The 105,556-nt window shown below is 40.8% G+C and overlaps 5 protein-coding genes across 13 annotated transcripts; 1 reads left to right on the forward strand and 4 right to left on the reverse strand.

Moving 5' to 3' along the window:
* Positions 1 to 2,168: 2,168 nt before the first annotated feature.
* Positions 2,169 to 15,372, reverse strand: ldlra (low density lipoprotein receptor a). Its single transcript, XM_063018383.1, has 18 exons — positions 15,120 to 15,372; positions 10,159 to 10,281; positions 9,767 to 9,889; positions 9,310 to 9,687; positions 7,862 to 7,984; positions 7,634 to 7,756; positions 7,394 to 7,513; positions 7,163 to 7,288; positions 6,668 to 6,839; positions 5,498 to 5,725; positions 5,263 to 5,381; positions 5,022 to 5,161; positions 4,776 to 4,917; positions 4,539 to 4,682; positions 3,624 to 3,839; positions 3,380 to 3,457; positions 2,876 to 3,039; positions 2,169 to 2,674 (listed from the first exon to the last, which is right to left on the reverse strand). The coding sequence occupies exons 1-18, from the start codon at positions 15,229 to 15,231 to the stop codon at positions 2,642 to 2,644; spliced, it is 2,664 nt and encodes an 887-aa protein (XP_062874453.1). The 5' UTR covers positions 15,232 to 15,372; the 3' UTR covers positions 2,169 to 2,641.
* Positions 15,373 to 19,982: 4,610 nt separating this feature from the next.
* On the reverse strand, positions 19,983 to 41,826 carry smarca4a (SWI/SNF related, matrix associated, actin dependent regulator of chromatin, subfamily a, member 4a). Of its 2 annotated transcripts, none has more exons than XM_062984919.1 (34): positions 41,720 to 41,826; positions 37,197 to 37,464; positions 36,342 to 36,474; positions 35,451 to 35,918; positions 34,589 to 34,687; positions 34,129 to 34,384; positions 33,914 to 34,040; positions 33,655 to 33,828; positions 32,728 to 32,901; positions 32,469 to 32,636; positions 32,302 to 32,352; positions 32,078 to 32,208; positions 31,312 to 31,366; positions 31,096 to 31,208; positions 29,996 to 30,143; positions 29,747 to 29,910; positions 29,224 to 29,290; positions 29,029 to 29,139; positions 28,599 to 28,841; positions 27,935 to 28,048; positions 27,663 to 27,770; positions 27,493 to 27,579; positions 27,361 to 27,407; positions 26,409 to 26,575; positions 26,156 to 26,319; positions 25,813 to 26,040; positions 25,408 to 25,485; positions 25,074 to 25,292; positions 24,705 to 24,982; positions 23,701 to 23,806; positions 23,197 to 23,298; positions 22,953 to 23,085; positions 22,715 to 22,854; positions 19,983 to 20,755 (listed from the first exon to the last, which is right to left on the reverse strand). In XM_062984919.1, exons 2-34 carry the CDS (start codon positions 37,416 to 37,418, stop codon positions 20,723 to 20,725), a joined length of 4,908 nt encoding a protein of 1,635 aa, XP_062840989.1. In that variant the 5' UTR covers positions 37,419 to 37,464; positions 41,720 to 41,826; the 3' UTR covers positions 19,983 to 20,722. The 2 variants fall into 2 exon arrangements, with proteins under 2 accessions (XP_062840989.1, XP_062840991.1); XM_062984921.1 differs by lacking the exon at positions 19,983 to 20,755 and adding an exon at positions 22,408 to 22,600.
* A 6,803-nt stretch (positions 41,827 to 48,629) lies between these two features.
* On the reverse strand, positions 48,630 to 61,589 carry il12rb2l (interleukin 12 receptor, beta 2a, like). Its single transcript, XM_063018852.1, has 15 exons — positions 61,338 to 61,589; positions 59,364 to 59,648; positions 58,615 to 58,738; positions 58,279 to 58,436; positions 58,024 to 58,148; positions 56,690 to 56,843; positions 56,484 to 56,560; positions 56,015 to 56,348; positions 54,994 to 55,188; positions 54,209 to 54,310; positions 53,023 to 53,160; positions 52,317 to 52,457; positions 50,806 to 50,887; positions 50,571 to 50,652; positions 48,630 to 49,981 (listed from the first exon to the last, which is right to left on the reverse strand). The coding sequence occupies exons 1-15, from the start codon at positions 61,411 to 61,413 to the stop codon at positions 49,592 to 49,594; spliced, it is 2,463 nt and encodes an 820-aa protein (XP_062874922.1). The 5' UTR covers positions 61,414 to 61,589; the 3' UTR covers positions 48,630 to 49,591.
* A 2,416-nt stretch (positions 61,590 to 64,005) lies between these two features.
* rln3a (relaxin 3a) lies at positions 64,006 to 68,173 on the reverse strand. Of its 2 annotated transcripts, none has more exons than XM_063018864.1 (3): positions 68,056 to 68,173; positions 64,516 to 64,797; positions 64,006 to 64,362 (listed from the first exon to the last, which is right to left on the reverse strand). In XM_063018864.1, the coding sequence occupies exons 2-3, from the start codon at positions 64,673 to 64,675 to the stop codon at positions 64,067 to 64,069; spliced, it is 456 nt and encodes a 151-aa protein (XP_062874934.1). In that variant the 5' UTR covers positions 64,676 to 64,797; positions 68,056 to 68,173; the 3' UTR covers positions 64,006 to 64,066. The 2 variants fall into 2 exon arrangements, with proteins under 2 accessions (XP_062874934.1, XP_062874933.1); XM_063018863.1 differs by lacking the exon at positions 68,056 to 68,173 and adding an exon at positions 66,354 to 66,443 and having other exon boundaries at positions 64,516 to 64,838.
* Positions 67,857 to 91,979, forward strand: rfx1a (regulatory factor X, 1a (influences HLA class II expression)). 7 transcript variants are annotated; one of them, XM_063018859.1, is made up of 19 exons: positions 67,857 to 67,942; positions 72,614 to 72,947; positions 73,447 to 73,556; positions 74,337 to 74,432; positions 76,006 to 76,314; positions 77,190 to 77,278; positions 78,452 to 78,878; positions 81,416 to 81,615; positions 82,361 to 82,480; positions 83,275 to 83,411; positions 83,533 to 83,651; positions 83,763 to 83,872; positions 84,087 to 84,238; positions 85,282 to 85,379; positions 85,673 to 85,822; positions 87,048 to 87,256; positions 89,012 to 89,165; positions 89,304 to 89,349; positions 90,847 to 91,979. In XM_063018859.1, exons 2-19 carry the CDS (start codon positions 72,635 to 72,637, stop codon positions 90,999 to 91,001), a joined length of 2,994 nt encoding a protein of 997 aa, XP_062874929.1. In that variant the 5' UTR covers positions 67,857 to 67,942; positions 72,614 to 72,634; the 3' UTR covers positions 91,002 to 91,979. The 7 variants fall into 7 exon arrangements, with proteins under 7 accessions (XP_062874929.1, XP_062874926.1, XP_062874928.1 ...); XM_063018856.1 differs by lacking the exon at positions 67,857 to 67,942 and adding an exon at positions 67,974 to 68,186; XM_063018858.1 differs by lacking the exon at positions 67,857 to 67,942 and adding an exon at positions 67,974 to 68,186 and having other exon boundaries at positions 78,452 to 78,827.
* The last annotated feature ends 13,577 nt before the right edge of the window (positions 91,980 to 105,556 follow it).

The raw sequence follows: 105,556 nt of genomic DNA on the forward strand, positions 1-105,556 counted from the left end.
AGTGTATCACAAAAGTGAGTACACCCCTCACATTTCTGCTAATATTTCATTATAACTTTTCATTGGACAACACTATAGACATGAAACTTGGATATAACTTAGAGTAGTCAGTGTACAGCTTGTATAGCAGTGTAGATTTACTGTCTTCTGAAAATAACTCAACACACAGCCATTAATGTCTAAATAGCTGGCAACATAAGTGAGTACACCCCACAGTGAACATGTCCAAATTGTGCCCAAATGTGTCGTTGTCCCTCCCTGGTGTCATGTGTCAAGGTCCCAGGTGTAAATGGGGAGCAGGGCTGTTAAATTTGGTGTTTTGGGTACAATTCTCTCATACTGGCCACTGGATATTCAACATGGCACCTCATGGCAAAGAACTCTCTGAGGATGTGAGAAATAGAATTGTTGCTCTCCACAAAGATGGCCTGGGCTATAAGAAGATTGCTAACACCCTGAAACTGAGCTACAGCATGGTGGCCAAGGTCATACAGCGGTTTTCCAGGACAGGTTCCACTCGGAACAGGCTTCGCCAGGGTCGACCAAAGAAGTTGAGTCCACGTGTTTGGCGTCATATCCAGAGTTTGGCTTTAAAAAATAGACACATGAGTGCTGCCAGCATTGCTGCAGAGGTTAAAGACGTGGGAGGTCAGCCTGTCAGTGCTCAGACCATACGCCGCACACTGCATCAACTCGGTCTGCATGGTCGTCATCCCAGAAGGAAGCTGACGCACAAGAAAGCCCGCAAACAGTTTGCTGAAGACAAGCAGTCCAAGAACATGGATTACTGGAATGCCCTGTGGTCTGACGAGACCAAGATAAACTTGTTTGGCTCAGATGGTGTCCAGCATGTGTGGCGGCGCCCTGGTGAGAAGTACCAAGACAACTGTATCTTGCCTACAGTCAAGCATGGTGGTGGTAGCATCATGGTCTTGGGCTGCATGAGTGTTGCTGGCACTGGGGAGCTGCAGTTCATTGAGGGAAACATGAATTCCAACATGTACTGTGACATTCTGAAACAGAGCATGATCCCCTCCCTTCGAAAACTGGGCCTCATGGCAGTTTTCCAACAGGATAACGACCCCAAACACAACCTCCAAGATGACAACTGCCTTGCTGAGGAAGCTGAAGGTAAAGGTGATGGACTAAACCCAATTGAGCACCTGTGGCGCATCCTCAAGTGGAAGGTGGAGGAGTTCAAGGTGTCTAACATCCACCAGCTCCGTGATGTCATCATGGAGGAGTGGAAGAGGATTCCAGTAGCAACCTGTGCAGCTCTGGTGAATTCCATGCCCAGGAGGGTTAAGGCAGTGCTGGATAATAATGGTGGTCACACAAAATATTGACACTTTGGGCACAATTTGGACATGTTCACTGTGGGGTGTACTCACTTATGTTGCCAGCCATTTAGACATTAATGGCTGTGTGTTGAGTTATTTTCAGAAGACAGTAAATCTACACTGCTATACAAGTTGTACACTGACTACTCTAAGTTATATCCAAGTTTTATTTCTATAGTGTTGTCCCATGAAAAGATATAATAAAATATTTGCAGAAATGTGAGGGGTGTACTCACTTTTGTGATACACTGTATATGGACAAAAATATTGGGACGCATAACCATGAGCTTGTTGGACATCCCATTCCAAAACCATGGGCGTATATATACGACTAGAAATATCCGACATTGGTTGAAAGAGCATGACCAAGACTTCCAAGTACTACCCTGACCCCTAATTCCCCAGACTTGAACTCAATTGAGCATCTGTGGGACCACCTTGATCGTCGTGTTCGCTCTATGGATCCTCCCCCACACACCCTCCAGCAGCTGAGGGATGCACTGCAGTCAGCATGGCTCCAGATAGCTGTGACAACCTACCAAGACCTTATTGAGTCACTCCCAGCCCGTCTAGCTGCTGTCTGTGCTGCACAGTTCTTCGATTGCGTATATATATAGTGTTGGCCGCAACTTTGTGGATATCACAGCCTACTTTATTCTGGGAAGGCTTTCCATGCCATTTTGAAGTGTGCCTATGACGTAAAAGCATCTCTGAGGTCCCACCAAACTCATTAAACCATGATGTCTTCATTATGCACAGGGGCACAATCAAACTGGAGCAGGTACAGGCCTTAATCAAACTGTTGCCACAACTAAGTGCATAAGTACATTCAGTCAACAATGTTTATACACCACTTAGCAAGGAGTGTGGCAGAAACACCTGAACTCAATACTTAGAAGAGGCGTCCACATACTTCTGGCCATATAGTGTACATGTCCCTTACAAGTGTAGGCAAATGTCTAACTTCAACTGATCCATGCCCTGAGGCTTCATTCACATATTCTAATGCAAAATAGTATTTACAATCTATAAAAAGTGTGCCAATAACTCTACTGTATAAGTGCTGGTGTCTAAGTAGCAGTCATTGGTTCTTTCCTTCATATATACACACACACACACACACACACTGTCTCAAGACTTCTCTATAAAAGTAGAGGTACATGATGTTTGAGGTCACTGGGATCACTGTCTTTTATACACCCTTATCATTAAGACGCGGTGAGCAGTTTTGGTCTCTAACAGTCTGTAAACGTCCAGTGAGCTGCAGCGCCACCTTCTTTGTAGTCGTTTTTTAGCGAGGTTCATAATTCATCATCAAGACTGACGGCTTGTCTCTGGAAAGATAAAAAGGAAAACAATATTAGGCTGTACTGTCACACTGGATTACACTACCCCATAACACAGTGATCATTTTGGTGCAGGCTCTATGCTATTTAAGTTCTTTGTGCAACAGTTAAAGCTAAAACAGTGCATCAGACATAATAATGCCAATGTTCTGCTGATATTTGACACTAAAATAGACTTATTGGACTCACAGGTGGGTAGGAGAAACCTTCGAAGCTGTAGTTCCTGCAGATGTGAACTTTGTCTTCAGTGGTTTTCTGGTAGACAGGATTTTCAAAGTGAATTGTGTTGGTGTTTTTCAGTCTCCAGGTCCTCCACAGCAACACACCAGCGAATCCCAGCAATCCAAGCACCACTTCAAAGACAAAGTAAAATATTACGGATATGAAACACCCAAAGCATACAACTTAATATGCCTCTAAGCCTCTGATTTACTAGTGTGTCATTCTAGTAGTCTTGTAAACTGGGAAATACTACTTGTCTGACTGGGAAAATACATGTGAATAGCCAACAAAGTCATGCACAGTGGGAAACTCAGGATTCTGGATCATACACAAGTTCATCACTACTAATGACCGCTATTGAAGATCTTATGTACACAATGCTCAGACTTTCACATATTAAGACTACATTTGCTAAAGGTTGGGGATCACTGGTGTATTATATCTAACCTCTTATTATGTAGTTATACATACCCAGGGGCAATGTGATGTAAAGAGCTAATGATGATGACGATGTCTCGGACATGACTGCAGCAACACCACTGTTACCATCTAGAAAAACAAAACAAACAAGAGTAAGACTTGATAAACATTTATATGTACATTTTCGGGAATTTAGCAGACGCCTTTATCCAAAGCGTCTTACAGTACAGTGACAGTATACAGTCTGAGCAATTGAGGGTTAAGGGCTTTGCTCAAGGGCCCAACAGCACCTTACCTGTTTGTGTAGACACTGAGGGTTGAGTGTTGGGTTTGGTGGTTTTGGTGGTGGCCGCCTGCGTGCGTCGGTTATAAAAGACAGTGGTGGTGAATGGAGCTGGTGCTTTGGTGGTTGTAGGGGCAGGTTGTTGTTTTGGTGTAGTATATGGCTGTATAGTTGAGTGACTTGTGGTAAAAACTTTGGGCTGGAGTGGTGCTGCAGTTGTTGGAACGGCTGTCCAAAAGAAAAATCATGTGTCACGTTGTGTAAACCAGAAATTGTACAATAATATTTATGATAGAAATTACCAGAGGAACCTTGATTTAACGGACCTCCATTTAACGGATTTCGGATTTAACAGACAAAATTTGGAAAACCGAATGTCCGGTTCAAGACCAGTAGTTCAATAATCGTCCACTAGCCGGTGCACTCTCTGTTTAAATGAGTGAAATGCTTTATTTTGCCAGGAGGCTTGCTTTGTTCTCGCCTTTTTCTCTGTGTTTTGATTCATTTTGGCAAGTTCTAGTGCCTGGTAATGCACCAGCAGTGCTTTAGACATAGAATAATAGATATTCTATATGATAAAGTCCCCACTATACGATCACAGCAAAACAAGGTAAATGAAATTTCTTCCAGGTAGTACAGTACACCAAATTAAATACTGTATTTGATTACAGGTTTTACATTACATATATACCTATCTATTTACGTTTATTTTACTGTTGATCATATGTGCATGTTTAGCACTTTTGTGGACCTTACTGCTGTGTTTTCATATATTTCCACACCCCCTGACCAAAAACCTGGCTGTTTCAGACAATCACATTTTACAGACCAGTGCTCCCCCCTTTTAATCTGTTAAATCAAGGTTCCACTGTATTTTTAAACATCTAAATGTTACTATTATACCAAACAACAGCATGTTACTCTTACCGGGAACACATTTCCTCATGTCTTTATCCAGCATCAAGTTGTCAGGACAAGCACAGGTATATTTGGGTGAAAATGTGCTGACCTGTGGGGCGGGCAAACACAGGAACTCACATCCACCGTTGTTGACCTTGCACCAGTTCACAGCTGGAGGAAAACAAGACCCGGAACGACCAGTGAGCAAAACATACCAGACAGACTAATTCAGGTACGGTGATGAAGTAGAGCGAGATGACGCACCATTGGGCTGCTTGAGGTTGTGGAACAACACAATGTCCTCAGGTGATGAGAGGTGTTCTGCTACTCTTGTGATTTCTGCTCCGGTCACACGGTTTGCACTCAGGATAGCACTGTTGCTAACATCAGTCCAGTAAACTCTTTCCTGTATTAAGAGAAGAGAAACGTGACATGCCTTTTCGCTAGAACCGTATAAAACAGTCCAGCTAGGACAATGAATAGAAAGACTTTATTTGTCACCATGCTCACCTCAAACACTGTGATGCTCAATGGATGTGCCAATCTTCTCTGGTCTATGATGAGTGTACGACGACTGCCTCCTTGCATGTCAATACTGGACAGGGTGTGCAGTTTGGAGTCCACCCAGTATAGACGATGGTTCAACAGATCTAAAAAGAGAGGACGGAAAAAGAACAGCTCAAACTACATCATCAAACAGATCCATAGAGTCATACAGCCAATCAAAACACTGCTGCCAACAAGTTCTTACCAAGAGTGATTCCATTGGGCCAAATAATGTTGTCCATTACTAAAGTCACACGGTCAACTCCATTGAGTCCACCTTTCTCAATTTTGGCTGGTGTACCCCAGTCGGTCCAGTACACAAAGCTAAGTACATACAACACACAACATTTGTCACTAGGTCTACAACATTACAGCTGCTCAACCAAAACTGGGACTAATTTAGCCCATGACCTGTAATTAAAATTCAGGTTCAGACTCACTTCTTAATTGGGTCGACGACGATAGCTCTAGGCTTGGTCAGGTTTTTGTTGAATAGTGTCTTACGCTTCTTTCCATCCGCAGTGGCTACAGAGATGGCACCACGTACGCTGTCTGTCCAGTAGATGTTTCCATGAATCCAGTCCACAGCAAGACCCTCGGGTGCACCCAAGCCAGAGTCGATCACAGCGTTGTGCTGAGAGGAGTTTAATGCTGAATCCATAGGAGCTCTAAGAAATTCACAATACTTCATAAATAAACAGACAAGGTTTGTGTTTTCTTGGCTCTAATGAACTAATAAAAAAAAATTGTAGGGCTGTTTTATTAGATTTTCCGCTGATAGATTCCTAATTTTCCTCTTAATCTAGTCATATCCAATTACCCAACTGCATTATGCTTAGTCTCTACTGATGCTGACCTCCACTCCTGACCGAGGAGAGTCGAGACCGACATCTTTTCACCTGCACGAGGCGAGTTTATATGCGGATCAGCTTTGTGTATGGGGAGCCACACCCTGATCAACGCATTATCCCTCGATCCTGTGCAGGTGCCATCAGTCAGCCAGCAGAGGTCTTAATTGCCTCATTTATGAGGTCCGGTCCAGCTCCCACCTCGTATGGACAACAAGCCAATCGTTGTTATTGTAGGCGCCCAGCCGACGAGTTTGAAATGTCAGCTCTGGTGTCAGCTCTGGTGTGCTAGTGTGTTTTACCGCTGCACCACCTGAGCCCCAAAGTTTTTTTTTTTCATTTTACCATATTACAAGAGTTCTTCAAAAAGTTTCCGCACTTTTAAAACTCTATTCATTAAGAATTTCAAAAACAGTTTACATCACATTTCTACACAGTCACCTTCTGATGCATTTCTCCCAGCATAATGCCATCAGCAAAATATGTATTTGGTTAAGTGCGTAACCACGGATGCACTACTGCTTTTACATCATCACCAAATGAAAATGTTCTTCCCCTTAAAGCTTCTTTGAGCATCCAAATAGGCGGAAATAGGCGCTAAATCCGGACTATAAGCGTCTCTCAGTCTCTCAGACACGACCAATTACTACTCCTCCCACCCTCACTGTTTCCAATGAAAATTAAAAAATGCGGAAACTTTTTGAAGATCCCTCATAAATATGCTTAATGGACAGTTTAATAAACCTGAATTATTTTTCTTACTTGTAAATCTTTTTGAGGGACAGATCAGACCAGAAGATCTCCTTGGTGGCAATGTTCATGTCCAGTGCGACTACATTCTTCTGGCGGGAGATGACTTGGGTATATTCACTCTTATCCAGAGTCATCTTTCTCACCTCATGTCGGTTGGTGAAAAACAGGTAGGCCACGGTTCCTAAATAAAATACAAAGAATTGTATTTAGCTGCATCTCAAATGACAGACTGTGTACTTAAGGGTTAATTTTAGCAGGGCTACAGTTAATAAAAACTAGATTTTGATAAACTGAAATTAAATTATATTTAATCGTCCATTCATTGTCTGTTTTACCACTGCTTTATCGTATTTAGGGAAGTGTAATCAGTGTTCCAAACGAGTTCATCAGTGTTTTAAAGGCTGCAGTATTTAACATAAACCCAACTTATTTGTATGCTAAGGATTTCACCCATGCCACTAAAAAAAAAAAAACCAAAATTTGCACAGACACACTCACACACACCTACAGCCTTGCAGGCTTTGGTTGCTGGGTCCACTTGGTAGCCTTCTGCACACTCACACTTGTAACTGCCCACCTGGTTGACACAGATCTGGCTGCATGTGTCGGCACTGGCGCACTCGTCAATGTCTGTGTGATCGGAAAAAGAAGGAAGAACGTCAGATCTTAATAGTCTTATAACCAATGCAGTGGGTCAACATGTCCGAATTGCATAAAGTGATTTTTTTTTTTTACCTTCACAGCGTTTCCTGTCCACTAAGCGAAATCCACTGGGGCACAAGCACTCATAACCAATCTTCAGATCCTTACAGATGTGAGAGCAGCCACCGTTGTTGTACAGACACTCATTAGATTCTGTCAGGTTAAAAGATGTGTTTATGAACTGATTAGTGTTGGTAACTAAATCAACACATAAAAGAATATAAATAAATAAAAGAATGTCATTACACACAGGGATCTGAAAATTGCGCTCACCACATTCACGCAGTGGCTCGTCAGACCAATCCCTACAGTCACGCTGCTTGTCGCAAACTTTGTCCATGCTGATGCATTCACCACTGCGGCACTTAAACCTGGATGGATCTTCACAATGGGAAACTGAAAAAATAAAGACATAATCAGAGCTAAAATACTACAATCGTACAGTCATTATACTGATTAGGATTTGTTATTCGTCTATTTATTTTATAAGTACAGTCTCACCATTAACACAACCTAGTTCATCACTCGCGTCTGCACAGTCGTACACCTGGTTGCACTGGCGACTACCGTGAATGCACGATCCATCACCACACCGAAACTCATCTGGCTGGCATGTAGCTAAGGCTGAAATACACAACAACAATTTATTAGAACAAATGGTTTGAAAAAACATCCAAACCCACCATCAACCTCTTAAATAAATAGCAGTAAATACAGCAAGAGAAAAGTATTTAATCACTTGTGTTTTTACGTGAGGGTTCTTCAAAAAGTTTTCCGCACTTTTTAAACTCTATTTATTAAGAATTTCAAAAACAAATGACATGACTTTTCTACACAGTCACCTTCTGATGCATATGTCCCAGCGTCGTACCGACTTTTTAATGGCATCACCATTGTGGTTGAGTGTGTAGCCACTGATGCACCGCTGCTTTCACATCATCATCACATGAAAATCTTCTTCCCCTTAAAGCTTCTTTGAGTGGTCCAAACGGGTGGAAATCAGATCCAGACTATAAGCTCTTTCAGTCTCTCAGACACGACCAATTACTACTCCTCCCGCCATCAATGTTTCCAACCAAAATATAAAAGTGCGGAAACTTTTTGAAGACCCCTCGTATATCCTTGTCCTGATCTATAATGGTGGAGCTCCACAGACAGTTTTGTGGACTTTATGGCTTGGGTTTTGTCAAAAAAAAAAGTGTAAATTGGAAAAAAGGTGGGAACCTTCTAGACTCAAGTATGTGCCTTTCCAAACTATGTCCAATCAATTCAAAGTGCAACAGGTTAACACCAACAGGGGGTCTGATTAATTTCTGAATCAACTGTATAATACAATTAAATTCTACATATTAAAGCAGCTAATAAAATGATGCAATTAGTTGGGAAGATTAAACACATGTATGTAGCAATCATGTTAAACATAAAGGAGCTTTAAAATCGTTTCACAACACTTCAATAAAAAGCTACAGAATCATTAGAAACAACTTAAACATCCCTATCAGTACAAATGGTTAGATAAGTGGAAAGTTCATGGAACCACGAGTAATTATCCCCAAAGAGGTGTGCCACACAAGATTTCACAAGATGCACTGTAATGATAAAGAGAGAAGACACGTGTCTATATAACAGTGTTATAACAGAGTTGCAAGATGACCCATAAGCAGCATAAACAACAGTTACAAAAAGAAAAATAATGAATGAACTGCACACCAAACATCAAAATATCTTAGTTCAAGTCCTAATCTTTAACTAAACAAATGCTCTAAAACAATATTTAAAAGGAAGTTCAACAAATCCATAGACAGGTGTCCATATTCTTCAGACCATATAATGAAGCTATTGGATTGTCAGGATTCAGTTTTCAGTCACTTTCAAGAGTGTTTTCTCTAAACAACACAAAGCTTTACATTAACACTTAAAGGCTCCAAAATGAAAGGTCTTTGTCTTACCGCAATCTTTCTCATCTGACTGATCGGTACAGTCATCCTCTCTATCACACCTCCAACTGTTGGGAATACATTCTCCATTGCTGCAATGGAACTCCAGATCGGAACAAGGCTTAGTGGTAGCCGCTGACGGCAGATGACCACAGTTCTGAGGCCACTCGTCTGACCCGTCCGAACAATCTGGATCTCCGTCACAGGCCCACAGCTGTGGGAGACACGCTGAGTTGTTGCAGCGGAATGAACCTGAACTGCACGTGGCGGGTAAACACTGAGCTTCATCGCTGCCATCGTCACAGTCGGCCTCTTCATCACACACAAACGCTCGTGATACACACTGGCCGTTGGTGCAGCGGAATTCACCGCTGAGACAATTTCTTGGACCTGTTGATACATTTTGTTCACTTCTTTAGTACGGATTTCTTATAATGTGATAAGAAAAGTGAAGTGAAGTTGTACTCACTGCAGCCAGCTTCATCTGCTTCGTTCTCACAGTCCGCTTTGCCGTCGCATTTCCAGCTGTTGGGCACACATTGGTTTAGATACCCACCGCAGCTAAACTCATTGGGTCTGCAAGTCTTGGCCACTGTAAGAGCGAGGAAATAATGTGGTTTGAAATAAGTATAGTTCTTAAAACTGTGTACTGTTACATGCACATTGGTACTCTAATTACTTTTTGGATCTGATTATTTGTTTGTCCTTACCTAAATAGCATAGTTTACTTTCCTAAATTGTAGGCATTTAACAGGTTTGACTAAATCTATAAGCCATTATGCAAATAATACACAAAAATTGTACTGTACGTCTGTATATGTATATATAAAGGACAAATAAAGGAATTCTATAGATACTCACTGCAGGCAGCAGGGAGCTCATCTGTGCCATCTCCACAGTCATCTGTCCCATCACATACCCATTTATTTGTAATACACTTCCCATTTCCACACTGGAAATTCCTGGAGTCACAGGGCCCAGCATCTGCAAACACAGAGATTCCAGATACAGATTTTAGCTGCATTAACAGTATGGCATCAGTAATAATACTAATTAACCTATAGCACACTTCCAAACAAGTAGAAACACGTACCCCTCTTTAGGTGCCAACAACCTGCAAATCTAGATCTAACTGACAGTTATTGTCAGAGCCATTGTTTATTCAAATGGATTGTACTGTAGTAAGACCAGTTTTGCTCAGTACACTTTTGATGATCAAGAACTGCTCAAACCGCTTTAATTACAAAGGTGTGCCAAGTGTATTTGGTATTTTCTTTGTTCTGGGATTAGTATAACTAGGATATGGATACAGAATGGATACAGCGTAACTGGAGAATTCTTATGCTGGGTAAAGGAAAGCAGACAAGTGAAAACGTTACTAATTTCACAATACATATACGCCTATACCTGACACTTTAGATTGGCAGGTTTTCTAACGGCCCCAGTGTCATGGTGGTCAATTTTATTTAAATGTGGACCAAAAACATGCAGTCAGGTTAATTGGAGACACTGAATTGTATGTTTGTCTGCCCTGCGATGGACTGGCACCCCGTCCAGGGTGTTACTGTGTGCCTTGCGCCCATTGAAAAGCTGGGATAGGCTCCAGCACCCACGTGAACCTAATTGGATAAATGGTTAAGAAAGTGAGTGAGTGAGTAATTTGTACAGCTAAGAAGTCGTTGTAATTGGAAGGATGGAAGGAAAAAAAATGGAAATTTAGTTTTGTCAGGACCACCAGGGGTTTTGGTCTACTCAGGAAACTACTCACGTTCCAGTCGCTACCTTCTACTCAAATAAACCTTTGTTTAAAAATGTATAAACTTACTGTAAGCTTTAACTACTCTATAATTTTTGGCAAATCTGATTTAAATAAGAAACCCTAGCTGCTTCTTCGGACAACAAAGACAGTGAGACATTTCCTTCCATCCCCCTGGTCTTTGCCTAAGCCAAGCAAATTACGCATCAAGCAGAATCTGGAAAACTTTAAGTGGATGAATGCTTTGATACATGTGGATCACACTGTAACTCATAACTGATCAACAGACACAAATTATACGAGCAGCGTTGTGTAAATGTAAGCACTGAATATCCTATAGTTGCCCAAAACATCTGCTTTGGCTCTTTTCTTGAAAGAAATTGATCGTGCCCTGATTATGAACATTAGAAAAAGTAAGGCAAAGCTAATCCAGTTCTGTTGGTGACCTGCAAAGATCCCAGTAAAAGACTTAGTGGGATGCTTAAAGTCCAAATCAAACACCTAGCAAAAATATCCCGTCATAAGTGTAGGTGTACCCTTTTGGGAAATAACACAGAACATGCATCAAGTTGCATCAACAATTTTCCGAAATGCGCCAACTTCTCTGAACTTACGCTTATCTGAGAGGGACCGATGCCAAGTGGAAACGTGTGCCGTGGTCTGATGAGTCCACCATTCAAATTGTTTTTGACAATAATAGATGTCATGTTTACTGAGCCAAAGAGAAAGGGGACAATCCAAATGATTACAAGTGCAAAGTCCAAAAGCCATCGACTGTCATGCTATGAGTTGTGTTGGTGCCAATGGCGTGGGTTACTTGTGCAGCTGTGAAAATAGCATTAATGCTGAGGGAGGGGTACATACGGTTTGTCAGAGACTTCTCTGCTTGTTTTAGCGAGAGCATAGCAAGGCTTCATAGTAAGATAGTGCAGGTGCTAGACTGGCCTGCCTGTAGTCCAGATTTGTCTCCAATTGAAAACTGTTTTCCATAAAAACAGGTGCATTAAAGGACTTCTTCTCAAAGGAATTCTTACCGAGCATTTACATCCTTTATTTTGAATGAAGATAGGGCTGGACTCCAGTCAGAACAACAATCAGATTATTTTTATGACAAATGAAACACCTTCACTCCAGCTATACTCTTTGAACGTTCACTTTATGGTAGACTGTTAACACGTGCTTGTTGATAACAACCTGATAAGAGGTTGTAGATGGTAGAACAGAATCACTTCATGGCTTAATTATTAATTTAGCAAAATTAGGAAAAGTTCATTTAGCCCTTCAGTAAAACAGAATGTGTTTAATCCAACCATCACTGGCCAATGATTCATAACAGTCAAGGGGTCTGAAAGCCTTGCTCACAGACCCAACAGTGGCAACTTGGTGGCGATGGGGCTTGAACCAGTAACCTTGTGATTACTAGTCCAGTACCTTAACCACTAAGCTACTACTGCCTTTTAACAGTACTTCCCTTTTGCAGTGGCCAATTTTCATGGCAACCCATTTTCAACTTTCCAAGGTTACCGGGGTCCTTCTGACAGACAACCAATTTTCAAATCCTGGACACTGACTTTGTAAAAAAAACATGATTTATTACACCTGTTGGTGTTTTAAAGCATATATCTTAAAAATCAGAAATTACTGTAGTGTAATTCACTATAGAAATCTGAATACATCCAATATCGTTTTGATCCTGCTAAAACATGCTCCTGTATACTGCTTTTTACATTGTCTGTACGCAACTTTACAATTTCAGGACTAAAAACTCTGATGAGCAAGTTCTGGGCAACAGTGGCAAGGAACAACTTCCTAAATATTACACAGAGTAAAAAAAACCTTGAGAGAAACCAGACTCAACTTGGGGCTGATTAGAACTTGATTAAATAGACTAGATATTTATACCTGATATAATTTAAAGTTATAACAAGTAAAAAGCACAAGAAATTTAGAGTTTCATCTGTAGTAGAGTCAAGTCTGACATTGCAGGTGCAGTCACTACAGATTCCCATCACATCCAGCAGTTACGTAGAAACGGCAAAACCATTTATTGCACATTTTATTTTACAAATATTAACCAAAACAGTAGATAATTTGGTAGATAATTTAATCTATTTAAATTAGGGTGACCATATAGTTCGGTTTTCAAAAAAGAGGACACTTGTGGTAAGATGGCAGCATGGGGCAAATGGACACCTGAACTGGGTGAAAGATTTGGTTCCGGGGGGAATAGTGTGTGCAGACTACAAAAGCCGAATCCAAGCCAAGAGCATGTCCGGGAAAAAAGAGGACGTATGATCACCCTATTTAAAGACATTTGAGACTATGTACAATTTAAGCAACTCTGATAGTCGAACAGTGAGAGTTTGGTAATGAGGTTTAAACCCTCAACACAGGGTGATCCAAAACGATCAATAATTTAATGCTGAGTCACCGCTGCTCTTCTACTTAAACCTAGTGACAAAAGTTTGTATCAGCATTGCAGTTACTCTTATATTAAAATGAGCACAGAATAGTCAACCTATAACAACCTAATAATGCACAACAGTATGTGGAGCAATCCAGTAGGAGCAATGCAGAGCTTACCAGTGGTCACCCCACACTAAAGTGGCCTCTCTGTTGTGGTTCATAAATTTGAAAAAAAGGGGGGCAGCACTGACAAGTTCCAGGCACTCTCCATGCATTTGTGGAAAGTTAATAAGAGGGAGTTTCTAGGAAAAGCTGGTAGGGGGGTGGACATACTATGGAATGCTACACTACACACTCCCTAAGAAGCCACAGTCCAAAAATCCAGATTAGTAATAGTCCAGTTCTTGGAAATGAACAACAGGCTGTGAACGTGGAATGAAGAGGAACAGGAAAGCTCTCTGTACAGGGGCTGAAGATTTATAAATGTGGACTTTTAAATCCTTTAAATGTGAAACTAACAACCCCATTGCATTTCAAATCTTTACAGCTTTGTTTTGGTAAAACAGTGGAAATTTAACAACATTATTTTGTTATAAGAGTGAAGAGTGAAGTCTGGAGAATGAAGAACAGTGGACATCACTTTAAATTACCAATATGTTGGCAAACGTAGTAAAAAACAAACACACACAGAAAAACAATGTCCAATGTACTTTGGGACTGTTGAAATCAAACTAGGCACAGAAGTCACCAACTACGTACAACCATAATCACTAATTGCTAATGCCACAAAGTTAAATGACATTATAGCACTTTGGACAAACCCATGTAAGTATGTTTTCATTCATTCACTGTCAGTTTTACCACAGCTTTATCCTGGTCAGGGTCGTGGTGGGTCTAATTCATTGGGCAAACAGCAGGAAACCCCCTGGACAGGTCACCAGTCCATCTCAGGGCAGACACAAATACACACATTCACACGCTCACACTTAGGACGATTTTAGAATTGGCCTGACTGCATGTCTTTGGACGTGTCTGTGGGAGGAAACCGGATCACCCAGAGGAAACACACACACACACACACACACACACACACACACAAACCAGGGCCAAAAGCATGAGACCACTAGTGATGTTTCTAATTTGCATTTTCTCAACTTGAATACAGTGTTTTTCATTACAAAACATGTGATCAGCATAACAATTTGAGTAAGTTGAATAACAATTTTGATTAATGAATGGTGTATAGACAGTTTTATATTTATATAATGTAAAATTCTGTCAGAGGAACATATTATTAAAAAAATATTGTCTGTATCTGAAGAGGAATGTTTACAGTATGAACATGTGCCATAACGGTCATGGTCCAGTAGAAACTGCGCATGCGCGTGTTGTGTGCATACAGTATATGTGTTAGTATGTTAGTGTGTGTGTGTGTGTCATGCAATACTAAAACCTGTAGTTCCACAACTGCTTAAACTTGTTTAAAGTAAATTTTACTTAATAAATAATTACATTTGCAGGCGTTTGTAGGAGACTCTCAAATCCTAACAAGATTACATGCATATTATATATATTTCACACAAAATACCACTTAGTAAAATGTAAAAACCTAATTTTTATACAGTGCAATAAATCATAAATGGATAAATATTATTCTTACCTGTTTGTACGGAACAAGTAACAAATATTACAAAAAATAAAAGAAAAATCTTGTCCATAATGTTTGAATGAAAGGTTAACTGTACTGGCACGCTGCTCCGTATTATAAACATTACGTTACGCTATGTAAACACACTGCACCACACTACAGTGCACTGTTTCCGTCGTTTTAATAAAAAAAATCCTTTATATTATAACGAAAAATATCTTTTCCGCTTAGACTTATTGTAATAAAGAACTCCTCAGTAGTTTAACTCTGCAGCGCCGGTTATAATTGCTATTAACGTTAAATCAGTTCGATTTGAATAGACAAGGATAGTGGGCGTGGTTTAAACAAAAGTAGGCGGGGTTGGGTGGTGTGATTTCTGAAGCGATCATTTTTCAATGAGAGGGGGCGCGGCCTAGGAGTCCGCCCACTCACACACACATTTACGCACACACACGCAGTTCATAAGTTCATCCGCCCGCATAGAGCGAACTGTCTGCTCACTTCAGGGTACAATTTCTATTTGTTTGAACTTCCAGTACAGTTCCAGTACTTCTTACAATAATAATCCATTAAATAGTAAATTTCTCACATTTAATGTTTCTCACCAATATGACAGTTGTAGCCTAGTGGTTTAGGTCAGTGGCGGCTCCTGCCAAATCTCTGCCAAAGGTGACCCGTTCAATGGGTAAATTAAAGCTTAAATAATTAACATCTTAAGTCATCTGTCAATTTGCCCTCACAAATAACTTTGAACATGGAGAGAGACCAGCTTTACACTAACAATTTAATTCAGTCTTCATCAGACAGCATTTTATTTTAGGTGCAGCAGATCCAGAATGAAGATCGGCATCGGGGCTGATGTGCAATGAATAAAGAAGTACAATTAAACAATTGGGGTGATACAATAAGTGCAATCACAATTCACAATTAAAAAAATACATTACTTACTTGTAATTAACGTGTAACTTATATGATTTCCCCCCCTTTGTAGATACTTGATGTTTAAATTTGGTCTGGGTGGCCCTAATTCTTAAGTTGCTAATTTATCCTGATTACACGATGGAGTTGCTCCGAACTGAGGTGATGGTAGTCATGGTGACGAGATCGCGACACCAGGTTACGTGTGACGCAAGCGCGTGAGTGCGAGCCCTCCCGGAAGCCATTCAGAATGTATTGCAGCGCTTGCAGTTTCGAAAAAAAGAACCTTAACATGAGAGTCTATGAGAGCAATCCGGGGCGATTTTTAGTTAGGCTGAAATCGTCCCGAAAGGGGCGGTACTGTACGGAACACAAGTCGACGCTGATTGGATTAAGATATTCCGAGGCAAGACAGACTGTCCAGAACAGTCACAGCTGTGATAGAAAAATTTCTTCCCTTTCGTCCTTTGGTGGTGTGTCGCCCGATCGCCCTAAGGAACGAGCCTCCCCTTGTTTAGGTGTTGGACTAGTAATCGAAAGGTCACTGGTTTAAGCCAGGTTGCCACTGTTGGGCCCTTAAGCAAGGCCCTTAACCCTCATATGCTTAGACAGTATACTGTCACAGTATTGTAAGTTGCTTTGGATAAAAGCGTCTGCTAAGTGCTGAAAATGTAAATGTTAAAATCAGCATACATGTGCATTAAAATATGTGTGCTCAATATAGAGGGTTTGTTATATAGTTTTGCCTAACATATTATGTTTCCAACAGTTTGGGGAAGGCCCTGTGCTTTTTCATCATAATGGTGTGGAGGAACATCAATGGCCTGCTCTGACCTATAGCAGTGACCTATTTACACTATATGGACAAAAGTATTGGGACACCCCTTCTAATTTTGGAAATCTGATGGATTGGCGTCCTGTTCGGGGTGTGTTTTTGGAGTGTACCTAGTGATTCTGGGAGGCACAACACAAAGCATACAATAAGTAGATCAGCTGCTTTAAAACTGCCACTAGGTGTAAGCGAATGAGTTAACAAGTGTGTACCACAATCATCACAACTCGTACCAGGATTAAGAGGTTACTGGTTGTTGACTAAAAACCAGTATGTAGGGGTATTGTTACACTTTTACTTTCAATGGTTATTGGGAGTTGGGAGTGTGTCTGTGGGGATTCGTGCCCATTTGGTTTGTGGTGTTGGCCAAGAAGAAGAAGGCCTGGCTAGCAAGTGACATTCTAATTCAAATCCCAAAGATGTTCAATAAAGTTAAGATTGGGTCTCTTAGGAGGCTGGTAAAGTTTCTCTACACCAAATCAGTCAAACCATGTACAGTATTTATAAAACTCACTCTTTGTACAGGGGCACAGTCATGCTAAAACATGAAAGGGCTTTTTAAACTGCTGCTACAAAGCTGAAGGGAATTTATTTATATTCTATAATTGATTTTATATACCTGTTAGCAATGGATGTGGCTGAAACACCTGATCTATACTATAATAACATCTGTATCAGTAACTCAATGTCAGATCTATAAATAAAATGATGCCTGCAATCACTTAAAATTTATCTCATCTTTCTACACTGAGATAAGTGATTTTGTGGTATTACAGCTTTGTAGCTTTTACCTGGAAGAGCATGTAAATCATTCCAGAAAAGTAAACAGAATAGTCAACAGACCTTATCTGGCTCATAGATTTGAGAAACAGAGGGATCAGCTCATATATTTGTTAAAATATTAACAGTCAGCACATGACCTGGCAAAACACCAAGACACTGTCAATAAGAACAACATACAATATGTTCATTTGTTTATTCATTGTCTGTTTAGCACCTTTTTATCCTGGTCAGGGTCGCGGTGGCTCTGGTTAATTGGGCGAAAGGCAAGAAACACCCCGAACAGGTCACCAGTTCATCACAGGGCACACACACATTTAGAGCAATTTAAGTAGCTTTAACTGGTCTGACTGCATGTCTTTGGAATTGTAAGATGAAACTGGTTCACCTAGAGGAAACCCACATAAATACAGGTTGAACATAAAAACTCCATACAGAAAACACCCTGGCTATCCAGCCGGGTAATTGAACCCAAGCCCTTCTTGCTCTGAGGTGACAGCGCTACCCACTTCACTCCCGTGCCACTCAAACACTATGTGTTGTATGTGAAGTGTACAAACGTATGAAAATGGCCGTCATGTTTTTTTTTAATCCATAATTATGACCCCATATTTTAGACATGAATATCCTCCTACTTCATTATCATCCAACGTGTGAGAAATCATCAGGCTGTTCTTTTCAGCCACTAATTCTTATTGAGCCATTGTACACATGGTGGGACATGTTAGAATGAAGTATTCTTCATACTCTTTGTGCAGGCAGCCTGGCTAGACAGCAGGTGTTGTGGTTGTAGCAGAAATAAGGTGAAACTCTAGCCAACATTCCTTTTTGACATGCCCAAATTTGTGGCCAAGCTAGTGTTACAGCTGAGACTTGAACCTGGGGGTCTAATAGACTGCTGCACCACATCAAAGCTTACAGAAGGTAAAGCCCAGATAACCAAACTGAAGATTTCTTAACACATTATGAGAAGAATCAAAATTTCAATTATGCTGAAATAAAGGACGTCAGCAACAAGATAAATGGACACACTTAGAGGAACAATGAACCAAATAAATAGTCTGAAGACCCAAACAGAAGACCCAATATTCTTAAGAAACACTATTCATATGGTCGCCAGGCTTAGGAATAAACTTGATGGCCCTTGATGACATATCTTGGGACCTATGATCTGCGATATGCGTTCTGAGATCTTTACAGAGATTTCAAGACATTACTCTAATGTGTGCAGTCAAACTGCATCTATTAATATGGGCACAAAGAAGTCATCAGTCGTAGTCAAATATATAAACTAGCTAAGAAATAGTAGGCCATGAGATTTCATAGGACCAAGTTAATAATCTTAGTTGAATTATTTAGAATGTAATTGTGTCATTATAGCAAGCAACAACAGATAAGGTTGGTTTAAGGGTAGAATGTTAGTTGCCCTTCTTTGGCCTAAAAATGTGAGGGTTGATTAGTTGATTAAAGTGAAATGAAGGAGGAAGGATGAGAGAAAACACAAAGCTTTTAGGTAGTTGCTTTATGCAAGTTCAGTTTACACACAGCAGCGTCCAGTAACAGTTAGTTATTCAATACCAAGAGGGCAGCCTGCATCAAGCTTGTATTTTGTAAGTGATAAGCATTGCTTGATGCTGGCAGTAGTTGTTGTAAATGCAACTTTTCCTTTCCTATTGTTCTTATTCCTATTCCTACAGTATGTTTTCAAATATACATATCGAAACCCATGATGGCACCACAATGTACAACTATGCAAACCTCAGAAAAGCCAAATACAAGCCAACCACTTCATTTTGGGCAAAACATAAGATATTTGAAAACTGGTACTAAGAACATGACAGTGAGTTCAGTGAACATCGAGCCTCCAGGGTGACTCTGAATTGATTGGAGCACTTAGGATGTGGTTGAAACAGCATGAATGTTTAAGAGACAAACCTGCAGCAGTTATGTGACACAATCATGTCAACATAGACTGAGAAATCTTTCAACACCTTGTAGAATCCATGGCACAAATATGCTGTTCTATCCAGTATTTGTGTGGGATTTTAATGAGTAGTTAGTGTTAGAAAAAGTAATAAGAACAAGTCTTCTTCCTCCTTCATCTACTTTCATTAGGGGTCGCTACAGCGGGTCATTCGTCGCACTCTTGCCCTGTCATGAACATCCTCATTTGAGACACCAACCACCTGCATGCACCACCCCATCACATCCATAACCCACCAAAACAAGGAACACTCCTTGTACCTTTTTACTTTTGTCACAAAGCGCCATCTAGCGTCAGAAAGAAGAAGGTTAAATATTAAATACAAAAATAACTTTTAAAAAATGCACATGCACAACCAGACTAATTGTGAGATGTCTTTATTCGAATTGTGAAAATCCAGTGACACTGACACAGTACTGAGTCCTAAGAGCTACCTCCAGTTTTTGCTGACTGGAGTTTAACAAGTGAGGAAGTACCTTGATCCTGGTAATATCCTTAAATTAACCTTAGAGAAAAGTAAGATACAGTACATGTAAAAGTGAACAGGAAAAAAAAAAAACGGCAAAACAACCCACCCAATCACCCATACATACATACAAAAAGCAGGAAACCTAGTGACTACTGTACACTGCTGAAAAAGGCAAGTTACAAAAGAGGGTAGAAAAAAAAAAATACACTAAACTGGTCAGGTATGTTCTCTTAATGGTCAACAGACTATCGGCAAGCCATGGTACTGTTCATGTCACTTTCAGAAAGAAATAATATAAACAAATATGAAGCAAATAAGACAAATACAGTCCTGCCATACATAAACCGGGAATACCTTAAATATTAAAATGCTTTTTTAATTAATCAGTTTCTCGTCTTTCGGAACTTAAAGCTTAACTGCTCTACTCTGGATACACGAACCTCCGTTAAAAACACTTCATCATGCGACTAGGTCGAATTGTCCACAAATACCCACACTACGTTCCACTTGTTCCATGCGTCACTAAAATGAACTGATCTAGGGTAAAACTAGGCCCTGATGTTGGGTTGGTCCTGAAGTAAAAATGTTATCCTGATCAGATCCTGAATTGATAGTTTGGTCCAGATGTTGACTTAATCTTCTTCACTGCCACTGGCAGAATGCTCCTGTGAATATAAAAAGGGGAGAGAGAAGAATAGAAAGAATAAGATTAGCAATTTTGACAAACAGTCTAGACTTTTCATGCGTTTTTGACAGCAATATTTGGCAAGAAAAGAAAGGTGGTGAATTTATGGCAACATAAGACAAAATACAGTTTTTATATTTATTTCCTTGAAATCCTGTCCATAAAAATGCTTCTTAATCAGCTTTATTGACCAACATAAATATGCATTGAAAAGACAAAATGACTTTTTTTTAGTTTTTGCTAGTGAATTTATTTATTCATTTGTATTTTAACGGCATGTTTAACACGTCTGTGTCATTTTATGGCAAGACAGGTATTATATTTTATCGTGTCTTTATATTTTGGGTTTTGCTAGTGAATAGTTAAAAAAATACTAGACAAAAAAAAACTGCACGGCAAAATGGCACCAAATTAAATAAAAAAACAAAAATGTATTAGTGCACTCCATTTGATCATGAAAACGATATGCTAATCTGTGCCGGTTTAAACTTTTGACGTCCAGAGTGCTGTGACAGGTCACCTAGAGCACGAGTTACGTCTATAAGCGGGACCTGAGATGTACATACAGATGTATGTATGTTAACCTGGTGCAAATTTAGTCTTTTAACCATATCTCCACACAATTAGAGACCACAAAAGCACAATTAGATAATAATTAATATTTTTTTTGGCACCGATTCCGATCTCCGATCTCCTTTCAGGGACATCGGCCGATAGCCGATTCCGATCGGGGGGGGGGGGATTAGCAGTAAATAAACTTAAAAAGAGCCTCACAGTAAAGATAAACCGGAGCAGCGCGCGCGTGTGTGTGTGTATGTGTTTGTGCCTTTAGAAGAGACGCTTTGTTCACAGTATCGCTTATAAGTGATTCATTGATTCATGAGTTGATTCGTTTTTATGTGAAGCGTAAGTTTCTCTTCTCAGTTATCTCTCCGTGTTTACTGTTATTAATTAAATGTCGTGGTTTTAAATAAACACCAACTACTACAGAACATTTTGTTTGACTCTCTTACATTAAAAAGCTTCATTAAACTGTTATTACCACAGATCTGTAACCGAGTCAGACTCGTTCCGTCTAAGGAGCTAAAAGTTTTCTAAAAGTCCAGCAGATGATCCTGAACTAACGAATTTGGTAATGAATAAACTTTTGCCTCGGATTGGCTCTGTAACGTCTTCTGTTCTCATCTACATCACAAGTAAGAACCGCTTACGATTTACCAAAGTGAACCAGGAGTTCATATAACGTGCTGATAGAATCGACTCAGATGTGACCGGGTTGAATTATCTTTTTAAAGTAAATATTACAATCAGCAAAATTACATCGTAAGAGCTTTCACGATGGTTTCTGTACGATTGTTGATGAATGGTGATGTGATGGTTGGTGCTTCGTAGCTCAAAGTCTGGATCAATCCACTGAGCTGTTAACTTAACATGGTCTTTATATATCACACCATCGGATCGGCTACTTTTAGGAAATATCGCCGATAGCATATTTTGATTAAAAATCGTCCGATACCGATTCGTAGCCGATCGATCGTCCCATCTCTAATATTTTGTATTCCACCTTAAGGAAAGGTCTAGGTAAGGATAATTGGATCCAGCCTAATAGACTTAGCAAAATCACAAACTCCCTTAACAGAATAGAATGCCTTTATTTGTCATATATACATATGCAGGGTCAGTCATTGTGTGGGGCACCTGGAGCTGAGAGGGTTAAGGGCCTTGCTCAAGAGCCCAACAGTGGCTGCATGCTAGAGATGGGATTCAAACTATCAACCTTTCATTTGATAGCCCAAAGCTCTATCCACTGGGCTACCACTGTTCACTGTAAAAAAAAAGCCAGTCATATATACCAGATGGTGCATTAAGCATACAAGGAAAAACACATTCCTCCCAGATGAGGGGCGAAAAGCGCCTCAGATGTATTTAGGCGCTTTACCTCTTCTTGTTCCTCTTCACTGTCATCATCGCTCACCACGGGTTTGGGGCGTGAGCCTCTCCCGGTGCGCCTCCTTCCTTTCCCTTTCTCCACAGCCTTCTCTTTACGACCCAGCTTGATCTTCACCTTCACAGAGCGAGCTGGAAAACAGACACACACACACACACACACACACTATATTTACCACTCCTGTTCCTGCGTGTTTAGTTTTACACTAAACGAGAAACAGATGACTTACATTCTGACTCTGAGCCTTCTTCTGCTTCCTCCTCTTCTTCCTCGCTCTCCTCGCCCTCGCTCTCTACTTCCTTTTCAACCTTCTGTCGCACGCTGGTGAACACGGACTGCAGCACGATGGAGTCTTCATAGATCTGAAGTACAAACACCGAAAGTAAATGGTCCGATTGTTGGTACACATTTGTTCATTTAAAATACAGCATTTCACACAGCATTTCTAGAGTAATAAAGACCAGTGATCTTACCAGTGATCCCTCCAAGTTGAAGGTTTGGGCGTTCTGGCAAAGCAGCATGACGTCTTTCTCCAGGTCATTCAGAGTTCGATACTTATGGATCCTAATGCGCTCCTGTAACCCAGTACCGGCATGTACAGTCAAACTGCCATCATAAAAAAAGTCTTCATTTCCGCCCCATATTTCAACAAATCTAAATTATTTTGCCACTTGTATCACCCATAGGCTGGGTGACGAGACCCGAGATTATCAGACAGCAGAGGTCAAATTTCTACATTTTCCCTCCCTCCCTCAGGCACAACCTACAGTGCCTGTTTATTATTATTGTGCTGACCATTGAAAATAGCACCACCTGGGATTTGAACCAGAGGGCTCGAGATCCCAGCAGTGCAGTCATTCTAAGCACTAAACTAATAATCAAGCCATTTACAACATTTATCGACTGTGTTTAATTTACTACAGAACGATTCCACTGTAACACAAAGTTCTGTGATGAAGACGGGACGCGTCCGGTACCTTGATTTTGCGAAAGTCCACAGGTTTGCGGATGAGCTCATAATATTCGGGAAGCTCCTTGCGAGAAGGCAGCTGGATGAAGACCTCGCTCAGCTGCCTGCCATTGCTAATACAATACAAGAAAGAAAAGAAATGAATTTGCATTACAAATACATTCGGAGTATTACTTAATTTATGGACAGTGGGAGGAAACCGGAGACACAGGGAGAACATGCAAACATCACACAGAAGGGATCCGGAATCGAACCCAGGACCTTCTTGCTGTGAGGCGACAGTGCTACCCACTGAGCCACCGTGCCGCCCTATTCACAGTATTAGGCCGATGCTTTCCATTACAATTACATTCACAGTATTACCTAATTTATGGACTGTGGGAGGAAAACAGAGACACAGGGAGAACATGCAAACTCCCCACAGAAAGGATCCGGAATCTAACCCAGGACCTTCTTGCTCTGAGGCGAAAGTGCTACCCGCCGAGCCACCGTGCCGCCCCATTCACAGTATTAAGCAGATGCTTTATTTAAAGGGCCTCAATACAGTGCAAGCAACTGAGGGTCAGGAGCCTTGCTCAGGGGTCCAACAGTACCAACTTGCAGTGGACCTCCTGATCACTAGTTAAGTTATTTAACCACTTAGATACTAAATCAAGTGCTATTTAAAATAACCCAGTTAACTGTTGCATATTTGATACACTCTGCATTTTTGATTATTGATTTGAAATCATTCAATGACCTCTTATCATGTTCAGGAATCACTGGGCACAAAAGCATTAACACAGCCCAGACAGGATGCCAATCCATCTTGCCCTGGCCATCCCCCTTAGACATATCCAATCGGGTCTTTATGTATACACCCGACCAGCCAATAGCAATGCTGGGAATTGGAACCCTTGATCCCAGAAATAGGTTAGTGTAATTTATCACTGCAATTTACCTGGAACTGACATTTATCTAGTAATTATCATCTATTTGTTTTGTTAAAAAAAATAAAAAAGTGTAGCTTACGCGTCCTTATACTTGATGACGGTATCAACTAGTTTCTTCATTTTCTTGGTGAGAGACAGCGGGTTGGGGGAGAGCTTTTCGGCAGGAGGACGGCCTCGCTTCTTCTGCTTTTTACCGTCGTCTTCCTTATCTCTGCCACGACTTCCACTCGAGACGGGTGTGGCCGGGCCTGGGAGGTCAAGGTCACGGTCCCGGTCCCGGTCCCGTTTCCTCTTTCGGGTGGTCTTTTTATGCCGCACCTCGTCTTCTATTTCATCCAGCGTGCCCTCCTCGATGGCCTGAGAAGTGTTTAAAGGATATAACACACAGTGATTAGCAGATGATAATAAAAGATAATGTTTTTTTTAGATGTTTGTATTTTAGCCTCACCTTAAGCCACTGTTTCTCAGTAAGCGAGTCGCTGTAGTCCACCTCTTTCCTCTGACGTGATCCGCGGCCAAACATCTTTTCCTCCTCTTCCTCACAGGTGAGTCTTTCTACTTCTGCATCATCCTTCATGATCCACATAGGCAGTTCGTCTTCCTCCATCAGCCGAGGCCTGCGCTTGGGATTGCGTGCATCTTCGCGGCGTCTGTCCAGATCCATTCTCTGAAGAAGTTAAATGAGTGAGCGTGGTTAGTGCTGTATGAAGTGTAACTAGATGTTTTATATGGTGCAGTGTTGTCAGTGTTTAATTTCAGCATGATGGAGTTGTAAATCTTACCATGAAGTGATCAAACTCCTCCTCGCTTCTGGCAATCATCTGATTGACCGTCTCATCGTCAGGTACCTCATCCTCCTCCTAATTTGTGATGAGGCAAAACAAATCAGCTAAGTGTCATTAACTGTACATTAAGCTGCGTTCACATGATACGTGGCATGATACTGTATATAGCTTTTGCTCTGGCCATGCCACTGTTTTCTTCCTTAAAACAGACACCCAGACCAGTGACACCCCCCCGCCCTTGCCTCACACAGGCACCCATACCAGTGACCCCTCCACTTCCCTCGCACAGACACCCAGTGACCCCGTCCCCTTGGCTCACACAGGCACCTAGATCAGTGACCCCCCGTCCTGCCTCACACAGTCACCAGACCAGTACGTTCAGAATAAGAACAACAAATCTACCTCATCCTGCTCCTCGTGCTCCAGAATAGCTTGCAGAAAAGCCTTTCGCTCGTGGCTGGAGGACTTCTGGTCGAACATGCCGGCCTGGATGACCTTCTGATCCACGTTAAGTTTGTACTTGGCAGCTGACAGGATTTTCTCCTCCACGCTGTTAACGGTGCAGAGACGCAGAACGCGCACCTCGTTTTGCTGCCCAATGCGATGAGCGCGATCCTGTGCCTGCAAGTCCTGCACAAGACAACCACAAAAACCAAAATGAAAACATCGGTACTTGCTCTTAAATACACCAATTTTGTCATCTTTGTCCAGCTTTATTTCTCATTCGGCTTGTCTCATTTGTTACCTGGTGAGGATTCCAGTCACTATCGAAGATGATGACGGTGTCAGCAGACTGCAGGTTGAGCCCCAGACCACCAGCCCGGGTACTCAGCAGGAACACAAAGTACGTAGAAGCAGGGTCATTGAAGTTCTTCAGGAGCATGCCACGGTCATCAGCCTTGGTGGTTCCTGCACACATTGTTTTTAAACGAGTTTACCCCCATTTTCACCACTCATGTCATGTGAAATGTCATATTCAAAAGCGAAAATGTACTAACCATCCAGTCGCAAGTATTTAAAATTGCGGTAGGCAAAGTAGTCCTCCATTATGGTCATTAGCGTAGTCATCTGACAGAAGAGCAGCACTTTGTGGTTGGTGGCACACAGCTTGGGCAGAATACGATCCAGCAGTTCGAACTTTCCAGAAGCACGGTACAGGTCAGCTCTGATAAATAAAACAAAAAGAGGAACACCAACAAATAATAAATAACAATTTTACGTACAGTAATGTGAATGAATTATGTCTGACTAAAGATTCCTCTAAACTGAATAGAGATTCCAAACTGCAAAATTAGTGATAGATTAATAATTTGACATATGATCCCATCCAATAAAATCATCAACTCAATTCGAGTACGTCAGTGCTACACAAACACTGTCCAACTGTGCACACAGACTGAGGAAGGCCGTGATTGTCATGTGATCTCTCTGGCAGGGTCTCACAGAATGCAGCATCACGTACGGTGAGCCATCCACTACCATCAGATCAGGTGCCCCCTATGCAGGCACCCGTTCAGGCCAGCCAGAGGAGATTGTAATTACAGCAGAGACAAGGAACCCTGCTTTGATCCCTCCCTGGTCAGTCAATAGCAAAGCTGGGTTTTGAACTTGAGAGCTTAAAATCCCAGCGATTAATGTGTTAAAGTTAATGTCTGAGACCACGGTGCCACCTGAGCGCCACATTTGGGGAAAATTTAAGAGTGGGTGACTTGAGACAGCAAACAATTTTAGCCAAATGTGAGCCAGGCTGGACTCACAAATCCAAAAGGCACATGGTTGTATGTAAACTAAACGGGGTGTGGGTGGTCACTGCTCCCTTAGTGTCGGACCCAAGCCTGGATAAGTGTGAGGGTTCATTTTCTATATTTTATTATATGTTTACATCATTAGACAGATAGAACACTTGATTATTGATCTGATCGGTGTATGCACTGAATAAACAGTACTTACCCTTGAACGATGCCTCCGGTGAAGCCCAAGTGCTCAGAGAAGGACTCCTAAAATCCACAAACATCAATGAGAATGTACTTTCTGTATAGGAAACTATATAGCACATATGGTGAACCAGACTGGTTTCATTACCTCAATATGCTGAAACATATAGGGGTGGTTACAGATCTTCCTCAGCTGCATGATGGTGTTCATCAGAGTCTTGGTGCCACCTTTACCCTGTAGTCAAAGAATTATATAGATAAACTACCAGATTCTTTAAAAATGTTTGTTGATTGCAGAGTTGGATCATTTTTCATCACCTTCTTGTCTTTCTCAGAGCCGTCAGTGAGCAGGACTCCTTTAGCCTGCATGTGCCTGTACAGTACCCTCTGCAAAGCTGACATGTCACACTTGATCACATACTCCACCTACACAGAGAAACCAGCACATCACGTTATTGTACATTAATCCACTAAAAAAAAACAAAAAAACATCATTTGGTCATAGGGAAATGTGTGATCTGAAAAGTGTAGCTAAAAGTGTAGAAGTGTGGTTAAAAATATGCATAAGGGGTGTGTGGTAGGAACCAGACCTTCTCAGGTAGCTGCGCCTCTACTTCTTTCTTAAGCCTCCTGAGCAGGAAGGGACGAAGCACTTTGTGGAGACGTCGAATGATCAGGATGGTCTCTTCTTCATTCAGGTCAACCTGCAAAATAAAAGAAAAGAAGATGGTCAGGAGGGATAAGGCTTTAGACATGTAGCAAAAACAACAACGCCATTTATAACGCCTGTTAGTTCATACAAGGCTCATCTGAAAAAGTATAACTCCAACTTGTAGTTAGTGAATGGATGTTAGATGCATTTTCCCGTAGCAAAATTGCTTCTGGGAACCCCGATGCCCCCGGTGTCTGCGCTGCTTACACAGTGCTCCTTACACAGCGTTGATAACCCCACCCCCGAGTCCGTTCTTTCCCACCCAGCAGATTGGAAGCCAATTTTGTCTGCTGCAGGTATTAGCCAAAAAGGACGCCCAGCCGACCAGTAGCAGAGCAAATATTCAAACCCGGGACTTCAGAATCTATCAATATCAATACTACATTTAGGCTAAAACAACGTACAATTGTTATTAAGCATAAGCTTTTCACTACTAAAAAACAAGTGGACTTTTACATCTTTTCATATTATCTGATCCTTGTAATGCCATAAATAAACACACACCCCAAGTCAAACCCGTATAAAGTGTGCAGTGAAGCTACCTTCTCTCCAGTCATGGCAAATGGAGCATTGAACCACTGCTCAAATGTACTGCAGCTTTTGAAGATAGTGGGCAGCAGGAAATTCAGCAGGGCCCAGAGTTCAGGCAGTTTGTTCTGTAGAGGCGTTCCTGTGAGCAGCAGACGTCTGGGAGCCAGGTAGTGTGTGTTGAGCACCTGAGTGAGCTTACAGTGGTGATTCTTCATGCGGTGACCCTCATCCACAATCATGTACTTCCAGCGGAGCTGGAACAAGACAGATCGGCAGATGCGGCATCACATACGCATTACAATTATCAATGATAAATGTTGATCATCATCCAATGAAAAACAGGAATATTGTTTATTATATTTGTGTGTACTGACATGTTTATAGAATTCTGACCATTAAGGACAAAGGGCTTTCAATACTGGTTTGTGCGTCAAATATTACCTTGGCCAGCACTTGCTTGTCTTTGATGACGTACTCATAAGTGGTGAGAAGAACGTTAAACTTGCCGCTGCGTAAAATAGGAAGAAAGGCACGACGAGCAGCAGGAGATCCCTGATAGGAAGACAACAAATGTTTTAGATGTAATCCTTAACGTTTCATCTCAAGTGTGATGACTAAGATATAATTATAATTTACCTTATAAGAGAGTTTCACCACAGATGGAGCCCATTTATCAAACTCATAGGTCCAGTTTGACAAAGTCCTGTGGAAAGACATCCATGTTAGTATCACATTCCAAACAAAGTACTTTAGGATGCCAAATTTGCTGAAGCATGGATGGACTTAGTCATCCTAAACCCAACATAATGTGTTCACAGTTAAATCTTTTCAATAGACAGGTCACTATAGTGGTCTGCTATAATAACACCATAGCCATCCTGGGCCAGTAGTCCAAGTAAGGCGGTCACCTCATTTAAAACAATGCTAATGATTTTTGGACATGTTAACAGAATAAAATAGTAATTGCTGCTTTCCCCATATTTACCCACAATTGCGCCACGTTATTTTGTAGAACAACAGGAATAAATGTATTAATCAAATAATAAATAAAGATGATGATTTTCATTTAAGCCTGTTGTATTTTAAACTGACATTAAATCTGCAGCCTAGTATTCTATCTGCTTTGCAAGAGGAATCAAATACAAAAATGTAGGCTTACGAGAGAGGTACGATGATGAGGAAGGGTCCATTGAGTCGTTTGATATCCATGAGGTAGGTAATGAGTGCAATGGTCTGGATGGTCTTTCCCAAACCCATCTCATCTGCTAGAATGCCGTTCAGATTGTTGTTATACAGAGATACCAGCCACTCCAGACCTTTAATCTGAAAAGAGATTTTGTTAGTATGTTTCCATGACAACATAGCAAGTGTGGGTACTTGGGCATCTCTTTACTGTGCATGTCAGTACCTGGTACCGTTTGAGTGTTCCGTTAACCAGGAGTACGGACTGCCTTTCGACCTTCTCGGTCACAGCGTGTGCCACAGCGTAGTAGGACTGCAGGCCAATGTTGAACTGAGCACTTCCATACTCGTCATCCACGTCCTGCTTAGCATGCCTGCAAAAGATTTTAACGTCATGTTTTACACACTTTGGTTACATTAATGACAGGACGGGTACAGTTACTGGTTACACAAGATTCGGTTTAAGTCTTTAAATGTCAAACACAGTCATGGACAATTTAGTATCTCCAATTCACCTCACTTGCACGTCTTTGGACTGTGGGAGGAAACCGAAGCCCCGAAGGAAACCCATGCAGACACGGGGAGAACATGCAAACTCTATACAGATACTACCCAGGCTGCTCTACCTGCGAAGGGAACCCAGGATATTCTTGCTGTGGGGCGGCAGTGCTACCCACCGAGCCACTCTGTCGCCCTGCAATTAATGATAAAAGGGCTCTACTCAAGGACCCAGGATTGGCCACCTGGCCATTGTCAGAATTCATCTACAACAGGCCGCTCAGGTGGCGCAGCGGTAAAAAGACACGCTGCAACCAGGGCTGGATTCTGAGTACGTTGTATCGAATTCAGCTCTGCTTCACCGGTTCGAAGCCGAGTGGCTGTATGAGCAACGGTTGGCCGGTTGCTCAGTTGGGGGGGTGGATGTGGGTCTCTCTCTGTCAGAATGCGATTACGACCTCTGCCGGCTGATTAGAGGCGCCTGCACAGGAGATGAGGAAGGGTGCCCTTAGGGTGTGTCTCTCCGCATGCAACGCTAGGTGGCGCCAAACTCAAATGTGTGGGTGGCAAAAATGCATCTGGCTGCTGCTCATGTTTCGGAGGGGATGTGGGTTAGCTTCGATCTCCTCGGTCAAGGCAGGGTTCGGCATAGACAGAGAGAAAGCACGATGCTAATTGAACAATTGGATGCGCTAAAGGGGGAGAATTCATCTACAACACGAATTATATTAAAACAGACTTGGTCCAGACCATAAACACCCTTATAGAAAACGACACACCCTATGTGTTAAAGCTTTCCCAAAATGGTAAAATCACATGGCTACTCACTCAATAATATCCTGGACATCCACCTCAGATACATCCTCATTGTTTGGGTCTGGAATTTTCTTCTTCTCTTCTGCTTGAGATTGTGATGTCTGTGGTTGCTCCTCATCCTCCTCCTTCAGTAGAAGAAAGGTATAAAAAAAAAATAACACAAATACAGCTGCTACTATCGCTACTAGCTACATCTCATGAGATCACAAGGACAGAACTTGATAGTACCTCTTCCTCTTCCTCGCCACTGTCTTCGCTATCGGATCGTGGTGCCACCTCGTACCTACAGACAAAGCACAAGTGTGTTTTTACACCTTCAAAATAGCAACGTTTTCCAAAAAGGCTCTTTTTGTTGTATTCATGGCAGACATAGAAAATGACTACAGTGTATTATCACTGTTTTTTTGGTGTGTGTGTGTAGAGGGAGCGTTCATAATTATACTGATCAGCCAAAACATTAAGACTAACCCCAAAACTGCAAATCGGTTACACTTTGAACCCTTCTGTGTATGTATACTTCTGTCCACCCTTAAAAACATCTCAAATGGCTGGGCACCAGACTTCAGAACTGGACACTGGTCCAGTTTTCTCCGAGATAATGCGGACGCTCAGTATTAACAGTTACCCACATAAAAGATGGTATCAGGATGCACAGTAGGATGATGAGTTAAAATGGCCCAAATTTCTACAAATGTCATGTGAAGTCCATGGCTCAGTGAGTCAGGGCATGTTAGCCAGGTGGGCCTAATGTTTTGGCTCATTGTGTACAAAGAATTGACAAGTCTGGCAGATCCAGCATCATCTGCTTTAACTGACTGGAAATTCTTGGAACAGTGGGTCTCAATAACCAGCCCCTGACCCACAGCACAGGTTCCCATGTTCTAGTAATGGGGATATTTAGTGCATAGTGCATACTTGAGACCAAGGTGCAAATGATTACATTTATTTCTGCATTTACGTTTGTTGAATTAAACTAACACCTCATAACACTTACCCAGGATTCATCTCTAGCCAGGTCTCAAGTTGGCCTGCTTTGGGAGCATCCACCCCGGTAATTATCTTGCCACTGTCCACATGAATGACTTTCACTGGCAGGTCACTCATCTGACTGGTTTCATCCAAAGGCTACAACATAGTGGAAAGCATAACACTGGTTTAATATCATCAAATGTCATTGTGTAATAACGTGCAACTCATTGCTAACGAACGCCACTTTACCTCTCCATCTGGGCCCAACGTAGACGCTCCACCTTCGGCGGTATCGGCCTTCTACAACAACAAACAAACGAAGCCATTCTCAATACTGTGTTATTGACAGGGGTAAAGGAAGTTCCAAGCCATAATAAGATTATTCTAAAGCAACTGAACTTCTCCAAATACCGTACCTTCTTTTTCTTCTTCTTCTTTTTGTCCTTAAGGGCCTGCGCAGCCTTGTGGGCCCGCACAAGCTCCGTGAGGTTGGCCACATACTCGTCCGTCTGCTGCAGCAGGTAAGCCAGACGTTTGTCTTTCTTTTGATCGATCAGCTTCCTGTAACCCTCCTCGTCTTCAGCCTGAGCGAGACGGAGCAAAGTCGCTTAAAGCCGATTCTTATTCCGTATCATGCTAGTGAGTGCGAGTATGTGTGTGTTTGTGTGTGCTCACCATCAGCCTCCTCATTCTCTCCTTCTCAATGCGCTCGTTCTCCTTCTTCTGTTCCCGCTCGGTGTTGGCATGGTAGGTGGCCACAGCTTTGGTGAGTTTCTGGTTCTTCCCTGAGATTGAGCGGTGGTATTCTTTGAAGTCTTTAGCATGCTGGAGGATACTGTTGAGATATTCCTGAAGGAGGGAAAGAGATGAAAAATAAAAACACTGGTTCAAAGCATCCAATAAAGACAAATGCACCATATATAACACCAGTGATGGGAGGAATTGTTTATTTTCAATTGAGCATCATTTAATTTGCCTTTACCTTCTAAAGATGTTATATGGTTACTTATTTTGCAGAAGCTTTTTTTGCACAACACTCGCCCAAGTGCCCTCTGCTATTCACCAGACACGTGCCGGTTACTGTGTGGTAAACCGTTACCACTGTTTTTTGCCTTGGCTGACACTAGAATCTGCCCCTTCATCTTTTAATCTAGTCATTTCAAATTCCTGAATGCAAATCTGACACCCCCGATCTGATCAAGAAGAGCCACATGACCACACACATTCCCTCCAATCTGACCAACATGTCCAATCTGTATCCACTTCTCATCCTACATAGGGCTGTATCGCATTCAGAGAGCCACACTCTGCTCTATGCCTTGGAGTCAGGTACAAGTTTGAATCTCAGCTGTGCTATCACACAATGCCTCTACGCGTTCACCAAGCTCCAAATTACAGCCTGTGCTGGCTGATCAACGTGGATGGCAGTGTGTGGCTCTCTCTATGCAATACTAGAGACCGTAAGACCCTGCCTTTATAAGGTGAAAAAACGTGGTTGTAGCGGCACACGTGTCGGAGGGGCAGGCAGCATCAGCGGGGAGCAAAGGGGATCACACTGCCTATAGAACAGGTTACAGGTTGTGGGTTGCTGTAGAAGAGTACCTGGTGCTTCTGGCGGCGTTTGCGCTCCTGCTCGATCTTCTGCTGCTTCTCCAGTTTCTCTGTGATGCGAGCTTCACGCAGGGACTGTCTTTTGCTGCGCTTGTAAGCCTTGGCATTGAGTGCAGTCTCCAGTGCCGTGTCACGCCGCATACACACCACGACCTCCTGACGCAACTTGCGAGATACAACCATGATGTGTTAACACAGCAGAGCTACATTACTGGAAAACATTCTCATACTTTCACAGGTTGAAACCTACCTGTCTCTGGAAGTTGAGAAGTCTCAGAGCCTTAAGCTCGATGGTAGCTTTGGTCCTCAGGTCTCCAGCCAAAGAGCCCGGAATATTCTCCAGCTCCTGGATCCGGTGGGCTATACGAGCTTGCAATCTGGAACACACAGAACAACAGGTAAATGATAACGAATTGTATTGATACACACAGAACACGCACAATCACTCTGTATCTTTTTACTCACCTGTACTCTCTCTCTTGGAGAATCTCTACCGGGTCAAGGCCATGAGGTTTCTGAATGGGTGTGATGCGATTCTGTTTTGAGTGAACCATCATGGGAGGTGGCTGTGCCGGTTGCCCTGGAGACTGAGTCTGTGGGGGCATGACAGGAGAGGCAGCAGGGGGTACAGCAGGTGGCGCAGGAGAGGGGCGACCAGTTGGCTGAGGTGGGATTAACTTCTGAGGAGCACTAGCTGGAGCAGCAGCGTTCACCATGGGCCCTTAAAAACACACCGGACATCAGTAAAAAATCTGGGTAGGAGTAACGGTAGACTGGGTTGCTGTTGTAAGCCAAAATATGCAGCATATTGACAATATTCTACTGTTTCATAGAAAGTTAGGAACCTTCTACAGTTATTGTAATTAATGAAGTCCCATTGCAAGATACAGTAAAGCCAGTAGCCAGTACAACATCTGGATTTTACCTTCAGGCCAGGATTTGGGTGGTCCATTAGGGGGCTGTCCCTGCATGCCCGGGGGAACTCCAGATGGTCCAGGAGGAGGCATGTTTGGTCCTACTATTCCTGACGATGGAAAAAATAACATGATAAAGCCCAGTTGGCACATAGATAATATGTTCTTATTGATGCACTACGTTAGCTGGTCTTTAAGGATCCATTTTCATCAACCACTTTAACCTAGACAGGTTTCTGGTTGGTCTAGTCCAGGCGCAAGGTAGAAATACCCTGGACAGGGTGCTAATCCATGACAGGGCTTTGGCTATCCCACCCAGCTCAGACATAGCCAATCAGGCCTGTGTAGATGACAGACTGGCTGAAGAAAAAACCCGGAGCTTAGTGGTGGTGGGCTAGACTAACAGATCACTGCTCCACCCGAGCACTAGTGCCTCATATAGATCCAAATTAATATTAATCTAATGGATTTCACTTTAATGTAATGCTGTAAACCAGTGGCCCCCCACCACCGGACCACGGACCAGTACCGGTGCGCCATTTATTACTGAACCGAACAGAAAGAATAAATAATTAGAGATTGCTACAAAAGCAATAATAACACTGCTACTTCAGGTGTTATTGCCCCCTATCACCCCTAGGTGGGAGCGTTTCGTTGCAGCAAAAACAGCTCAGGGTTCCCACTGATTTTCCATCATTTATAAGTAGTATTCTTATTCTATTTTAATTCCCCCCGCCTCCGCCCATCCGTGAAATTATATCTTATATTAAACCTGTGGTGCAAAAAAGGCTGGGGATCGCTGCTGTAACCAGTTTATACTGTATATCGTTTGCATGTATGTATAAAAGAACGGAAAAGTCCAGCAGCTTTTACCATGTGGTCTGTTGTAATTGGGCCCCGCTGGTCCAGGTCCTCCAGGTCCAGGAGGACCACCTCCCGGTCCGGCTGCAGGAGGCACGTTTGGCATCACCGGCTGCATGCCCGGCATGGGTCGCTTGCCCTGCACAGCCATCTGCAAGTGGTCGGGCAGAGGTTGTCCGCGAGCCAGCATCTTGTATGCCATGATCTGTGCGCGGAGTTGGTGGAGCTGGTTCTGGTTGAACGGTGTGGGTCCTCCAGGTCCTCCAGGTCCGCCGGCACCCGCGGGTACTCCGTTGGGTCCTGGGCCTGGGGGGCCTGGTGTGCCACCTCCACCGCGGTTCTGCTGGGCCATGGCCTGAGGGTCACCACCCTCCATGGGCACACCACTGGGACCGGAGGGCATTATCGGTCCAGAGGGGGGGCCGTTAGCAGGCACGGGGCTGGGAGCGTGTTCAGAGCCACCCAGAGGAGAGGGATAACCTGTATGTATAAGAAGAACATTAGTGTCCAAGTGCTGTTAAACAATTTTAAAGCATGTTTTATTACCATCAGTCTAAAGGCTCAGCTGCTCAGCTGCTAAGTATTTGGACACCTGACTATGAGCTTGTTGGACATCCCAGTTTAAAATAAAGTGACCTCTATGTTATCTTATCAGCTACACCAACAGCTTCTCACAAGACTTTTATATATGTCTGTGGAATTTGTGCCATTGAAATGTATCAGTAATCTGTTCAATACATCTTAGCCCTAGTGGGCATTTGTAATCTTTACTTTACATCTCATCTTTGTTGCTTTGTATGTAATTAGAATGACCACACATAAGAACAAACACATACAAACAAACACATACCACTCATAACAACAAACAGATCATAATTTTGATTAAACTTAAGTCAGTTGTACCTTGGGAATGTTGATCCATGGGACTAGGTGGTGGTCCCATTCCACTGTGGCCACCCGGTCTCATGCCCATGCCTTTCATCTGGCCATAGCGAGGATCATCTGGCATGCCCTTCTCATGCATGCCTTCCATAGGCTATGGATCAAGACAAAAAAGAACAGTTTTAATTCGTATTCAAGATACGAATTAGGAACAAAGAATAGGTTTAGCCATCCACAATCATGTGTAAATAAGAAAAAAAGCCAGACATGATTTATATAGTTAAATCAGACTTAAACCAGGTATTTAACCAGGTATACCAAGTATTAAAAAACCAGAATAATATAGTAAGTAAGTAAGTAAAGTTTATTTATATAGCGCTTTTCTAGGACCAAGCCTCAAAGTGCTTTACAATAAAGACACAAAAATTAATAATCATAAAAGCTACACAGTGACATAAAAACATTAATACAATAGCACAAATAAAAATTATAAATGCACTTTAACTACACATACATACATATATATACACACACATATACATACACAAACATACACATAACCAAAGAACATCAGCCCCATTGCTTAAGATCACTACTCTGAAATGCTAATGAATAAAAATGTGTCTTAAGACATTTCTTGAAGGTTAATGTAGACTCAGAGAGTCTGATATCGAGTGGGAGACTATTCCATAATTTAGGAGCCTGGACAGAAAAAGCACAATCCCCATATACTCCAGTCATCTGCCATTTCGTTCTTATGCACTCCTAAAACTAGCAAAACATTTCTCCAGTGGTGCCATTTTTAAAATCTCCACTCTATTTACACTTATCGTGTGGATGAACCTCATTGCTATATAACTGTTAATACAAACTGACCTTGTGCATCTGATGCATGTTGTCCTGAGAATATCCCGGAGGCCCCTGTGGAGGAATGGCATGTCCTGCAGACGGCGGTCCTGGGCTGGGGCCCATCATACCATGAGCAGAGCCAGGTGAAGGCCCAGGGCTTGGACCCATCAAGCCTCCTGGAGAGGGCCCAGGACCTGGAGAAGGGCCGGGCCGAGGGGTCCCTCCCATAGGGGGGTCCGGAGTGGACATCTCTCACAACGGCGCCGGGAGGAATGAGGAAAATAAAAGCACTGTTCTGCAATGGATACCAGAAGAGTAGATTATAAATTAATTTTAACAAAACTATCATGCCTGTTGTAGTGTGAGAACCACTGATAGTTCATACAACAAGGGAAAGGGGAAAACATAATTCATCAGAGAACTAAGATGTTTCCCATGTTGTGAGGACATGGAAATATGGTTCCCACAAGGACATTCATTGGTGGTTCATACAACATACAAGAGGATAACAAGAAGCTTAAGCAGCAACAGTAGTAGTTAGGCAGCAGATTAGATTTATACTGACCTCACTGTTAAATAACATGGAAGTTTCTATTTTCTGTTACGCAGTATGTACCTAAATAAGATTTAGTTTGATTAAATTTTAGCATTAAATTGTATATTTGGTGTTTGTAAGTCAAACAAAAAACGTATCCTAGCTATTATTAGTTCTGTAACATTCAAGACAATGACCCCAGCAATCACACAACCGCCACACAACAATGTATTTAAGCTGTAAATAGGTTGGCAAAAAATGTTATTTATTCGTCAATAATTTATTCGTTATTTATTTATTCTTCATTAGGCCCACCTGGCTAACATGCCCTGACTCACTGAGCCATGGACTTCACATGACATTTGTAGGAATTTGGACCATTTTAACTCATAAATCATTCTACTGTGCATCCTGATACCATCTTTTATGTGGGTAACTGTTAATACTGAGCGTCCGCATTATCTCGGAGAAAACTGGACCAGTGTCCAACGTCATGTTTTACACACTTTGGTTACATTCATGATAGGACAGGTAGTCACTCGTTATACAAGATTCATCAGTTCAAGTCTTTAACGTCAAACACAGTCATGGACAATTTAGTATCTTCAATTCACCTCACTTGCATGTCTGTGGACGGTGGAAGAAAACCGGAGCTCCCGGAGGAAACCCACGCAGATACTGGGAGAACATGCAAAGTCCGCACAGAAAGGACCCGGACCGCCCCACATGGGGATCAAACCCAGGACCTTATGGTTGGCAAAAATCGTGTTATACTTATTTACAATTGTTAATATATCCAATTATTTACTGTTAATATATCCAATGGGTTGGTGCAATTTATGTGGTCAACATTTATTTGAAGACATTGCTGCTTCATTTATGTCCACCAGTCTGAAACATACTGATAATCTGTTTTCAGTAAACTAAGAAATGTAAATAGTCAATTAGTAAAAATGACAGGGTGTCATACATACAAGAATACCACCACTGCATGTCTGCTAATTTACCACACTACTTAGTGACACTATGCAATTTGGGACGCAGCCCGTACAGCAGAAGCGCTTCCTCAAAGCTTCAACCGTGTCTTTGTAGCGTGAGCTAATATAAAAATCCTAAACCGTTTACCAGCTTGTAATGCTAGAAAAATAAGCTTATTTTCATGTAACCACAAGAGAAAAAAGTGAGATTCTAAAAGCAAAACAAGAAACCGTGTAAACGGGAAATGGGTCGGCTGTGTCCTAAACCGCTCACTATGTACTAAGTAGTGTAGCTTTGGCATACTATTTAGTAAGGCAGTACGCCGATTAAGACGCAGCTTTCATCTTATTTTATTCTACTAGAAACGCTTAAAACAACTTCACAAATACCTCAACTTATACAAATAATACACTACCCTAAGAAAAGATCATTTAATAATAGTTCTATGTATATCAAATCCAGTATATAGCCGGATTGCTAAATGTACCCAGCGCTTTCAGTGCGAGAGGAAAAAAGTGGTAAATGGAAACAAAACACGAAAAAAGTCAACAAAAGTACGTGTAAATACTACACTGCAGTATTATCTAACACTAGAAACACCTTTAGTTGTTGTATGAAAGACATATAGTAGGCTAGTGTGCTGTTTGGGACGCGGCCGTTATGTCTTTTTTAAGTCTTTATTAAACTCGATAAAAGAGAACAGCTACGTCAATGTTTACATAATTAAAACACGCAATTTAATTTTAATAATTCTTTATGCCGTTTTCCTATTAAGGTTGGTATATATCTAGTAAGTTTAGTGGAGTCGGTTAGCTGTAATATAAACAAAACATGCTGAAGCTAACAAAAGTAACCCGGCTGTATCCCAAATCACAAGTAAACACTAGAAGGCTGAGAGAAAAACATTGGTGGATAAATTGAGTTAATGTAAACTTAGTAATTAATAAGAATGTAATAATTATTATAAGTATTGCTAGTACAATAATAGGTGCATTTTGTGGCGCCATAATTTATTTTGTTTTTCCTGCTTATTAAGTGTTCCCTTGGGAAATATACAACATATATATATATATATATATATATATATATATATATATATATATATATATACAGTATATATAACCACTAACCATAACATGGCGAATTAACAGATTTAAATGTATATAAATTTAAAAAGCTTCAAGATCATATACAGTATACTGCAGTATATTGAGGTCTATTGTCATTTTAAAATGTTTTTATTATTTATTGTAACACCAATTTTTATTGTAAAAAGAAAAATTCATTCAACTGTTGTTTGCAGGCAATAAAATGATACAAAACTTAATTATAATGTGTTAGATGACTACGTGTATGCTACGTGTATAAATTATGCCATATAACACAAGTTGAACCTAAGGTAATCTACAATAACTTGGTTAGAACTAACACACATTAGATATCTGGAATAAAACCAAAACATGCTGAAGCTAACAAAAGTAACCTGGCTGTATCCCAAATCACATGTAAACACTATGAAACAGAAAACTAGCGACAAACCAGCTAAACTAACTTAACTAGAATAAGAATGTAATAATTATTATAAGTATTACTAGTAAAATAATAAGTGAATTTTGTGACTTTTTAATTTATTTTATCTTGCTTATTAAGTGTGCTTTGCAAAAAAAAAAAAAAATATAATAATATATATATATATATATATTTATTTATATAAAACCTCTAACCATAACATCAGGGGTTTTTCCCCCCACTGTGCTTTATATATATATATATGTGTGTGTGTGTGTGTGTGTGTGTGTGTGTGTGTGTGATTTAAAAAATTCGATTGAAAGAAAACACTGTTGTTTTTATACAGGAATAAAGTATGAATATTTTTTTATTGTAAAAAAGGATGTAACATCAGGTTTTTCTCCCACAACTGCTGTTTGTTTTCAATAAAATCAAACAAAACCTAATTGTAAAATGTGTAAATGTAGAAAGGATGCCATATAACACAAGTCGAAGCTAAGGCAGGACTCTACAATAACTTGGTTAGAACTAACACATTAGATAGCTGGAATAAAAACTAAACAAAAGGAACCCGGCTGTATCCCAAATTACATGTAAACACTAGAAGACTGAGAGAAAACCAGCAAAATTGTGTAATTAATAAGAATGTAATAATTATAAGTATTAATAGTACAATAATAAGTGCATTTTGTGACGCCTTAATTTATTTTATCCTGCTTATTAAGTGTGCTTTGCACTTGGGAAATATACAACTAATATATATATAAAACCACTAACCATAACATTTGTAGTGAATTAACCGATTTTTAAATGTATACATATACAGTATAGTGCAATATATAACATATTGGGGTCTATTATCATTTAAAAAATCGATTGAAGGAAAACACTGTTGTGTCAATACAGGAATAAAGAATGAATTGGAGGATGAAAAAAAGAAGTAACTTCAGGTGTTTTTCCCACAACTGCTGTTTGCATTCAATAAAATCACACAAAACCTAATTGTAAAATGTGCTTAATGGGTTAAAATGGTACAGAAATGTATAAAAAATAACTTAAACACAACTTGAGCCTAAAGTGAAGCTAAGGTAGGAATCTACAAGCACTTTGTAAGAACGAGCACATATTAGACATGTGTAATGAGTAGAAGCACCGGGTCAGTATTAGATTAGCTAGGCGGCCATGCTCTCCTGCCTGAGCTGCTGTGACTCTGTAGATAGAACCGATCACACCGTGTGAGAAGTAACGCCAAAAAAGTGCTGCTTTACTTTTAAACTCGACTGAACCGCCTCGACTTCCTTCGGTTCACTCTGCTCAGTCCTCCGTGTGAACTAGATCTACAAAATATATCCTCATTCATTCATTCCGCTCTGTGGGTTAACACTGACCGCTCCGAGCTTCGTTACCGAATAACAAACGCTGCTGTTTGAGGAATCGGCTCCATCTGCGCTCGCGCTATTCACGACATATCAAACACAACATCGTCTTTATACACCCAGTCCTGATAGAAGTACTTTAAACTACTTACAGTCGATGAAATCAGCTTTCGCCGGTAACTCCCCCAGTTTTCTTCAGCTAGCGAGCTAGAAACAAAGAGCAGCTCGGCAGCCTGTTCCGCTTCCCCCCCGCTCCCTCCCCCGTCCGCCTCTTGTGTGATTGTACGGTTAGCACCGCGAGCCGCCATAGCGCCTCACTAGCGCCCCCCTCCCCCCCCCCTCAACCGACAGAACAGCCTGACACACGCGCATGCGCACTGCGACCCCGACCGCCGAGTGGAATGCAGGCTGAGCGAGCACGTGGGGGGGGATGGGAGCTTGTAACACAGCACATTCACTACAGGCAGGATTCATTTCAGAGCCTTACAATCACACTACTCAGTATTCACAGAATAGCATGATAATACAGCTGGGGACTTGTCTGCGTCCACTTAAATAGGGTTAGTTCGACTGCACAAACTCGATTGAGCCACAACCTTATAATAGGAAAGTCTAATAAGATCTAAATAATAATAATAAGATCTAAATGATTGTACTGTATAATAAAGCTTTAGTCTTTAGAAAGTAAAGCACCAGAAACAAGAAATCTGACCGCTTTAAACACATGAATGTATCTACAACCCTACCGAGAGCAGCTACTTACAAAAATATATGTATTACATTAATAACATGATAGAGATATAAATACAGAGTGCTTATAGTAACAGAAATCACAAGCAAGTAAATATATATACACATATATACAAATAGGGTTAGTTCGACCGCACAAACTCGACCGAGCCACAACCACAATTATAATAGGAAAGTTTGTGTGGTTTGCATGTTCTCCCCGTGGGTTTCCTCCCACAGTCCAAAGACATGCAAGTGAGGTGAATTGGAGACACTAAATTGTCCAACACTGTGTTCGATATGAACTGACGAACCTTGTGTAATGAGTAACTACCGTCACAGTCACAGCACATTCACTACAGGCAGGATTCATTTCAGAGCCTTACAATCACTACTCGGTAATCAAAGAATAGCATGATAATACAGCTGGGGACTTGTCTGCGTCCACTTAAATAGGGTTAGTTCGACTGCACAAACTCGATTGAGCCACAACCTTATAATAGGAAAGTCTAATAAGATCTAAATGATTGAATAATAAAGCTTTAGTCTTTGCACAGACAAAGGTATGTCTTTATGCACTTTCATTTATAGGGTCTGTTTTTATAGTATTAAACTTCTTTTACTTTGTAGGGCGGCACGGTGGCTAAGTGATTCAATCTGTGCTTATGTAAAGACTCCTTTTAATCACATTTTAACTGTTGGAGCAGCTACTTTGTTTACATTCCTTTATCCTCCATTTCTTTTCTTATTTTGGCCCTTTGTTACTCGGTTTGGACATGCTTAATTTCCCTGTGCATTTTGCCAACCTCTGCTTATAACAAGACGGGCGGCACAGTGGGTAGCACTGTCGCCTCACAGCAAGAAGGTCCTGGGTTCGATCCCTATTTGGGCTGGTCCGGGTCCTTTCTGTGTGGAGTTTGCATGTTCTCCCCGTGTGTGCGTGGGTTTCCTCCCACAGTCCAAAGACATGCAAGTGAGGTGAATTGGAGACACTAAATTGTCCAACACTGTTCGATATGAACTGATGAACCTTGTGGAACATTAAACACAAAATATACAAACAAACTATTATATACAAGCAATATACAGATATGTAAGTTAGCAGCATGTTATTTATTTACAAAAACAGTAAAGTGCACAGCATGTAGAATGAGTACTACAAAGTGTTGTTAATTGGCAGCAGATAAATATTGTCACGCTTAAATGTGAATATTGTCACGCCTAAATGTATTGTCAGTCATGACGTTAAAATACTAATAAACAAACAAACTTTTACTTTGTAGATGGTCAATTGTATACGTTTAGGAAGAGGCATGTGCTAGCCTACAGCAAACTTGGGAATGCAGATTAATTTCTACTAATGGAAGTTAAAAAAATTATTTGCAATTAAAGTTACACATTTACATACACTTGTATAATACATGTCATGGCATTCTTTGGATTTTGATGATAACTATGATATTTGTGGTAAATTAATAGATTAAAATAAGGGACATGCAGATCATAAAGTCGAATGTATGTAGACACCATAGGTTGTACAAAGAGGGACTTGTGTCTTTTCCTATGGATTCCAATCGACTCTGTATATTGTCTGTTAACAGATGTATCAGTAAAAATTTAACAAACTATAATTACAACAAAGAATAATTATAAGACATTCATGCAATTGACGATGTATACAATTTATTACTTTATCTGGTTGCTAGTCAAAAGAATAGTGTTAGTCCCTTTTGTCCTGAAAAAAAGAAAGATCATACACTCAAAGTCCAGTTTACAAACAATCAGTTGGTATAATCAATTTCTAAGGACAATTACCAGTGACAAATTTACTAACCTGATCAGATTGGTGCAGCAGTAATAGCGTAAATTATACGAACGTAAAGTACGGACGCACTTTGCGCGACCTACGCAAATGGCGCGGAGCATGCGCAGTGAGGCTCTTATTCCACGTGTTTGTGTTTTGATGAATAAGTGCTCTTTTCTTTTGACTTTTATGAAGCTTATAAATGTGAACAGAATAGCATCTATTTTTATTTTAAATTAACAATTACACATGTATTCGGTCACTGTTAAAAATGTACAAATGTGTTCACCCAGCAAACACAACTGCTTGGTAAAATGCGCTGTGATGGTAACGTTGTGAGAATGTAAAGAACCAGATACAAGAAATCGGACCGCTTTAAACATCTGAATTTATCTACAACCCTACTGAGAGCAGCAACTTATACTAAAAATATATGTATTACATTAATAACATGATAGAGTTATAAATACAGAGTGCTTATAGAAACAGAAATCACTGCAATTAGCTTAGCAGCTAACACTAGCGACTAAGCTAACAAGTACTCGTGTTGTTGACGTTGTATATTAACAGCTGTAATGTCTTCCGTATAGTTAGTGTACTGCACACAGTGTACAAGTCTTTATTGTATATATTTCATAATAATAGGTATGTTTTATGAGTTATTTGGGTTTTAATCAGTATCTCAACTAGTTGGCTAGACTAGGTATTCACTCCATCACACGACTGTTTTAACCGTAATACTAGGGGTGGACAAATCGATCCAAATATTGATAGTATCGATACTTTAGTTTTACTTTTTCTCCGCTACATTTGGTACTTTTCTCCCGTTTCATAAGACAGTAATAAACCAGGTTTGCACAGACGCAGCTTCCCTCACATCCTACAAGCTCACCTCAGACCTCACTGCTGCTCTGCTGTGTTTTGTGTACCGTCACGTGACTAAGCGGCACTTATATTAGAGACCGAGCACATGTAGCAGAGAGAGAGAGAGAGAGAGAGGGAGAGAGAGAGAGAGAGAGAGAGAGAGAGGGGGGCTGTGTGGGGATAATTTAGATGGATGGATGGATGGATAGATAGATATATAAATAGATAGATAGATTCAACTTTATTGTCATTGCTCAGTACAGGTACAAGGCAACAAAATGTAGTTAGCATCTACCAGAAGTGCAAATAGTAGCATTGTGCAAAGAAAACAGAGAATATCACTAACATACAGTATATCTATGATTAATATGAATATAAAGTTATAACTATAGCTATTTACATATATGGAATTATATCTATATACATAGTACTACATACATAATAGCAATAATAACAATAAGCATACGAATAAAAATGGGTATGTATTATAATAATAACAGTAATTATAATAAAGATTAGTTAGGTATACATTATAATAATAACAGTAATAATAATGATTGGTTAGGTATACATTATAATAATAACAGTAATAATAATGATTGGTTAGTATCAGAATCAGAACTGCATGGAATTAACATTATAATAATGGTATTAACATGGTATACATTATAATAATAACAGTAATAATCCTAATAAACAAACCTTCACTGTTCAGTCTGACAGTAAAACGCTACTATTTCCTCTCATAAATCACTCGATACGCCTCAGTGCTCCAAACTCCACATGATGGCGCAGAAACACCACAAACATTCAGAAAAGTAAGTAAAGTTTATTTATATAGCGCTTTTCTAGGACCAAGCCACAAAGTGCTTTACAATGCGGTCAAGTATAATACAATAAAAACACAAAAATTAAAAAATTTATTAAAAATTAATTAATTATTAATCATAAAAGCTACACAGTGACATAAACATTAATACAATAATACAGAAAACCTTTATTATCAAAACTGTCATAAATAACGAGTAAAAATTATCACTTTCATATATGGAACTGCTATACATTATTTCATTGAAATGTAAATAAGCAATTTTAATACGCATTAAAATGAATGCTGTGTCGGTTCAGTGATTCAGTATTACTATTGTTGCTATAGATGCTCATTGGTCTCCGTCAGTCACGTGTGTTTAGCGACTGAGGTGACGTCACTGACCATATGTATCGTTGTTGTTAGCGGTTTAGTGAAAGTAGCAGCGAAGACACGTGTTTAACTTTTTTCTTCTTTTGAAGCAGTGAAAGCTGGAGAAGCAGACGCGACATGAGAGGAACCATACCAGACAAACTCAGCAAGGATGCCAGGGAGCGTTGTTTGGATAAATGATCATCTGTTAGCAGCATTGATAAGCTAAGTTGTTTGCTAGCGGGTGGAACAGCGACCATGTTGCGGTAAATGTTTGTTGTTTATGCCGCTTATTTTGCACAAAGAATGTTTAGTTTTTGTCTGTGACTGTTTACAAGTACAAATAAAGTACATATATTGAAATTTTACATAACTACTTGATTACTGTCCTGATTTGCACACACACTTAAAACGATGGTTCATTTGTATACTTACAGGCTTCCGTGTATTATGAAATGTAGGAATAATTATCATCAGAAAAAAACAAATAACTCAAACCTCATCTAATGTTAGTCCACGATTTTGTTTTGTGTCCTTGATGCTACTTAAACCTAGCAGAAGCATTTATCAATCTCCCAGCTGAAACTTTCTCTTGGATCTAGAAGATTGTAAGTTTTTTTTTAATACTTTTCTTTGCACATACAGAAATAGAGGAAATTTTATGGAAATTTTAGTGTAAATTATACATAAAAAAAGTACAAACGCACCTTACGTACTTTGCGCACTTTACGCAAATTCACGAAACCATGCGTAAGCGTAGGTCAGTTTCGTGAATCGGAGCATGCGTAGTGAGGCTCTCATTCCGTCTGCCCATGCGTAGTGAGGCTCTCATTCCGCTTTTGTGTTTTGATGAACAAGTGCTCTTTTATATTGACTTTGTGCTTACAAATGTAAACAGAACAGCATCTATTTCTTATTTTAAATTAACATATATTCAGTCACTATTAAAAATTTACATGTTTATTCACCCAGCAAAAACAACTATGAGTTAGCCGCTTGGTGGTGATAGATACATAGATACTTCACTTATCCCGAGGACAATTACGCCATGATTGTAACGTTGTGAGAAAGCAAAACGCCCAAAAACAAGAAATTTGAACAAACAGAGTGCTTATAGAAACAGAAATCACTGCAATTAGCTTAGCAGCTAACACTAGCGACTAAGCTAACAAGTACCGATGTTGTTTACCTTGGATATTAACTCAGCTGTAATGTCTTTTGTATAGTTAGTGTACTGCACACAGAGCACAAGTCTTCATTGTATATCTTTCATAATAATAGGTATGTTTTATGAGTTATTTGGGTTTTAATCAGTATCTCAGCTGTGAACTAGTTGGGTAGGCTAGGTATTGACACCTTCATGATCCTTTGATGGATCCTGCTGTAATACCAGATCATGATTCCCTCACCTGTTATCAGTTCACCTGTTTATTGTTTAAAGACTGTAATTTGTATAGTCACTTGTTTTACCATCATCCCAACTTAGAGTGCTGAAGGCATTTAACATCTGTACATATTTTCAAACTATAATCCAGCTGTTCAGCCAAAACATTAAAAGTCTCTTTGATAATTAGCAAAACACAGATTCTTGTTTTATTACATTTTACATGTCCAGTGTAGCAGGGTGTCTGTCATGATCAATTGTATGATTCTGCCAAACCAAATAGAGATTTAAACATGCACTTTAGTCCCACAGTGTTTCCTTGAACTATATTACAAACACAAGATTAACATTGTTCATTTACCTATTAACAAAGCATATAGGAGTGAAGTCTATTCATATATCACATTCTCAGTATTCAGGTTGCTCTTTGAACTCCATTTACTTGATTTATTGTCTTCTTGGTCACAACTGCTTGTGTAGTTCAATAATAACTAATTCTAGTATTAGTGAATGTCTTTTTAAATAAAGTTTATTTTTTGTTTATACAAAAATAAGAGAACATTTGAGAAAATACATAAACTTGTTGATAACGTAAACAAGAAAATAGAACTCTTTTTATTCTTTAAGTAAAATATAAATGACACTGTATACGTGTATGGAATTACTGTTCAAGTTCTTCAAAACATATTTCAGTATGTCACCCTAAAATGTTTTAAACTGTATCTGATTTTGTTTCTTGAGTCATTTTAAACTGATTTAAAAACAATATGCAATATCCAATTTTGGATTATTGTCCAGTCGCTTTTTAAATCTCCACTGGCTCATCCACTGCTTTTGTAATACAGTAATCCCTCCTCGATCGCGGGGGTTGCGTTCCAGAACCTTCCGCGAAAGGTGAAAATCCGCGAAGTAAAAACGTGTTTATATGGTTATTTTTATAACCCGATTCCATCGGCTTTAGCATTTAGCATCTTGTCATTAAAACCAGTGGATTGAGGTAGCACAGCATGTTAACGTCAATATAACATTTCCCTTCATGTAACGATAACGGTTACATTTCCTGACAAGCCCGAACTTGCTAATAAAAACACTCGGTACAAGTTTATACAAGTTAAAAATCAGTAATATTTTATTTACGTTTGAAAAGAACTCCATTCGTTTGTCCGGCCCTTCAGCCATGTTTATTTTTCTGCGAGAGAGGAGCACCTGACCAGCAATGAATTCTGGGATTGTCTTGATCACTAAGGAAGCATCGGATGCGCACTCATTTTTGAGTGAAAATAACGTTGAAAAGTTAAGAAGTGAGGATTTTAAGGCTTCTAGGATTTGGAACAGCCTCCTAATCGGGAGCGCGCACAGGATGACGTAAAATGCGTCTATGTAGAGAGAGAGCTAGCTTTTCGAACACACCCCTTGTCTGCAGAAATCCGCGAACCAGCGAAAAAGCCGCGATTTATATTTAGACATGCTTGCAAATAAAATCCGCGATAGAGTGAAGCCGCAAAAGTCGAAGCGCGATATAGCGAGGGATTATTGTACATTTGCAGGTTTTTCTCTGACTTTTCCATGCTGATCAGGATTATACGAGCAATATATATAGAGCACCGCATTGCCTTTCTGGCCAACATTCACGCAGTTCCTTCGTAGGGTTTTCTTTATCTTATAGGTAAGAACACCAGAGATTGCAAAACATTTCCTTAATGTCCAGACTGCTCATGGCTAGGATGAAAATAGAGCAAAAGGAAGGCACTTAAGGTCGTACTACAATTGGAAACATCTGACCTGCACATGATGCACCTTCAAAGCACCACTCATTTCAGGAATACTGTATGTACTAATGTGTATAAATTCAGTATAAATTCCTTATTATACACATGTAACGCCACTCCTTATTTGACCCTCTGTTAATCACGACGCCTGCATGCTGCTTGTTAGTAAAATATCTCAGAGGATATTTTTACATGGCTTCAATATTTAAGGCACCACAACAAATTCAAATATAAAAAGAACTAATTCCACTTCTGTGCTGATCCATAATCCAGATTCAGTTACCAAAAAGCCTGTCAGGTATCCACAATACATGGCAGAAAATGTCTCTCATAGTCTGATGAGGACGGCTTCTCATCCCACTCCTCATCATCATCATCATCATCTTCATCATTTCGGCTCTCTTCATCGCTGCTGTCAATCACCTGGCTGTACTCTTTCCTGTTATGAGCTAGCATGGAATCACTCCTCTCCATGCCTCTAGATTCTTGCTGCCCTTCTTCCATGTCCCCTGTGAGTTCTCTGTCTTCCTCTGGCTCAGACTGCAGCTCTTTCAGTTCAGGTAACCTGACTATCTGTTCATCGTTCTCTTCTGGTTTAGGGAGTGGAATTACTTCTATTTGAGAGATGGGTAAACTGTACTGTGCTGAAATGGAGTTTGACGACTCAGGCCATGAGTGCCAGAACTGTAACACACATGCAAAAAGCAAGTTAGCATGGATGCATTAAGAACTACTGAAACATCTTGTGCACATCTTCACTTTTATTCATGACTGTGTCTTTAATATTGTATAAGAAACAAAAATGTGACTCAGTATCAAAGGTAGATTTAAAGTTTTTATGTGTACCTGTGTGATATTCATGCACAAATAAATATGAGATTTGATATACAGCAAATATGGTATGTATTCAAACCCTTTGACTTTGAATAAGTATTACTGAATAAGTATTATATCCATTTTACCCACCATATTAATGACATAACAAGTTCAATACTTTTTAGATGCTCTTTAGGTAACAGGTATGAGGGAACATGTCAGGCTATTTGTATTTCCCAGCCAGTTGATGTTGCTGTTGCCTTTCACCCCTCAACCAATTGTGCCTTCTGGAACAGGCAAGGCTCTGTGGTAGTGGTGGTGGACAGGCTAATGCATTAGACCAACCTTGAGCCATTTCCCAGAGAGGTGTTGTTATACTTCTATATTTCTGAGTTTGTTAAAGCAGGAATAAAGTCTGCAGTAATGACCACTGTGGTAGTATAGGTGGTACTCTGACCTGATTACTCATCTGTTTAAATGAAGTACTGTTGATTGGGTCGGGAATTCTGTTAATCCATCCAAACAGCTTGGGTCGAAAACTAGACAGGTGAAAATGGGTTTTAGTTTAAATATGGAAATGGTAGCAGCAAACCTATTTATTACAGAGGAAATATAGTATAAAAATATAGTTTCAAACTCAAAAGGTCTTTTAAATAATACCAATAAAAAGAGTAAATAACTTGAATACTTACCAGAAAACAAAAACAATGAATAACCCAAGGATCACTAAAGTCAGCACAACAGGAACTACTATAATCGGCACTGAGATGCCATCTAAAAAAATACAGAAACAATTGTGTTAAATAAAACAGTAATATACTGTATATATACAGTATATATAGTAAAAAGAGATATGCTGGCCTTAACAAAGCTTTTACTGCATCTTCTGATATAATAAATATAAATATGTAGACAAAGAACTTCTGAAGTGAGTCTATGGTCACAGTTACCTGGGTGGAACAGAGCCTGGCAATTTACTTTTATATCCTACCATTATTACTCAATGGATGGTCAGCGTTTGGTGTGCATCACCAGTATCACCATTAAAAATGCAAGCAGGTTTTACACTTTATAACTGATTAAAATAAGTCTCTGATTCGAAGTCTGGCTTTTTATCTTTATTATTGGGGTTGCTGCAGGAATACCCTGGACAGTGGGCTAATCCATCAAAGTCCTTTGGCCACCCCAGCGCCCTCCATGAATCATCCACTACTCATGCAGGCGGCTCAACCAGCCAGCTGAGGTTGAGCCACCTCAACTTCATAAGGATTTTATCTTTACCAACAATCACTAATTATTAAACACATTTCTAAAAATCTAACAGTCAACCCAGCCAAAGACATAAATGTTCCAAGGTGTGACTACACTGGTGCTCAGTTTTATTTCAGTTTCATAAAACAAGCAGAACTGCTGCTTTTAGAAGTTGTGCAACAGTAACAGTAACTAAAAAAGCAAACAAAAAAGAAGACATACACACATCCATTCGTGCCAAGTATTGTTAGAATTTTGAACAGAACATTGTTTAGAGTTTACAAACAAAAACATCCAGTGAGCAGCAGTTCTGCAGCTTTGGATTCAAGCAATCAGGAAAGGAAACTCCTGAACTCCTGTCTAAGCAGACAATCCTGAATGTGTTTCAGCCACCCCAATTGCTAACAAATGTGTGAAATCTATCAGATTAAAGCGATGAATGGTCAATGCAAACCCAGTGAACATCTGTGGGATGAATTGGAACTTCGTTTGTGAGCCAGGTCTTCTTGTAAAACCTCATAGATCCATCTTTATACTGGATAGGTGCATATTTCCGCACCCATTGTGTGGAAACCCTAGCCAGAACAGAGGGTGCTGTTATGGCCACAAAGGAAAGTCAACTTTTATAAATCATGGTCTTGGAATGGAATGTCCAACAAGGTCAGGTGTCCACATACTTTTGACCATATAATGCACTTAATTAGGAATTAGGATTTGGAATCTGGATAAAACAGCCTGGACATGGTTCATACAATAACTCCCCCACTGCAAGGGGCAAATTAGAGAACCGGGAGTAAACCAACACGGAATAAAGAGAACATATCAAACTCTACCACAGCCTGCTGCACTCATGCACTGTCTTAACTTTGAGTTTAAAGTGGTATTTGTGAAAGGGACATATAATGTCAGTAATGAGATCTTGTAACAGAAGTGAGAAAGGGAGAAAAGATACCAAAAGCATTTGTGGTGAATGTGGCAGATGTTCGCTCTCCCACCCCGGCACTAGTCACAGCGCTGATCCACACTTCACACTCCTGACTACAATTTAGTTCAGACAGCTGGTAACTGCTTTTATCGAAGTCCACTTTGTGTTCTGTGCAAAAGAAAAAAAAACTTTTAAATACAGATTGCCTCAGTGCAGGTTGACCAATGGCCTATAAAAGTCTGAGTGCATTATAAGACATTACAGGAAATAACAATTCAATTGTATATTTTAATTTTTCATTCCATTTTAATGTTTAATTTCTGCTTTACTCTTCTCAGGGTCACAGCGGGTCTGGTTTCCGCAGAAATACTGAGTGTAATCCGGTGCCAATCCACCGCGGGGCCTTCCATGCTTACTAGATATTGTGCTTCACAATGTGCCACTCATTTTGAAAAAAAGAGAGAGATCTAAACTGCAAGCAGGCCAGTTTAACAAATGCACTTTCTTACTCCGGGCATTGTCTTGCTAAAACAAGAAGGGACTGATTTGCTTTAAAATGACCTTGGTCCCCATCTGCATTTAATTACAGAAGGTGAAATACACTGGACAGTGCTTTGGCCGAGAGCGCAGGTTAAGGTGATAAACCACTGTGCGACCATAATTTTCATACTGCTCGTTAAAGTGATTGACGTTGGTCCTGCATTATGTGTTCTTGTTTGGTACACAGACTCACCTTTTGTGTGATTATTGAGGCCCACTATGTAATTCAGGATCCGTCCTCGGCTCTTGCTAAGTGGAACGGGTGTCCATGTCAGAATTATGCTGCTTGAACTAATTCGTCTAAATTGGATGTCTCTGACTTTTGGAGGAACTAAGAAGAAGAAAAAATGAGCATGATTAAAAAAACTGCTGTAAAGGTAATTACCTCATTTTTTAATAAATGTGTCACACTAACTAACTGCCTTTTTACTAGACTCGAGGCTGGAGAGGCTAGAAAGCTTTAATGGAACATTTTGTTGTCACTGAGCCACTGGAGAAAACTTAATCTAAGTAATCTAATCTAAGTCCCCACTTTTTGAAGTCAAAAGATAATGGCTTTTTCTTTAATATTCTTAAATATGCCTTTGTACCCATTCACAATGACTGATATGCACTAAATGGCCAATAAATGTGGACACCTGACCATGAACTTGTTGTACATTCGAACTCTTATTGGAGCTATAAAATCATTCACACTTTTCTAGACAAGATATTAACATGTGGATGAGAAGTGCTGGCTCGTAACTGACGCTCCAATTCATCCCAAAAGTGTTCTGTGTGGTTAAGGTTAAGCTCTGCAGGCCGCTGGAGATCTTATACAACAAACTTATCAAACCATGTTTTATTAGACTTCAATTTGTGCATGGGCACTGTCATATTGGAAGAGGAAAAGGCCTTTCCCAAACTCTTGCCACAAGGTTTTTAGGTTTTTAATTTGATACAGTTTATTTTATACATATATTAGAAATGGACGTCGGTGAAACAACTGACCTGAATTAAGATGGGTGTCCACATGCCATATAGTGTTTTCTTCCTGGCTGTTCCAAAATATACTTAAACCTTGGCATACTGTTCCTGTATAAACTTTCGGCTGTTTACTTGAGTAACCAATATGGCTCTTAACAGACACCTTTATCCAAAGCGACCTACAGTACAGTGGTGGCAGAGATGAAGCTTGAACCAGTGACCTTCTGATTACTAGTCCAGTATCTTAACCGCTAGGCTACATCGTTCCATGAAATGATGTTTTACCAAATGTCCTAGAGCTCGTGTTGTTTTACGATCTGTAATCATTCAGTTTGACACCCAACAGCGATTATAAAAGGATAATTACTTTCTTTTAAGTTTTAAACACTTTTTTAGTGTTAATTAAATCATACCTCCTTCAACAGTGTAGGCAATAGCAGACTGAAGTAAACAGCTACAGTTGTTGACAACAGCAAACAGAGACACGTTGTAGGCTGTGTAGTTTGCCAACTGACCTGAAGGACGAAAAAATGTAAGGCATGAACTACACCATAAGTCACAATAAGTCACAATAAGCTGATTTATAGGATTTGAAGCATTCTGCTGGTACAACAAGCTTACTGGCTCATTACCTTGGTGATCCAAGTATAAATCTCGGTCACGTCACTGGATTGTTCAAGTACTTGTGAGGCTGAGGTAGCTCAATCGTTAGCGGATTGAGGGTTTATATGCCAGCTCCGTCAAGCAGCCACTGTTGGGTCCTTGAGCAAAGTCATGGGGTGGTTAATGGATGACCATGCACTTGTTGGTGAAGCCGTGTATAGGACAACAGGCCTCCTTTTAACTCCTGACCTTTGAACTATTCTTTTAAGGGAAACTTTAACAGCAGTTAGCAAGTGCTTTTACCCAAAGCGATCACATAAAATTCAAGCAATTGAGGGTTGGGGACTTGTGCAAAAGTCCAACAGTGGCAACTCAGCCTGGGCGGGGTTCGAACCAGAGATTTCCAGTCAATAGTCCAGTAATTTAAGCAGTTGCTCAATACTTTGACACCCCAAAAAGTCTGATAATCCTATGACTATCCTACATTTTATATCCCTAGTCCCATTGCTGAAATTAATAGACATTTCCTGTCAGTGTGAAGATGGTTTGATGGTGTGAACATACAGCAAGCTGCCATACCGTGCACAGTTCTTACTTCTAAGTGTGACAGACTTCCGGTTTTTGTCCACTCTGACCCAGTTCAGGCATGAGGTGTGAGGAAGTCCTACAAGCTTATGCTGCACTACATATTCACGCACGTTCTCAGCAAACTGAGGAGGCACTGACCACGAAACGTTCAGCTCCTGACCAGCTCCTGTTACATTTAACACACCGGTTGGTTGCAGCAGACCTATGAAAAAAGAACACATAATATAAGCATTGCTAAGTGTATAACAGTTCTGAAGGGCAATTAAGACATGGTTTGGAGAGCTTGATGTAAAGACCTGGTGGCCTGCAAACTCCATTGAGCCACTGTGGTGCTGAAAGGGAATATTTTTTGCATGCCAAGCCTTCTGGTCCAACAAATGTGCCCAAACACTTTAAAATCTTGAAAAAAATACTCCCCAGATGTCCATGGTTTTGGATTGGGATGTTCAAAACGCTCATGGTCAGGTGCCAACATATGTTTAACCATAGAACGCTGAAATTTGCAGTGATTTATGGCTTCAGACTTAAATAAACTGGTACCAAATTAAAAACTGCTGTCGTTCTTTGTCTTGCACACTTGTCACACTGAATGATTTCATCATCCATGTAAAAAACAGCAGATGTTTCTAATTTCATGACCTGATTTCTTCACAATACATAATACCCAAATATGAGATTCATGAAGAGGTTTGAAGAAGAAAATCACTGCTAACCAGGAGCAACAACAGTGCTTATCTGACTTCTGTAAAACACCTAGATAACCCAAACCTTTGACGTTTTCTGGTCTGGTACCTCCCTTAGGCACAGCCAATTATTCCTAAGCTAAGACTTGAACTTTCTTAGTGCAAGATCTCAGCAGTAATGGGCAAGTGCATTAGACCACTGCATTGACTGAGTGTTCCCGTGTTTTTAATAAATAAAGGCTAGTGCTAACCATTTTCTCCAGTTTATATAATACCACACTGTTTTGAAATGCAGCCATGATTTTTAACACGCATGTATATACTGTACCAGTACCAACAACTTACCAGTTCTGGGCAGTGCAACAAGTGCCGGACTTGACCTCCCCTGTGACGTGTTAGCCATCACATGAATGCCTTTCACGTCTGTGATAGGAATGCTGAGATGGCAGTAATAGAAGCAGCGTTGGTCCTGATCCTGAGCGCACCTCCGAATGCTCCGGTGAGTATGTGAGACCATGCTTGCTTGTTTTGCTCCAACCGTATTCATCCCACATTGGAAACACGTCATTTCAGATCCCTCTCTCACTGCTTTATCCATGTTTAACTCCGAGCCATTGGTCAGCGTCACTGTTACCACATAGCTGCTGATGTTGCCTCTGGCCTGCTGTTTGGGCATCTCCTAGAGAAGATAAGACAGAACAAAACAAACAGATTCTGGCTGTTTGCTGACCTCTGATTGGGCACTGATATGCTGGTCACATATAGAAAGTAGCTCTGATGAAACCACAGAGCAAAGCTTTAGGGAGCAACATACCTTCCAAAAGACGGTACAGCTGGAGTCATTCGAATTAAGATCACAGTCACTCCAGACATCAAGCTTTCCAACTGGAGCTGCAAACATATTTTAAAAAGAACCAAACTCAGTTTAATGCACTGAATTGTAGTAAGAAAGAAAAGAGTAGGCCAGGGTGCAACGAATGCTAAAGAATGAAGCTGCTGTGTGTTTCCTAGTTCGCTGACCTTCAGCAGGAGTGTTGACAGAGTAGACTGAGCTCCAGTTACTCATAATAATGTTCTCTTCAGGATAGTCAACCCAGCAGCGAACACGAAACTTATATGTGGTGAATGGCAGGGTGTCTTCCAGCAAAAAACTTCCCTCGTAAAATCCTTTAACCTACATCCACACCATACACACACACACACACACACACACACACAGAAATCCTGACACATTTTGTATACAGTATTTACATTGGACACATTATTTAAAGAAATGACACACCATATCAATATTGTATATATAATGCACTGGCCCATCACAGCTAAAGACGGTGCTAATGACCTTGCTTAATGTCTAAATGTTTAGATGCCATGCCAGAGGAAGGATGGTGGAAATGGGTTTTACTGCATCTTTGTAACTAACTGTCTGTTTGAGGTGCCTGTTTAGTGTTTAGTTTTTAACGCCATGTCTGCCCTTTGGAAAGGTCGTGATCTGTCTTTTATTTACTTATTTCATTTGACTTAGAGAAGTTATGTCTGTTGTCTATGTATGTTCATTTAGATGTGTTGCTTCACTTTTGTTAATGACAGGAATTTTAGGAGTGTTGTTGCTTTTGTCTTGGTTAAGAGTTACTTTATGTTTTTTACTTATAAGATCTGTTGTCTTTCATGGTTATAGATGATACATTCCAGCATTAAATGTTTTATTGTAATCTGTGTTTGGCATGTTGCGCAATATGGGACAGCTTCGCCTTTTATCAGGTCCCAATGGTTTTCGAGGTAGGTCTTCATTTTTTCCCCAATAGTGGGATTAGCTTCGTACAATTTATTATTCTGGTGTGTGTTCCAGTCGTTTTGCCATTTGTCCTTGATATATGAGTTATTGTAGGTTTGATGTCCATTGGTGGGATTTGGTACATTGGATCCGGTATGCATGTGGCCTTTTTTGCTGCTTGATCTGCTCTGTCGTTGCCCAGGAGCCCGCGAGGTGCCTGTAATAGCGATGGACTATTTGGCGTGTGCTTAGTGTTGCTCTCTGAACGCAATATGCTCTTTGGTGGAAACCGACCCTGACTGACTGTGCATATACATATATAAATGTGTGCACATACTGTATATATTCGGGGCATGCTTAGTGTCGCTCTCTGATCTGAAAAGCTTAGTGTGTCTGTCCTAACATGATGCAGCTCTCTCTGAGACTCCACTGCAGGTAGATAAAAAAGCTCCGTGTCTGAGGCGGTTTCAACCCTCCACTGCCAGTGCATGGGGCATTGCAAGCAGTATGATGAAGCAGATGACAACTATGACATCACCTAAAAATCCTATTTTGGAATCAAAGACATCAGTCGTCTCACCTCGGTCCAATTCTGCTCGCACTGCTTCCGGTACTGAACCTCACACTGCCACTGTGCTTCCATTTCCCAAAGAATCTCCAAGGGATTAGATGAGTGAAGTGTTATGTTGGGAGTGGATGGCTGAACTGAAAATGATCGATGATGTTGGAAAGTTAAAAAACAGCCAAATAAAGTCGTGAAACTGAAAAGCTGAATAGGAAGTGTTACATGTGAAGTGTGAACAGACAAATGTAGGTGTGATATTAGTGAACTCACTGATATTTTCTGTGTTGCAGGTTACAAAGGGATCTGACTTCATGTAGCTCAGAGCAGTTGAATCAGTTACCCACACTTTGATGTAGGAATAAGTTGAGTATTCTTCACGAGGGATAATGCCATGGTGCCTCTCTCCAACGTTAATGTAACGACTCTTCCTGCATAGAAACCATACATACAGATAAGACACATGCACACTATAGGCAGCTTAGAAGCTTTACATTGATTATAAACAATTCCAGCATAATTTTATTCTGGCTTATATTAAATAAGTCAACAATCTAAAACATAGACATGCAAAGTAATGTCATAATGTAATGGAGTGAACAGCTTTACCCTTCCATATCATCCTGTTGCCAGTGTAAGGAGAAGTTGGTTGGATTTATCGGGTTGGGTGACCCTGTCCAGTGGCAATGGATATTTCCTTCTGCATTACTAATTGAGCAAATAGGAGGAGGATCTGCAAGGACAGTAAAAGTGTGAGAAGTCTGTTACAGAAGTCCCCTTAGACACCTCACATAACACTGTGAGAGCACAAGCATAAGTGTGCACAAACAGGAAGTGTGGTAGGTAGGTGTGAAAGAAGTAGGCCCACCAAAACGCACATTCATGGCAGCACGGACTTTCACAAGTCACTTTGAACATGCCATATAGGAGTTTCATAAAGTCTTAAGGTATTCAGAATTAAATAACCGGCCCAAATCAAAATTATCAAATCAAAAACTTATTTGATTCAGATTTATTTAAACAAATATTCAATTAAAAAGAATAAAAAAATTAAGACTGTATTATATTTGTATAACTAGTGTAATATGACATTTATTACATTTACTTAACAGTTTTAAAGTAGTCCATTCAATATTTTTACTAAAAAAAAATATGATTGTGCTTTAATAAGCAGGACTCACTCGCTTTGACCCAGTGGTATATGTGTGTGTGTGTGTGTGTACTGACTGCAGTTGTGTTGTGTTAACTATGTACACAGAGCTAATTACAGGTTTTGGTGAGAACTGCTTCGATATGGTTGTAATTCGGCATTGCACATGACTAAGGTTTGTGACACCCACTCAAAGATCGATACTTACAGCCTTGGCGTACAGTACAGTTTTGAGGTGCGTGTCCTTCACAGGGCAGCATGCAGGTTGCATTCTGCATCTGTTGCTCGTCCATACGCCAGTTAAAGGTTGCATCTGTGCGGCTGCATTGAGTCAGTGAGACACGCGCCGCTACCTCAGGGACGACAACACGCAGGTGACAGAGTCCACAATTCAGCACAGAGCTTGGTAGATCGGCCCGGCACTCGACTGACACATTGTGGGTGGAAGCTGTAACCTTATGCCACCAGCACTTGATGTTAACTTCAAACGAGCCTGCATATTAAAAATTTAACAAAATTAAAAAAGTGTTGTTTCATTTTCAAAGAATTAAGTCATTTTTTATGTATTACAAATTCAGCAGATTACATTTGTACACAGATCAGATGCTTAAAAATTCCACGTAGAAACGTATGGAGGACGTGCTAGGTGGCACCACCGCAAAGACTTGATTCCTGAGTTCCAGTTACATGGTGCCAGCAGCCTGGCCAGGCACTCAGTACACACAATTCGCTGTGTCTGAGGGAGGAGAGGTCGTAGCAACAGTGACCTGCCAGAATGAGTGTCAGAAGAGTATGGCATATTCCTCCATGGACCTGCTGAGACTCTCTGGGAAGAATCTGCTTGGCCAAAATAAAGATGCTGCGGCCGTCCTCTATCATCAAGTTTGTCTTGTGATAGGCAGATGTCGGCAAAATGCACAGGGAAATCAAGCATGTCCAAACCGGGTAACAAAGAAAAAAGAAATGGTAGAGGATGAAGAAATGTAAACAAAGTAGCTGCTCCAACAGTTAAAATGTGATTAAAAGAAGTCTTTATATAATCACAGATTGAATCACAGGTAATTGTATTATGTTGCATAACCATAATGGGTTATTTTGGACAGTATATTTGATTTTTTGTTTGTTATGTAACTTACATAACATGATACTGTATAAAGATTATTTTTTGAGTTTATTTATGTTATTAGGATTTTAACGTCAGGTTGTACACACTGGTTACATTCATGACTGAAATGTTACTCATTAGACAAGATTCATCAGTTAACAAGTTTAATGTTAAATACAGTCATGGACAATTTGTATCTCCAGTTCACCTCACTTGCACGTCTTTGGACGGTGGGGAGAACCGGACGGAACTCCCGGAGGAAACCCACGCAGACACGGGGAGAACATACAAACTCCACACAGAAAGGACCCGGACCGCCCCACCTGGGGATCGAACCCAGGACCTTCTTGCTGTGAGGCGACAGTGCTACCCACCGTGCCGCCCGTCTTGTTATAGGCAGAGGTCGGCAAAATGCACAGGGAAATTGAGCATGTCCAAACCGGGTTTGTTTGTTTGTTTGTTTATTTTATGGTTTAACGCCATGTTAACACGTTGGTCACATTCATCCAAACCGGGTAACAAAGGGCCAAAATAAGAAAAGAAAGGGTGGAGGATAAAGGAATGTAAACAAAGTAGCTGCTCCAACAGTTAAAATGTGATTAAAAGAAGTCTTTACATAATCACAGACTGAATCATGTAGGTAATTGTATTATGTTGCATAACCATAATGGGTTACTTTGGACATTTTTGGCAGGGGGGGGGTATTGTGTGGGGTTAACTTACATAACTTGATATAAGGATGGTGAAAATAGACCCCAAAGCAACAAATTCATAAATAATGCAAATACATAAATACAAATACAACTCAATACATACAAATCTAAACTTTTGCTTTATTCTCCTTCGTACTGTGTGGTTAAAGTGACTTGTAATGACAAACAAACGTGAAGAATCAGTAAACGAGTGTGCGGATCACCGTTAGCCTCCGTTCCTCCAGCGCTACACACCGAACTGATGACAAGCCTGATGATTTCAAGCCTGACGCAACTTGGGAAATTCCTCCGACTTGTAGCAGCAGTTCGCTTATTTCTACGAGTTAAACGTTTAAAGGAGTGCAAGAGTTTAAATGTAGCTCACCTTCGGGACAACAGAGGCAGGCGGGGTATAATATGAGGAGAGGCAAAACTACATAGTAAGTTAGCCATGGTGCCATCCTTCATACCGTCATCCGTCCATAAGCCGCATTACTGCCAGTCCAGACAGAAGTTCAGCCCCTCTGCACACTTACTACACACTCTAATAAAAATTTACATTTAGAATAGCCTACAAATGTGTACTTTAACTCACTATGGAGACTAAAAAACATTTGATTTTTGCCACTAGGTACGAGAAACTAACTACACTCCAATCTGAGTTACAGATGACTAACCCTCTCCCTCGCCCCGTCTAGTATTTACACATGCTCAGTGTGGACAGCACCATCTCAACAAAGTTAGGGGTGTCCGAAATTAAAATGTTTTATATACACACAGCAATCGCCATATACACTCTATTAGACACAATATAAAACCTAATTAGAGTGAAATAATAACTACCTAAATCCAAGTCAACCTATAAAACAGCTAAAGTTTTATTTGTATTGTTACATTAAGTGAGTGAATTCCCTACTTTGGACCAAACCATTGTCGTGCACAAGCCCCCGCTGTGGCTTTCCGTCAGCATGTCCGCCCTTGCTCTTACAGAAATAAACGTGCTGTTTCGTGTCAAAGTACACTTCATATCCGATTAAACACGAGGGTACAAAACCACCGACTTTGCTCGACACGTGCGCATACCTGGTGGTGGCAATCGGACACTGTAGATGATGTTATAGTAGTACATGGGTTTTCCACTAGGTATTTATTACGCATCTCATTTTAAATCCACGTGTCTCAGCCAAAACAAATCCTAAGAGGTGTAATACGTGAAAAGTTATGTAGAGCACATTATAGGCTTTCAACATTGCAATAACAGTTTAGGGAAGGCCCTTTTCTGTTTCAGCATTACTGTTCTACAGTGTACAAAAAAAAAGACATGAGGAAAGATTTGGTTGAAGGATGCTCCACTGGACAGCAGAAGGCACTGACCTTTGCCCACAGAACAGCTTTGGAATGAAGTAGAACATCAATTGATGCTTTGTTGACCAAACCAACCATACAAATGCTCTTTTTTTTTACTGACTTGGCACACATTTCCACTGACATACTTCAAAGTTTTATGAAAATCTTTCTTAGATGAGTAGCTGTTGTTATAGCTGAAACGATCACATAGAGGTCACACTGTTATAAAGCCATTTGTTTTTAAAAGGAAAGTCTAACAAGCTTATGGTCAGGTGTTTAAATACTATATACAGTGGACCCTTGACTTGCGAATTTAATTGGTTCCGATATTGGATTTTTCCCATACGAAATAATGTAAATATAATTAATCTGTGCCAGACCTCCCAAACCACCCCCTTACCTAACCTTTGTAATTTTCCTAAAAGGTCTTTTTTTATTATAAATACAAGTATGTTTTCCCTTAAATCTTAAATTATAGAATAGACATTCCTGTAATAAACAATAATAAACAAAAACACACACATCACATTTCAGTACAATACGTGTGCTGTACCATACACCATAATACATTTCCTTCTTATTTTTATAAAATGTATCTACCAGAAACAACAATAACTCTCATATTTCTCTATTATTTCCTTCTTTATTTCAATAGTGTTGTATGTTGTAGGTGTAATTCCACGGAAAAAAAACAAAACTTTGCCGAATTCCTTCTTCTCTCTCTCTCACTGTCCCCTCTGTCTGATACACAGTGACAGCTACTGGCAGTAATTATACAACAACGAATAGTAATAGATTTGTTCATTTTCTCAGCACTACGCTTCCTCTGCACCTTCTTTGAGGCCATTTTAATATTTAATTTTACAAAATATAAAGAAAACACCAAAAAAACACCATCTGCTGTCTGAATGTTTGCTCACTGTATATACCGTATATAGAGAGAGACGGTTGGTGTCAACTTGTTCGTGACGTCACGTGTTTCGCGAATTTCGGTTTGTAATCCAAAATTTGTTTGTATGATAAGTTGAAAAAGATCGTTCGTAACCCAAAATGTTCGTATGGTAAACCGTTCATAACCCAAGGGTCCACTGTATATATGGCACTTTATTATATCTGATAAGTGACTTACAATTTGACTGAATACGATTTCAGCATTTGAGGGTTAAGGCCCTTGCTCAGGGGCCCAACAGAACAAGGGCAACCTGTCAGTCATGGGGCTTGATTCAGCAACCTTCCTTATTACTAGTCCAGCATCTGAATCACTAAGCTACCACTGCCACTGCCCTAGAAAAGCCAGTGGTTGTTGAGTCAGCACAATGTTTCAAACAGACAAATAGTGTATTAAACAGCTAAATGGTTACTACTGGATCAGTAGTAATATATATTATATAATTATGCATTATGTTTTAAAAATATATATTTTCCAAATCATTTGAGGTTGTGTGTACTTTCTTACACTTTAAAAGGCAAAACCATATGTAATTTGATTCAACATTGTCTTTATTCAAATATTAATAAATATATATTATAATATAACAATAAGAATTGTTGGGTAACATGCACATAACATGCACAAGCTACAATTCAACCACAGTTTTTATACTGATATTAAAACATGTGCCACTCACACAATGTGATGCAACATTTTTGCACAGTGGTAATCATAAATTGTCTCAGTGTTTCATCACAGACAAGGAAATCAAACTCAAAATCATAAAAGAGATTGGCCTAAACAGTGACACACACACACACACATAAAGGACATTCTCAGCACAGGGAGCTAATCTCACTTTTGCTGCAGCCCCACTTGCAGCAGGCATTGGACAGTCCTATTACCACGTCTCGGCCCATCCTGCTGGAGCTTCGCAGGGCTTCCAGTACGTCATCCGAGATGAGGGAGCGAACAGGCCGGCTGAACCCATCACCTTCCTGCCCATTTTGTGCCATTCCAAAAGAATCGGGCTCAGAGTCGTGTTGGAAGAAGAAGTTTGGACCAGAGGACCGACCCCAGCTATCTGCAGCATCGTTGAAGTCTGAGCTGAAGGTGTCTAGACTTAGTTCATCTGTAGGTGGAAAAGAGGTGAGGACATAGTTTGTGGATGCAGCATTTGCCTAACATTAGCTCTCTTTAAACGGAAACTGTCAGAATTATAACTGTACCTTGTAAAGACCTTACAAGTCTTTCATCCAGAATAAGTGTTGGGTTGGTTTCCTACCTGTGCTTGTGATGGAGCGTCTCCAACGTGATCCTCCGCAGGTGAAGATGACAGCACGAATAAACTCCCGGCCACACAGTTTAACACCATACGAGGGCCGATCTATTGCCCTCACGCCAGCCAGCAGCAGACACAAAGCTAGAAGTGCAGCGTTCCACATTATGAAGCAGGTGGAGAGATCAGTGTAAGGGGATGCTGGATACTCAGCTGTTGCGGCTCTGTGTTGATTGTGCTGAATTTCACCTCTGCTTTATAAACACTCACATGCACCATCCCACCTGACTAAGGAGTCATAGATAACCAGATGAGGTAAAACTCGGGACCTTTCCAGACAAAGGAGTGACCAAAATGGCAATTAACTTAGACACATGAGATAAAAAATATCATAATCTGTTGCACATATAGGTCATTTCTAATGTCTACATTATTTTTATGTACTTGTGTGCCTCTTGTCTTTGGCTGAACCCTGTAATAAACAGCAACCATAGGCTATACTAAACTTTAATTCATTGTGTAAATTATAGTGCAGTTAATGGGGTTTTTAACGTAATGGCTATAAATGTTCACTCATATAACATCCTGGTACCAGGGCTTCAGAGGTACTGTGGTTTTGGCAGCAAATTAAGGGGGTGGTCATAATCTTTAGCTTATTATTAATGTTTGTATTAGTGCTACTCTCTCAATATAAAATCAAGAAGAAAAAGTTCCACCTTAGTGGAAATTCAACAGCTTCACCACAGTCCGGAAATTGCCATAACACGTCTTCACAACCTTTGACTTTAATTAAACTTATTTGTCATATTTTTCATTTTTTTATTTGCAGCTTGGTGTGAGAGGTGAAGCAGGGTGATCATCACAGGCTCGGAGGGAATGGGGTTCGAGAGGTAGTCAGGATTCAGAGAGCATGACATTTTCAAAGATGATAACGCATTTCGTCTGACTCTGTAAAACCACAGACAAAGATCCTCAATTTGCAAAGTGACAATGGAATCGTGAATTTGTTATCAGAATGCTGGTGAAAATGCCAACAGCGTGGCATTTGATGCCACATTACGCACATACTCACATTGTCTGCAGAGGACAAGCCAGAGGCCAAGGGCACAGAGACATGGGTTTATTCTGATTATTCTGCCATCTTTTTTAACACTAGTTAAACATTTAGTTATTAATGAACACTGTGAGTCATAGGCAACCCACACCTCGACGAGGGGTCATTAGCCCTACTCATTAGGAGATGAAATTAAAGGTGTGGGTTGTACAGGTATCTTATCTTCTAATCAATCTGTACAGGGAATAAAAAAGGACTGAAAATTTAACTAACAATTACAAACAGCTGCACATCTGAGTTCTGTTATACTGACGCTCAAGTCACAGCATGTCTTCCAAAAAGCTTTGACAATAAAGAACTATTATATGTGGGATCTCAAGTCTAATCCACCTAAGGGTGCATTAGTCACTGCAAAAACGACTTATTGGTTCAAAAGAATCTTTATTTGTAAAGATGAACTGTGATCGTAAGTTAAAGCTCATTGACTGGGATAGATGTCTTTTTTTATAGGATAAATGCTAAATGCCTCAAAATACATCCACAAACACAACCACCAATTTTAATAAACATTTTAGTGACACAGTCTCAACAAAAAACTGTGTGTTTTAGGATTTACTGTCAGGGCTGCAATTTGAAAACCTTTTGTATCAACCCCTCACACACAAAGATTCATAAGATGTTTAAAGGAAAAATGCAAGGTAGACAGAAAGATTAAAGCCAATGATTGATTTGCATTGTTGCCAACAATTATAAGGCAATTATAAGTGCAGTACCGACCGCATCTTTTTACCTGCAGGAGGCGAGTTCATATGCGGATCAGCGTTGTGTACCGAGAGCCACACCCTGATCGATGCATTATTCCTCGACTCTGTGCAGGCGCCATCAGTCAGCCAGCAGAGGTCGTAATTGCATCAGTCATGAGAAGCCCTGGTCTGGCTTCCCAGTGAACCAATCGTTGTTCATGTAGCTGCCCAGCCCAGCCTGATGGCAGATAAGTCTTATTTCTAAACATATATATTTATAAAATATTAGCAACAATGTACAATTACTGCTGGTTGCATGTAAATTGCTTAGAACAGCGTTTCCCAACCTTTTTTGTACCACGGACCGGTTTCATATATGATATAATTTCACGGACCGGCGGGAAAGGGAGGGTTTAATAATATTGCACACAAACGATGTAAAATGAGCTTTTTTCAATGCAATGAGACACTGCTCCCACCTAGGGGTGACAATAAAACAATTACCCGAAATAGAAGCAGTGAAAACTGCCGGTAACGGTCCGCGGCCCGGTGGTTGGGGACCACTGGCTTAGAAGGATCAGAAATGTTCCTGTTAAGCCGCTCAGGTGGCGCAGCGGTAAAAACACACGCTGTTCACCAGAGCTGAGATCTCGAATATATCGTATCGAATCCCGGCTCTGCCTGCCGGCTGAGGCCGAGCGGCCACATGAACAACGACTGGCCGGTTGTTCAGATAGGGGCGGGACTAAGCCGGATGGGGACTCTCTTTCAGACTGGTTGGTGGCGCCTGCACGGATATGGGGAAGGAATGCGGTAGAGGGTGTGGCTCTCCGTACACAGCGCTGTACTGCACAGCACTCGTCAAGTGTAGGTGATAAGATGTTCGATTGCTGTGCACGTGTCGGAGGGGGCGTGGAGCAGCCTCGTCCTCCTCAATCAGGAGCAGGGACCAGCATTAGTGAGAGGATGATTGACGGGCAGAAATCGGATGCACTACAGTGGGAGAAAAAAGGGGGGGGGGGGGGGGGGGGGGGGGGGGGGGGGGGTGTTCATGTTACTGTTGCGGCATTCAGCAGGCACTTTTATCCAAAACGACTTACAATTATGACTGAATACAATATGAGCAACTGAGGGGTGAGGACCTTGCTCGGGGGTCCAACAGTTGGGCATATGATGAGGCTTAAACTAGACAGTCTGGCTCTTTTCAATATTTACGCTTTATACATTTTGTGACACTTTTGCTTCAATTTATTAAAACAGATGTTTTCACTTTATTTGAAATAGTACAAACAGTAAAATATTGACCAGTGCACCTTTAAGCTGCTCACAACTATCACGGACGCCAAATGTGAACAAATTAGGCGCAGCAGGCAAGACTGACACCTTCATTTAACCAATCAGTAAAAGACAACTTCGGCGCCGTCGAGGTATTTTGACCAATGAGATGCAAAGAAGGGGGCGGGAAGTGAGCGGGTGGGTAGCAACAGTTGCCCGGGTGAGGACGAAGCGCCATAGCCACGGTAGTCCTGGCGACAAGAGCCCAGCAACGAGAATCAACAACAACATCCCGATTCATTGAAACGCCAAAATTAAAGAAAATCAAACCCAGAGGTGGAAAATTCACTCGGATCAGGAGGTGAATTATTCTATTTATTTTGCACCGCGGATCACACGTGTGAGAGAAAAGGAAACGATTGTGAGGATGTATTTGTAAGTCTGGCTGGGTTAGAATGTGTCAGTAGCCATTACAGGCACCTGCTGTGCTCGGAGTGAAGTGCAGGCGCTGACGGGAACTAGCCGAGATGCGGATCAACACAGCGCGAACTGGCATCGTTCTTTGCCAAGCTACTCGTTGTTATGACGATGTAAAACGCTACACTGTAGGTACAAAATGGCGGGTTGTTAGCCAGGATATGCGAGTCTACACACTGCTAGCTGCTGCCACTCACTTTCACTAGCCTGCTAGCGTTGCTAGGTAGCCTCGGTTGCAAATAAACGCCGTTGGCATAGCTACACCCGGCTGCGTCTTTAACCGCATGTCACCTAACTAAACCGTGTGTTGACTGTAAAAACGGCATGACTCGTTTTATACCAGTTTTTTTAAACTATATGGTGCGTTATTATGCATAATATTAGAGAATAACGGTATGTCACGTCAAATCAAATACTCATTCCTGATTGGCTGGGAGGTTTGCAACAATTAATTATAGTTACACACTTGTAAAGTAGGTCCGGTCAAAAATGTTATAAATCAATGCGCCTGCTTTAACGTTATAATCATTCTTTTATTTTTGCTGACAGACCATAACAACAACTACATTAAAAGTTAGATACATTACATACACTTATATGTGCCAATTTAGTCAAAAGAACATTTGTAATATACTGAACTCAATAATAAGGACGTCCAAGTAATAATAATTATAATAGTGTCCAAGTACTTTTGGCAATATAGTGTCCAGTTGATGAAGATGCATGATGGTGGTGTAACCGGGGACTGGATTAATTACTATTATAAATATGTTATGAAGCAGAAATATTACATTACATAACATTGCTTTTACCACAAATTTGAATTCTGACAGACCATAACAACAACTACATTAAAAGTTAGATACGACACATACACTTATATGTGCCCATTTAGTCAAAAGAACATTTGTAATATACTGAACTCAATAATAAGGACGTCCAAGTAACAATAATTATAATGGTGTCCAAATACTTTTGGCAATATAGTGTCCAGTTGATGAAGATGCATGATGGTGGTGTAACGGGAGACTGGATTAATTACTGTTATAAATATGAAGTTATGAAGCAGAAATATTACATTTAATAACATTGCTTTTACCACAGATTTGAATCCTGACAGACCATAACAACAACTACATTAAAAGTTAGATACATTACATACACTACATAACCATAATATTAGTTTGACTGAGTTGCCATCTCCCTTTCTACAAGATTTTGGAGTGTGTCTGTGCGAGTTGGGGTCCATTCAGTCAAAAGAACATTTGTAACATACTGAACTCAATAATAAGAACGTCCAAATAATAATAATTATAATGGTGTCCAAATACTTTTGGCAATATAGTGTAACGAGTTTGGGATGTTCAGTTGATGATGATGCATGATACTACTATAAATATGTTACTCTATGAAGATGTTATGAAGTTGTTGTAACTGGAATGGTGTAACCATGACTATATCAATTTTATTTTTTTAACTGTTTTCTATAAGAGTAAACAAAATCTCCAACAGATCCACAGGCTGCATTATTAATGTCATCATCAGTAATGACATAACGTGATGTGTACTGTCTTGAAGTTCTGTCTAGCACTGCAGTATACATTTACCTACAGTATTAGGGGTGACAGGATGGCACATCAGAAGCTAATTTCTTATTGGCTCGAAAGTGTACTACACCTGTAAAATATGTCCAGTCAAACATATAATTACAGTACTAAATCAATGTGCCTGCTAAAATAAACCATGAATAAAAACGTTAATACTAGGGATGGGACGATCGATCGGCTACGAATCGGTATCAAAATATGCTATCGGCGATCGGCGATATTTCCTAAAAGTAGCCGATCCGATGGTGTGATATATAAAGACCATGTTAAGTTAACAGCTCAGTGGATTGATCCAGACTTTGAGCTACGAAGCACCAACCATCACATCGCCATTCATCAACAATCGTACAGAAACCATCGTGAAAGCTCTTACGATGTAATTTTGCTGATTGTAATATTTACTTTAAAAAGATAATTCAACCCGGTCACATCTGAGTCGATTCTTTCAGCACGTTATATAAACTCCTGGTTCACTTTGGTAAATCGTAAGCGGTTCTTACTTGTGATGTAGATGAGAACAGAAGACGTTACAGAGCCAATCCGGTTTATCTTTACTGTGAGGCTCTTTTTAAGTTTATTTACTGCTAAACCCCCCCCCCCCCCCCCCCCCCCGATCGGAATCGGCTATCGGCCGATGTCACTGAAAGGAGATCGGAGATCGGAATCGGTGCCAAAAACCCCGATCGGTCCATCTCTAGTTAATACAGTTAAAGATTAGCTTCTGTTATATAATATATATATATTCGTAAAGCTTGTATGAAATGAGAGCACTAAAGCATGATCATAAGGACAAATGTGTAATGGTGGCGGTGTGGAGGACATATATTAAGTTTGAAGGTATATTGTTTGATAGTTTTGTCTCTGACAGCTTTAGGAAACTTATTAACCTTCATAATAATTGCTACTTGTTATGTAAAATCTTCACAACATCTTTTAAAATGAATCCAGGTGTCATTTGTGCAAGATTTTTGATTAAAACTTCCCCATCATTTAAAAAAATAATTTTATGTACATATTTATAAAGACAAAGTAAAAGTAATTGTGTAAAATTAAAGTGGATATATGTACTGGCTGTATATTAAATGAACACATGGGCAATTTAGACTTATTACTTTATATATTGTGTGAACACATGTAATGTTCATATGTGAGTTTCAATTTGCACATCCTCTGCACAAAAACAGCCATTAGTAACACACATTTACTTGTAGCATTATTTAAAGGAAGTGGTGCCTTGTTGTGTAATTGTGAATATATGAGAAGTATCCTGGAGACAGTAGACATATAAGTAGTAGATTAAGGAACTAGCACATTCAGGAAAGCTTTAAGCCATTTTGTTCTCTAACCTATGTGTGTGTGCTTGTCTGCGTTTTTCTCAGTACTACACACTTTAAATAGAGATCACGTTACTTGTAACAGGACACCAAACGCTTTACCTAATCTTTCTTATACCTTTTACTGGGCCACTGTAATGGCTGTTGGGGGAATACCTGAGTAAAGCTGTGTAGCAGAGGGGGATTTCTGTTTCAGAATAAACTCAGAAGTCAGTAAAGTAAAAGTAAAGCATAAGTAAACCTGAGTCAGAACTGAGTAAATGTTTTGGATAAGTCATAACTGGCTGATAATACATTGAAAGAATGTTTGTGGTTACATGACACAAATCATAGTTACCTAATTCTCGGATGTAAGAACTGAATTAGGGAACTACATAAGTGGATTTTAGCTTAGAAGTGAGGTTATTCAGCTAACAAAACTCACTGATCACTTTATTAGGTACATCTAGCTGGTACATACATTCATTTATTATTTTATATGCTCCACTTACCATAAAGATGGTCTTAGTGGGTATACAGTTGCTTGCTGTGGCTCATATTTTGCTCTGTACATTTTGTGCCCAATTTATCAATCCAAATGGACCCTTTTAGATACCTGAATAAATATAGTTTACCACTACTGACCTCATTAAAAACATAGCCTGTTAGCACTCATTGTAGGTGTACAGTTAGAAACTACAGCAGCAGTCCCCAACCTTTTTTGCAGCACAGACCGGACTGGTTTCATATAAGATATAATTTCACGGACTGGCGGGGGCATGAGGATTTAATATAGAATAACTATAGAATGGAAAATCAGTGTGAATTTGATGCAATGAGACACTGCTCCCACCTAGTGGTGATTGGAAACAATAACACCCAAAGAGTTTTGGAAATTGAATTGCTCTTGTAGTGATCTTGAATTATTTATTCTTTCTGTGAACTAGAGCTCTTTTCTTTTTTCCCAGCAGTGACACTGAGGTGTTTGAAAATCCCAACAACACAGCTGCACTACATCTAAAACACCTCTAACAGTATAACACATTACCATGTTATTACCATGTTAGTATCATCACAGTGCTGGAAATGGTCCATGTGGTGACAGAATATGCAAACTCATGACTTCAACCCAGTCTGGGTCTCGTCTTGGCTTGGCCTCACATTTTATGGGTCTTGATTAGCCTATGGTAGGACTAAGAAAGTGGACACTAGGTTCAAGAGCAGTCATATACACTAACACTACACTGAGGAGACCTATGCAGAGCCTACATGGCCAGCTGGGGTGTTGTCCAATCAACATGGGTTGAAAGATTGTATAGGGGTATTGAATATATATAAAAATTGGGGTAGAAATGGGTATCATTTGGGTACTTTGGTTTTCTTCCACTTTCTTAAACAAGCCCTGTATTGTAAATTGGCTCTAAATTGCCCCTAGACTCCAGATTTATTGCAACCCTGCAGTTTTCCAATAGATTTATGAATTTATGATTTTCTGCAGTTGTATAAAGTCCACAATGATTGTGCTTTTTCAATTAATATTACAAGTATGTCACGCGTAAATGTACTTCCCATTCATTCTCACATCCTTTTTTCTAAACTGCATCCTGTTTTAAGATTCCTGTTCTCCCCTTGCAGCATTGCAACCAGGCTATCCTGATGGCGACTCCAGCGTACGTGGGGGAGCTGCAGCAGAACTCCCAACCTCAAGCAGGCGCTGTGACCGTGACAGCAGGCCAGCCGGTCGTTGTCACAACTGCGACCGCGCAGCAGTACCTGTCGGAGTTACAGAACACCGTGACCTCTGGCTCGACGGTGTTGACCTCCGGCCAGGTCACGCCTCCTCCGGCACAGACCCCGCCCAGTCAAGCCCCACCCACACAGACGCAGTATGTCCCGGCGGAGATGAGCTCACCCACGCAGTCCAGCAATGCCCAGGGCACGCCGCAGTACATCGTGGTCACAGTTACAGGTGAGAACGTTTAACCCGCCAACTGTTTAGTACAGTCCACATATTCTACACAGGCTTAATGTCGGGAAGTTCGGATTGGTCCTTCCAGTATCTTAATTTTAGCATGATTTTGCAATCTCAGTGCCAGTTTTGTTGAACCAAAGATCTAAGAATTTTGAGATCCATCCAGCATTCTTATTTTTCGGTCGCACTTCTCTTGGCAGCAAAACAGCTCCAGGGCAAAATACTAACAGTAGATACATTGTTGTTGGGTTTGAATGCCTTATTTTTTTTCCTAACCAGATTTCTGGCCTTTGGTCCCAAAAAACTATCTTTTTTCATCAGACCACCGACTTCTATCCAACAGGTTTTTTTTTGTGCATGTAATCAACCTCTAAATCTAATGGTGAATGTACATAGCTCTTAAAGGGGGTCAGGTATAATAACGAACACTTCATCACATTTCCAACATGTACCTATGACTTTTTTATCAGCTTACTTTCTACCGTTCCCCCCTTAGAGGGCTCCATCCATTCCAGTGACTCGGTCTCTGATTCCAGTCCTCCACCTGCAGTGGTGCAGACCGGAGTTCCGACTCAGGTGGTGCAGCAGGTGCAGTCATCTCAACAGGTATACACACTCATACACTCAGATAACTTTTAGACTGACTCTTGGGGTTAAATGTAATGTCCTCATGATGCCTTTTATTATGCCTAACGTGATTAAAAACAACTGGATCAAAGTTTCTTCATATTTGATATTTACGGCATTTAACAGATGCTATTATCCAAAGTGACTTACAGTACTGTGACAGTATATTGTCTAAGCAATTGAGGGTTAAGGACCTTGCTCAAGGGTCCAACAGCGACCTTTTGGTTACTAGTTCAGTACCTTAACCGCTAGGCTACAGCTGCCCACATTTTGATGATGTTTTTACATCCTGGCAGCTGATTATTAAAGTACATTTAGGAACACTGTTCAGTTTTATTACTACAATGTATTATTGACTACATTTCCCAGACTCCTTTGCCCTGGTTTGTTTATACTTTTCAAAAGAGTTACACAGATAAAAATGATACGGTGCAAAATCTCTATTTTTAGGGATTAATAGACAGCAAGCAAATATGCTAGTGGATGGATCAGGATGCAGGCATGCTGGTTGTTTATGTTTGCGTGAAGGATCCTGGGAGACTGATCCCAAATTAGTGTGAAACACAGGCCTAAATCAGTGTTGTGGTGACAGTTTCTCCTAAAAAAGGCAAACCTCTATTAGTGCTGTCTCCTTTAAGACTTACACATGCATTACGTTTATATGAACATAGCAGCCACATGATCAAAACATGAACGTCAGAGATGTATTAAAGGATGCTGTTAGCTTGAAACTCTGAGTTTCCATTTTTCTGTCCACAGAGGTCCGTGGTCCAAGTCACATCTCAGCCAGCCAAGACTGAACAAAGCACTCAAATGAGTGTCACCAGCCTTCAGCCTGTACACCTGACTCAGGAGGTGACGTCTCCTACACACTTTTATTTTTCTTTCTGCATGATTAAGAATTAAGAAAGGCAGATGTCCAACACAGGGTCTGTCTGAAAACCTGGTGAGCCTTGCTGTCTACTGCCTACCTAGGCAGCTGCCTAAGAAATTACACTTAGAAATAAGGCACCTCAGTAGGCAGCATTTTAAGGCATCTAAGAATTCGGACAGCTTTCTTCTCTGGAGCACACATAGGATGACGTAAAATGCGTCTATCTAGGTTTTTGGACAGACCCATAGCCTCTCAATTCTACATACACTCACTCTTTTATGTGCAAACTAGTAATCCAATGTAAGATGTGGGTATACTACTCCTATTTATATGAGCAGAGAGAAGTCACTAGCTGTGGTTAATTATAATTACTAACATAGAATAAATAGGCAAGTTAAATTACATTATCGAACTTCATTTTAAATGTCAATTCTTGGGGAATGATAGTTCTGCTATAAAAAACTTGACACGTATAACAATGCAAGAAAAGAATAATTACGTTGTTTAATAGAAAATACAAACATAATAGAATGTAAAGCATAAAAATACAACATCTTATATTGGAGAGACATGCTAGACATCTGAAAATGCCAAAGTAAAACTTGTCAAGTTAGTAAATCACTATCACAAATTATTATGGAGCCATACTTCATTAACAAATAAAGGCTTATATACGGTATGATATATAAGCCTTTAAATTGTGTCTGTGAACAGATCCAACACTATACCAACATAGCAAAAAACACGAGAACCTGTTAAACGAAACCCTGCATGTGAAGTCAGCACACTAAATTGGGGAAGTACTAACACACCAGAGAAAAGTGCCCTCCAGTTACTTACAAACAGATCTGACCATTGTTGTGATTTAACAGGACAATCACCAATGTATCAAAATGAGAACACCTTACATACATCAAGAGGCGGCACAGTGGCTCAGTGGGTCCAGGTCCAGTTTGCATGTTCTCCCCGTGTCTGTGTGGGTTTCCTCTGGGAGCTCCAGTTTCCTCCCACAGTTAATAACCTAGAGTCAACTTTGCTTTCAACAGAACTGACAGGAAATGCATCAAGTGTTTTTTTCTTCACCAGCTTCTCCTCACAGGATCTGGTCCCCATACCAGTTAAAAACCAGATTAAAGCTGCTTAGAGCATATTTATTATGTTATTTTTATTACAATCATTTATTACTGATTTTTTTTAAATCTCAGGTGTACATGGAAAGATGCATGGTTTGAATTAAGGGGGGAGATGGGGGGGGGGGGGGGGGGGGGGGGGGGGGGTTCTGACCTTCCTAATTAATACTTGGACCCCCCCTCCCAAAAAAAGAAGTAAAAACAGCAGTAGGGGGTTGTAGTTAGCCAATATATTACATAAACTGACCCCTAACTTGCACTTGTAAAGATGGTACACATATAATTTTTAAAAAGCACATAATCATATCTCAGGCACAGGTTGCTTTATTACTGTATTACTATTTTATTACTATTTTATTGTTTTTTTTATGTACAGATTGATTGGTATAAAGAATTCTCTAATTCTGCCAAGTTCTTCTCATAGACAGCGAACACACCCCAGAGAGAGCTGGAGGAAAGGGCAGAGAGGCTTAGAGAATTTGATGAAGCACAGGGAAACTACAGCGGTGATAAAGGACAGGAGCATAGAGCAGAGTACGAGCGTAGCCCTCCGCTCGATCAGCAGCAGAGCGGAGAGATAACTGAGATCAGCCTGCTTCCCGTCCATGATTATGGCTTCCCACTTTTTTACCTTTACTGTCCCAGTTACGGCTCTGAGCTGGGAGTCCCGGCAGCTACTCTGGCCACGGTTACTGAAGCCCAGTTCTTGTATGAGACAGCACATGGCTATACAGTAGGTAGATTTAGTAGGAATTGAGTCACAGGTGAAATTGATAGATGTTTTTAAGGACGTGGGAAAGGCTGGGGATTAGAGTCCAGTTCACACATTACACACATGGTAATTAATACTTATTATAAATACAAGAATTACAAATACAATCATAGACCGATCAGGCATAACATTATGACCACCTTCCTCATATTGTGTTGGTCCCCCTTTTGCTGCCAAAACAGCCCTGCAATTGTGATGCACTCTGTATTCTGACACCTTTCTATCAGAACCAGCATGAACTTCTTCAGCATATTGAGCTACAGTAGCTAGGCCTTCGCTCCCCACGTGCATCAATGAGCCTTGGCCGCCCATGACCCTGTGGCTGGTTTACCACTGTTCCTCTGACCCAGTTGTCTAGCCATCACAATCTGACCTTTGTCAAACTCGCTCAAATCCTTACGCCCATTTTTACTGCTTCTAACACATCAACTTTGAGGATAAAATGTTCACTTGCTGCCTAATATATCCCACCCACTAACAGGTGCCGTGATCAAGAGATAATCAGTGTTATTCACTTTGTTATTCACAGTGGTCATAATGTTATGCCTTGTCGGTGTATATGTTTGAATTTTAAATATCTGTTATAGCAGAGTTACTAGTTTTGTAAGAGACATTATAATTACATAGTACTTTATTAAGAAGGCCTGGTGACTATTAGGTCCGATTACTTACTGACTGTGAGAAAATGTTCACGTAGTACCACAACAGCAGTAACGAAACAGTTTACAAAGAGGAAGGAAGTCAGCAAGGAAGAAAGCAAGTGACCATGTTCCATTTTTGTATTGTGTGTGTGTGTGTGTGTGTGTGTGTGTGTGTGTGTGTGTTTGCATGTGCAGCAGCTTCAGCAGGTCCCGGTGCAGCATGTGTACACAAACCAGGTTCAGTATGTGGAAGGAGCAGACACCAACTACACTACCAGTACCATGTGAGTCCAGAGTGCTGAGCGTAAGGTTTTACCTCATTGACATTTTGGGCATTTAGCAGATGCCTTTATCCAAAGCCACTTACAGTAATGTGACAGTACACAGTCTGAGCATTTAAGGGTTAAGGGCCTTGCTCAGTGGCCCAACAACAGCAAAATGGCAGTAGCAGGGCTTGAACCAGCACCCTTAGAATACTAGTCCAGTACCTTCACCACTAGGCTACAATTGCTTCGTCCTTTGTGTCTGGTCGAGGCACCGGCACTCGACCAGACGAGTGGTTAGGGATTCACATGGAACACAAAGTGACTGTCCTTATGCGGTACGGTTATCTGTGAGAATCCACCGCTGGTTGGTGTAAAAGAAGCAGCCAGTGACTTCACACGTGTCAGAGAGGCCGAGTACAGAAAATTGGAGATGACGCAGATTATTTGTCCAGATTATCTAAATTTTTTACTAATGTTATGGACTGTAGATGGCAAAATGCTTCAATTGTTAGTAATCGTGTATAGAAAAGTTTTTACTAGCTGTATGCAGATTATTTATCCAGATTATGTAAATCTTTTACTAGTATTATGGACTGTAGATGGCAAAATGCTTCAATTGTTAGTAATCGTGTATAGAAAAGTTATTACTAGCTGTACGCAGATTATAGAAAAGTTGTTACTAGCTGTACGCAGATTATTTCTCCAGATTATCTAAATCTTTTACTAATGTTATGGACTGTAGATGGCAAAATGCTTCAATTGTTAGTAATTGTGTATAGAAAAGTTATTACTAGCTGTATGCAGAATATAGAAAAGTTATTACTAGCTGTACGCAGATTATAGAAAAGATGTTACTAGCTGTATGCAGAATATAGAAAAGTTATTACTAGCTGTACGCAGATTATAGAAAAGTTATTACTAGCTGTACGCAGATTATAGAAAAGTTGTTACTAGCTGTACGCAGATTATTTCTCCAAATTATCTAAATCTTTTACTAATGTTATGGACTGTAGATGGCAAAATGCTTACATTGTTAACCTAGAAATGTCCATTGTCCACTTTATTGCCCCTTCTTAACTTTTGTGGAATGTTTACAGACATAAAATGAGGAATGTTTAAAAAAAATCCAAAATGTTTATATTGTAACACATTTAAAACAAAGGTTAAAACATATTTTTTGTTAATTTTTAGACGCTCCAGCAGTTTCCCGTACACAGACAGCCCGCTGTACACCCAGACCAGTGGCGCTCAGTACTACGAGAGCACCAGCGTTTCCGCCTCCCAGGCCGGCTCCCCCGGCACCGCTGGCTTCGTAGCAGGGACGGGCCAACTGGTGACCAATCCCACACCTGGTACAGGGGGCGGGGCTACGGCGGTGATCGCAGCCTCCGGGACAGCGGCGAACGGCTCGGAGGACGGAGGAGGCGGGGCTAACGGAGGTGGCGGCAGCTACGTGATTCAGGGAGGCTACATGCTAGGTGGCGCCGGAGGCACCGGCAGCACCAGCAGCGTCAGCAGCGGAAACGGCCAGAGTTACTCCCACAATGCACGTGTCTCCCCGTCCACCGTGAGTATTAGCGAGGGAGAGGAGAATAGCGTGCCATCGGCAGACAAAAAGGTATGACCGAGAAAAGAAACGCCGCGGAGGAGACGAGACGACCCGAGCCGCCCGACCGCGCCCGTCACTCACTCGTCACCTTCACCCCCCCGTCAGCATCAGTACGATGCTGATAATGCCATCGTTTCCTTTCACACATCAGAGCACAGTCAAAGAGCAGACAGAGTCAGAGAAAGTCAAGCAGGTCAATCATCTGACCTTACTGACCTTCTGCCATTAGGTGCAATGCTATCTTGGATTCATTGCAGTTAGCAAAGTAGCTGTTGCAAATTTTCTGTGTGCATATATTAATAATACATTTTTTTATTCTGTCTAGGGCTGCACAATGAGGCGTAAAATTATAATCAATAATAATATTTTAATCTATATATACACTCATGAGCCAAAACATTAGGACCACCCACCTAATACGCTGTCCAAACAGCTCTGACCCACAGAGACCTGGACTTCACAAGACAACTGATGTTGACCTCCATTCCTGACTGAGAAAAGCTGTGACTAACACACGCCCCCTCCGCCATGTGGATCTCTGGCATCCTCCCTGCGAACAAATCAATCATTGTTCGCGTAGGCGCCCAGCCTGCCGGTAGCAGAGCTGAGACTGGAACGGTCGAGTTTGAGATGTCAGCTCTGGTGTACTAGCGTGTTATACCACTGCACCACCTGAGCGCCCAAATGATCTGCAATTTAAGCCACAGTAACCCTTCTATTGGTCCATACCAGACGCCACAGCCTTCATGTCCTCTGGCATCAATGAGCTTTGGCGTTCCAACAACCCGTGAGTGGTTTGAGGCTTGTCCCTTTTTAGATCACAGTCAGTGGCTATTTAACACAGCTACATGTGAGCACCTCATACTGTTTTTGTCAACTGGCCATAATGATTTGGCCATTTTAAAGTCACTCTGGTCTTCATGCCTGATCATAACTGCTGGCATTCAACATGTGAACTACGAGTAACTACCATCATTGTTAACAAAACAATAATACAATAGAAAGACAAAATAAGATAAAAGATCAAATGTTGTGATTGTCCATGTTTTTACTGGTTAGCATTGGTTTCTTCATTGCTTCTCTCGCTTGAATCCCTATCTCGTCTTTTATATTGTGTAGTCATTGATGCAAACATTAGCTGTAGCTAGAGAGTTCTCACAATATGCCACCACATCATGCGGCCAGACAGACAATTATACATTTTATGAACTAGTTGATTAAAAAACAGGTATTTTTTTATATTGTATTTATTTGTGTGCGATAAGGAAAGTTATAAAATACAATTAGGATGATAGGGATGATAAGATTTATTGTGCAGCCCTAAATCTGTCCCAGCACTAGCACATATTCCTTCTTTCACTGTGCTAGAATTCGATCAGTCTCATAACGTTTCACCTCATGATTTGCATGAGAGAGGAGAATCATCTTTTCAATCCACTTGAATGGCCTTCCAACACGGTTCAATACCTTGTTAGGGGAACCATTAACAGCTGGGTGTATGTTTTATTGCATACCCATATTGTATGCGATGGCACGCTGGGAAACGACTGCTGAGCATGTGTGTACTGCTGTTTGTATGAATTCAGGGTTTAATGCTTGTGTAATCTACATATACCTGTAGTTTATTTATATTTCATGTCATCTTTTCTTTTTCATTCGTACAGTCTTCCTAAATACATGATTCTAAAGCATGTGTGTTCATGAGTGCTGCATGTAAAATTTTATGTGCCTTGGTATAGGGCTGTCATGATTCTTATTTCCAGTTCCAGATTGTGAATCTGATGCTTCTTGCTTGATCCACAATCTGATCAAGGAGAGCCGGATCACTACACGCCCCCTCTGACCCATGCTCAAGCCGTATTGCATACGAAGAGCTTCTTGTGACCCCCGCATAGGCGCCTGTACTAACCTTAGATAGCCTTGCAGCGGCAGTGGCAAGAAACCCACTCCGACCTTCCCTCCACCAGACACGACCTATTGTGTTTGTTTGGACGCCTGGCCAGATCGTTCTGTGGTGGCTTTGCTGATGAGAGAGCCACCCGAATGCCCTTCTGTCATGATTTAAATTTTTTTATTGTAATAGAAAAGAACCGCAATATCCTGGTGTTTGGGTTTTTTAACGGCTGACGTGCCACAATGTTCTTTTTCCAACAGCATTCCTGTAAATCCCATTTTCTTGTTGGAACTGGCTTGGAATTGGGTTAGACAGAATACTGAAAGTGTATTCATGGCTGAGTATTGAGTTTTTAACATATTCAGGTTAAAAAGTAAGGCCTAAAGCACAGGTTTTTAACTTTGGGACACCTGAGATTTGATTCCCTTTGGCTGCTCCTGTTACAGCAGATCATTCGTCTACAAAAATTGAAAAAATTTCTGTCACTTATAACTGGTGCTTTTGTAGTATTGGGATTCCTCTATCAGTCAGCCCTATCAGTATATGTGTTTGTGTTCTGTACTTATTTGACTCTGTGTGTGTCATGTCACCCCTGGGCTTTTTGTCTGAGTGTGTGTGTGTGTGTGTGCTTGTGTGTGTTTCATCCCTACAGTTATCCTCTGGCCCTCAGGTGCAGTGGTTGTTGGATAATTATGAGACGGCAGAGGGCGTGAGCCTGCCTCGCTCTACTCTCTACTGCCACTACCTGCTGCACTGCCAGGAGCAAAAACTGGAGCCGGTCAATGCTGCTTCCTTTGGAAAACTCATCCGTTCTGTCTTCATGGGCCTGAAGACGAGACGCCTGGGCACTCGGTAACGAAGCATAGATCACATCAATAAAGACACTTATTATACTTATTTACTTTCTTAGAAACATCATATCAGGCACTTATTGTGCCAGCCCACTACTGCTGTGATCTCAAGCTCCATGTCAGTTGTGCTGTCGACCTGGCTGGGTGTCTAACAGGAATAATTGGCCATGCCTGAGGGAGGGAGAATGACGGGTTTACTAACCCAGAGGGGGCCCACTCGGACATGGGGAGAACATGCAAGCATCCACTCAGTTAGATATCTTGAAAACAAGCAGAATTGTGGACTCATCTTGACACATCCAAGCCCAGGACCAGAGAAGAAATTGCATTTCTTGATGCAGTGGAGGACTGTGTTAAGTGACATTGATTTTCTGAAGTTCTCCCAAGCCCATGTTTTATTAAGCTGCATGTTTTATTTGCTACACAGAATATACTAAAACAAAAAATTTAACAGTGTAATTGTGTAAATATCATGATTTATATGCAATTATAAAGCAGTTATGTTAGACTTTGGTGTTGGTACTGGTACTAAGTATTTGGTAGTACGTGAGGATTAGGTATCAATGTTGGGTATCAAAACTTTGCATTCCTAGCAGTTGCCTAATGTAACGTCCTACTTAGGGAAGGTAAAGACTGCTGGTTTTATGTTTACAGTATACGTGTAGTAATCAGTACATATGTACTACATGTACATTTTGCTTTCCTTTAGCTAAATGCTTATAGCTTGATGAACTTCTTTGTTTTAGTGGAAACTCCAAGTACCACTACTATGGGCTGAGGATTAAAGCTAGTTCCTCTCTGCTCCGGTTGATGGAAGATCAGCAGCATTTAGCCATGAGGCAGCAGCCCTTCTCTCAGAAACAGAGGTAATGTTTTACTCTGTATTTACCTCACTGTCTTATCATTTCTATGTTTGCTGTGCTTCTACCAGTAAGTGCAGTACAGCCTGTCTGTGTAACATATGTAGGCTCCCACGTGCTGTCTGTGTTTTCATCGCCAAGTGACTCATGTTTGTTGTCGCCCTCATCTGGGTACAATAAGTACAGTAATCTGCGGTAAAACACTCTAGCACACCAGATCTCGTTGGTTCGGATCTCTGCTCTGCTACCGGCAGGCTGGGCGCCTATGTGAACAATGATTGACTCATTCGCAGGGAGGGTGCCGGAGGAGATTCCTCATAACTGATGCAATTACGACCTCTGCTGGCTGATTAATATATATATTGTGCTGCACAGAGACGGGGGATAATGGGGATCAGGGTGTGACTCTCCATACACAAAGCTGATCCACATATGAACCAACCTTGTGCAGGTGAAAAGATGCAGTCGGCTAGTGCACGCATGTCGGAGGGGGCGTGTGTTAGTCACTGGACTGTTCTGCTGGACAGTCAGGCAAATTCAGTCAGCCTGTTTCTCTTTTCAAATGTAATTTATTTTCGGGCGGCTTTTGAAAGCAGAACTGCAACAACAGCGACGCCTGCTGTCTGAGCTTCAGTGCTGACTTTTGACATCACAAGACGCTCTTTGGAATACTTGGGAATCATGTTGGGATAACATGGTTCATTAGATTTGTAATCAAAACATTGTATTAAAGTAAAGAAATTAATAATTATTTTTTTATTAGTGCCCTTAGACATATTTTCCCTGACATACCTGCATAGGTTGAAACCAGTACAGAAGGTGGAAGGCATGACCAATGGAATGTCAGGGGCGGGACAACAACAGCAGCAACAGCAGCAGCAGACGTCAGGGCTTTCTGATATCAGCGCTCAGGTACAGCAGTACCAGCAGTTCCTGGGTGAGTTCACACTGAGACTGATGATCAGCCTAACAATATTAACCTCTAGTCATTTCACTTTAAATATACCCTACATTAAGCATTAATGTATGACTGACATCCTCTGTTGCTATGTGTGCAGATGCTTCCCGTGCCCTGCCAGAATTTCCTGACATCGATTTGCAGGACAAACCTTTGCCAGAGGGCATCGAGCTGGAGCACATCAAGAGCTTTCAAATGCTTTACAGAGAGCACTGTGAGGTAACGGCGTCCACCGGCATCAGTATCCGAACAGGTCATGTAGGACCACAAGCTGCTCTTTTCGACCACCACGTAGGTGGGTGTAAGTTGTTGCTTTTTACATTTTCTCAGGCTATCCTGGACGTGATGGTGAATCTGCAGTTCACGCTGGTGGAGACGTTGTGGAAAACGTTCTGGAGGTTCAATGAGAGTCAGGCGGGAGACACGGCCACACTAGCAGTGTGAGTTTAACATTTCAGCTCTTTGTTGAACCTGTTTACCTCTGACAGGTTTAAAAGCAGGTATTTTAATCATCTTGTAATGATGATTACAGGCTTTTTTTCCCCCTGTCCCAACTTGTTTGGAATGTGTTACTGAAATTAGGATGGTGTAATTGAAGATAATCAGGTAAAGTTTTTTATATCAGGTAATAAAATGTTGTTCTTGGTATTTCAGTCATGACGAGTCAGAGAAGCGGCTGCCCAAGTCGTGCCTGGTGGTGCTGTGTAAGTATGATCCGGTGCTGCGCTGGAGCCGAGACTGTGACAACACGCTGTACCAGGGCCTGGTGGAGATCCTCATCCCAGATGTACTGAGACCCATACCCAGTGAGTCATGCATTCAGCCCTCCACTATATACACCGATCAGCCATAACATTAAAACCACCTCCTTGTTTCTACACTCACTGTCCATTTTATCAGCTCCACTTACCATTTAGAAGCACTTTGTAGTTCTACAATTACTGACTGTAGTCCATCTGTTTCTCTACATACTTTTTTAACCTGCTTTCACCCTGTTCTTCAATGCTCAGGACCCCCACAGGACCACCCCAGAGCAGGTATTATTTAGGTGGTGGATGATTCTCAGCACTGCAGTGACACTGACATGGTGGTGGTGTGTTAGTGTGTGTTGTGCTGGTATGAGTGGATCAAACACAGTAGCGCTACCGTGTCCACTCACTGTCCACTCTATTAGACACTCCTACCTAGTAGGTTCACCTTGTAGATGTAAAGTCAGTCGCTCATCTATTGCTGCTGTTTGAGTTGGTCATCTTCTAGACCACAGGACGCTGCCCACGCGGCGCTGTTGGCTGGATATTTTTGGTTGGTGGACTATTTTCAGTCCAGCAGTGACAGTGAGGTGTTTAAAAACTCCAGCAGCGCTGCTGTGTCTGATCCACTCATACCAGCACAACACACACTAACACACCACCACCATGTCAGTGTCACTGCAGTACTGAGAATGATCCATCACCCAAATAATACCTGCTCTGTAGTGGTCCTGTGAGGGTCCTGACCATTGAAGAACAGGGTGAAAGCAGGCTAAAAAGGCATGTAGAGAAACAGATGGACTACAGTCAGTAACTGTAGAACTACAAAGTGCTTCTAAATGGTAAGTGGAGCTGATAAAATGGACAGTGTAGAAACAAGGAGGTGGTTTTAATGTTATGGTTGATCGGTGTATATTATAAACAGTTAAAGCCAATGTACAGTACATACACTGATAGGCATACACCATCAAGCTAGAAAATAATATAGTGACTGTATTCTAAATACTATCATCCTAGAAAGTATGATTGCCTGCATATTAATATACATGCCCTGACGAAGGGCCTCATTATATACTTTTTTTTTTTTTTTTTTTGTCTAGGTGCCTTAACTCAAGCCATCCGGAATTTTGCCAAGAGTTTGGAAAGCTGGCTGACTAACGCCATGATGAACATTCCTGAGGAGATGGTCCGGATTAAGGTAATACATCTGAACACTTACAGCACTGGAAGTCAATCGTAAGTCATGGCAGTCTATAGATTTCAAAGATTTCTTTAATTTATATAACTGATTTATTCCACCTTCAGCAATTACTGTTGCTGAAACACATGAATTAAAATTAAAAGGTGTGTCCCAATACTTTTATCCAGATTTAGGGTTTTGTCAGGCTCTAAATAAATGAACAAAGCTTACAAATAAATCTGTTGTCTAAGTGAAAAGCCGTTCATGTTTTGTGCTGATGTTTTTCACCTCTGTGTGTGTTTTCCCCTCAGGTGACGTGTGCGAACGCGTTTGCACAGACGCTGCGCCGGTACACCTCTCTGAACCACTTGGCCCAGGCTGCCCGCGCTGTGCTTCAGAACACTGCACAGATCAACCAAATGCTCAGCGACCTCAACCGAGTCGACTTTGCGAACGTACAGGTGTGTGTGTGTGTCAGTGTTTTTTTTTTTTATTACTTCTGTCATTCTAAGCTTAAAACAGAGTAATCCGAGCTCTTGTACAGCTTTTTCTGTGTGTTACTGGGGTGCACAATGTGTCTGATTAACTGGAGTGGTAATAAGAATTGCAAAAGCCAATATTGCACTAATTGCAGGATTTTGCAGTATGCAAATGAGCACTCTAACAAGTCACAGTTGTTATTATTGTTCGAGGGCAATCTGACCTTTTTTTGTGTAGAGGATTCGATAAATAGTGGTACAATCCTAATTATGTTTTGTTTTAATATCCTGCACTATTTATTGCATACAATCCCAAGATGCTATTTTTGTTCATACTGCACACAGTACACAGCTGTAACGTGTACTAACTGAACATCAGCATGCTCTCTGTGCCCTGTTTCACTGTGGGATTTCTAGACATGATCTCAGAGCTCAGAGAACTGTGTGTAAAAAAGCTTTATACGGTACTACAGGTGTTAACTGTGTGGGAAAGTGTGAAATAAGCATCATGAGTGCTTAAACCACAGGAGTTTCTAATAATGCTATTGGTTAACAGGCACATTGGGAAGACACACTTACATTAATGAAGTTTTTTGCTGATTTTTGGTCATCTCATATTCCCATTGAATTTGTTTGCATGCTGTTTAAAACGTTGTCTATGTTGTACAGCAGTGGTTCCTAAAGTGAAGGGGGGGGGGGGGGGGGGGGGGGGGGGCTATACGCTAAGAGCGTATGGCCGAGGCCCCGGGATAGATGGGATGTCCTGTCAAGGGTGTGTTCCTGTATTGCGCCTAGTGATTCTGTGAAAACCGGACCCACTGGGGCCCTGACCAGAATAAAGCGATGGTAAAATATGAAAATGAACTGAAATGGAAAATGAAGGGTGTGAGGTTAATATTTTACAAATGCGCTCAGGTAGGACAGCGGTCTGTTATGCTACCCACCACCTCTGGGATCCGGGTTTGAATCTCAGCAGTTCTGTTGGCTGGCTGGGCGTCTAGACTGACGTGACTGGCTGTGTCTGGAAAGAGGGGGGCCGAAGCACAGGGATGAATTGGCACCCTTTTCAGGGTATTCCTGCCCTGCACTCATCATGGACCTACCATGACCCTGTCCAGGATAAAGTGGTTGATCAAAGCGAAATTGATAAACAGTTAGGCTTTTTCACACTGATTGTGAACCCAGCGCTTGCTCCGTGTGCCCCCAGGAGCAGGCCTCGTGGGTGTGTAGGTGTGAGGATCGTGTGGTACAACGGCTGGAGCAGGACTTCAAGCTCACCCTGCAGCAGCAAAACTCTCTGGAGCAGTGGGCTGCCTGGCTGGATGGCGTGGTCTCCCAGGTCCTAAAGCCCTACCAAGCAAGCTCAGCCTTCCCTAAAGCTGCCAAACTGTTCCTGCTGAAATGGAGCTTCTACAGGTGAGTAAACGTAAATGTGAGGCACTGGAAAGCCACACGAATACAAAAAATTAAGGCACTAAACACAAACCTTAAATTTTGCAATTTACAGCAAATTGCATCTCGATTTCTTTCACATCTGTGAATTAGGTAAGGCTGTAGATATTAATCTAACTAATTGCAGAGGTTTGCACATCTGCCAGAACTGCCACAGATCACAAATTGTGCCTTTAGTGATGTTAGTTAGCTTATCAACAGCATCATCTTTCTATATGCATGACATCTATTGGTGATTGGATTCTAAACAGTCACATCCTGTTTCTATTTTTAGCCACGGACGGTAACTCTGAAGCACTTTTACAGTATTAAGGAGGCACTTTTATTAAGAACAACATACAGTGTAAACATTTCCTTACTCTAGTGCATGTAGACAGTAAACAGTCTAGGAACACACACCTGCTGAAAACCTGCTACAGTGGTACCTTGTAACTCGACGCGAAATATGTCCCCTTAAACTCAACTTTCTTTTAAACTTGACGTGTTCAGCCTTTAAAAAATTTATTTATTTAATTCAGTTAGCGCTTGGCTGGAGCGGTGCGGTAAAACGTCATCAAAGTGCCAATATGTGATGAATCCGCATTTGTGTGGAATAACCGTCAAATCCACTCTAAACATGTCCACATGTATCTGTGTTTAACTGGATTTTCCTCCTGTTTCACTTTGAAACTTGTGCTATAGCTCGAGGTTTATATAAGCTGGACCATGGAACGCGTTAACAAGTTTCCCATACATCCTTATTTTTATTTATTTATTTATTTTTACATTTTGTTTATGCATTTTCTCCCCTTTTATCCCTTTTAGCACGTCCAATTGCCCAAATGCGTCATGCTTCCTCTCTACCAACGCCGATCCCTGCTCTGATTGAGGAGAACGAAGCTAACCCACCCCCCCCCGACACGTGGGCAGCAGCCGTATGCATCTTATCACCTACACTTTGACGAGTGCAGGGCAGCTCAGCGTTGTGTACGAAGAGACACACCCTAACAGCACTCTTTTCTCATCTCTGTGCAGGCGCCATCAATCAGCCAACAGAGGTCGTAATTGCACCAGTCATGAGAGAGAGACCCCATCCGGCTTAGTCCCGCCCATATCTGAACAACAGGCCAATCGTTGTTCATGTGGCTGCTTAGACGGCAGGCAGAGCTGAGATTCGATACGATGTATTCGAGATCCCAGCTCTGGTTCCAGCGTGTGTTTTTACCGCTGCACCACCTGAGCGGCCGAAGCTTGTCGCCACTCCCAGAACCAATTGACGTCGAGTTTCAAGGTACCACTGTATACGTAGAGAACAGAAGAAACATTTAAGTCTGAGGCTAGTTTTTATTTAAATACTTAGCACAGTGGTGCACCTTTGGTCATTTTTTGAAGTTGGCAAGAGACTCGGCTGTTAGTGCAATTTTGCAGGTTATGTATTCGAATAACTTTGAATAACAGTTAGCTTGACTGCTAGCTACTGTATGTGCTATCAGAATGACGACGTACTATTTAGTACAGCAGTATGCGCTATGGGACGCAGCCAGAAAATAGCTGTTCTGGCATTTGGTTCTGTTGAAAACACAAAATATAATTATGTTCTTTCAAATAGTTGGCTACTATTAATTCACTGATAATATGACTCATATATTACTGTAAAGTCTAACACATCTGCTTCTGACAAATGAAAGGTGGTTATTAGTAGACATAAAAAACACTTGACGTCTATCTTTTGATCTACAGCTCTATGGTAATCAGAGATCTGACACTGCGCAGTGCAGCGAGTTTTGGCTCCTTCCACCTCATCCGTCTGCTCTACGATGAGTACATGTATTACCTGATTGAGCACAGAGTGGCCCAGGCTAAAGGGGAGACCCCCATCGCAGTCATGGGAGAGGTATGTGAACTCAAACGCTGTATTAAAATAAGCACCGAATGTCAAAGTGCTTACTGTACACTAAATACAGAACGGCATGTTGGAAGGTTATAAGTTTGGTTTTGAGTCACTTGACTTTTTGTTTTTCTTTTCACCCAGTTTGCCAGCCTCGGTCGCAGTTTGCATTCACTGGATCCAGATAAAGGTAATCAGCCATACTAACAATTTCCCACAATACAATACATTGACTAAACACTATAAATGGTTGCCAGATTTGGAGGATTTCTATAAACACTGACAAATCACAGACTAAACCAATTGCTTAAATTAAAAATTGACAGTATTTATGACATGCTATTGATCCAAAGCAACTTACTACAGTCCAAGCCTTTGAAGGTTAAGGACTTTGCTCAAGGGTTCAAACAATACCAACCTGGCAGTGGTAGGGCTTGAACCAGCCACCTTCTGCTTACTAATCCAGGACTGCAGCTTGTGATCATCGCTTGCAATCAAGACTAGTTACATTTACATTTTCAACATTTAGCAGATGCTTTTATCCAATGCAACTTACAGTACTGTGGAAGTCTAAGCAATTGAGGGTTAAAGGCCTTGCTCAAGGGCCCAACAGTGACAACCTGGCAGTGGTAGGGCTTGAACCAGTGACCTTTTGATTACTAGTCTGGTACCCTAAGCGCTAGGCTACAACTGCCCTGATAAAAAAATGACTAGAAATGATAGAAATTCTCCTGGCTTTTCCAGGACGAGCAAATTCTGAATCCCTTCAAATGTATATGTAACCCTTATTGTAGCCCTCTGCATTATTGGTGCCTTCTAAGATGTCCAAGTTACCAATGCCACCAATATCAATGCTTCAACAATGAATCACAGGCTATTAATATTAATTTTGATTTCTTCAGATTCTCTCTAGAGCCTTTTAATAATGTTATGGACTGTAAATGGTGTAGCCCAGGGACGTCCAAACTTTTTGTGTCCCTTTACAATTTTTGCTACGGCTTGCATGGTATTTTAGGTATCTTAAATAAAATTATAGTTGGCCCACTATCGCATACAACAAATATCTTCTTTCCCCAAACTCATAACATTAATGTAATGCCTACATTAATGTTCCTGAGTTTTTTTGGATAAACCTGATGGCTCCAAAGAAACGAAAAACTAGACAGTGAATGCTGGGACAATTAATATTTGGTTTATTAATCATTGTGTTGTTTATATGATGAAAAAACTGGCCAGACACTGTATATGCAAGAAAATAATTATATGGACGACTAACGTCCAGCCAGTTGGAAACAGTGATGCTTCTGTTGCCTCTTAATCATGCTGTACTGGCATTTACGCAGTATGTGTACGCATGTTCTGTAGATTTAAGTTCAGGGAAAAAAATATGTTAGAGTCATTTTCATTCGGACTTTCAGTTTCAAAACAGCTAGATTCTGCCAAAATTGCTGACTGTATCCTCAAGATCTACTACTTAAAGGTGCACTATTCTACTATTCTATACTATTCTATATTTCACTATTCTATCCAGAGAACACAGTGAAATGTAATTACTGTTAAATAAATAATAAGCAAGTGGACTGTTCATTCGGTCTCGACTTTCATAAATGCAAACATGACAGCCTCTAATGTTAAAGAGTCAGTTTTGTAGGGTCAAAAGATTAACAAATGATTCCAATATTTGTAGAAGAGGACGACGATGAGGAAGATGAGAGCGAGGATGACTGCCAGGAGTTGGCTTTGCCCTCTGATGGCACCGCCCTTGGCGAGGAGTCTTTGGAACCCCCTGCCAAACTGGCCCGAACAGACCAGCGAATTGTCTTCGGCAGCAGTGAAAACTGAGAACACACACACGTACACACGTACACACGTACACACGTACACACGTACACACGTACACACCGCACTAACATTCAGTATGTACAATAAGTGAAATATATGCTGCAGCTTACGCAACTCATTCCTACACACACACACACACACATACTGGAACAGTCACACACACAAACACACGTCTACAGAAATACTTTAGTGTGTTTTATTTCAATCTGATATCTATCCAGTGCATCTGTGGAGCATGTGTGATTCTGAGACCAAAATATCAAGACATTTTCTTTGTTATGTACAAAAAATGTAACCCCTTTTTACCCAAAACTTACTTAGAATAGAAGTAAGTTTTTATGCATTTTACCCTCTTTTTCTCCCAGTTTAGCATAGCCAATCCACTGCTGGGGATTCTGAGGGCATCCATGGAGAGTATATTCACCTGACACACTCCCTCCGATGTGTGCACGGTCCACCAACCCTTTCTTATTTACCCATACTTTGGTGGATTTGCACAAGAGGTCGGCTTTGCCTGGATCAATTCTGAAATGACAAATATGCTTGCAGTATCAGAATAGGGGCTTTTCAGTTCCCAGTCCCATTATATATTTTTAAGCAGAAGTAAAAGCAAGTTTGAACTTGGCTATTGGTCGGACACATATCAGTGCACTCTATGTGCAGGTCCCAGGCCTGGATAAATATACGATTACGCTAAAAAAGGCATCCAGCATTAAAAACTGTCCCAAATCAAATATGCAAAGAATGATCAGCTGTTGCGACCCCTAATGGGAGCAGCCGAAAGGAGTCATCATCGGCATACACAATTTACTTATTTATTATTTATTTAATGTATACAAGAAGTATTAACCTGGCAACCCTATGTGGTGCGTTTTAAGGCGAATACAAGTAAGTACGACTCATATAAACATGTAAACACATCTTAAACCAAATATGAGCACATCTTTAGTTCTCCAATACTACAGAGTCTTAATTTAACAGGTGTCATGTCTTTATTATTTATTACACGTTGTGTCCTTTTTGTCTTTGGTGATCACACGTGCTCCACGTGCTGGATAGAAATGAGGCTGAAAAACAGCTGGAGTGTTTCTTCTAATATACAGTGTATCACAAAAGTGAGTACACCCCTCACATTTCTGCAAATATTTCATTATATCTTTTCATGGGACAACACTGTAGACATGAAACTTGGATATAACTTAGAGTAGTCAGTGTACAGCTTGTATAGCAGTGTAGATTTACTGTCTTCTGAAAATAACTCAACACACAGCCATTAATGTCTAAATGGCTGGCAACATAAGTGAGTACACCCCACAGTGAACATGTCCAAATTGTGCCTAAAGTGTCAATATTTTGTGTGACCACCATTATTATCACTGCCTTAACCCTCCTGGGCATGGAATTCACCAGAGCTGCACAGGTTGCTACTGGAATCCTCTTCCACTCCTCCATGATGACATCACGGAGCTGGTGGATGTTAGACACCTTGAACTCCTCCACCTTCCACTTGAGGATGCACCACAGGTGCTCAATTGGGTTTAGTCCATCACCTTTACCTTCAGCTTCCTCAGCAAGGCAGTTGTCATCTTGGAGGTTGTGTTTGGGGTCGTTATCCTGTTGGAAAACTGCCCTGAGGCCCAGTTTTCGAAGGGAGGGGATCATGCTCTGTTTCAGAATGTCACAGTACATGTTGGAATTCATGTTTCCCTCAATGAACTGCAGCTCCCCAGTGCCAGCAACACTCATGCAGCCCAAGACCATGATGCTACCACCACCATACTTGACTGTAGGCAAGATACAGTTGTCTTGGTACTTCTCACCAGGGCGCCGCCACACATGCTGGACACCATCTGAGCCAAACAAGTTTATCTTGGTCTCGTCAGACCACAGGGCATTCCAGTAATCCATGTTGTTGGACTGCTTGTCTTCAGCAAACTGTTTGCGGGCTTTCTTGTGCGTCAGCTTCCTTCTGGGATGACGACCATGCAGACCGAGTTGATGCAGTGTGCGGCGTATGGTCTGAGCACTGACAGGCTGACCTCCCACGTCTTCAACCTCTGCAGCAATGCTGGCAGCACTCATGTGTCTATTTTTTAAAGCCAACCTCTGGATATGACGCCGAACACGTGGACTCAACTTCTTTGGTCGACCCTGGCGAAGCCTGTTCCGAGTGGAACCTGTCCTGGAAAACCGCTGTATGACCTTGGCCACCATGCTGTAGCTCAGTTTCAGGGTGTTAGCAATCTTCTTATAGCCCAGGCCATCTTTGTGGAGAGCAACAATTCTATTTCTCACATCCTCAGAGAGTTCTTTGCCATGAGGTGCCATGTTGAATATCCAGTGGCCAGTATGAGAGAATTGTACCCAAAACACCAAATTTAACAGCCCTGCTCCCCATTTACACCTGGGACCTTGACACATGACACCAGGGAGGGACAATGACACATTTGGGCACAATTTGGACATGTTCACTGTGGGGTGTACTCACTTATGTTGCCAGCTATTTAGACATTAATGGCTGTGTGTTGAGTTATTTTCAGAAGACAGTAAATCTACACTGCTATACAAGATGTACACTGACTACTCTAAGTTATATCCAAGTTTCATGTCTATAGTGTTGTTCCATGAAAAGATATAATGAAATATTATCACTCACTTTCTCACTTATACTCACTTTCGTGATACACTGTAAATAACCATTTAAATAACAACAGTGAGAGTTTTAGTGTGTCGGTCCATTAAAAATAATCAGACACCAAATCAGCGCTGAATATGAACATAAATGTGTGATGGTCAGTCTGACAATTTGCAAACTCAAGCGATTTCCCCCTCTCACGCTGACTTGGGGTCAACCCTAAACAGCTGTTTCAAATCGAACTGGAGACGACAGAGATCCCTCCGGCAGGACCAGTGGCGCACGAGTGGCTGCGTGAAGTTTGTAGATGTCAATTGAACTCCTGCAGTCCGTGAGGGCAGAACGACTGGGAGCATGTTTGTGTAGGCGTGCTGGGCGTGTGTGTGTGTGTGTGTTTGCCCTGGCAGCCCCGCTGTGTGTTTTCTGTGTGTTTGTGAGTGAACCGGGGCCTTCCAGTTGTGCTGATGTCATGCGAGTGAATGTGTGTGTATATATGTGTATGTGGGTGTGTATGTAGTTCTTATGAAGAAGTGATAGGTGTATTTTCATCGGTGGATATATTTTTGAAGCTATTATGATTTTTTCCCTGCCTACACTACTGTGTGCAAGACAGGTTTTTGTCCCACCTCAATTCATTTTTCTGCCTTAATTTTTTTTTGCGTGTTTTATTTCATGGCACTTCTCGTCGTTTGAATCCCGTGCATCATTCAAGACTTGGTACAGGACTGATCTGATAAGTATCTGTGTCTTCACTCTAGTCACAAAGTGGCATCCTTCTGTGTTAGACTGGTGATTTGCACTGTTTTGTGCACATTTAATGGTATGTTGTGTAGTATTCTGGTGTCTAATTGTTGACCTTTACTCTCTCTTTCACTAAACTGCCTTTCACAATTTGTTCTACCCAGAGAGAGAGAGAGAGAGAGAGAAAGGAGTTAAAACATAGTTAGCTCCGGGATTTTTGACACTTTTGGTAAAGATGGGTAAAAAATGTCAAGGTGCTTAATTACCAATTAAATACAATTAATCGATTAATAAGTACACACACAATTAGGTACAATTATTTGAAGATATTTAAATCCTAATCATATATTATTGGGATCTAGGGTTTGAATCCCCAGTTATGCCTTTGGTCAGTTAGGCATTTGCTAATGTGATTGGCCCATGATTGATTTGCATCCTGCATTAATGCATTGCACACATTGATTCAAGTTAAAACAGACACACTGCAACCCTGACCATAAATCAGCATCTCAGAGTCTTTTCCTATTAAGCTGTATAAGATAATAGAGTGCAAGATTTTTATCCCTACCTGTACTTTTGACCAAATGGGCACAGATTCCCATGGGCACACTCCAAAATCTTGCCAAAAACTTTCATACAAGAGAATTGTTTGTGAGGGGAAACCTTTATATTAATTGCCATGATCTGTAATGGGATACCCCCCCCCCCCCCTCCCCCAGTGGCCTGCACAGAGCCCTGACCTCAGACAAATCCCTGCCTGACTGCTCTTTTGACCAAATGGGCACAAATGCCCATGGACACACTTCAAAATCTTGTGAAAAGCCTTCATAGAAGAGAAGTTGCCGTGAGGTGAAACCTTTATATTAATTGTCATGGTCTGTAACGGGATACTTTGGGCTATTAAGTGTATTTCTATATAAGCATGGCACCCCCCACTGGCATGCACAGAGCCCCGACCTCAAACATATTAAACAATTAGGGAGAAATTCCCATGGACACACTCCAAGCCTCCATAGAAGAAAAGAGGTTGTAAGGGGCAACCTCTATATTAATTGCCATTATCTGTAATGGGATACTTTGGGCCATGTAGTGTATTTTAATATTTTAGTTAAATGGGAAGTCATCATCCTGGCACCTCGTCCCCCTCGAACATTTAAATGTAATAGATTTTTCCAACAATATCACCCATCTTCACCAATAGTGCCAATAATTCTATGATTCTAGAGCTGTCTGTATATTACCATTACACTGGACAAAGAGTGATGAATTGTTCTAGAAAAGCACTGCTTTAAGCCCAGTTTTGCTTCTGTGTACTTAAAATGTGTGTAAAAAATTTTTCATCTCTCTGGGAACTTGTTTTACCTACAGGAATCACATTAGTTTGATCCTAGAGACGTGATGGAAGCCAATCTACAATATAAATCTAATCTCCTGATATTTAAGGATGTTATGATCTTGTACATTTCAGTTTTCAGAGTTTTCCTCTACACGTTCAGCATTATTTATTCGACTGTATACTTTCGACCCCTCGAGAAGCCGGGTGCACGGGCGTTGACTCGATCCCGATCGACACGAACCAGCATGTATTTTTATTTCCTTCTTTCTTGTATCACAAAGATAATATCAAACGACATATCACAAGATCTACTGAGGAGCCTTTCCGCACAATAGCCATTTTCATAACTGAGAGAATCTCCCTTTCAAGGTCATTTCAGTGTCAGAAGATTAAAAACAAAGAGCAAGGGTGTTGTCATAATCTTCTGAACTATGAAAATGATTGTGCCTTTGGAGTAATCGAATAAAATTCAAATGTTTTTAATTTAAGATGAATAAATGAAGCATTTCTAAAAGCGTGAATCTGTTCAGCTTTGTCTCTGTCACTTACTGTGAAACATGCTAGACCTCGGTTAGTCTCATACCATATGTGTAGTGTCTCTTTTTTTTTGTGTTATTTCCTGTTCTGAGGAACGACTCGACTACAAAGGTGCACCATTTCAAAAACAAGCGCTCGTCTGCACGGTTCACATTATTGTGGTGAGATGCAGTTTCCTTTCACACTTTAAAAAAGTCAATATGAAGAATCCTGTTCACTTTGTAAAACGGTCTGAAAACCACCAGAGTAGATCTAAAGTGGGGTGTTTACCAAGCTGCATGGCTGTAGAAATGCTCCAAAAGTGCATTTTTACTAATTTTAGGCCAGAAATATTAAATCGTTTTGAATTTAAGCAACATTTAAGACAAGGGTACAGGGTACATACACCGACCAGCATTGTTGCAGACCATGTACACCCTTTCATGGAAACAAATTCCATGCTGGCTGTGGCCTCTTTCAGCAGGATTCTGCACCCTGCCACACAGCAAAAATGCTTCAGGAATGGTTTGAGGAGCACAACAATGAGTTTGAGGCCTCCAAATTTCCCAGATCTAAATCCAAGCCAGACAAACAAGTCCAATTCATGGAGGCCTCACATCGCAACTAATAGGAGTTAAAGGATCTGCTGCTGACATCTTGGTGCCAGATACCACCTGATCGGTGTATGTTAAGCAGGTTTGTTGCTAATCTATAATATAGGAAACTCAAACTCATAGGGCCTCAGCCAGCCAATCTCCCTGCTCAGACATAGCCAATTATGTCTGTATAGAGAAACCAGACCGGCCAATAGCACCGCTGGGTAAGATCCCAGTGTTGGTGGGCTGTGTGGCACCTATACACTGCCTGTATTCCAAATTCAACATTCATTTATTTAACTATATGTTTCATCCTAATTCTAAATAAATAAACACATTTATTTATTTACTAATTTACAACCTGATTACTAATCCAGCAACTTAACCACTGATACCATACAAAGCAGTACACTCTATTTTAGCCTCTTGTTCTGCACTCTTAGAAAAACTGAAACCTGTTTATTTAAAACATAATTATAATAACATTTAATGGGCAGTTCGTGTGGCATTTAATAAATTAAAAAGAATTATTTCAGTGCCCGAATTTAAGTTTGCCTGTAGAGGGCAGTATAACCCCAATAAAATAGAACCTGACCCACACCAACCACATCTCATATCTGTAGTGTGTGTGTCAAGGAGTAAAAACCAGTGCTTAGAAACCAGTCACTGACTGTGTGAAATTATAAAATAAAAAGTAAAGATTGTATAAAGTTGTGTACTCATTTAGAGAGAGAGAGAGAGAGAGAGAGAGCGATGTGGACAGGGCCTGTGAACTGCCTTTTTTGCAAGTGTTGTCGCACATTGTTGATAAAGACTGGTATAAATGCCTGTTTATTAAACAAGAAAGTAATTCAAAGAAAGTTCAAACTAGACTTGCATGGATTAGTCCAAAATAAGAACCAGTTTTTAAGAATTGAAAGAATATTGAGACAGGTGGGGTGTGGTTTAGCTCAAGGATGCAGCAGAATGGAGGACACTGGGGAATGAACTGTAGGGTTGATTAGTGGTAACACCTGTCAGGATGTAATTAACCTGTATATTTAAACCCTGTTTTATAGCCCCTTGGTGTCCTTCTGCTTCTTCAGTGTGCTTTGTGTTTCAGGAGAAAGAAAAGATTTCCAGTGTATTCACTGACCGAGTCGATCGAATTTTGTAAATATGTGGCACGGTCAAAAAAGTTGGGACAGAGGCATGTTTACCACAGTGTTACACCACCTTTCCTATTAATGACACTTTTTAATTCTTTTTGTTTACGTTTCAAAAATATATCCATATAATTTGGCCATATTAAGCTGGAAAGTCGATCTGTAAAGCACAGTTTAAAAGTCATTCTGAAAAAAAAAAAAATATTAACGTTAAAATCAGAACAAAACTTGAGAATTGTCCATTATTGATATTTATAAGCTCCACTTAGTGGCTTTCTGTAGAACACAGCACAGACTGATGTTAAAAAATGATCTGCATTCCCAGACAGACACTGGAATCTGTCAAAGTGTCTGTTTTCATCAGCTTACTGGTAAGTTTGTCTTTATTCACTTACCTCTCTATTAAGCAGCGTTAATACAAATTCAAATACAAATGTTATTTTATCATCCTAACACAACCCTAATTCCAACAAAGTGTGGACATTTAGAATTTCATATGAGCATAAAGTGAAGGTTTGGATTTTCATCCCTACTAAGGCAAAAGGCCCCTGTTTTACTTACTTTTAAATGGGGTCTTGTTTACATGGGCCCGGTAAAGTCACTAGCTGTAGTCAATCATAATTACTATCAAGAGATTGAAAGGCCTTGTTTAAGTACTTCTGAGACCCTTCGCTGCCTAGACATCATGTATCATGTATGATTCCAGGATACATGTGCCTAGTATCACGTAATTGTACAGAAGAATGTTAGGCAAGGCAAAGTTTATTTATACAGCACCTTAAAACACAACCGTGGTTGACCAAATTGATGTACAGGCTCAGTATACTATGTAACATAAAACTGTCAAGGATACAGATAAATACAATCTTACAAAAGCATGATTCCTAAAACATAGTACATATTAAAACTATTATAATTATTAATTACAATCGCTACACCCTTCAACCAGTGTTAAACACCAAAGTAAAAATATGTGTCTTCAGCACTGACTTCAAAACACCAAACAAGTGATTGGGCAGTCCTGATCTGGGAAGGCAAGTTGTTGCAAAAGGTTCGATCACCTCTGCTCTTGAACTTAGACCTCGATGTTTCCAAAAGCTGAGGTTACTAGACCTAGGGGCTTTCAGAGGAATCTGAACTTGCAAAAGTTCCGCCAGGTATGATGGTGCCATCCAATTTAAGGCTTAGGATAGGGATCTCTTAGCTACATCCTAACAAAAGGTGGATTATGCATCTATATACTAGCCTACACATGCAAACCAACAACAGACTGAAGATATACAGTAGATATACTTTATTTGTCATATATACATATACAGGTGTACAGTACAATGAAATTCTTTCTTTCCATATCCCAGCTTGTTTGGAAGCTGGGGTCAGAGCGCAGGGTCAGCCATCGTACGGCGCCCCTGGAGCAGACAGGGTTAAGGGCCTTGCTCAAGGACACAACAGTGCCTGCATAGCAGAGCCTGGATTTGAACCGCCAATCTTCCGGTTGATAGCCCAAAGCTCTACCCACTAGGCTACCACTGGAAAAGAAAAATATGTTTTTGAAAGAAAAGGTCGTTTTGTCTTACAGTCAAGGTTTAGATTATTAAAAATGTGATTGTTTAACACACGTTCACTCATATGACATCCGGAGTCAAAAGAAATCAAAAGATGAAGCTTGTTGAGCAACCTGGCAAACAGCAGGTGTTGAGCATTAACTTCTTTGCCTGTAATTGGCAGGAGGAACAGTAGTTCATTTCCAGGAAGCTAATTATAGACCAGCAGGCCGTTCTGTGCCATGATACTCATGATACAGGAGTGATATGTCACTGACCCAACAGACCCAAATCCATTGACTGGTAGCGGTTTATGCCTAAAGTTATATTAAGCTACTGTATAATCAATGAACGTTTGAGTAAATCAGTGACAATTTGGAAAAATCAGCAGAGGATGAGAGGAAGTGAGGAAGAGGTGGGTAGAAATTGAAAGGCTGTGTTGAGGACGTAAGCTGAGATGCCAGTGGTCAATACACAGAGACGTCTGGCTATATTTGGCGGCTCCCCAGAGGTCTGGCAAGTGCAGAGTTTAGCTTTTTTCCTCCCTTTCTCATTCTTTCACTCAATTAATATCGTCAGCTCACATAAAGGGCGGAGTTTTTGCATCGAGACCATGAGCATACATGCCAGTGTAATAATCGTGCTGTTATCCTGTAGTTCTCAGCTATTATTTGGCCGTCCGGCTTTCTGCCATGTGAATGACTGTGGAGAGGGAACATATGCTCCTTGCTATTTTCTCATCCTGAAATGCGTGGCTTCCTCTCCCTTCCGTCCACCTGTTCCTACGAAGCCTACGCTAACACTAGCGCTAATCTGCTAAAAGTCACCAGCAGCTGCTGCTGACGTGCTAACAGTTGCAATCAACGCTGACCGGTGACGGAGGCTACTGTAGCGTTGTACTGTACTGTTCATCTTTTTATCAGTCAGCAGTAAATTCTTAGTACGAGTAGTGAATCTCCACTCTAACGCTTGCGCCTCGATGAGACGGTGAGAGGAAACCCCATGTGCCCTTCCCTCTTTCAGACACTTCCAGATGTGCCTGTTGGGTGTCCGTCCAGGCCGGTAGCACTGCTGAGATTTGAACTCAAGAGCTTAAGCTCTCTGTGCTGTGTGCACCGCTGCTACTTCTAATTAAACACACTATTTACTGTTGTATCACACTTTAGCGTAGCCAATTCACCTGCTGCTGCTGGAGACCCCAATCACATCTGAGGAGGGTATGTTTGCCTGACACATGCTTCCTCCAACCCTTGCACACTCCACCAACCCCTTCTTATTCGCCCATACTTCAGTGGATTCAGGCTTACGCAAGGAGTAACTGTATCTCTACCTTTGGTCCATTTTTTTTCTCATTGTCCATGTATCGATTTATTAGCAGCAGAAATTTCGCTGATCAAAAGAGACAATCAATAAAAAAGATGCTTATCATCACATTGATTGATGAGATCATTGAAAAAAACCATCAAGCCCTGAGCTAGCATATATTGTGACCATGATTTTTCAATGAAGAAGTGACCATAAAATTCTAGGATTGTTTTTCTGATTCATAGCTCAAGATGGAAGAATGGGCTCTGAATAGTATCTCCTTGTTTCTACACTCACTGTCCATTTAATCAGCTCTACTTACCATATAGAAGCACTTTGTAGTTCTACAATTACTGACTGTAGTCCATCTGTTTCTCTACATTACTTTTTTAACCTGCTTTCACCCTGTTCTTCAATGGTCAGGACCCCCACAGGACCATCACAGAGCAGGTATTATTTAGGTGGTGGATCATTCTCAGCACTGCAGTGACACTGACATGGTGGTGGTGTGTTAATGTGTGTTGTGCTGGTATGAGTGGATCAGACACAGCAGCACTGCTGGAGTCCACTCACTGTCCACTCTGTTAGACACTTCTGCCCGGTTGGTCCACCTTGTAGATGTAAAGTCAGAGATGATCGCTCATCTATTGCTGCTGTTTGAGTTGGTCATTTTCTAGACCTTCATCAGTGGTCACAGGACGCTGCCCACAGGGCACTGTTGGTTGGATATTTTTTTGGTTGGTGGACTATTCGCAGTCCAGCAGTGACAGTGAGGTGTTTAAAAACTCCAGCAGCGCTGCTGTGTCTGATCCACTCATACCAGCACAACACACACTAACACACCACCACCATGTTATTGTCATGCTGAGAATGATCCACCACCTAAATAATACCTGCTCTGTAGTGGTCCTGGGAGAGTCCTGACCATTGAGGAACAGCATGAAAGGGGGCTAACAAAGCATGCAGAGAAACAGATGGACTACAGTCAGTCATTGTAGAACTACAAAGTGCTTCTATATGGTAAGTGGAGCTGATAAAATGGACAGTGAGTGTAGAAACAAGGAGGTGGTTTTAATGTTACGGCTGATCGGTGTATATACCATTGTATTGATGAGTACATTTGATTGATAAAATGTTGATGTTTTCTTACACAAGGACACAGTGTAGTGCAGTGAGTAAGTAGTCTGTGATGACTATGTGTGAAAAACTGATGCATGTCTTCTGTTGTTATTAGAATTTTGGGCTAAATCGTTTGTGATACTTGGCAGCATAAAAATGCACTAGCAGTCCCAAAGCATCTAACCAACGTCAGGACAACATCAAGTATTGGCTCAGACTGTCTCAGTAGTGTAATAATGCACGTCTACTTTCATTTTTCTCACCATATCGTAGCTATTTCATGGATAAATGTGTGTTAGATGATAGCTGTGAGAGAAATTTTCAATAAAGCTTATCTTTATGTGAGCGCATAGCACCATGCATTCACAATCAATCTGATAGCCAATCAGTCTAGGACTCTCCTTGGCCAGCGTGAAAAAAGCTTGTAACCAAAACAAAGCCGGAACAGGCCTAATACGTAAAGTTAAGTGGCAATTAAATCTAAAATAATAGGCTAGGATGCCTTTGTCATATATATATATATATATATATATATATATATAATTTTTTCGCATATCCCAGCTTGTTTGGAAGTCAGGGTCAGACAACAGGGTCAGCCATTGTATGGCACCCCTGGAGCCAAGAGGGTTAAGGGCCTTGTTTGAGGGCCCAACAGTGGCAGCATGGCAGAGCCTTTCGATACCCATTTTCAGCATTTAGCAGATGCTTTTATCCAAAACAACTTACAGTAATGTGACAGCAATTGCAGGTAAAGGGCCTTGCTCAAAAGCCCAACATTGGCAACCTGGGGCTTGAAACAGCAACCTTTTGATTACTAGTCCAATACCTTAACCATTGGGCTACCACTGTCACTTATAATGCCTACTACTGAGGTACAAGTTTCACACTACGAGATTTTGGGTTGTCTTTGTATATAAAAGATGGGATTTGTACACGAGTCTGTGCTACTTTTTTTGTAGGATTAAGCCTAAAGTTAAGCCAGAGTTTACGTTTCTTCTCTTAAGACTTATATTCAGCGCTGTAAAGTAGTCATGATTGAGATTATTTCAGCGCAGATCCAAAACTAATCAACAAATCAGACAGGACCGCCAATCTATTCCGGAGCCTCGGCCATTCCCAGCCAAAAATGGAACATGAATATCTGTTATTGCCAGCAAATTACCATATAAAAACAATACACTATGGTGTAGTTAATACTTTCTCTGATTTATGTCGGACCACGCTGCACCACACTCGTAGCGCACTGTCCTATAACAGCATGCCAAAAGCACTTAATCAAAATCACGACACTGCAGCGACGTCTTCCCGATAAGCAACATGTATCACGTTACGTTGTTAACGCATTAAACCGAGCACATCTCCCCGACGATTGTGTTCTGCCTGCGCTCTTAATTACGTCTCCCTTCCAACTAACACTGCCCGAAATTATATTTGATAAATAGCATTTTCAAGTGTGAGAATATGTGTGAGGTGAAGGCTATTTATGTGAGCATGTGTCATTGTGTGAAGCAGAGAAGATGGGTTCCTGGGCGATTGTTCATGCTTGTGTGTGTGTGTGTGTTTGTGTGGAAAGCAGAGGGTTGAAATCATTTGCAGGCCCCTCAGGTTTTTAATACATCTACCCTGTGATTGAGGACGGAGCAAAGGGAAACACTTAGCAGCCGTTTCCAAATGAAGTGTTAGCGGGGCTGCAGTGCTACATCTCATCGGCTTTGTACGGCTTCACACAGAGAATTCTTCTTCTTGACCTTGATGAAAAGAACTCAAGACAGTAGATATAACAATAGATATAGAATAAAAATATAAATGTCAAGTCAAATTTATTTGTGTAGTGTTTTTTACAGTAGACCTTGTCTCAAAGCAACTTTACAGCATCCAGGACCATAAGACCAAAAACCCTTGTTAAGCAAACCAAGGGCGACAGTGGCAAAGAAAAACTCCCTTAAAATTACAAAAAGAAACCTTGAAAGGAACCAGACTCAGAAGGAACCTCTATCCTCCTTGGGTGAAATATAGAAATGTTAAAAGTATTAGCTCGGCAGTGCCAAGTCTATTCTGTTTCACAATCCTATCAAGGGACAGCAAGTAAAGACCATAGGAACACCCACCAGTGAATTTCAGGCTTGTAGTTTAAAAAGTTATTGCACCTTGTATTGCACTTATATTGGTTATAGCACCTTGTATTGCACTTATGTATTACATATTGTGTATAAATATATGTTATTACACCTAGTATTGCACTTATATATTACATACTGTGTATACATATATGTTATTACACCTAGTATTGCACTTATATTGGTTATGACACCTAGTATTGCTCTTATATATTACATATTGTGTATACATATATGTTATTACACCTAGTATTGCACTTATATTGGTTATTGCACCTTGTATTGCACTTATATATTACATATTGTGTATAAATATATGTTATTACACCTAGTATTGCACTCATATTGGTTATAGCACCTAGTATTGAACATATATATTACATATTGTGTATAAATATATGTTATTACACCTAGTATTGCACTTATATATTACATATTGTGTATACATGTATGCTACTGCACCTAGTATTGCACTTATATTGGTTATGACACCTAGTATTGCTTTTACATTTTACATATTGTGTATACCAGTGGCGATTTCTCTAAGACTGCAAGGGAAGCTCAGCTTCCCCTAAAATGTCAAAAATTAAATGGTCAAATATGTACAGTTGTGTTAACATTTCATTGACTACAAATGCGTTAGAACACGTTCATCTCAAAGACGAGTTCGTTCAGAATCAGCTACTTATCACAAATCGACTGACTCGAACTTCTCATACATTCCCTTAGAGTCAATGCATTTACCCGCAGAAGCTGAGCGTCTCTTCACTTCTATGGGGCTGCATGTTTTTTTTTTTTCATTGCTTCGAAACTTGCCGGGCATTGGATAAAGGCCATGATTTTGTCCCGCCCCCGGACGCTGAGCGTCTCTGGGGGTGAATGGAGCTGTGGGCGGGTCTGGACGCTGAGCTTCTGCAAGATGATTGGAGGATCAGTCGAAAGGCTGGATCCCGTTTTGATTGACAGCTATCACTGGGAGCTTCAGTCCCATTGCGGATTTTGCGAGTGAAGTCGAAAGACAAACTGCAACCCATTTCATGCCATTTTCTTGAAAAGGAACGGAGGGCAGAATTTATGTATAAATAAATTGACAAATTTTATAATGTAAGCCGACAATGAGCTTCCCCTCTTTGAAAGACCAGCAGCCGCCACTGGTGTATACATATATGTTATTGCACTTTGTATAGCAAGTGTTAACATAAAGGAACTGGTAAACATCAAATTCAGAAGTATTTCTAAATTTAGGCTAATTGGCAACAGTCGTGTAAAATAAATTAGGTTATACTTTAAAAAAATCTCAGCCATTGTTCTGTTATACGGCTGCCAGTAAGAGTTTAAATAGCTCGTTCTGAAAAGGTGAAAATCGTGCTTTTGCTTTGTGTTTTTACTCCAGCCTCTATTCCCCAAACCCAAATCTCTGTCATGTAATCAATAGCTGGAAGCATTTTCTCCCAGTCTGTGTGTTTTTTTAACGCTGAAGTGCTGCCTGTTACCAACGTCA

The sequence above is a fragment of the Trichomycterus rosablanca genome, chromosome 22, assembly GCF_030014385.1.
Source record: "Trichomycterus rosablanca isolate fTriRos1 chromosome 22, fTriRos1.hap1, whole genome shotgun sequence".
NCBI classification, from domain to species: Eukaryota; Metazoa; Chordata; class Actinopteri; order Siluriformes; family Trichomycteridae; genus Trichomycterus; species Trichomycterus rosablanca.

What these genes read in the sequence shown, in the direction of transcription:
- rfx1a (XM_063018856.1), top strand. Translation starts at nt 68,109, where the DNA reads ATGCGGATCAACACAGCGCGAACTGGCATCGTTCTTTGCCAAGCTACT. An exon ending in AACTACACTACCAGTACCAT is followed by an intron (nt 77,279 to 78,451) that starts GTGAGTCCAGAG and finishes GTTAATTTTTAG; the next exon opens with ACGCTCCAGCAGTTTCCCGT. An exon ending in TGCCATCGGCAGACAAAAAG is followed by an intron (nt 78,879 to 81,415) that starts GTATGACCGAGA and finishes TCATCCCTACAG; the next exon opens with TTATCCTCTGGCCCTCAGGT.
- il12rb2l (XM_063018852.1), bottom strand. Translation starts at nt 61,413, where the DNA reads ATGGCACCATGGCTAACTTACTATGTAGTTTTGCCTCTCCTCATATTA. An exon ending in ATTCACCACAAATGCTTTTG is followed by an intron (nt 50,888 to 52,316) that starts GTATCTTTTCTC and finishes GTATTTTTTTAG; the next exon opens with ATGGCATCTCAGTGCCGATT. An exon ending in TTCATTGTTTTTGTTTTCTG is followed by an intron (nt 50,653 to 50,805) that starts GTAAGTATTCAA and finishes TCACCTGTCTAG; the next exon opens with TTTTCGACCCAAGCTGTTTG.
- smarca4a (XM_062984919.1), bottom strand. Translation starts at nt 37,418, where the DNA reads ATGTCCACTCCGGACCCCCCTATGGGAGGGACCCCTCGGCCCGGCCCT. An exon ending in CTCCAAGAGAGAGAGTACAG is followed by an intron (nt 34,041 to 34,128) that starts GTGAGTAAAAAG and finishes TGTGTGTTCCAG; the next exon opens with ATTGCAAGCTCGTATAGCCC. An exon ending in AGAAGGCTCAGAGTCAGAAT is followed by an intron (nt 22,855 to 22,952) that starts GTAAGTCATCTG and finishes TCTGTTTTCCAG; the next exon opens with CTCGCTCTGTGAAGGTGAAG.
- rln3a (XM_063018864.1), bottom strand. Translation starts at nt 64,675, where the DNA reads ATGTGGAACGCTGCACTTCTAGCTTTGTGTCTGCTGCTGGCTGGCGTG. An exon ending in ACGCTCCATCACAAGCACAG is followed by an intron (nt 64,363 to 64,515) that starts GTAGGAAACCAA and finishes TTCCACCTACAG; the next exon opens with ATGAACTAAGTCTAGACACC.
- ldlra (XM_063018383.1), bottom strand. Translation starts at nt 15,231, where the DNA reads ATGTTTATAATACGGAGCAGCGTGCCAGTACAGTTAACCTTTCATTCA. An exon ending in TGAGCTCCCTGCTGCCTGCA is followed by an intron (nt 9,890 to 10,158) that starts GTGAGTATCTAT and finishes TCGCTCTTACAG; the next exon opens with TGGCCAAGACTTGCAGACCC. An exon ending in CATGAGGAAATGTGTTCCCG is followed by an intron (nt 3,840 to 4,538) that starts GTAAGAGTAACA and finishes TCTTTTGGACAG; the next exon opens with CCGTTCCAACAACTGCAGCA.